The sequence below is a fragment of the Topomyia yanbarensis genome, chromosome 2, assembly GCF_030247195.1.
Source record: "Topomyia yanbarensis strain Yona2022 chromosome 2, ASM3024719v1, whole genome shotgun sequence".
In the NCBI taxonomy this organism is placed as follows: Eukaryota; Metazoa; Arthropoda; class Insecta; order Diptera; family Culicidae; genus Topomyia; species Topomyia yanbarensis.
This window is the reverse complement of record NC_080671.1, coordinates 359,756,653-359,870,408: the sequence shown is the minus strand read 5'-3', so window position 1 is coordinate 359,870,408 and position 113,756 is coordinate 359,756,653. Positions and strand designations below refer to the sequence as shown.

The 113,756-nt window shown below is 38.0% G+C and overlaps 5 protein-coding genes and 1 long non-coding RNA gene across 9 annotated transcripts; 3 read left to right on the top strand and 3 right to left on the bottom strand.

Annotated features, from left to right (window-relative positions):
- Window positions 1-14,585: 14,585 nt before the first annotated feature.
- LOC131684346 (pre-mRNA 3' end processing protein WDR33) lies at window positions 14,586-72,220 on the top strand. The gene is made up of 8 exons (XM_058967141.1): window positions 14,586-15,212; window positions 15,275-15,544; window positions 15,676-15,827; window positions 57,424-57,521; window positions 57,586-57,712; window positions 57,780-58,013; window positions 58,078-58,631; window positions 70,581-72,220. Exons 1-8 carry the CDS (start codon window positions 14,952-14,954, stop codon window positions 71,813-71,815), a joined length of 2,931 nt encoding a protein of 976 aa, XP_058823124.1. The 5' UTR covers window positions 14,586-14,951; the 3' UTR covers window positions 71,816-72,220.
- A 5,671-nt stretch (window positions 72,221-77,891) lies between these two features.
- Window positions 77,892-79,562, bottom strand: LOC131684345 (leucine-rich repeat-containing G-protein coupled receptor 5-like). Its single transcript, XM_058967140.1, has 2 exons — window positions 79,288-79,562; window positions 77,892-79,233 (listed from the first exon to the last, which is right to left on the bottom strand). Exons 1-2 carry the CDS (start codon window positions 79,353-79,355, stop codon window positions 78,090-78,092), a joined length of 1,212 nt encoding a protein of 403 aa, XP_058823123.1. The 5' UTR covers window positions 79,356-79,562; the 3' UTR covers window positions 77,892-78,089.
- Window positions 79,563-80,908: 1,346 nt separating this feature from the next.
- On the top strand, window positions 80,909-82,439 carry LOC131681512 (uncharacterized). The gene is made up of 3 exons (XR_009303950.1): window positions 80,909-81,301; window positions 81,359-81,859; window positions 81,924-82,439. It is a non-coding gene; the product is annotated as an uncharacterized LOC131681512 (long non-coding RNA).
- Window positions 82,440-87,560: 5,121 nt separating this feature from the next.
- On the top strand, window positions 87,561-89,047 carry LOC131684344 (SAP domain-containing ribonucleoprotein). Of its 2 annotated transcripts, XM_058967138.1 has the most exons (4): window positions 87,561-87,640; window positions 87,706-87,776; window positions 87,933-88,026; window positions 88,081-89,047. In XM_058967138.1, the coding sequence occupies exons 2-4, from the start codon at window positions 87,747-87,749 to the stop codon at window positions 88,893-88,895; spliced, it is 939 nt and encodes a 312-aa protein (XP_058823121.1). In that variant the 5' UTR covers window positions 87,561-87,640; window positions 87,706-87,746; the 3' UTR covers window positions 88,896-89,047. The 2 variants fall into 2 exon arrangements, with proteins under 2 accessions (XP_058823121.1, XP_058823120.1); XM_058967137.1 differs by having other exon boundaries at window positions 87,597-87,776.
- A 473-nt stretch (window positions 89,048-89,520) lies between these two features.
- On the bottom strand, window positions 89,521-91,684 carry LOC131684343 (chromatin assembly factor 1 p55 subunit-like). 3 transcript variants are annotated; one of them, XM_058967134.1, is made up of 3 exons: window positions 91,545-91,684; window positions 91,271-91,483; window positions 89,521-90,972 (listed from the first exon to the last, which is right to left on the bottom strand). In XM_058967134.1, exons 2-3 carry the CDS (start codon window positions 91,293-91,295, stop codon window positions 89,705-89,707), a joined length of 1,293 nt encoding a protein of 430 aa, XP_058823117.1. In that variant the 5' UTR covers window positions 91,296-91,483; window positions 91,545-91,684; the 3' UTR covers window positions 89,521-89,704. The 3 variants fall into 3 exon arrangements, with proteins under 3 accessions (XP_058823117.1, XP_058823118.1, XP_058823119.1); XM_058967135.1 differs by having other exon boundaries at window positions 91,271-91,351; XM_058967136.1 differs by lacking the exon at window positions 91,545-91,684 and adding an exon at window positions 91,484-91,502 and having other exon boundaries at window positions 91,271-91,351.
- Window positions 91,685-106,720: 15,036 nt separating this feature from the next.
- Window positions 106,721-108,715, bottom strand: LOC131684342 (chromatin assembly factor 1 p55 subunit). The gene is made up of 3 exons (XM_058967133.1): window positions 108,609-108,715; window positions 108,287-108,463; window positions 106,721-108,222 (listed from the first exon to the last, which is right to left on the bottom strand). Exons 2-3 carry the CDS (start codon window positions 108,306-108,308, stop codon window positions 106,955-106,957), a joined length of 1,290 nt encoding a protein of 429 aa, XP_058823116.1. The 5' UTR covers window positions 108,309-108,463; window positions 108,609-108,715; the 3' UTR covers window positions 106,721-106,954.
- Window positions 108,716-113,756: the final 5,041 nt, after the last annotated feature.

The window sequence follows — 113,756 nt, the reverse complement described above, 5'->3', positions numbered from 1 at the left end:
TTGATGTGTCAATTAAAGTGAAAGCGTATTATTGGTATTTAATAAGAAAGGGTAAGAAATCCGAATCAAATATTTCTTAAGAATAAAAAATTAGCATTATGGAAAATAATGTTAAGTTTGATCAAATTACTAAATGAACTTTATGAGTGATACTGTAATAATAATTATTTTTGGATATGGACACATTTCTTGTCCTAATTCAAACAAAGTTCATCGTTTATTTGGATATTAAGAGTCGGTTGTTCAATAGTGGGTACCCTTTTATTCTAGAAGTCTCATTGATGTGCTCCGATTTTAATGAAACTTTCAGCGTTTGTGGTATGGACTTTGGCAAAAAATTAGCTTGGTAGAGTAGAATGGGGTCAAATAGGTATGGGGGTACAATAGGAATAGGGCATTATCTTTGCTATTTTATTGCAGCGGTCGTAAATTGGATGCATGGTAGAGAACATCATTGACGACTGTCATTTCGGTTGTTACTGTAAATCTGTAGACTCTTCGGCGAAATTTGTTCGTTTTTCGATATTTTTGGTTTTGATAAAAATACAGACATTGAGGGGTTATATACAAAGTTGGAACTCAAAAAATCGAAAAAAAATTGAATATTCTGAAAGTACATATTTTTGAAAATATCTGCGAAATTTCATCCAGATCGGAGCACTAGATTTCAAACTACAGCCGATCACAGCGCGCTGGTTCTTTCGCGTACGAAGTTAACACAAAACTTTAAACGCAATTATCTCGAAACTAAGTTGTTTGAAAAGTACCGTTACGGTGAACGTGATATCGCCAACTATTCATCCGATTTTCATCAATTTTTTTGAATTGTTTGTATTTACATTCTCGTGTACTTGAACGGTTCCTTTTTTATCCAAAATTTTTTGATTCTTTGCGATGAATTTTTGTTTAAAGTTTTGAACACCACAAAACTCATTTTTTTGATTAACACTTTTTATTTGCAGGAAGAGCGTTCACCGCAAACCTCTGCCAAAAAAAACTTGCTACGGGGGATGGACCATAACTCCGCCAACCTTCAATATTATTTTTAATTCAACTTGTTTTTTCGAACTTCGATAGCACTACTAACAGGTTATCGTTCTCAATAAAATTACAAATTACAAATTACTAACGAGCTGTTTTTTGCATTTTCAAAAAAAAAAAAATACAAAAAGCGCTTTAAAAAATCACGAACTTAGCTCTCTTTTTCGCCACAACTTTGTATATAACCCTTTGACATGAAACATACGCTTAGGGGCACGATAGGTCAGCTCATAGGCGTGTGAAGCCTTTCCCATTAGAGGCGCTAACAGCTTAAAACGTTCGGTAATGCCAAGCCATAATTATCGGTTAGATTTTTTATCGGAGCTCCATTGGGAAACAGTTATTCCATATTGTTGTTGAAATTTACGTTGTTTTATTTATTTTCTAAATCGAAAACTAGTTTCTCAAAAAGGCAACCAATGTATTTCTATTTCTTATTATCATCCCATTTTAAAAGGGCTTAAAAATTAACATCCCAACAAATATTTCGTGGTTTTTAAACGTTTTAACGGTTGCTTTATTCAGCTCTAGCTGTTTGTTCCATATTGCTCATATATCGTTTATTCCACCCTTTAACATCCGGGATTTGGGGAATTTATTCAGCTTGTCTGATTAAGACACATTAAAGAACTATTCTTCAGCATGTATACAGCCTGAAGAAAACCACAGTTCAGCTTTATCAATAAACCTTTTCGTTACCGCTACTTAGCTGAGAACATTATCATAGAAAAATTATTAAAAAAGACATTTATTTCAAGTTACACACGCCATCAACCTCTTTGGAAGCCATATACTTTTTATTAGTGACGGATCTTTGAGCAAAAGTTGGACAAAACAAAAAATGTTGCTCAATCTGGCCGAAAATTACATGTTGAGGTACTTTTAGGGTGCTGAGTTCATTTTTAATGTCAACAGTTTTAAAAAATGAGATAAATTTTCCCATACCAATACTGAATCGTATCGAAGCATAATGCCATTTTTATGATAAATCTTTTTTTGCTGATTAGCTATATCAATAACAACAAAATAATTGGATGAAAATACTTTCAATCTTTACATAAAGTGTTTGTTTAAGTTTTATTCAGTTGTTATTTTGCACTAATCACCATGCTCCTCCATATCAGCAAACATTTAAAAATGTAATTATAATCTCCTCTGGGCAAAAAGGGGTAAGACGAGACCTTGAAATTCGCAAAGTAGGGATGAGTTCCCATAGAATGTGTAATAAGTGACCGTTCCGAACTGTTTCATCTGATTGTATAGAATAAATGTGTGAAAAAGAAATTTGTTATCAAACCACTCAAGACATATTTGTAAAAATAAAACATTTTTCGAATCAAATTTGGCGAACATGTTGAAATGATTAACAAAGTTCTTTAGAAGCCCTTCAAAGTGAAACTGTGCTCAAATAGGATTTAAATTGAAAGAGCAACATGTTTTTGAAGTGAAGATAGATACTATGATTTCGAAAACGAATTTCATTGTAATTATCTGACACAGCGACGTTTAAATTGCTATTAAAAATCGAATTCTCATTCGGGGGTCACAAAATTTGAAGAATATGTCAATACATAAGAAACCAAGGAAAAATAAAAAAATATTAATATTTTAAACATAGGTTTTGTCAGGCCTCCGCCCATCGTGCGTCATCGAGTATTACTTCACGGGGGCAACTTTACGCTAAAATTGAAAAATAATACTTGAGCTTCTAGTTCAAATTTAACGTTATATTTTGACAAAAGCAAAACATAGTATTATTTGCTGGTTTAACACAAATATAAAAATTTTATATAGGTTTAAGAGAATGCTTGCATGTAATCTTAGTAGGCGATGAAACTGAAACATAAAATCTACGCAAAAAACATTGTAACTAAAATTCTCTTTGAAAAGTGTGATATGCTAATAAAATTATTAGATAAAAGGATATAGAGCATGTAAAATTAACCTGGCAATATAATTCAATTATTTGTGTGTCCGTATTTTTGACTATTTGGTAATTAGTGACTATATGTCTATTTTATCTGAAAATAGGGTTGCTTTACTCTAAGTTTTACTAGTGTTTATATTACACAATTTGTATATTTGATCTAAAATTTACTCTTATTTTGGATTTCATTCTAATTCAAAGCAGATTTTTATTACCGTACTAATATGACAGTTTTGAAAAAAAAACTGTAATCGATAATTTGCAAGTTAGTTGAGTAGTGTAGTAGTAGCGGGGAATAGTTCTGCGGTTTAGGCGAATGACCTTATGTTTACTAAGTTACTGTTATGTTTATGTTAACTTTACTAAGCAAAAAAGCTCCTCAGTATATTGGAAATGAATATCTCGTCAAAGATGTATGGACTGACCTGCCCATTAAATATAACAGTCCCATTCGCATTTTTGTCGAAAATACCTTTTTTTGTGGAACACATTTAAAACTAATTTTAGAAAAATACTAAAATAATCTAATTCATAAAGCTCAATGAAAAAGTTTATTTTGAACAGTGTTTTTTCTCGGTTTGCTCTTTTTTATTGTAGGACTTATTCACTCTCCAAAACAAGGTTATTGGATGAGTGTTACGCAGTTTTTGAACATACTTTTTTATTTTTACGAGTGCGACATTCATCTGCATTTACTTATTATTACCGTGCATATTTCTTAACAATACTTCCTAAATATTACTTCCTAAATATAAATCGTTATGTGGCTTTTATAGGAAATTTAACAAAGAAACCAAGTATAGAGAACTACAAAACGATCTGACGCTTGAGAAAAAAGTTATTAAGCAGAAACCGGTTGATGCTCTGACGATTAATAAAATATTCTTTTTTTTCTAGCACCACTGCTGTTTGTTGTCCAATTATACGCAATGTTGTTCTAATCTTCTCTTAATATGTCTAAATCATTTATCTATACTGTTTGGCCACTTCACAAGAGATTTTAGAGATAAATTGAGGCTTATTTTGTACATAATAAGAAAAAGTTAAAAAAAATCTGTATATAATTCGACCGTCAGCAGCAGTGATGCTATGAAAAGTGAAATTTTCATCAATGGTCAGAGCGTCAATCGGTTTTTGCTTAATAACTTTTATACAAGCATCAGATCGTTTTATAGTCTTCTAGACTATGTTTCCTTGACAAATTTCCTATAAAAATCAGGCATTTATTTATTTTTAGGAAGTAACGGGCGACTCTTGGAATAATTATTTTGCAAAAGACGATTTTCCCATACGAAATCCCATGTAAACTTTAAACCGTGGGCGCAAAAATATAGTTTCACCGATCGAGCTAAAAATTTGCAGAGTTGTTCTGTGAGCTAAATGGGACCCAAAAAGTTACTCGGAGCAAAATTTTATTTTTTTCATATAACCATGTCCCACTCTAATATTTCATGTTCAATCTTTATTTTACAAAAGTTCTTTTTACTGTCTTTGGGGGTGCTTCTGCATATGTAAAACATCAAACAGCTTCAAATTTGAAACTGCGTGATCGTAGTTCTTGAATGTAATGTAGAAAATGTTCTATTTTTGGCGTAAAGTAACCCCCGATGACGGTATTTGTTGTAGTTTAAAGATTCATTGCGAGTTTTGCGGTTTTATCCCCCTTGAATGAAAATTTGAAATTTCTGCACAAGCTGCTGGTCTGCTGGCTGCTTAGCCATGTTTCCATTTTATATATTTATAGAGTATATTGATTTGGCTTGGGTGGAATTCCTCTATACTTCGATTGTCTGGATATCCGGGCAGTTTAGAGAGTTCATCACATTCTCAAGGACCTTGGCGTCATTATCCCAGTACCACTATTGTTCATTTTTATTGTAGTGATTATTCGCCAAATCTGGCACAACTTTGGATGGCCCCATTGAGACCTAAAAAACCACTAGATGCTTTTCTTACGGCGATAACTGCAAATTTACTGCCAGATTATACGCTCACCGGCAAACTTGTTTGCGAAAACAAATTTATATTTCTTGAGAACATCTCCATGATTTTTGGCAACATAAAGCTTCTGTCCCGGAAGTTGTTTAAAGCCAGTTTGATGACATACTTTATTTCATCATCCGTTTAGATGCATTTATTGAATTTTTCCAGATCCTAATCATACATCTTTCAGATCCGCGATTTTGGTCGTAATGTTTTAATTTACGGCCCAGTTGGATTGTTTGATAGGCCTACATTCTAAAAAAACTTTCAATATCCATGCCAAAAAGTCCTGGTTAGCTTTGAAAGCCTTAATGACGTCCTGACGCAGTTTCCGGTATCGCTTCGACGACACGATTGCACCTTCCGTACGGCAGACAAACAGTACTTGAAATCTTTTAGTACTGCACATATAGAGTAGGGTGGGGCAAAATGATCGTTTTTTCAGCACAGCACTTTTTTGGTTCCATTTGGGGTCCCAAACAACTGTGCAAAATTTGGGGTCGATTGGATTTGATCCAGCGTAGCGCATTGCGTTTGAAATTTGTATGGAAATTAGTATGGGAAAACCTACTTTTTGCATTTTCGATTTTACAGACTACAATTCTTCCTGCAGTATACCATCAATTAGATAGAAGTGTTGTCCAGGATATGCTGAACAACTTTGCCGAAGGATGCATGGGGCTAAAATGTCTCTACAACAAGTTATAGCTGTTCAAAGTTCGAAAGATCGAATTAATTGCCAAAAATCATTTTTTTGCCAACACTGCGGGTGTTCCAATGATATTTCATATAGCATGCCAAAATAACATCATATACTTTAGATTTACCACATTGGTATGATTGGATGAATTATTCAAAAGTCTTAGCTCAATTTCATGAGCATAGGTAGTTTCGCAATAGGGTGTAGTGAGGGGAGGGGGGAGACATTTGAATATGGAAATTTGAACTGAAATAACTGAAATCTTATCGAGTTGGAATGATCAGATAAATTATTTTACAACATTTACATAATCCACAAGAGCCCCAGTTCAACAGCAATTTTCACTTCAGGTGATCGAACAATATCGAAAAGAGCATCCTGTCAAATCATAGTGCGTATTAAACTAAAATATAATCAATACATTCCTCTGACATATCAACTCGACATCAGTTGATTCAGTCTGCAACTTTACTTCCATTGATATAAAGTCAATGCAGAGGGATACAGTATGTTTCGTTTCATCATTACTATTATGCATAGGACATTGTGCAAATGTTTTAAAATAATTCACCTGAACATTTCAACTCGACAAGGTTTCAGTTATTTCTGTTAGAATTTCTATATGTTGAAGCCTACACCCCCCCCCCCCCCCCTACCTCTCCCCTCACTACACTCTATTGCGAAACTAGCTATGCCCATGAAATTGAGCTAAGGCTTTTGAATAATTCATCCAAACATACCAATGTGGTAAATATAAAGTATATGATGTTATTTTGGTATGTTAAATGAAATATCACTGGTACACCCGCAGTGTTGGCAAAAAATTGGCAATTAATTCGATCTATCGAACTTTGAACAGCTCTAACTTGTTGTAGAGACATTCTAGCCCCATGCATCCTTCGGCAAAGTTGTTCAGTATATCCTGGGCTACACTTTTATCTAATTGTTGGTATACTGCAGGAAGAATTGTAGTCTGTAAAATTGAAAATGCATAAAAGTAGGTTTTCCCATACTAATTTCCATACAAATTTCAAACGCAATGCGCTACGCCGGGTCAAATCCAATCGACCCCAAATTTTACACAGTTGTTTGGGACCCCAAACGGAACCAAAAAAGTGCTGTGCTCGGTTGATTAGGTTATGATTACGTTTTTCCATATAACAATGCCCCACCCTAATATAGAGGTTTGTCCATTTTCAACTCCTTTGTGATCATCATACTGAAGTTTTCATTTCTGTTGTGCAGAATGAATTCTCACTTTTTTCCATCGCGTAACAATTTAGGAAGACATTTATTTTTTTCGACATCTCAAGAGAAATACATTGCACAGTGGTCCGAAACAACAATTTAGGAGGACAAAAACCGTTTGTAGCTAAAGCTTATATTTTAGAGCTACGATGTCTTCAATACAAATAATCAGTATCGAATAGGCCATCTCCAGATGTAGATTGTATTAGGGTAGCTCTTATTGTTAGGTTGTTGCAAAAATTGTTTTCTGAAGAGAAGATGGGGTGTGAGAAAATTGCAGCCTTCAGTAACATTGCAGAGGAAAGCAACTTTTCGAAAACATCATAGTATCATTATATCATTTTTATTGTATAACTATTTTAATTGAGCAACTTAGGGTACTCCCTACAAAAAAAATTTAACGGCATCTTTTTTATTTTTTGTTTCTCGTAAACAGTGTCTTTAGACTACTTTTAAAGCTCATCGAGGCAAATGTTTTCTTAATAGAAAAGTTCAGATATGTATAGAAACTTGAAACCTCTTGTGGGTGAACTAGAGCTATTGGAAATAGCTCGTATTTTGCATATGATTTGTGCATCCAATTACCATTTGAATAAGCAGTGTTCCGAAAAAAAGCAAAATTGTTACCAGCCTAATGTATGCGTTATGTCAGCTTTATATACGTATATAGAGAAAGCGATAATGCTATATTTCAGCTGTTCCTGTATGCATTTATGATGCTAATATAGAGTTTGATTGCATTATAAATGCTGCAATGGAGTTTCAATGCTACATTGGTGGCTACTTGGGTCGTACTAGTAGTTGACATCCATCCATCGTTGCCATCGTTGAAATATATAGCATAGCATAATATAGCAAAAACGACCGCACTCATCATGGGTGGTTGATACAGTAAAATCTTTTTATATGTACAATAGTATAGTTCACTGCACACCTGGCCATGTCCTTACGATCGCCAAAAGGAAGGAAATATTAGTTGAATACCTACTTATGAACATGCGGGGAACCCACGCAATCTCCATAGGCATTACGGATGTTAGAATTGGTTAGTAGGGAAGGAAAATGGGATGTGGATTTGGAGTGATTTATATAATATTCAACTACAATGTACAATAAACATTGATTCTAAATTAGATTGATCTCACCAAACTCGCTTGGCTGGTCTGCACCAGGTACAGGCTTCAGGAAGCAGCGTTTTGCTATTTTTTCCGCTCATTCCGCTTAGATGGGATACCGCAACAATTAAAAAATATCAGCTGAAGTTGACGAAAAGGCATCGACGAAGATCCGGGTGGCTGGTCTGACTACAAATCGCTAACAGACCGATACCGATGTTGATGTTTTCACTAAGTTGAGTATATCATTATGCAGACAGTTAAACACAACCGATTCGAATGTGCGAGAATATTGCACAGTTTTCAAATTTCCTCAGCGCGAGAAAAAAAGCCGAAAATTGCAGTACCAAGAACTTTTTTTGGCGACAAAACGTGACAGATTCGACAGATCCATCCTTGAAATATGTGGCCTCAATTTTCAATTTGACGTGATTCGGAGATTGGGTACCACGACTCAAAACCTCTTATGACTGCTTTGTACAGTACTAATATTCCTGGGGTATTTTATAACAAAAATCAGCATATTAGAAAATGCAGGACGCTTTCCGGGACGTCTAGTCATGCGACATTTTTTCCTCAAATCCGAGACTGCCCCGCATAATTCGGGACGTCTGGTAACTTTTTTATTGGGATACAACTTGAGAAAATATAGAATCAAACTGAGTTAACTAGACGAAAATGTTTACAATCTGTCTAACTAAATTCGTCGCAACCTGCTAGCGTGCCATAATAAACCCACCCGTTATGTTAATTATGGACAGAGGAATTTCTCCTGCAAGACAAGTTGCCTTCTTTCCCACATATCTACAAATATTTTGACTACGGATTCTACTTTTGTTTTCGCTATCCAGCGAGACAATTAATCATCTATAAACCGCGGCACCTGACTAATGCGTGTTGCGCAGGTTGTCGGCGCAGCGCACAGTGTCTGGCATTATCTACGACCGGCAAGTGTTCCTTTGTAGCCTTCATCACAACGTTTCGCGACCATCTTACTGTATCAGAATGAATGAAGCTTTCAGTATGGATCTTTCAGATGCTTCACGCTTTTTTTGGTAAATAGTAATTAAGCAGAATGAAAAACGATTAGTTTATTTGCAGGTTTACATTACTTGAATTTCCGACTGTGTATAAGAAGCAGGTTTTAAAATTTAGTCCGGAGAAATAGATTGAAATTTTATTTTTTTATCTTAAAGTTACAAGTCTCGAACCCTAGAAAACAATTACAGAAAGGTGTGATAAGAAGATCGAGGATTGCCACGAGTGGTACAATTTTCCGGAAGTCTGTTATTTTTTTTTGCTTTCGCCGAAATCTCTGTAATGTAACATGCAACTTTGAGACGGCAGGTTTAATTAGGATTATCGCGGATACCAAAAATCTTAACGTCAAATGCAAAAAATCTCAAAATCTTTAAAAATATGTGAGGTACAATGAGAGGTTATGCGAAACGAAAGATAAAATGATAAAAAAAACATGTATCCCCAAGCTCCGCCCCAGGTCACAAATATATGCAATTCAAATTTGGATACAAAACTACTTTTCTTTAGTAAATGTTGCGTCACTGAACACAAATTTCACATTAAAAATCGATTATATCCACTTAGCAGTGTCGTATGACCTTTCTTATAACACTAATCATGCGCATTTATTTATATTTTTTATACCAGATTTTTAAGTATCAGATGGTACATGCTTTTATTTACTTGTGAATTTTTTTCATGGTTTTTTATTGTTAAATCTCGAAACAGCTGCTTATGTACTGAAACTCTTACAAATATTTTGATTTCGTTTGCGGTGAAAATATCTCGCGAAACAAATCAGAGATTCCGAAATTTGGGAAAGTTGCTCGTGATTCAAGGTTTTCAAGGTTGTTCCGCTTTTACCTTAATTGAAAAGGTTTTCACTAAATCTTACATGCTTATTTCGTTAAAAGTTAAACGACCCATGTAGTGATTAACACGCGTGGTTAAAGTTACATTGACATTCGTTAGGATTCATGTCTTTATTCTATTTTTCACTATTTAGTTTCTAACTTACTATGATCATTATTCGCTGAATTATAGTAAACGAGCTTCAGACTAACTGTAATTGTAAGTCTTTAAACGAAAAAGAACATATTAAGCAAAACTTTTAGCGCATAAATTAGGTAAAGCAACAAAATCATTTAAAGGCCGGGTCAAAACGAGTTGGGAAAAAAACTCAAATTCCAAACATAAAATCCTAGAAGAAATTTTCTCAACGGCACATCACTGCTCCCAATAATTTCACTCAACGGACCCGTTTTGGCTGCAGTTTTTAACAGTTCACTCGACTGCACTTTTTAACAGATTGCTAATCTTTGTGTAGACAGTAATGTTCTTTCAAAATGAACTTAAATTTTATTTAATACGTTATGGTATGTGTTTGTTATCCCATTATCATAGTTATTATTCATTATGTCAGTATTAGTTAATACCCATTAAGCCAGCTCAAAAAAGTGGGATGCGCGCTCAATATAAAGCAAATTGTGTTCTACGCTAGATATCGGAAATAGATCAATTTGGCAATCCATGAGACGGTTGTTGGACAATTCAGCGGTGGGTTTTGTCAACAAGTCTACTCCTGCGAACAGAATAACTCGTCCGACAAATATCTTTCGTTAGTCCGATTCATTTGATGTTGGATCGAATCAACGATATTGTCGGACGTCGCGCCCACCGGAGTTACGTCAGAAGAAATAATCAGCTGAACAGAAACGTCTCCCCAAGTAACCATAAGCATTGAGTCATTGCACTATATTGGCTATACATTTGCACTAATGATGCATTTAAACTCCATTATAGTATTAACAATGCAATAAAACTCAATATTAGCATGATTAATGTATACATACACAGTCGAAATATAGCATTATCACTTGCTCTGTATATGCAGTAGAGACCGGGGCTGGTTGGCCGAGTTTTGCTTTCGGAATTTCTGTACTCTTTCTGGTTAGACTTTTTAATAAACGGTTTGTGCTGTCATGAAGATTCAACCCTTGAGCAAATATGTAAAAATTTTCATACATAAAAAATATCAGGAAAAAAGTTATATACAATCAAAGGCGGAAAGTAAAATCGGCCAACCAATTCCAGGGCTGGGGTAGGTTGGCTGAGTTGGACAAAATAAGTGAAACACATCAAATGCATCAGTGGAAAACGTTTATTAGTGAGAAAACTTCGTTTTGCAAATCCTTTTGAGGTGCAAAAAAACTCCACTCTTTTCTTTTTAGGCTTTTTGACTATTTTAGTCTTAATTTTGGTAGCTTCAGTGAGCTTTTTTATAGCTGCCGCTGTTTTCTTTCCTTTCGCCAGCGCACGCTTTCGTTTCTTTCATTTGTCTCCTCCTCAAAGGCTACTTTTATTGGGGAATCGGTCAATCCGCGTTTACGACCTTGGCCCTTCTTCAAATCAGTTTTTGCACTCGTCTAGAGGATAGTCTGATGTCTTCAGGCAGGCTTACATCTGCAGCGGAATCTATGCTGATGGACGAGATTTGTTCGGGGTTGGGTTGATCTGTTACAAATCTTGCCAGGAAATCTTCAGAAGGAAAAAGTTCCGGATTGAAAGGGCAATATCGGAATCATCTGTTTTTATAAATAATTTTCAATCTTTAATGGTCTTTCTTTTTCTCAACAATTTTAATTTTTTGTTATTACTTATTTCTAATGTATATTTTTACTTATTATCATCAATATTAGTATTTTTTGTAGGAGACGAACCACTGCGATCAGTATTTAGATCTATTGTGGTAAATATCTTATTTCACTCAGAAAAAGGTTAGCATTCCACGTATATCAAAGTGTTAAAGGCTAAAGGCTGAACAACTCGGCCAACCAGCCCCGCACAAAATTCGGCCAACCTACCCCAATGCATGTTTTCGAGAACAATCACTATTTACAAAAACAAAAGTAAACCATTTTGTTGGGATTTGGATACCCTTTCCAGCGGTATCACATTTTTTGAAATCGTATGTAAATTGATTCGCGTTACACATATTACTTTACAAAAACAAAAATTTACTCATCAACGCCGGAAAAGAACAAATGTACTCCTGTACAAACGACAACACAAAATCACCTGAAACTACGTCGGTATATGCGCGACCTAATACCCCACCAAAATTACTATAGATGGCGCTAATGCGCATAATAACCTTTTCATAAAAGGCACTCGGCTAACCAGCCCCTTTGGCCAACCAACTCCGGTCACCCCTATATAAAGCTGATATTAGGCTTCGAGGATATTTAAAGCCGATATAATGCTATTATAATACTGTGGGTTTATTCGTTGTGCAACTCCTCTTGAAGAATATATTCGGCATATTTTGTTTCATTCTAACATATGCAATATAGCTTAGATAGCAAAAGCTACGCACTTGCCTTGAGGGACGAAGTGGGGAACCTCTGTTCGAGACTTACTAAAGTTAATTTTCATAAAACATTATTCGTACCATGTGAGAACGAAATTCCGATAAGGATATTCATTACAATGCATTAGAAGGGAGTCAATTACTGTTCCAAGCAGTATTTTTTTTGTTCATCATACCGAAATGGAAACATAAAACATCGCTGCAAAACCACATAGCGGAAAATGACTGCCAATTCAAGCTTTCTAATAGCATGACATTCGTGCAATGGTGCTACACAATAGCATCAGTACCGCACAAACGGTCTGTCAATCTCTGCGCAGTAATAGCACCATATTTCGCGTTTTCTGGCATAATACTAGCATTATATCAGGATATATGGCTTAGCGGATATTTAAGATTGCCTTATATGTAGATCTAATGCAGATATTAGGCTACATTATAACGCTTATTGGTTACTTGGGTCATGGATTGCCTAATTGGCATGTCTTGTCTTAGTGTTACATGAAAAAATCACAAAGATGTGCGATTATGGCATTCAACCAATTTCATGTGATAGCTGCTTTACCACTGATGCCAGTATTCAACAAACACTTTCAAGATGGCGTGCAACCAAAGCTCGGATATCACACACCAATAGAGTTAAAAATATATAAAGGTGTGGACAATACCAACATCATAAAGTTCTACTTTTCCCGTTCCCTTAACTAGCGTCGTTTTTTTTTACTCTAAAAGTTTATTTGAAACCGCTCAATGCGTTAGCACAACTGAGCTGTGAGTCTTTTTTAACAATAAGTAATTGAAATACACAGGGACCCAAATCCCGTGATACGTTTTCCGAACTTAATGCAAGTTTCTGTGATATATAGCTTGGTAAATCGTGCAGCCAAATTCACAGTTTTTCTCTCTATCTAAAATATCGTCTTTGACATTACCCACCCCTAGTTTTTTCCCTAATAGCCCCATAGAACGGTTGGTTTCAAAGTCGTCCAATGAAGGACGTTCGTTGGACCAACTTTGAACGACGTCCAAATAACCGTTCACCAGATGTTCATCGTTGGACTCGTGTTGAACGATTTTGAAACAATTTTTTTGCGTTTCTAAGTGGGAAGTAATGGATCGTACGGATTTTCGCTATTAATTGTATTTTGATAGAGACCCCTATGACCAATGTGAAATAATTAATGAATAACCTTACGATACTCAAAATTTCATATTATTGTCCGTGCCTTTCCAAAGGAGACGTGACGTCGTCGCAGTAAGATTCGTAGTGCTATTCGGCGTACGTTTCGTCGCAATGTATTTCTTTTGGGATGAATGACTTTAAAAAAGTTGGTGCAATTTTGTGTAAAAACCTAGGGGCAGATCACTCGTGATGCATTTTTAAAAATCAGCGAAATTAAATGCATTTCTTTCCATCAAAATAGAAATTCGTAATGCATTTTGCGTTGCGTGCAATGTATTTTGCGTTGCGTGTAAGACGTTAAAACCCTACAAAAAACAGCCCTACATTCAACAAAACATCGAACAAAGTGGATCAGCGTAGGACGATTGTTAAGTAATCTTTTCTGCGAGGGAGTGCAAAGTTGATGCAAAAATGGAAATTAAATGCATTTTTTCTAAGTTGATGCAAATTTGTTATACATTCCTAGAGTGATCTGCCCCTAGGTAAAAACCTTATTGTAAATAAAACATACGAAAACCTGAAACTTTAAGGTTGGACAGTGAATGGGCAAAAATCGAAAACGAAAAAAGCAGTTTTTTCCACATCGTGTGTTAGATCTTCATAAAAATCTATCAGCAGTACTTTAACGACATTCTAAATAAGCTGATTGATTCGTGTGGAGAAAAACTGCTGAGAAACTTAAAAGCACCATTTTTAGTCAGTTTTATTGACAAATTAAGTTGAAGTAAACAATTAGCACATATTAAACTTGGGTAATAAATATTTTTTGACGTTTTTCAGCATTTATTATCAAATATACCAATTCAATTCGTCGCCTCAAAATGATTAAATGGCGCGTTTCCAATGCTACGTACAATATTCAAAAAAATCATTGTAACGCAATATATCTCTGCACCACATGCAGCACGCAGCCATATCACTCGGCCTAGAAATTTATTTTTTTTCAACCCTGCAAGCACTCGCGATTTTTATACGTTTTCTTTAAATGGTTGCCAAACGTCAACTATAACGTCAAACGGGACAAAAATGGTTGCTTATTTCACGCGTTGCTCATAATCCCAAAGTAAAAAAAATAAAATACGGTTTATTTGATTAAATCCTAATGAAATACAGTGAAAACTTTTCAAAGATTTGTATTCTGGGTGTTGGTATATAATTTTCTCATTTGAGATGTGATCAGTTTGTGTAAATAAGTGAAAAATTCGCGCTGTAGCTTTACCTCGCACAAGCAAAAAAATGTACCATCGCTTTGTGGCGGAACATGAAAAATAGAAGTCGAAGACTTCAGTGCGAGAATATTAAAAACTAAATTCGTTATTAAACTAGATTTTTTTCAACTGTTTGAAAGATTTCAAATATATGAGATGGAGTTTTCACATCCGCCGCCGGATCCAATGGCAACAAATTTTGCCAATCCTCCGCCAATAAACCGGATTCTTAGCTATCAGAATCCGCAATCCCAGAAGCCGCAGTATAGTTTTTATCACCATCGTCCGTATCATCACTTCAATGGATTCCGTGGAGGTCTACCAATGACACAGGATGATTTCGATGGTAAACGGTTACGAAAATCGGTAATGCGTAAAACTGTCGATTATAATGCCTCCATCATCAAAGCTTTGGCTGTGAGTTGACCTTGAACTCTGAAAATAGGCAGTCTAATTTGAAAACATGATTTTTTTCATAGAATCGCACCTGGCAGCGAGATTACCGCGATCGACACGCTTTACAACCAGAAAACATATACCTGCCGGAAATGTTACCACCTCCGAGCTATATGGACAATCCCATCAACGCGGTCACTACGCGGTTTGTCAAAACGGCGACCAACAAAATGCGTTGCCCAATCTTCACACTTGCTTGGACTCCAGAGGGGCGGCGGCTAGTAACTGGTGCTAGTTCCGGTGAATTCACGCTGTGGAACGGATTGACGTTTAATTTTGAGACTATTCTACAGGTATGTGCGATAGTATCAGCTGTGCGTGTTATCAAACTGTTGGTCAGAATCGTCCATAAGAGCGTCACATATAACAATTTTATTTTCTTTTGTTACAACGACGCTGATTTTGAACCTTTCCCTAACCACAGGCACACGATGTATCAGTACGGACGATGGTATGGTCTCATAACGACAACTGGATGGTTACCGGTGATCACAGCGGATTTGTCAAGTATTGGCAATCCAATATGAACAACGTGAAGATGTTCCAAGCACATAAGGAACCAATCCGAGGAATCAGGTACTACTGCGGCAGCATCAGCAAACCGCCGTTGCCAGAAGCTAACCAACGGGATCCCTGTTGGCTTCTGCTGGCTACCGGTCTTGTGTATCGTCTTATTGAAACCTCTCAGCTCACGTTTAAGTATATTCTTTTTGTTCTCTTGATCTACTCTTTACAAATAATCTATGGGACGGGGTTAAGGGCATGTTTCCAGAAGGAAAAAAGCAAGCTGTCTCGAGTGTTTTGGGTGCGTCTCTAGATACAATGACAATAAAATTGTTAGGGATCTATCCTCGCATCATTTATCCTTGCCTTAAGTAGTAGTTGAGCTGAAGGACCTCCGTCATATATATATGGGTGTGGATCTATCTGTTTTGTAGATAGTATAATTGTTTCCCAATAAAAATGACCCCCATGACATGAGCGTGTGTGAATGTATGTGAGCGATTGAGTATATCCATAAATATATTAATTTTAGGTCGTCTGATGTGACGCTGTACTATTTTGTTACATTGTAAATGCATCATTAAACCATAGATCTTAACAATTTCAAGCTGTTCAATGTCTATCCTTACAAATTTTTGTTATCATAAGATGGCTGCAGTCATTTCAGTTTTACACCACAACTAGCTCTGTATACTAAAACTCGGGCTTAGGGGAAATAATGAATAGTCTTCAAGAAAATATTACGCTGAATACTGCAGTTCCTAAAAAAGCATTTCGTCCTTAATAACTGTAATTGAGGAACTCTGTCCAAATATACCTTATTTTGTCGTTCATATTAAATTTTATGATCAATATGCCAAATGAGGTAGGCCTTTAGGGATCATTTATAAATGATGTAACGCAAAAAATGTCCAAATTTAACTCCCATGTCATGTCACAATTTTTGTTATCCTCCCCTGGTATATAAAGAATAATTTTAAATTTTTATTAATGTTTGATTTTCTCGTTAAAGTCCAACCTTATTTTGTTCAACATTAGATTATCCAGGTTATACATGGGTAATCAAACAAATTATGATGTTCATATTAGTGAAAGATTTATTAATACCTGACTGTTTAATCTTATTCTGGTCATCCCAAAAGTATACATTTTTTTGTTTTTTTTCCCTTGTACTAGAGTTACCCTAATTCATATTAGCTCCTCTATTCATTCCACCCATTTGAACACATTAGAGCAGCGTCTGGTATCTTTTTTCAACGCATTAGCTCAAATGGTAGAATGAATAAGGGTACGTTGTAGTCGACTTTACACTTCGCTCAAACGCGACCATTTTCCAGGCAATTTTAACTGTTTTGCTTCTTAGGAACGAAGCAAAGATGATGATACCTATTTAAGCGTAATCCAGTCACTCTAAGTTGAGTTATCAACGAAATAGTGTGACTTCCTGACTAATGAGATGAATAAGGGTTCGTCTACCCTACTAATCATTAATTGACTGTAAGGAGGGTCATGTTCTAAAGAATATACTAATACAGTAAAGTCCCGTTTTTACCCGGGGACATTGACAAAATCGGGACATAAGGTAAGGTAGGGCAAATCCGACCATTGGGTAAACCCGTCCCCCCTCTTTTATCGAAAATCGGAAGCACTACGCGTCGTTGTCAAGTAGAGCTCCAAAAATAATCATAATGGTGGCATGACAGCATTTTATTAGTCTACATTGAGATGCTCATACGACAATGAGTGTGTTTTTACAACTTTTGATTTGATTTTGGTGCATCATTGACTAAACAGGATATTACTGATTGTTAAAGTGATTGCATAGAAAATGTAAGTGGAATCGGACCTCTAAATAGTGGGGTAAATCCGACCGCCTTTTTTTGCTAAAAAAATATTTTTTTATCAAATTGAAATATATTTGTAATGTACTTTTATGTTTTGCACAATGGATCATTATTATAAACGAAAGACACAAAAACGTGATGAATATACTGCCTATAATCGCAAGTCAGTCCCATGTAGATAGGGAATCCCATAGAACATGGGACTGACTTGCGATTAAGGGCAGTATAGTATTCGTCGAGCAATTGCTTCGATGCAAATGGGTATATCGTTACGTGTTACTGCTCGTGATTTCGACATTCCAAGATTGGTATTGAATTCTGTTGGGGTTGCGGTTTGTGGGTCGAGTTTAACTCCCAAACACCATTGGCACTAACCTTCAATAATTCAATGTGGGACTGATTTGCGATCATGGGTAGTGCAGGACTGGCCCTAAGAGATAATTAATTATTCAGGACTTGTTTATATGATTATTTAACTCGGCCAAGCACACCGGCTCTCAGAAATGATGAGCAGCCCTTTCTGGTCTGTGTGGTCTCTTCGAGTCGAAACAGGCGAACATTCGGTTCGACTCGATCTCCATAAACTGACATGAAATTTTTGGCGAATCGGAACCTGAGATAAGGGTTGATGAGTGCTACTCAATACAATATTCTAAAAATAAACAAATATATTAAAAATTCCTGTAAAATCTGTAATAAATTGTCTGAATTCGCAAGTCCAAATCATTGATATAAATTAAAACACTGGTTATATTGACTATTTTCTTCGGCTCTGGGAAGACGGGAGAAGTTGTCAAAATGCACCAAAAATAGATGTGACTTCGATTTTCATAAATATCATTAACTGGTGACCTTTTGATGTATAAATATGTTTCAATGCCTATGTACAGGGGACATGCACAAATGTCAGAAACAGTTTCAGTTAACGGTGAAATGTTGTCTTGCAATATTATTTAGGCCGAAAAAATGTTTACCACGCTATCTTGTCGCGGTTTCATTCATTATCCTTTGATAATGCAACAAAACCTGCACCGAGCATGTTGGTCAACGCGGAGTCGCCCCAACGCAAGCTGTTTACACCTTCAATCATTTGTACGAAATCTGCACTGTCCATAAAAGCATAAGAATCCCATATGGGAAAACAGCATGCCGGAGAAAAAGCTGTTCAAGATTTACATTTTCATTGAGTCATATGGATGAGACAACCATGTTTTGTTATTTCTTTCGATAATTTCTGAACAAATCTGGTAGTCTTATTTCTGCACTGTGATCCAGTGGTGATACAGAATACAATCCAACAAATAACTCAATTTCGACAAAAATCCATATGGGACTCTTATGCTTATATGGGCAGTGCACGCGGCGGCATTGGCGTGAAACAACTTATTTGCATATGGCGGGCCATTTTTTCTCGACGGAATGTTGTTAGGTACTAAAAGTAGTATATGTGATATTTTTTTTTAATAAAAAGGAGGCGCAGAACACTTTTTAATTTCATTCATATAAACAATTGTTAAAAAAAACCTATTTTAATCCACCTAGCGGTGCAATTGTGCCTTTCTCAATCACGAATCACGAGAATGTGTGCGTTGTTTATATTCATTAAAAGCTTTTAAATGCATACATTACATTTTATTATTGTACATCACATGACAACTATATACAGGAAAATAAATCATTATTCGAGTTCAAAAATTTTGAAGAAGAAAAAACAGCCACGGTAATATTGAACTGAAAAAAGGTGCGAAATCGGCAAAGTCCCAAAAAGTCGATTTTTACAAAAAAAAAATTTGTCGAGATAACATAAAATCTCGACGTTTCATGCATTTTAAAGATGTTTTGCATCAAAAATACGAATTCGATTTCTGAAATTTCATGGGTTCCCCCCTTGGAAAAAAAAAATTGAGTTCCGGCTTATATGGGAATTTCATATGTGATCGGACGATTTAGTCTATATTTCCGGCCCCATATAAGCGATCCGTACGAAATTTTATAAACATCTGTGGGGATATTATAGCTATCATTTGGGACTAAGTTTGTGAAAATCGGCCCAACCATTTCCGGGAAACTGATGTAAGTTCGTAAATTTTGAAAGATGGCCGCTTTTCCCGGGCACTTCCGGAACCGTCTATGGTGGTCAATGAAGTGAACGAAAGTTTAGTTGGCCGTCGGTGACCTAGAACAGCAAATTTAAGTTGTTTGAGAGACATTTTAGCGAAATTTTTACCTTTTTTGCTTTCATCGGAGTATCGGTTTGAATCACAATTTGCTATGTGATCGCACGCCACAACCTGTAACTCCGGAACCGGAAATCGGATCGGGATGAAATTAAATTGCCATTTACGGGGACGCAATACTTTTCATTTGAGGCCAAGTTTAGTCGAATCGGTCTAGCCATCTCCGAGAAACCGATGTGACTGTTATTCTGAATTTAGATACTTCCGCCGGGGCTTCCGGAACCGATGATGGTGGCCAATGTGGCCAAATAGACTTTGAATGGATGTTAGTGACCTAATACTACAAATCGAAGCAGTTGTGGTCATATTTTCGAAAAAATTTCACCTTTATGCATTCATTGCAGAATTTATTAAAATCGACATTTTCTGCGTGTTCGTACTCATCACCCTGTAATTCCGGAACCGGAAGTCGGATCCATTAGAAATTCAATAGCAGCCTATGGGAACGTTGCACCTTTCATTTGAGACTAAGTTTGTCAAAATCGGTTCAGCCATCTCTGAGAAAAATGAGTGACATTTTTGGTAACATACACACACATACGCACATACACACACATACATACATACACACATACATACACACAGACATTTGCCGAACTCGACGAACTGAATCGAATGGTATATGTCACTCGGCCCTCCGGGCCTCCGTTAAAAAGTCGGTTTTCAGAGCAATTGCAATACCTTTCTATTGAGAAAGGCAAAAATTTCACCTTTTTACATTCATCGCAGAATTCGTTAGAATCGAGATTTACTGCGTGATCGTACGTATCACCCGGTAATTCAGGAACCAGAACTCGGATCCACACAAAATTCAACAGCAGCTGATGGACCTTCCATTTAAAATCAAATTTGTCAAAATCGGTTCAGAAAATTCCGAGAAACCGATGTGGACAAATCAACAAATTTTGTTTTGTAACCATACTCTTCAACTCGTAATCCGGGACAAGATGTCGGTTGAAAATCAAATTCAATAGCAACCTGTGAGAATAGTATACCTTTCATTTGAATCTTAGTTTGTAAAAATCGGTTCAGCCATCTCCAAAAAACCGATGTGGACATTTTGTTAACAAATCCGCACATACACACATACATACATACATACATAAATACCAGAGATGCCAGATTTGCAGACAAGTCTGCAAATTCGCAGACTTTTAATTTAAGCTGCAGATTTTTTCGATGACGCAGATATTTGCAGATTTTTCCGTTTGGTTGCAGATATTTGCAGATTTTTTAGTTTGGTTGCAGATATTTGCAGATTTTTGAATAAAAAGGCTTTTGGTTACACTAGCTTTCCTGACATTTTTTGTTCTTCCCAGACTTTTAAAATTATTATTGCAGACATTTGAAAAAAGTACCTGGCATCTCTGATAAATACATACATACATACATACACACATACATACACACAGATATTTTGCGATCTCGGCGAACTGAGTCGAATGTTATATGAGACTCGGCCCTCCGGGCCTCGGTTAGAAAGTCGGTTTTTGGAGCATTTGCGTAACCTTTCTATATGAGAAAGGCAAAAGAATAGTATTTAATTAGCTTAATCAGCATGAGTTCAATGTTATCTTCATGTGATTATACTTTGAAATGTTGGTGGAATGGGTTTGAAAGTGGAGGGAATGGGGGGTTAGTAGAGTGGGAGTGAAGGATGAGTCAGAAATCCTTCATCTTATTTCGGTATACGGAGTGGATGAAGGAAATGCGGGCATGAGGGTGGTCCAAGGGGAGGGGAGTGATGAAGGAGGGAGGTGTAAGGGCAAGGCGGGGGGGGGGGAGGGGCGGCGACGCAATACTCAACTGCATATTTTGCCTTCCATTTGAGACTTGGTTTGAGAAAATCGGTTCAGTCATCACCGAAGAACCGATGTGACTTTATTTGTGTAATATGCCCGGAATTCCGGACTTCCGGAATCGTCGATAGTGGACAATATATTCAAAGAATGTTTGATTGGCAATCAGTGATCTAGATCTGCGATTAGCAGTAATTTGGTGACCATTTCAATAGTTTTTAGCCTCTGAGGTATTACGATTGTACCGATTTATATGGGAAATTCCAGTGTATCCTTACTAACACCCCTGTAACTCCGGAAGCAAGAGTCAGAACCGAATGAAATTCAGCAGCAGTCAATGGCATTACTGTATCTTTCATTTGAAATCAAGTTTGTAAAAATCGGTAGAGAATTCGTTGGGGAATGGGTGTGATATTAGCTAAGGAACTTGGCGGGTTCCCCGGGGGCGTCATGAACTGTTATCGGTGGCCAATGTGGTCAAACCTGCTTTGATTGATCATTAGTGATCCAGACCCGCAAACTAGAGTAATGTTACATCAATTTTAATATGTTTTACATCATTTGAACATCATGGTGGTACCAATTTATATGGGAATTTGCTGTGTGACCGCACTCTTCAACCCGTAACTCCGGAACCGGAAGTCGGATCAACTAAAAAATCAATAGCAGCTTATGGGAGCGTTATACCTTTCATATGAAACTAAGTTTGCGAAAATCAGTTCAGCCATCTCTGAGAAAATTGTGTGAGTTTAAATGACACACAAACATACACATACATACACACACAGACATTTGCCGATCTCGACGAACTGAATCGAATGGTGTATGACACTCGGCTCTCCGGGCCTCCGTTAAAAAGTCGATTTTTACAGTGATTGCATAGCCTTTCTTTATATGAGAAAGGCAAAAACATGCAAAATGGTAACTTTTTGGATCGAAAAAAACTAACGAACAATGGACTCGTGGGCGTTAGCACGCACATTGGTTTCCACTGAATCGTACAAGTGGGCAGTTGACAGCTTTGCTCCATACAAATCACCCGAAAAGGATGGATTTTTTCCCGTACTACTGCAAAAGGGATTTGATATTCTCAAACATGTCTAGAAAAAGATTATGCTTTCCCGTCTTGCTACCGGGTATATCCCGGAAGCATGACGAGAAATAACTGTTCAATTTATTCCCAAAGGGAGGCGCTCAAGCTATGAAGAATCCAAGAGTTTTAGGCCTATCAGCTTAAGTTCTTTTCTTAGGGGTGAGCGTAGCGTAGTTGATAAATCGATTGCCTTGTACGCAGCGCATCTGGGTTCGAGTCCCGACCCCGCACATAGGGTTAGAAATGTTTTATAAGAGATTTTGCTAACCCGAAGAGGCGAATGACCTTAAGGTTAAAACCTCTATAATCAAAATAATAAAAAAAATTAATAATAAGTTCTTTTCTTCTGAAAGCTTTGGAAAGGATAATAGATCATCACATCAGGAACGTTAGTTTAGTTGAATATCCACTGCACAAAATGCAACATGCATGTCAGTGTGGGAAATCCACGATCACTTTGCTTCACGATGTTGTTTGTAACATTGCGAAAGCCTTCTCACTCAAGCAATCTAGCTTGGGTGTATTCCTAGAAATTGAGGGTGCTTTTGACAATGTGTCCTTCTAGTCTATTCCAGTCATGGGATACCTGCATGTATCTCGGGTTGAATAAACGCAATGCTCAGTAACCGCATTCTTGGCTCGTCACTGCGACAGGCTGAGATACGGAGATACGGAAGTTGAGTATTTGTGCTTGTCCTCAGAGGGACGTTCTGTCACCTTTGTTATGGAACTTGGGTGCCGACGGCTTGTTGAAGGATTTCAATGAGCTTGGATTTCCAACCGGTTGCAACCTACGGGTTTGCTGACGATTACCAAATACTTATTGCTAGACTTTGCATCGGAACAATCTTTGACTTAATGCAACAAGCATTGAGGGCTGTCGAACAGTGGTGTCGACAATATAAATTATCAGTTAACCCAAACAATACTTCAATAGTCCTTTTCACGAAGAAGCGAATGACAACCGGGGTTCGTCCCTCGCAGTTCTTTGATTCTGAGCTACTGTGTGCAGATCAAGTCAAATACGTTGGAGTTATATAGGATTCCAATCTGAATTGGTCTGGTCACATTGAGTTCATAGTCAAGAAAGCGTGCATGGCCTTCGGGCAGTGCAGACGAACTTTTGGAAAGACCTGGGGTCTCAAATCTAAATACTATTGGATTTACACAATTGTACGTCCAATACTGTCATACGGATGCCTTGTGTGGTGGCAGAGGGGAGAGGTGATGACAGTCCAGTCAAAGATAAACCATCTGCAAAAAATGGCGATTGGAACAATCGCACTCACTAGGTAGATACTGTATACTACTTCCCAAGCAGAAATCTTTGCGATTATGTGCGAGGTGCAATCGACTCTTGAACTGAGTTTGTCCGGCAGAGTTATAAACTACAGCTCCGATAGTCAGGCTGCAATCAAGGCCCTTAGCTCAGATAAATCGAAAAACTAAGCATTGTCAACACTATCTAGGGTGAAGTACCTATTTTTACCATACTAAGGAGGGCGCCTCACTGATTCATTAATTACTCGGCCTACAAACAATGGAATGCGTACAAATTGGCATCAACAGCTTTGCTTCGTTGTTAAGTACCAAGATAATAACATACATGCGCTGAAAACAGTGAAATTCTGGTGTTTGAGCGCAACGAAAACACGAATCGAGTGCCCCTATTGTTGCGCTACCATTTGACTCAATGCGTCAAACAAAGATGGCAGACACTGCTCTAACCAACGGCTTCAAATGGGTAACGTGATAATAGAAACATAGCGATAATGGGCTCATCACCCTACCTTGTCTGGGGGCCCGGACATTCCGGTATTACTGGAAATGAATGGGCTGTCGAATTGGCCAGGGCAGGTTCAGCAATTGATTTCGTTGGTCCTAAGCCCGCCCTACATTTCGACAAGTTGGATAAGGGAAAAAATCCTGGGCTTCGTCCGAGCATCGCATATATTGGAGAAATCTATCATCACACCAGGAACGTTAATTTAGTTGAATATCCACTGCACAAAATGCAACATGCACATCAGCGTGGGAAATCTGCGATCGCTCTGCTTCACGATGTTGTTTGTAACATTGAGAAAGCCTTCTCGCTCAAGCAAACTAGCTTGGGTGTATTCCTAGATATTGAGGGTGTTTTTGACAATGTGTCCCTCCAGTCTATTCTGGAAGCGACGCGCAGTCATGGGGTATCTGCATGTATCTCGAGTTTGATAAACGCAATGCTTAGTAATCGCATTCTTGGCTCGTCGTGTCGCCAGACAAAGGCGTTTCTAGAACAACCGTGCCCAGTGATTTCGAAAAATCTCCCACATTTTTCGAAGCTTTACTGCGGCATGCTGACCAAGGCTTTGACAAGCCACTGCAAACTCAATTATCACATGATTCGGTTACCGGCTTAAAAATACAAGAGTGTTGGCGATCAATTTCATTTTTTGCTTTGACTAAAAATTATAAACTTTTTATTGCAAATGATTAATGCAGTCGGTAAAGGCATATATGGCGATTCCAGGAGGTATTACATGGAAAGCGAGAACAAGAGAAACTTTCAACTTTCTTCTAAAACTTAACAGGAATATAATCTTTGAAGAACTATATAGGGGAACATGGGGAGACTCGGACCAGATTTTCAGTTAAACCTGCATAAATCTCTAAAAAAGCCTTCAATCCCTCAAAAGTCATTGTGAAAGAATGTGGGAAGTTATTGCGCGTGTTCATAATTTAATTTTTCGAAAGTTATAAAAGTTTTTCTGTGATCGTTTTATGGAGATTTGACCAAGGCATGGGGAAACTTGACCAATAGAATTTTGAAAAATCATGGCAAAAAAATAATTACATAAAACATACTGTAATTATTTTGTTCCATATTGTCGAGATCCTTAGGTAGCAGTAAAAAATATAGAAGGGTTGCATTTCAAAAATTTCAACTTTTTTAATGCATTTATTTTTAAGGATTAACTGTACTGCTTACATTGCATGTTCACACGTCAAGAAATCAGTCTATCACTGCTAACTTTATTGGCTAATATTAAAATATATCGACTCATGTTTGAGGTGGGATTTTTTTGTGGCGATGAGTAGATATGTCCATACAAAGTTTGATAAAAATTACATCATTTAATGCAAATTTATTAATTACGGAATATTTTCTATAAGGAAAGGATTTTTCATTCAAAACTTTTAAAATTAACTTAAGGGATCGAAACAAGTATAAAAATATTTTTGAAAAATAATTAAGAATCGAATAGAAGACGTCATAGCCAAAAATAGAATCTTGCGCTTGGTCAAGTATCCCCATGTTCCCCTAGATGTTATTAATTTGTATAACAATTTATTCTACTTCTATCTTCTTTGCATTTTAACGACATTAAATTAGCTAGAAATTACTAAGTAGGAAAGTTTTAAAAAATTAGTTATGAAAGGATTTGGAATATACAGATAGGAAAGCTGTCGGTTGTCATGGTAAAGAGGTACGACTCTGCTGTTGCCGTGAAACATGGTAGATTTAAGCAATTCGTAGTAACTCTGGCCAAGCATGGCTCCTACCAGCAGAAGATAAAAAAAATAGTCCGGAAGCTTCTAAGCCTGTTCCTACCTAAGTAACAATTGAAGTTTTATAGCACGCTAGAAGTGTAATCTTAGTTTAATAATGAATGCCAAAAAATATATGTTTAAATATCTTATTCCATGGAAAGCATGAGATATATAATTCCCCCTTTAGGACAAAAGGTTTTGGGGAACGATCAACAAGAGATTGCCTGATCACAACGTAGCAGCAAGTTCAGCAGTCACATGGCTATCGGATAACACACGAGGAAACTGGTTCGATGTGGAGTGCCACCGAACAACAGATGAGAAAAATCAGACTAGGAGCTTATTGCTCGCACTGGTTATATGTTAGAACAGTGTAGGGAGCTGAAAGCCGCTGAAAAGGACGATCACGATAGGGGCGCATAAGGCTTGATAATTATAAACTAGCTTGTTAGAGACAGTTTAAAATGAGCAGTTTTGGGCATGTAGAGCGTAGGAGACTCGTTAAAGTGATCAGTAGACAACCTAAAAGGGGTCGTCGCCTTTTGGCGAAAGCGTTGCTGTCACTGTGTGTGAAAAGCTTTTCAAATTGAAAAAGTAATTTTAAGTGAAAATCTAGATCAGAATTCTGAAACACTGAAAAATTGATATCATAAAATTAAGTTAACAAAGTTTTAAAGTAAAATAATTTTTTTAAAAACTTAAAAACCTATAGTGAAAAAAAATCAAGGGGCCATAATCCATTACCAAATCCTGACGAGATAGAAAGAGAAACAATATATTTCGTAAATACTTTGATCTGATTACTCAAATTCAATTTTTGTTTTTTTATATATATTTTTGTTTTTTTGTATCTCATAATGAATTTTTATGGATTTTTCCACCTTTCGAGCTGTGTTAATAGTATTTTTTTTATTGATTTTATTTATGTTTTGCTTTTTGTTCAGTTGTAAAACTTTTCATTGAAACAGTCTTGAGTTTTGGATGTTCAGGAATAATTTAATTGGTATTACAAGGTAGCTTTATAGCAGGCGGCATATTAAAATTGAAATAGCTCGCATGTTGAGATCCACTCTGATTTTTTAACAAAATTTTCCCAACATGATTCTAGAAATTTAGAAAAAAATCCAAATTAGAAACATTTGAAACTCTACTAATGTAGAATCGTTATGAGTCTTCTTTTCCGGTATAGTGCTCTTTGTTTCGTATAGGGCTATCGAGCAATCGAGCTGGACCGTAAAGCAAAACATTATGGCCAAAATCGCGGATCTGAAAGATGTGTGGTCAGGATCTGAACAAATTCAATAAATGCATCTAATGGGTAATGAAAATTTGATTTTAAACAGCTTCCGGGACAGAAGCTTTATGTTGCCAAAGATCACAAATTTCCAGAAGTATAAAATTGTTGTTGCAGACTAGTTTGCCAGAAAAGTGTATAGCAGTAAATTTGCAGTTATGGTCGTAAGACTCCGATTTTCATCACAACCTACAATATGAACCGAGTTATACATCTACGATGGTCTTAAAAACATTTAGTGATTAATTAGGTCCGTCCCAAGTTTTTGCCAGATTTGGCGTGTAGCTACTACAGTAAGAACGCGCAGTAGCAGTACCAGGATAATGACGTCAACGTCCTTGAGAATAGGATGAACTCACCAAACTGCCTGGAATTCCACCCAATCCAAATCTATACACTCTATAAATATACAGAATTGAAACATGGCTAAGGATGCTAATCCAATGACCAGATACTGGAAAAAAGCAGCCAGAGATGTTGACCAGCAGCTTGTGCAGAAATTAAATACTGGTATCAAGCCCAAAGCTCACATTTTCGTTCGAGACGAATAAAAACCGCAAAAACCCACAATGCACAGTGGTTCCATTCCTTAAGAGAGGGGCCATAAATATGTGCAATGCAAATATCGTTACTAAACTATATTCCTTTAGTAAATTTTGGGTAGCTGAAACCGAATTTCACATTAAAAATTGATTGTATCCACCTAAACGTGTGATTTGGCCTTTCTTATTACACTAATCATTCATATTTAATTATAATTATTTTTTGCTCTAACATTTTTAGAGTATCAAATAGTACATTTTTTGATGTTGTTCGTGATTATAATAGCAAGCTCATGACAAAATTTCAAATTAATTGTGAATGTTTCTCTAAAAAAATTTTAAGAATACAACGTGTTTTAGCCACCGTAAAAATAAAGCTTTTCGCATAAATAAAAATATCCTCATTACGTAATAATTTTAAAATAGAGCAACAGTTCATGACTTCAAATTTATTTGTGAATTGGAACTACGGATATGGTATGAATCGCAACGGACTTTCTCAAAAAATCCACATTCCGCATGTTCTCCATCGTTGTGATACGAATTAGAGTGAGCCGTACATCAAATATTCCATTCTGACAGGTGTTTCAAAAAGTAGCGTCCAATAAATTAATATAACTCAAATTGTAAAATTGTAAATAAATTTATATAACTCAAATCGAAAAGAAATTTTGTGAAAATAATTATTAAGCTATATAATTTCAAGATCTGAAGTATTAAAATAAATAATTATAATTTTAAAATGTGCAACGAGTTTTTTCATCTTGCACTAACTCGTAAAACATATACAACATCTTAGATTCTCCAGGCATTCTGGGCGCAGACATGTGCAGCTGAACCCTAGTTTAAAAGGAACTGAATAGTCTGAAGATCATTTTGAAGAAAAATTTGCGAGGGATATCGAAGGAAAAAGTTAGTTAAAGCCAAATTCAAAATTTTTAGTTGAATTCTTCGAATACATATACAAACATACTCATCTTCCTGCACTCCATATCCACCTAAACCCGATAATTATCGTTCAATACACAGCTTTTGGTAACGTTGTCTGATAAAAATACTGATATTGATAACTACAGTTTGACAAAAAAATGATGAGCAATCAATTATCAATATTATTTAACTTATCGGTATATAGCGAACCACCCTAAGAATTTATCTATATACTAAAAAATCAGTTAATTATTGATAAAATCAAGTAAAACATATATCCATAACCATATATCCATATAATCACGAGATAAAAACACGCTCTTGCCGATATATTTTTTATATTATTGGACTATGGGACCACTGTGCAATGTATCTTTAAACTACAATAAATACGCATCATTTTCTTCTAATAACGTTTTATTCTAAAGTATACTTCCAATTCCAATCCAATATTGATTTCATACCAGATGCTGATAATGAGAGCATCCTACTTCCTGTTGTAGGGGAAAATGAAACTTTGCAGTTCATTTGCGATAAATCTGCCAGTTTAGGACTTAATCAAATAAATCACATAAGAAATCAGCGACATTGCTATTTAGATTTATTAATGACGAATATAGACGAAGACTTCTGTGTAACGGAATCACTTACTCCCTTATGGAAGAATGAAGCTTATCATACAGCCATTGAGTTTTCTATATTCTTGCATGTTAACGACAGACCTGGTGATAGTGAATTTGAGGAGGTATTTGATTACGAGTCCGCTAACTATGAAAGCTTGAGGCAAAAAATTAATGCAATAAACTGGCAAATGATTTTAAGAAATGAAGAAAATGTTGAAGCTGCCGTAGACATCTTCTACAAAATATTATTTGAAGTCATTCACGAAGATATACCATTGAAAAGAAGAAGGTGTCACTATAACTCAAAACATCCCATCTGGTTTAATAGAGAAATCAAAAATTTAAAAAATCGTAAGCAGAAAGCACACAAAATCTACAAAAAATACAACAGCGAAGATAACTTAACAAACTATTTAAATCTATGCGATCAATTGAACCTTGCCATTGATATCGCGTTTGAAGAGTACAATGCAAGAACAGAACGCAATATAAAAACTTGCCCAAAAAACTTCTTTAATTACGTAAAAACTAAAATAAAATCGGATTATTTTCCAACAGAAATGCATCTTGATGGAAAGGTAGGCGATAACTCAGAGGAAATCTGCAATCTTTTTGCAACATTCTTCCAGGAAGTTTACACGACATTTTCAGAGAAGGATCGAGAGCGTGAATACTTTTCATTCCTCCCAGAACTTTCAAGAGATATTAACATTAAACAGATAAAAGTACATACAATCATGGATGCCTTAAAAAACTTGGATAGCTCTAAAAGCCCTGGACCTGATGGCGTTCCACCGGTGTTTTTAAAAACTTTGTCAATAGAACTAACCGCTCCTTTATTTTGGCTTTTTAACATGTCTCTAGAATCAGGTTGTTTTCCTAAAACATGGAAAAGCTCTTTCCTAGTTCCAATTTTTAAAAATGGTAAAAAATCCGATGTGCGTAACTATCGTGGAATAGCTATCATCTCGTGCATTCCCAAGATTTTCGAGGCGATTGTTAATGAAAATTTATTCCACCAAATCAAGAACAGAATTACCCATGTGCAACATGGTTTTTTCAAAGGGCGTTCTACAAGTACAAATCTACTCGAATTCATTAACTACACATTAACAGCAATGGATAACGGAAACCACGTTGAAGCTCTTTATACAGATTTTAGCAAAGCATTTGATCGCATCGACATACCCATGCTACTTTTTAAATTAGAAAAAATGGGGTTTGAGCCAGGACTTCTTACATGGGTACAATCATATCTTACAAATCGTGAACAAGCTGTTAGATTTAAAGGGATAAAATCAATCCCAATTCAAGTTACATCAGGAGTCCCTCAAGGGTCTCATTTGGGCCCGCTATTCTTTATTTTATTTGTGAACGACATTTCCTTCATTCTAAAAAATGTAAAAGTTCTTATATATGCTGATGATATGAAACTATTTCTAGAAATAAGAAATGGTGAAGACTTTCAGACATTTCAAAACGAAGTAAATATATTTTATACATGGTGTAATAAAAGCCTGCTGAAACTGAATGTAAAAAAATGTAATTCCATAACATTGAGTAGAAAGAATAATATACAGAACAATAGAATCTTATTGGGAAATCAACAAGTAGAAAAGTGTGACAGAATAAGAGATCTAGGAGTTATTATAGATTCCAAAATAACATTCGTAGATCATTATAACACAATAATTAACAAAGCAAACAGCACACTAGGTTTTATTAAACGCTTCAGCTATAATTTCCAAGATCCCTACACAATAAAAACATTATATGTAGCCTATGTGCGTTCAACACTAGAATATTGTAGTATAGTTTGGTCGCCTTTTTCAGCAACGCATGCAAACCGGATAGAATCAGTACAAAAGCAGTTTTTGATGTTCGCTCTTCGTAAACTAGGTTGGACTGGACTACATTTGCCATCTTATGAAGCACGGTGCATGCTAATTGACATTCAAACCTTGAAAGATCGTCGTGAATTTTCTATGGTATCATTTGTAAACGACATTGTATCACATCGTATTGATTCAATCGAACTTTTATCGAAACTAAATTTTTATGCTCCTTCTCGACAACTACGTAACCGCAGTATCTTTTGTACAATTCGCCATCGCACTAATTATGCCAAGTTTGGCCCTTTAAACCAAATGATGAATATTTACAACAAACATTGCGAAAGCATTGACTTCACTATGTCGAAAGCAAAACTTAAGCAGCAGTTTAAAGTAAACCAAAATTTTAACTAGTGTTAAGTTAGTTTAATAATTATTGTAAGAAACCGGTCTACATCTGATTGACGACTTGAAATAAATAAATTGAAAGCATCAAATTGGCTTTGCTTATTGCAGGATACATAAAGCAAATGTTAAAACATTCCAGTCAACTCATACGAAATCACAACTTTGAATATTCTTAAAAAATTCCATGCATCAATAGTTTACGAGTTATGTGGGACTGAAAAATGGTCCATTTTACTAACTTCAAAAAAATCATATTGCAGAAAACGTGAGAATTGTTTTGCGTCAAAGACAACGAGAAATTTTTTTCGAGGAAGTTGAAAATGTTCAATGTAAATTTTTAAGCCTACTTAAAATGGGATGATAATTAGATACAGAAATACTTTGATTACCTTTTTTGAAAAACCAGTTTCTACATTTAAGAAATAAATTAAGCAACTTCAATTTCAATAACAAAATAAAATAACTGTTTTACAATCGAACTTTTACCAGAAATCTACCTGATAATGAAGGTTTAACATAACTGAATGTACTTAAGCCGTAACCCCCCCCCCCCCCCCCCCTAATGGCAAAGGCTGCGCACGCCTATGCATACAGGGAACGTGTCATTTAAGCCAATATATTCTTATTCCTGAGTCCTGGCTTGTATTTTTTGAATTATTTCATCATATTCCGTTGGGGTATCAGTAAATAGGTCTCTTGCTGTCCCACTGAGTCTTTTGTCATAATTAGTTGAATAGTTGTCGCTTTCTGTTCAGCTGGCACTATGGTTTAGACAACGGTTATTGAGTCTATGAAAGATTTGACCCCTTCCGGGCTCCCGTCATAGACTGGTATCAAGGTTGTCAGTTCCGAGACGGTTTCGGTGGTAAATGCCATTTTTTGACTTTGTTTATTTTTCTTCGTACAACTCCTAATGATTAATTTTGAGAGAGTTTTTCATTTCAGAGACCGCCTTCTGTTTTCGCTTAGTCCCTTGTCAATTTTTTCTTCGGTTTCAGTAGCTTCAGATTCGCTACTGTAACCCTTGTCTGTTACCGTAGAGTTGTCTAAAATGTTTAGACAATGTTTGTAGAATATCTGTATTGCTGACCAGATCTCTAATTCATCTTTCCACTGCTTGGTATTGAGTTGGTGTTCGACTCCTTTTAAAATAATTTTATATTCCCTTTCGTATTCTTTAATTGTGTTTGTTTTCTGCAATATATTCTGCAGTGTTCTGGGACGAGCTTTACTTTTATAAAGGTTTCGGTATTCCTTTTTCAGGTATTGCTCGATTTCTCTGAGCCTTTCCATTCATCAGTATAATTAAGCGAGTTTAATAAGCGTATCCAATGATCAAGCCTCCCAGGCCCTTCTCAACCTCTGCTAGTTGAGCTAAGATTCCCTGGTTGGTTGATAATATTAGATTACCGGTTATCGTGGGTAACAATTTTAGTGCCCATTTAATAATTTCGATTTTCTTTACACTAATTGTTTTGTGTAAGGCAAATAATTTTGTCGGTTCTTTGCTTACATAGATTTCATTTACGATGCTTTTTCGGGAAGCTACGTATACTAATTGTTGTTGTTCCAACAGGTCTATTACAAGATGCTTAGAGTTCTAAGGTGATTCGTCCCGTGTTTATTAGCTATATTTTTTTTTATTTTTCATACGGCATTGTTCTAGTTGAACTAAAATATCTTTTAGTAAGTCCACAGATTTCATCTTTTAGTTAGTGTTTATGTTATGGAAATTCGTGTCTTTTTTGTAGTTAAAGATGACGCAACTTGATAAGCAATCCGTCTTATGTCAGTGAGACTATTGATTGTTTCGCTTTTTTATACGCTTGCTTCTCTATTCGGCGATTGTATAATTTGTAAATTGTTATTATTAAATGCACAGTGATTTTACCAAGATCCACCATAATTTAAATTGGTGATCGTTGTGTAACTTTTCGTGCTGTTCTAATCGGTTTATTTTATTTACTTGAGGGTCCTCACTGGTTGACTTAGAATTGTTATTGCCCATTGGGCGTCTCGTCCGTATTTTTTTGTATTGTGTTTTCGAATCCAAAGTCAGACAAAATGTAAATCAAAATATGAACAACACATCATATAGAATTTCTCTTATAGAATACTAATTCGAATTTTTTTCTGGTGGTTCAATACATTAAGTTTCATATGCTAGGCTATCAGTGAATTCAAGTCTAAAAACGCAAAAGACGTTGCAATTAATGTCTAACCTTAAGCAGGACATAAATTCTGTAAATTCTTGGATACAACTGTCCTTTGTCTTAAAAATTTTACTAAGTTTTAAGTTTAATTGATCAATAAATTTTCTCGCATGATTGGAGATATTACTTGAATTTATGCTAAATGTAACGATATTTGCTTTATTTTCTCTGTAATGCCCCTTTATTTTTTTCTCGTTATCCTTTTTTTTGTTTCTTATTTCCTAATACAGTACCTTAGAGTTTTTATTGATGCATCCGTTACTGCTGCTGGTGCTGATCCCATTTACTGGTGTTTGTTCCAATTGCTGGCGCTGGTCCCGATCGCTCGAAGTTTGCCACTCTCCGCCTTGAAGAGTATTTTTATTATTCCAACAAATCGGTCACTTTTGTTGAAATCCTCATTAACTTTAATCGTTCGTCGTTTCGAACCAGTTAATCTATTTGAATTGTCCGAATTAAACCGTCTCTCGTTGTTCTATGAACTGAATTGATTGCATTTATCTTTTTCACATTTCCGCAAGTATTGCTTCGTTGCTTCACATGTTTTACTTTGTCCTACAGACTGAATTGTCTGCATTTATCACAAATATTTGCTGTAGGTTTTATTTGGCAATTGATTCGTTGCTTCACTTGTTTCACTTTGTTCTATGTACTGAAGTGTTTGCATTTATCACAAATATTTGCTGTTCGTTTTATTTGGCAATGGATTCGTTGCTTCAATGCACAACCAATGACGATTACGTCGTCGATGTGTAAAAATGCACACTCGGGGCTTAGACTGCTGAGTGCAATGGACATCATAGGTTGGAAACGGGACATGTACTGAGTCCAAACGGTAATCGTTTGTATTGGAAATGTCCGCGTTCGGGCAGAGATGGTGTAAATTCTCTAGTTTTTTTTTAAATTTCAATCTGATGAATACCAGACATCAGGTCAAGGGTCGAAAAATATTTTGCTCTGCCTAGAATATCGTCGATTCTCGGTAGGGGGAATTTATCGGCTAACAGTTTTTTATTTAGTTGCCGAAAGTCTACGACGAATCTCTTTTTCTCGGAGTTAGACGTCTTTTTAGGAACCAACAGTATTGGCGAGTTGTAGCTTGATACTGAGGGCTCAATTATGTCGTTTGTAATTAACTTATCGACTTGACGACAGATTTCTTCTCTATGACATTATGTATTTCTGTAATTCTTTATATATACCGGCACTTTATCGCCTAGGTTTACTCTTTGTTGATAGAAATTGTTACATGTTAATAAGACCATTACATTGGAGGGCAAACAAAATATAAAAATTTATTCATATTAAAACAAAAAAAAATAGTTTTTTTTTTCATTTTACATTTTCCTTCGACCGTCCTCGTGGACGTTTCCGCAGGGTGATTTCGGAGTTCGCTACGAACTTAATGTGAACATTAAAGAGTAGTATTAGGTATTATTCGAACTTTTGGTTACTTGGATACTTTTCGTTCCATCGTGGCGGCACATGTACCGACATTACACGAAAACAGGATTGTAACATTTTACTTATGAGCTTTTGGAAAACATTCTGGAATGAATCCAAAGTTGCTCCACAAATGTAACGTGTGCGTCAATGAATTTATCTCTGATATGGTTTAATCTGACATTTTTTATTGCGTATTTCGTACACAGTAGCTTGGCGAACGTACATTCTGTGCATACTATAATTTTTTAAGCTCTAGCGAAAGCGGCTGCTTTGGTTTATCGCTTTTGCTTTCAGACTTGTAGATTTGTTAGTTTGGCACATGATAGTCATTCGGCTATGAGACACAGCGAGCTAAAAAATAGATCACTGGCGCTACCTAGCGGCAGAGTAGAAAACTATTTGGATTTCCACAGGCTAGCGCTTGATCTTCCGAACAGGTTTTCCGAAGATAGTTACCCTGTAAATGATCGAGATCACGAAATATTTCGAATAGAATGTTCTTTTGTTGAAATTTCCATTTCGCTTGTTCCACTTACATGATTTTTACAATCTATTTCAGATTTAATTGTAATACAAGGTGGATTGGCGTTGATAAATATCTTTGCCACCAAATAATACATTAGAGCCGTTTGGCTCCGAACACCTATTCGGTTAATCGCAGCGGTTAACTTCCGTGAGCCGTTTGGCTCCCGTTTCTGTGAGCCTGTTTTCGCAAGCCATCTCAATGAGTCAATTATTCCTCGGCAGCGGAATTTCTCCCGATACCAATGCCGTTACGTGAGTCATTTAGCTCCCAGTTTTGTCGCAATCTAGTCGAATTTTAGTTTTAAATTTTTAACAAATGCTTCCGCAACGATGTCTGTTGCTTTATTTTTTATTGGTGATGCAGTAATGAACTTTGTCAGTTCACACTGTGTTGTTAATATATATTCATAACCTTCAGAGGGAATCAATGGTCCTACAAGGTCTAGATAGATTTTTTAAAATGCTGTTCCAGCTGTTGTGGTTATCGTCATTTTTGGTTTTGCAATATTGGTACCCTTATATTTTTGACATATTTCGTAAGATTTAATGAATTTAGTCACATCTTGTTTCATGCCTTTCCAATAAAATTTCTGTTTTATTGTGTTTATCGTTCTTCTTATACCTGCATATCCTGCAGTGGGTTGTATGTGGTAATCGTCCATTATTAGTTTTTTGGTCATGTTGTCATTTATAAATTTCACTTTATTTGAAATTCTTGTTATATTTGGGATTCCCTTTATTAAATCATTACTAATTATTTCTTCATAAAATTTGTGCGCACTGTTGTTATTCATTTTTATATATAATTCGTCGACGTTATTTTTCTTGCATATCAATCCAATTTTATCCATTGTCTGTCGTAACGAGACTAATGTTTCTGTTGGGTTGATTATGATTTCTTTTTTCTCTGGGATATTTTATATTTTCTTGAGCGTTATGTTTTTGTATTTTAATTTCGACTGTAATACTACCTGAAGTGTCATGGCCAGTGATCACCTCGTTAGATGTATCAGTTTTTTCATTTCTTGATTTTGTTCTTGTTGTTACGAATGCATTTTGTGTTATTTTTGAATGCATGTCTTTTAGATCAGTTGTAGAGATACGAGATAACGCGTCCGCTACTGTATTTTCACAACCTTTCTTGTATTGGACAGTACAGTTGTATTCCTCAAGAGCTAGACGAAACTTCGTTAGTCTGCTTGAAGGATCATTTAATGTGGAAAGGTAAACCAATGGTCTGTGGTCTGTATACAATTCAAATTTTCTACCAAATAGATAGGTACGAAAATGTCGGATTGCCTAAACCACGGCCAAAAGTTTCTTCTCTATTGTTGAATAGTTCTGTTCAGCCTTGTTCAGCATCTTGCTGGCAAAAGCTATTGGTCTGTCATTTTTGTTACTAAGTACTGCTCCTATTCCATATCCTGAAGCGTCAGTATGCAATTTGAAAATATAATTTTCATTAAAATCTGGATAATCCAGTACTGGTGGTTTTTTGAAAATATTTTTTAGTTTTTGGAATGCTGCTTCACATTCGGCAGTCCAGTTGAAAACAACATTTTTCCTAGTTAGATGATTCAGTGGGTTGCACAATTCAGCAAAATGTGTAATGTGCTTCCTATAATAGTGGGCGAATGCTACAAATCTCTTAACTTCGTCAGAAGATGAAGGACTTTTCCAATTTTTAATTACTTCAATCTTCGAAGGATCTGGAAGAATACCTTCATTTGAAATATAATGTCCTAAATAAAGCAATTGTTGTTTCAGAAAATTACATTTTTCGGGGTTCAACTTGAGATTTACATCTCGTAATCAGTTAAAAATTGAAATTAAGTTTCTATTGTGTTCTTCAAATGTTTTTCCAAACACTATCATATGTTTAATTTTACGCTAGACATTTGTCCAAATTTAGTCCTGACATAGCTACTGTCATAAGACGTGAAAAACTAGATGGGCTTGTCTTCAATCCCATTAGTAGTCTGGTCATTTGATATTGTCCAGATGGCGTCGAAAATGCAGTTATTGGTCAGGTTTCAATTCACATTGATAATAGCCTTGTGACAGATCTAAATGAGTAAAGTATTGTACTCCTGCTAGCGACTCAATTACTTCTTCAATATTTGGAAGGGGGAATTTATCATCTTGAAGGTTAGTGTTGACTTTCCTATAGTCAATTACCAATCTCCATTTCTTTGTGTCATCCTTAGCTTTTTTTAGGAACCAGTAATAATGGACTGTTCCACTCAGATTTTGCATCTTCAATTATTCTATCGGTCAACATTTTGCCTACTTGCTTACAAATTTCCTCTTTTTGAGAATGAGGTGTTCTGTATGGCTTGCTGAAAGATGGTTCAGTATTTGGTTTCACGTTTAGGGATGGGCAATAAACGTTAGTTGTTGTTTTTATTTTGTCACCTTTAAAACAAAATACATCACTGTATTTCAAACAGATTTGTTTAATGATTTTCTCATCTGTACCTTTTAAATGATTTAATTTTAATTCTTTCAATAAATTTTCTGCTCTAATTTTATTTAAATTGTTCTCTTCTTTATTGAACTCAATGACATTGACAATGACAATGACAATCTGATGCTAGAGCTATCTCCGGTTCGAGACGAGTAATCGTTACGGGTTTATTTCGCAGATTCGGTACTCGAACGGGTACAACTCCATTTGAAGGTTGTCCAATTGAGTTGGCAATAAAGACTTGAGGTTGAATTTGTTGATTAAGTACTACACAAGTGTCGACAATTTGTGTCTGCACAAGAGTAGTAATTTCTGTTCTAGGGGGAATTACGATGGAAACAGTATCGTTAAGATTAAGCGGTATCTGTACCGTGCTTTTATTTCTGTTTATTAGCGTCAAGGTTAGTGAGTCAAAATTAATGTTTGTTTTGTAATCTAATAAAAAATCAGCACCGATTAATCCTGATATGTTGCTCGTAAATTTTGTACTATATGGAATTTTATTTCGAATTTGTCCTTTCCAAACTGTAGAATAGTATCAATGGATCGTATGGATTTTGTTGATCAATTTAGCCCTTTGATGGAAATTATGTCATTTCTCTTTATTGGGGCGTTTTCCGGTATGTATCTTTCATCAATGATGCTGCATGATGCACCACTATCAATGATAAAGTTGATGTAATTATCAAAAACGTGAAATACTGTTCTTGGTGAGGAATTCACCTTTTGCTGATTTAATTCAACGAAATAAATCAATCAAATTTGATTCCTCAACTGTACTGCCCATAAAAGCATAAGAGTCCCATATGACTTTTCAGCCATTTTCAGTTTAGTGCTCCATGCATCTCTTTGATACGTAAACTTTCATAATTCAATGAAAAAATGGTAGTTTGTTACTATAGAATACGAAAAAAATAGCAAACTTGGTTTGTCCCATACAAAAATAAAGGCATAAGAGTCCCAAGAAATAATTAAGATGAAACGGCATTTAATTAAGCCCAAAAAATGGTTTATTATAACAAAATTCTGTCAATATTCAAATTGGTTAAAATTTTTTGATTGATTTTTTTAATAATTAATATTACACATAATTACACCACGGAGGAATTTTAATACTAAACGTTCCGTTGCGAAATTTCACTTTCTATTTCGACTTACCTTGTAGCTGATTCATTGCATAAAATAAATTGCAGGGTTGGCGTAACAATTCCAAATCATTCTTGGTTCGGATTAGTTATATAACAATTAAACACTTTAAATTTTCAATTTTTTATTATAATTTTGTTAATCACAAACGACTAATGCATGAATATATTGGTTTTAAAGTGATATATTCTTGATGATATTTCATTCGGTAATATATTCAGAGGTTCTGTCTTTCCGGTAAATTTTCCCAGAAATCTTTCTTTTCCTCTGCCAAAAGCGGAATAATTGTGTTAGGTAGCATTTTTTTCCTCTCTTGGTCTATGCCTCTAGGAACATCCATATGTTTAAGAGTGGCTTCGAAAAAGAAATTCGGTGAAGTCACAATTTTTTGTTGTTTTTTAGAAAACAACATGCAATGCTTAAAGACAACACCTGCTGCTAAAGAGTCGCTATATTGAAGCTCGTAGCTTTCTTTTTGCACTACAATTTGTCGTATGCCGTCAATATACGGGCGGTGTTTTAAGCGGTTTAATGTATATTGTGAAACACTAAACTCACTATGCACAAATTTCTCCGTGTCCATGTTCAGAACCTCCACGTTCCGTTTTGCATTCTGCAAAGTTTGTTTGAAATCGTTGAAGGTTATCGGTGGTTTTAGTCGCATAGCCTTCTCCACTGCCGCATGGTAACTATCAGCTGCCATAAATGTGTGCCCAGACTCGAAAAACTTTAAAACCAGTTTCTTCACCTGTATTAATTTAGAATTTATCAATAAAATTAAATGAAGGAACAAATTCCAGTTTTTGTTCTGAGCAGCACAATTGTCGAGCCATAATGCAACGGTTTCCAAACCATTAAAGCTTGAAATAACTTGGTGGAAACAGCTTAACAAATCGTTTGCCGAACGCCCACTGGTAGATTCGTCCCAAGCGCATGCAATCACTGGATACGATCTCGCATAGTTCCCAACAGGAGCAAACGTCTCATTGAACGCTATAAGTCGTTGAGAGAAAATTACAGTCTTCAGTCCTTCTAAGCGTGGCAGCTGAATAACCTGTAAAATTACCGTCGTGAGGTATTTTAAACTCATCTTAATAGATAATAAACCTTCTGCAGATCAACAGCCAGTTCAACATGTCCAGTTTTCACATTCACCTCGTCCTCTCGGTAGACTGTCCTAGATGATCCAGCATGATGTAAGTGCTCTGCGTAGCGGGTACATGTCAAGCATTGGTCATCATCAGACGCAGGTGCCGAAGAATGACCCGAAACTTTTTGATGTAGAATGGCTGACACACAAGTCTCACACTGCTCATTTCCAAGTTTGACAAAGGAAATGTTCAGTTTCCTTACCATTTGAGAGTACATGCCATAGCTAACCTTGAGTTCATGAGTCTGCTGAAAGTTATCGTGCATTGCTTTTTCCGTCAGATCTGATGGAAGGTATAGACGATTCGGAGCATGTTCTCTGCGATAATGAGAAATTGTTGGATTGTAGGTGAGAATGTGTGCCCGAATTTGATCGCGTTTCCGAGTATTTCGAGTATACTTTCCACGTTCCGATGGCTTGGATTTCCCATCATTATCGACATCAACGCAGTGATAAACTATATTTCTAAGCATAAATACAGTTAGGTTGTAATTGTTTAGAATGTAGTATTTGTATAAAAAAAACCCGCAATGGTCTCCGTATCCAACAGTGTTTAAAAAAACTTCCGGCAGACGGTTGTCTGGGTACCCTGCGCTACCCGGAGATGGTATACATACGTATACTTTTTGCGTTGGTCTTTCCCGGCGTAATGGTGCCTAGTACGTTTGCCTATCTCCACGCGGATGACACATTCACGTATAAAGTTTGCCTGACCATCTGCATCGAGATCCCAAAAAGCCTTGTTCACTTGTATTCTATCATCCTTCGACACGAATTTTCCACACTGCTTGCGACATCCGCAATGCTCTAATTTGGTTTCGTGCTTAAGACGACGCCGTTTTGCAACACTATTTTTCAGAAGCTCTTTTTTCGGGCGACGCTTTGGCTTCAGTTTAAAAAAACTATCATCGGAATGGACCTCATCAGTCCCACTAAGTGTTTTGGAGACTTCTGCCTCCAGATCCGGAACAGGATAATCGGTGCCTATTGATGCCGGAACGATACAGCTTGAAGGTATCGGTAGCTCTTTGTGTGGGATCCTTTCATCAATTCCTATAAGTTCATCGCCGGAACTTTCATCACTCGCGTAGATTTGAATCAGCTCAAGAGCAGACATATTTTCAAAGAAATAACAAACAACTCTAAATACGATTGCACACGAAAACGAACGCGGTAAGTGAGCTTACATGACAGCATCATAGCAGGCGGTGGGACTGTTATACCTTCGCTCTGCAGCATGTATAGAACAAAATAAGGCAAAAGAGTCCCATCACTATTTTTGCTTTTAAAATCAATCAAATTACACGTAATTCAATAATTTTTTTATACAATGCAATCTTGCAAACCATGTTCGTATGATACCTCAAATGAATGTTGTCACAATGAAACAACCGCGCTGAAACGAGGCGATGAAGATTGGAACCTTATTTCGCCATTTTCAGCGGTACGTGATTTTCCTGATGGGACTCTTATGCTTTTATGGGCAGTGTAGGTTGCACTTGGTTTTGGTTGCTCTGACGGGGTTCAGTTAAATGCTCAGCAACATTTGCCGAATTCTGTCTATTCGAGTAGTTACTGTTTTGTGATTGGAAACGAGGGTTCCCTCTATGTCCTCTGCCATTGAATTGTCTATTTGGTTGTTCTTGTTGAGGGGGAACATAATAGTTGCTCCTACCTCTTCCTCTAAATGCCTGGTTACTGCGGTAGCTTCTTCCACCTCTGTAACCTCTATTTGTGCTCTGGTTTGGATAACCATGATAATTGTAATTCCTCTGGTTTCTTGGACCAGCAAAGAACCACATTGCCGTCTCACTGTCGGAGGTGTTCACTTCCAAGGCATCACTGATCGCTTTGGTTAGTGTCTCCGGGTTTCTGGCCTTTAAAAAGAATTGGGTTTTAGCGTCACATGATGTTACAATTTAACAAATCCTTCGCACCTAAAAAGGATGAAGGTTTAGTAACTGTAATTGAAGGATACTAATCAGATACTTAACTTAGTTACTCGGAGCTAAGTTGTTCATTAGTCTTTTGTAATTCCGGATCTCCAAAAGCAGCTCTCGGTAGTCCCATAACAGATCTTGTTGCATCCTTCTATGGTCCAATTTTAGTGTGTGTGTGTGTAGCTCCAACTTGCATAACAGCTTCTATAATTGTTTCCTTGGCTGCAATTCAATACTTTCACTGCCTAGTCATTCGGTCCCAAAAGCTTCGTTCGTGTTGAAAAAATCTTTGGCACTCCTGTACCAGTTCGTCAGCCATGCTTCGAAAATTTGTTACTTTTTCTTTAAATTTTTGCAGGCAGGGCTGCTACCCGTGCTGCCCGTTCAGCCAAACGTTCAGTTTGCTGCCGGTGTAGTTTCACTAGTAACTGAACTGCTAAGTAGCCAACGGCCACAACAGCTAAGGTGCACAGCGCAACCGTTCGCGCTGTTATTGATGAGTTAGTACTATTGGTGGTACTGCTCACTGCTGGGGCGACGATTTCCTCCGCCGAAAACCAGCCCATACTAACGATTAATTCACTGTCAGGGTATCACTTGGCAATATATCGGTAGTCATTCGTATTCGTTCACGTACTTAGAGCTCTAATCACCCTGGATATAATTGTTCAAATCAGGTATCCGATGCATCACGGTGTAAAGTTTTTGCTAGTCACTGTAAAAATATTTTCTGCAACTGAGTTTAAATTAAAGTCTTTCGTTTACAATTTTTTGTTCAAAACTTTTCCGTTCACGTCGCTTTTTTTTATTTTCATGTACTATAATATTTCTGAAAGTAACACGGAACCAGCTGCAAACTTTCCATTCACAGTTTTTGATATTCACTGTAATGTCCTAAACAATACATTTCTTCAATTAGCTGTTCACTATTTTCGCTTTTTAACAAACATCCAAACATTGAGTCTTGCCGTACGGTATTTGAAGCAATTTAACAAACACTCCTGCTCCTGGCAGGATCGCCATGCTAAGTCTCGCGGATTTCTCATATGTAAATCAAACTTAAGAGTCGACCTCTCGGATCGGCTGTAGCACACTTAATGCATTTATTTAATTCTTTCTACTTTACAGAGGCTTCGCTCTCGGGTGGCATACGTGATTATTTATGCTACGGTCAGCATAATCGTTGTCGCGCAGTAGACTCGATTATGCAGACGCGTTCTTTGATAGCTTCGCGTTGGGATGTTTATGTTCCCAATAATCGCGGGTCGGTATCCATCACACAGTGGTCCTCTTAGCATAATCGTCGTAACTTTAAAAGTTCGAGTCGATGATATATTTTCCGACCGCGATTTTCATCTGTTTTCATCTTTCGGCAGCTAGTGTCTAGTGGCGAGTGCCTCCACCCCTTCCAGTGATTCTCCGATTACTTGGAAAACCGCATCATCCGCGAAACCGAAAATCGTTATATCTCTGGGAAGGTTCAGCTTCAATACTAGAGGTGTGCGCCACGCCGCCGCCGCCGCGGCGCGCCGTCGGTTGCATGCAAAAATAGTAAGCACATCGGCGTGACGCCGGCGCGGCGCACACCTCTATTCAATACTCCATCCGTACACTGCGTCGGGCCGAGGAACGTCAATCTTAGTTGTCAGTGTCCTTGGCCCTCTCGTAGATCAGTGTTCGGTACTGAAAGTAGCTCTGTAATATCCTGAAGAGTTATTCATGCTGTACAGCGAATGGGCAATTGCTTCCCAGCTGGTTCTATTGAAGCATTCTTCACGTCTAAGGTAACGCAATAGCGATATCCTTTTCTCTGCTGTCTCCACAGCTCCCACAACCGTTGGGATGGAATTCACTGTAGACCTGTCTATAAGGAAGCCGAATTGCCTGACATGCCGTTCCCACAGTCCGTGTACTTGGTTAGCCTGTTCAGGATTACTCTCTCTAACAGTACCAAGGGACATATTAACCTATACGATGGAAGATCTCCATGTTTTCCCGGCATCGGAAGCAACATCAGCTTTTGCCGTTTCGAGTTATCGGATCACATCCGGGTTCTCATATATTGCTGTTTTCTGCACCAAGTTTGGGGATGTTCCTGGGTCCTTCTTCACGTTCATGGCTTTCGCCATCTCGATCAGCTGTTTCTCGGTAATTCGAGTTGCTTTTTCGTGATCATCCTGCTCACTGTACGACGAAGATTGGTTCATATTGCTGGGAAAATCTTTCGATGGTGACCTGCATCTTACCTGGGCACCTTTCAGGTAGTGCAGCTGGGCCTTCTATCTTTGCCATGCCAACTCTGTAGGCGTCTCCTCGAGAATTCACGTTGACTTTGTGGCAAAGCTTCTCAATGCAGGCTTTCTTGTTCCGCTTGACTGCTTTGTTCTGAGCGGTTCTACACACACTTTCCAATCTATCTTTTCTGTCACACCAAGGCTACAAAAATGGACATCGTTACTATGTTTTTTAATTGCCGCAAGGTTCTACTGTATCGATTTTGTTGGCTATTTTCGGCAAATTTGAGACTAAGAGAAACGAAAGCAATGAAATTGAAAGACGAATAGGTATTCTAGAGCGAATCAGTTATAAACTTAGAACGGAAAACTAGAACTAGGCAGGCTCATATGGGCATGATCGAAAGGAAATGTGAAGAATTCTTTGCCTTCTGCAGAGTAGGAGTTGGGCGTTGCACCCAAGTCTACCGCATGGTCTATGGTAGAACATAACTCATCATCATGTTTTACCGCCGACGCCGGCCTATCCGTCTTTCAATTTCATTGCTTTCGTTTCTCTTAGTCTCAAATTTGCCGAAAATAGCCAACAAAATCGATACAGCAAAAATGGACATCGCTAATGGATTCCCAGCTCTCCCTGCGGTGAGTGCTGATGGTACCTTTGTTTGTAAGATCTACATTTAGCTTTGCTAGAGCCTTCTTGATCGCTGATGGCCAGACAAAGTCCCTTTTGATTCCAGCGTCTATCTCGACAATTTCGCAAGTTCCTGGTTCTTAGAATATTTCAGAATTAAAGTCGCTTCGGCTCCTTGGAAAATGGTTTTTTCGATTTTCCAAAGCTTAGTTTTAAATGGAAGGTTTAGTAGCAGACTTTGATCTGGTGAAGTTCATACGAATCGCACATATGGCTGCGGAAATACGGTATGAACACTGCGAGTCTATATGAAATCTTTAAATGTCAAATGCGTTTCGGTAAATCTCATGCATATTGAATATTGAACCACATATAAATCGACAGAAGTCTGATTCGAATTCAGATTGTTTCCTTATAGAAACTATTTGTGAATGCAACAACCGATTCTGTCTCTATCGACTGTTGCATTTAAAATGGAATCAGTTCAGAAGTCGCTCTGTATTAACCTTTCCATGAGATGTTTGTTTGACAATTTACAGGCGGGTCCTTCCTTGCGCGAACAGTAAACTGTTTGCTCCCTTAGCTAACTAACAGTGATAAAAAATATCTCAAGCCTTGAGTCAGTCCACTGGACCTACAAATACATAACGAAAGAGATTTGGCCCGATCGATGAGGGAGAGGGGACGATCTGCTTACATTGGGGGTCGATAGGTCAATTGGGAAGTATTGGAGGCTGCGGCGGTGATCACGATACTGTTGGAAATATGTGATGGCATAATCACAGTTCCTCAATAGCGCACCCAACTAGAGAAGGAGATCGCAGGTTCGATTCCTGCTTGAGGACATATCCTTTCTCAGTGTTTCCAAGAAAAAGGTTTCTTCATTCTCACCGTTCCGGGCATTCTTTCTCTGTCTGTTTTCCAGTGGACACGTTCATAAAAATCCTTGAAAAAGGAAAAAACAAAGACTCACGTCAGATCAAAGAATATACCCGAGAATGGTCAAAATAAATCATGGGATGGCAATTTCCAAAACAAATTGCGTTAGCGCGAATTTCAGATGAATTAATTATTACATCTCTGTCTGTGTTAATATTATTTACTAGTCTAAATACTTCTGAGCTTTCTGGAATCCATGAGGATCCGTTGAGATTGTTATGTATAGGAATTTCGATGCGTGTGTTATTTTTATATGCGGTCAACATTCATGTTTATTTCGCAATTCGCAACGATACGCTGTAAAAAATTCTTTCCAGTATACCATCAGTTGGTATCAGAAAGTCGTTGTCTACCAGGTGAAATAGACTATTTACGGGTGTATTTTGTATTAAAACCATGCAATTAATAGTTCCGTTGCATCTTGACTCACCGGGTGTTATTCCTCGTAGGACACACGTGTTATTTGTGTTCACCGGCATCGGGTGTTTAATTTCATCAATGACACGTCTGCTCCGGAATCTACTAGAAAAGAACATGATCTATTTGAGGCATTAATCGGGACGTAAATAAAGTTAGAGGCAGCTACATTGATTGTGTATACACTGATGTTTTTTTATGCAGGTGATACGTACCGCATAAAAAAACCGCATAACTTTGAAAATCCGCATGGAAAAACACATAAGGTGTGAAATATTTTTCAATATTAAGAGCCATAGTACTCCGGGATTTTAAGTAAGAAAGTTTAGAAAAGCGTGGAGTAGGGTCATATGAGCAAGCTTAGAGTTTTCCGGCTACTTAACTGTTTTTCTTCAGCAACACAGGAGTCAGGATCTTTTGGCATTAAATGCGAATCACCTGAGTCTGCGGCATGTCCAGACAAGCGTAAAGTCACTTAATGACTTATGCTGTCGGAACTGTGACTCCCCGGAATCGCAAGACCGACCTCGGCACGTAACCGACCAGCATCGAGATAACGATTTCGAGAGAAATTTCAACGTCAGGAAATTTCTCCGTCGGAGTAGACTAGGCCCACCGACGGGGACTAGTTCGAGTAGATCGGGAAGTAGCTCCGGCAGATGCTCGTCGGGGCACCTGTCAAGTGGAAGTCACCCTCCACCCAGAATCGCAGGACCGACCTCGGCATCTGCCCGGGTAGCATCGGTTTTGGAAGATCTTCCACTGCTGGGGAACTCTTCGTCGGAGTAGGAAGATTCTACCATCGGGGACTATTCCGAGTAGTCCGTAGCGAATCGCCGGCTTGAATCATCGGGGCACCAGTGAACCGGACGCAATCCTCCACCGAGAATCGCTGGATTGACCTCGGCATTCTGCCGGACTGCATCTAAAGAAGAATAACGTGTCCGTCAACGGTTGCAGGAGACATTCGTTCATCGGGGAACTCTCCGCAGAGGTAGGCTAGCTCCACCGTCGGGGACTACGCCTAGTAGCCAGGGTATTTGGGGCACCAGTGAACCGGAAGTCACCCTCCAACCGGAATCGCCGGATCGACCACGGCATCCAACTGGTTAACGTAGAGAGGAAGGCATGTAGAATATGGAAGGCATGTAGAATAGGGCTGATATGGCGGTTACGAGACAAGCGAAATCTAGCACGACCAGCTAGACCTGGAATCAAGTGAAGTGCATTAGCACGCCTCCCCACGAAGTAGTCATTTCAAATGGAATCCGGTGGATCAGGCAAATGTCAGACTTCTTGGTGGAGTTTAGAGGAATAGGGTTCAGAGTTATCTTCTCTGTTCAGAGTCCCTTACTCTGGCACACGATGGACGAAATCGGTAGTATGGTCTAACTACTGAACGTGTGCCGGGTCGGCGTAAAAGCTTTACCACCAAGTAAAAAAAAATACATGCTCAAAGACTTTTTTCCGATCTTGCCGAACTGAGTCGAATAGTATAAGAGATTCGGCTCTTAAAAATAGTATAGTCGAATAGTATAAGAGATTCGGCGTTAAAAAGTCGAAATTCCGACCGATTGCACAAGTTTTATTATGAGAAAGGTAAAAAGGTATTCAGTCATTTTCTGTTTTTATTTACACTGCATCAAGAATGCTTCTCATATCCTTAACCCCAAGACTAGTAATTTATAATCCAAAATAAAGATATAAACATTTTATGTCTTTTGTTTAAGCATGTGTGTTCACGAGGATCTATCTTTCGATAAAAGTCACTTGAGGTGATGCCCTAAAAATTAAAAGGAAGCTACATAAAAAGAATCGCATAACTTTGAAATTCCGCATAAATAACCGTATAACTTTGAAAATCCGCATAAAAAAATGCATAACTTTGAAAATCCGCTTAAAAAACCGCATAACTTTGAACATTCGCATAAAAAACCGCCTAACCTTGAAAATCCGCATAAAAAAGTCGCATAAAAACCGCATAAAAAGACTTCAGTGTAGTGCCCTCCTGTACCTAAAAATGTTGATTCTGAGGCTTGTTTGTGTTTGTTTTTGCTGTTGTTGGGGTATACTGTTCCAATTCGGTTGACCATGGTTTTCAGTACAATGTAATTGGTAGTATACTGCACTTAGTGCTGGCAATGCTGTTGCTGCATCAGTCAAGTAAATTCTGCTTACTTGCCTCCTTGATGTGAAAATTGCGATTATTGTTCGCGCCTTGTCCCCAATTTCCTCTTCGCTACCTTTGATTTTGGTATTTTCTTTGATTAGATTTTACGCTGAATACGCGATTTATATTGGTGTTAAAATTGACGCCGCAAGTTTTGCGTCTCATTAGCCATTTGAACGATTTGCTTTTTGTTTTCTACGGTACTTTTGATATATTGTAGGGTGTTGTGCCTATTAAAGAAGTAGAGCCTATTCTCACCATATATCGAACCTCTTGGCTTCGAATAAAGAATACAAGATAATGGTAAAATCAAATTAGTCAAACAGAAGTGTTGTGATTAGGCCAGCTTCGTCTGTACACTAATTAATAATACATTTGTTGAAAACTATCGCTAAACGCTAACTTTTAACTAAAATAAAATCACCTTCTTGCAATATCCGCAACTTCGTCCCATTCTCATAGCGAACAAAAACAGCACGCAGGAGTGCTCTTGAATTTAGCGGCCAATTACCGCGTCATATCTCACTACACCGTCACAAATATATTAAACGATACACTGAAACATACCTTTATTTCAACTGGAGAATCCATCTACGATAAATTCACTATAAAAGCACTCGTTAAGGTTGGACAGAGAAAGGGTAAAATTCGCAAACGAAAAAAGCAGTTTTTTCCACACCGTATGTCAGATCTTCATAAAAATTAATCAGCACTACTGTAACAACATTCTACATACGCTGATTGATTTTTATGAAGATCTGACATACGGTGTGGAAAAAACTGCTTTTTTCGTTTGCGAAATTTGCGCATTCTCTGTCCAACCTTAACCGCTAGGTTAGTCATACTGTTACAATAGATGATTCAGAAATACGGAGGTACCTATTATAACCGGGCTCTGACAGATACACTACCGAAAATCAAAACAATATGTCGGCATCCAGCACACATCCATGAATCAGCAGTGCCGCCAAACAATAACATGAACTAGAAAATTAACTGTAATGAAATTTAAGGTATAAATCATCAATTATTTCATATCATTGGGCTGATTACTGAAAGCTAGCATTTTATTTTTATCTGTCATAAAATTCAACTAGTGACAATACAATATTCAATGTAAAACTAATCATTACCAGTTGTTAGCCTTCGCATGGTAAGAAAATTTTTCATTTATACTAAATATTGCGTGATGTTTGTTAATTATGTAATATATAGAGGTATACGAAATAGTATACTACTTCTTATTGTGTGAAAGAATATTGACAACATCGCTTCAATTGGAAATTATTCTATTTTTTAGTGCGGGTCGTTGCATAATAAGGTGAAAATAGCCTCATCACCCTATTGCATTCCTAGCTTGTTTAATGTAGGAGAAAAATTCACTGTCTGGGATCGCGTCCTGCTTGTCTACAAGGTTTGTACCAATGTATTGCTACAGTTAGATTCTCTTCAAGTGTTTTGAAGTTAATCTTTTTATTAACCTTCCGGAAGTCGCGCTAGTGCACTGAGTGAGTGCACGCTGCTCTGAAAATCTAGCGAAATCGTCTTAGCGTACCAGCGGCTGCTCTTTCAGTGAGCCATTTGCGCGACTTCTGGAGTATTAATAGTTTTTCTAGTATTCTGTTCTAGTCGAATCAAGTGTTCGAAATCCTGCCTGATGTCTTCGATTAACATTCCTAGATTTAAGATTTACTTCTCTGTATACGGTTCCATCATCCGGGTGGATGTCGTCTGTTCTGCTGCCGTTTCTCCTCGGGTACTCGGGCTTCAGTTTATTGATGGTGGCTGCTGCACTGTTGGGGCTGGTTGCCAATCACTTTCATTGTTAGTTTGTGGGTTTTTTTCGTTTGACTATTCTAATTCACGACGCTTTTTCCGTTATTCTCGGGTAACTGTTCTGTTTAACTTTGTCTTTCTAGTTTTAGTGTTCCACTTTGATCGAGCTAAGGGTCGTTAGGCTTACTGCCTTGCGGACCTCATCTTTGGTGCGTAGCCTCTCTTGCTTTATTATCGCACGGTACACTGTTATTGCGACTACTGCTAGTATTTGTAGTGCCGAACTTGAGTTTTTCGCGGATTCTTTCAGTTCTAGAATAGTTATTGCTCATTGTTGGTTTTTCGCGGGCACTTCTATCCCTTAAAATTGTGAGTAAACCGGGCGCACATTTCTAACTTAGAACTGCAGCGTGTATCACGTATTTTTTCTTCACGGGCACTTTTAAATTGTCTTTCTTTCGGGCTTCGAGCGTCCAGGCTTGTTATTTGCTCACACAATGAGCCACAAAGAGCGAAATACACCGATTTAAAATAGAGCAGCACAAAAACACTGCTATGTGCAGAACGACCGCACAAAGAGAAACTTGAAAACGAAAAAGAGTGAGATCTGTGCACCAAGAGCTGCACAATTTCGTTCAAAGAGTCACCTTGAAGAGCCACTTTTTTGTGCCTTCCCTCACTGGAAAGCAGGTAGGAAGGCGAATCAAACTACAATTCAGATAAAGTTTTATCGGAAGAACGTTTTAAAAATGTTTTTTGGTTGCCTTCTCTACTTACGTGCGCGTGGGACCAAGATACACACTAAAGAGCCTCTTTATTTCTACTCTTTGTGGCGTGCAGCCTTGGAGTAGAATACGCGTGTGGGTGCAACACGCATCGGAGTGAAGAGGTTTATTGTGAAAGAGAAGAGCGGTGGTTCGCTTGAAAAGTGCAAAAAGCGTTTGTTATTCTCTTTATTTGCTCTGAGGTGCATAACATCCCTGCGAGCCTCTAACACAGGTCACCATGTGGGTTTTTTTTCGGGCTTGTGATATTTTAGTCAAGACCGCGCTGTTTAGAGTTACAACTTTGAATGTCATTTATTTTTCGGTTTTCGTGTACGGATGGGTAGCGGCGTGAGCGAAGCAATAGAGCTTGGGAAAACATTGGTGGCAATCTTGTAAAACAGATTTGTGTGTTTGCGCGCATACGGAAACGATTCCGAATGTTTCGAAGTAAGCAAAACAAAAAGGTTTGCTGCTAACTGTGTGGTCTTAGCTTGAGTGGCAAACTGTGTCATAAAATCTAGGACACACCGGCAAATAGAATATGTTAATTTGGTAAAGAATGATATGGCCAGTACATGGGACTTTATGGAGCGTACTAATACTACTACAGTAGCCATCGTCCAGGCATTTCTGTAGGACTATCCTGAACATGTCCGAAAACGCCAGGGTCCCAATATTCAGTGCCACGTTGGGGATACCATCCGGTCCGGGAGTTTTTTTCGGTTTCAGTCCTTTTGCCGCTATAGGGAGCTCGTTGTTGGAGACTCGATTGTCACCAGCATTTCCACCGTCTACATCAACGTACGGTGTAGGCGACCATGCGTTTGGATCTAATGCAAATTTTTCAAAGACTTATTATGTACAACCACAATGTTGCCAAAAACAGAACCCATTTGTTGCCAAAGTTGGAGTTTGCCAAAAAGGGAGCATATCAAAATCGGAACGTGCCAAAAACGGAATTTTATTGTGCATATATTCCAAGCACATTGACATAATATCTGCTTACTTTCTCTTTGGATTTGAGATCAATACACTAAAATATTATTATATTTTACCTTTAAAATACTGTTATATGAAAACGTTACAGTTTTTGGCATCTATCGAGTTGTAAAGAGACAGATGAGTTTTTGGCCAACATAGGGTTATAAACCTATTATAATAACTTTTTAGAAATTCTTCAAAATACCGTTTTGCTTATATTTTATGTAATAGTTTTTTTTTCTCGGGATTCTTTTCCAACCTTTTTCTTATTCAAAATTATATCAGACCATTTTTCCTTTATTTGATGTATTTATGTCTTGTTTTGTCGATCAATCCAACTGAAATGCTTGATAAAGTGCTCTTTAAAATTTCAACTTTCCCATATTTCCTATAATAGAATTGCTACTTTGAACAAATACACAATCCCCAAAAACAGATAACACTCTGCTGCTTCCAAACTCGCTGACTTCTCGCTGACAACAAAATAGAACATGAAATGATTTTTTCGGAAAATATAATTTTCTACTAAAATGTGGACCACTGATTATTATATTTTTAATTTCGTTGATTTGACACGGCTCATAGCGGAAGCTTAACGGAGCCGTGGATCTTTCATGTGTTTACAATATGTAAAAAATAAATATAAAAACAAATATTATTGATTATCCGATGGATCTTGTGCGCGCAACTTTTTATTGCGAGCGGAGACCTTCTTTCGCGGCTCGCCTACTGCGTTATGGGGACCATTTAATTCTCTCCTGTCCTTCACATCAAGGTCATCATCGTTAAAAGCGCCTTGCTGCTCGCGATCAGATGTTCTTTCCTGCTTCTTGCACTTACGATTGACCAATGTAAATCCGTCGTCATTGTTATTATCTTCTTCACCAATGTTGCTTACAGTGTTTTTTGGGGTGCTGGATGCTGCTTTGGCAGTTGTCAATATGGACTGAACAACTGCCACAAATTTGGCAACCGTTTGTGGTTCTGGTATTGGTATTGAAAACTTATTTTTGGGTTGGTTTGCCGTGGATGCGTTGGCATTTGTACCGATTCTCCTTCTCCTCTGTATATTCCGCGCAAGGTTTTCCCTTGTGCGCTGTCTGATTACCATCAGAGCCACGAAATTTCATAATCAGTTACCTATTTCGGCTTGCATTTACCGAAACCGACATTCAGATTCAACGCCTCCCTCATTCATTCATTTTCCAACTGACTGAAATTTCATGCAGAATCAAATGCTTGAGTGCAGAGGAAATATAAATTCATTCACCAACCAAAGCATTCATTTGTTATTATGTCGACGGTTTGGAGGCAAAAGTTGACATCTTTTACATCTTCGAGCATAAGTGAACTGCATAATCTATATCTGATGCACTTTTGCTCAATAATCCCTCTGCCAGCATAAAAACAAAATTCACTTTGCTACTGAAACCGAACACGTCCGAACCTGAATGCGCTTTAGGCTCTGATTACAATACTTGCACGTAGGAGTTTACCCCTCATGGGTGCATAACGTAGTTCGGTTAATGGTAGCTTCGTGGGTTTTGAGTTTTATAGTCAAATGGGAGGGACCTATCGTCTTTCGATCCGCATCCTCACCACAAGAACACCGTTAGGTCTATCCGGGATTTCTCCACGTATCAGATGTAACGGATTCTACTTCTCCGTATTGCGACATGTATTTTGCAATTTGATCAGGAGGTGTACGTGGTGATAGATCATGTAGCTTTACATCTACATAGTCTTTTTCTAAATACACGGGAATCTTAATTCCAACTTTATCACTTTCAGCCACGTGCTTCAAGTTGTTCTGCAAAACGAAACGTTCAGCTTGGGCTAACGTGTTGAATGATATGAGTACTACATTGCAAAGATGATGATACTGTTGATACATAACCTCCTTGAGCCTAAGCTGCATCTTCACCTTCCGTAGGTACTCCACTTCACGAAAACTCAATCTTATTGAACAGAATTTAAAGTCCACGACCGCTGTGTTGGGTCGGAGCAGAGTTTTTTCGTCAACTTTACTTATGATGGCAAGAATACATTAAGGCCGATGACAAGCTGAAGTGGAAAGCGAAGCGTTTGCGGACGCGTCATAGTGTTTTGCCGCGTTCGCTCCGCTTTTACTATGACAGTATTACGCGTTCTACATGCACACACCAAAGAGATAGGTCAAACGCATTCGCTTCGCTTACCGCTACCGCATCGCAAATCGCGTAAGCATGTCATCGGCCTAAAAGTTGTCTTTGTTCTTGCGACAATGCACACTAGATCGAGAAGTTGCTAGTTGTTGTTCACTTGGTTCGATTGTACGTCTGACTTAGGCAGAAGTAGAAAGTAGACTATGGGGGACCACTGATCTTCTGCGTTTTAAAGGGACAGTCTTTTGATCGTGTTCTAAGCTCGTAATCCATAGAACAGGACTTTGAATGTAACATCAGTTACATAGGAACCCCGAGCAAAAAACGTTTTGTTTTGCGAATTTCAAGATACCTAATTACCAACATGAAACTGGCCAAAATGGTGTCTTCGAAGGCTTTCATCAACGTTTCAAGTCCGTTCCTCTAACAGTGTGTGTTTACTGATTTAACCTCCTAAAAGGGAGATATTTGTTTTAAGCTGCAAATTGAAAAATTACCTAAAAAATTAATCATAAAATTTAAAAAAAAATGTTCTAGTCCCCCCGATTGAACATTTCAAAATTATGCTTAGATGAAAGAGAAGCATCTAAGCTTTAGAGAGTAGATTAGCGATACTATTTTTTTCTTCTAAATATTTTATACCAGAGACACTGTGGATTTGTTTGCCTCCTAATTAACCGTGTAAATCAGTGGTTTTCAACCTTTTTTGTTCCATGTACCCCTTTTCGAATATTGATCACCATGATGTACCCCTTTGTGAAAATTATTCACCATTTATAGAAAAAGTAAGTAAGCATCTCAATTCTTGACACACTGAAACAAATAACAAAAAAAAACAAATAACTGACGGAAATGTTTGGATAACAAGTAAAAATTGGTCCCGCATAATTCACCCCCTACATTAGTCTAATTTACCCCTGGGGGTGAATTCACCCCCGGTAGAAACCACTGGTGTAAATGATTTGTTTGCCTTCCTGTTCAAACGCCAAAACTGCACAATCCTAACGCAGCTAGATAGGTCTATTTGCGGCTGGTTAACTATATAGTTCTGAAGTTGGGAGCGAGTATGGCCTAGATTGTAATATGATTTCCTTGTATGCAACTCACCTGACTAGCTCAAACAAGAGATAAATGACTAAGGTTAAAACTTTCATAATCGAAGAAAAAGTTCTGGATTTACTCTTCGGGGTTGCAAGATTTTTGAGAATTTTCTGAAAAATGCGACGAATTTCACGATCCAATGAATCTTGTAAATTCTGCTGTCATATTCTATTCGGTGCTCTTCAATTCCTTTGTCAAGTTTCTGGACGTATCCCTTGGTAACATCCGGAGTCACCAATCTATGCGATGCGACTGAACTGGTTTGATTGTTTTTTTTTTAAATTAGTTTGTTAGCTGATTCAACTCTCTATCTAATAATCCATGTAGATGATAGTAAGGTAAATACCATAACGAGTAGGTATGGGATGTTTCACAGAGTTAAGAGTAAGAATCTAATTTTCGTAGGAAAACATGAATGACTTGTTATATGTTTTTATAATTAACACAAATTATATGTGTAATGCTAATACTAATTATATAGTACATCGAAAAAGTGTGCTTTGAGTCTTTTTGGTCTTTTTTGGCCTTCAAAAAGTAGATTAATAAAAATATTTTATTGTCCTCTGTCTCTCCTAATCCCATACTATCATGATACGAAATCAAAAACTACACCAAATAATGGTACGCGTTGATACAACGGTGACACACTTTTGCGAGGTTTAATGCTAATATCCGAAATACCGACGTATGAATGAATGAAGGAGTGTATGTTGTCCCAAAATGTTAAGATGCGAAAGTCAAACAAAAAAATGATACGAAATACAAAACCTTATCTGTGATTATCTCAAGACTGATAAAAAATAAAGAAAGATCTCCCCTAAATCATTGTGTTGGACATAAATGTAAGATATTTTGATTAACTATTTTTGTAACATTCGATGATTTTTCAATAAAATGCTAATAAAACTTGAAAGTCCTGTCTCGAAAGCACTACTCCCAAATTAAAATGGAAGCAATAAATAGTATTGAAGTTGCAAAAACAAACCAATGGCTTTTTATTCACCATTGATGCCTGTTCCGAATGACTTAAATAAAGTGCTGCCCAATACATTTCTTCCGACGCCTTTCTCCGCTTCCACGTGCTCTTTGAAAAGCTGCACGGCCTGCCCGTCGTATTCGATTTAATAAAGTCAATAAAGAATATTTTTTCTGGAGCTATTTCACAAATCCCTGACTTGCCTTGAACAATCAACTCACTGACGGATTTGGATCCCCATCTTAAGAAAGGACATAGGCATCGCTGCACATGTTCCAACGACAGATGGACCAGCTACGAACAGCATTTGTAATATTTTTGTAATGATGAAGAATAAATAAACGCACAGTAATGAGAATAAAGCCCTTTTACAACGATGCATGAGATCTGATGATATATTTGAATAAAGATACAAGAAAACGAAAACGAATCACACTCTATCCCTGCTATGATGGCACCTAATCACGAAATGGTATCTATCTTTCCATCTTTTCACTTCCATGTAGCTTCAGTCCAACGGATACAAAGTTCGCCAGTTGCAGCGACGATGGAACGGTTCGCGTATGGGATTTTCTGCGATGTCAGGAGGAACGCGTTCTCAGAGGTTAGTTTTTCGATCTAAGCGGTCAGCGGCAAATAATTTGGTTTTGGTACCCTTCTCAAACTAGGTCATGGTGCAGATGTTAAATGTGTACACTGGCATCCACAAAAGGCGCTGATCGTGTCCGGTAGTAAAGATAATCAGCAGCCCATTAAACTGTGGGATCCAAAGAGTGGACAAGCGTTAGCCACGTTGTAAGTATTAATATTAATAACTTCTGGGAAGGTTATTAAATAAGACAAACTATTATTTGAATTTTAGACATGCTCATAAATCGACGGTAATGGACCTTAAATGGAATGATAACGGGAACTGGTTGGTCACTGCTTCACGTGATCATTTACTTAAATTGTTCGATTTGCGAAATCTAAGTGAAGAGGCTCAGATTTTCCGGGGTCACAAAAAGGAAGCGAGTGCAGTCTCGTGGCATCCAATCCATGAGGGTTTGTTTGCATCTGGAGGTTCCGATGGGTCCATACTGTTTTGGAATGTTGGGTAAAATAAAATCTCTGTTTGATAGTTTGTCAATTAGCAATAATCGGTCGGAAAATATTTACAGCACGGATAAAGAAGTTGGAGGTATCGATAACGCACACGAAAGCATAGTTTGGACCCTAGCCTGGCATCCACTGGGGCATATCCTATGCTCAGGATCAAACGATCATACCATCAAATTTTGGACACGCAATCGACCCGGAGATCAAATGAGAGACAAGTATAATCTCAATACATTACCGGCTAGCTTGGCTGGCCTGGACGATTGTGAGCTAGAAGATCACGTCGTTATTCCGGGTATGGGTCCCGAAGATAAGATCGACATGGCAGACAGTTTGGGAACGAACAATAACGGCGTGATTCCTGGATTAGACTTCGCCAATGTCACAAACTTTAATGAAAAAATGAGAGAGAAAAAGATTCCCTACAGTAAACCCATTCCGCGAAATTTCCAGGCTCAGTGGAATGAAGCTAGCAAATATGATGATCATCATGTTGCTTCCGAGGAGATCAAGGAGGTGATCTCTCAGATAGTGGAACACAATACTGGGCCGGTTCCGTTGAAGAAAATGGCACCGTCAGCCATTATTTTATATGACCGCGTAATTCAAGTACAGCGTAAGTATCCTGCCTTTATTTCATTTCGTTTGATGCTCGTTGAGCTATCTGACCGGGTAGTGGCTCTATAGTTTTATTTTTCAAATAACCTTCAGACACTAATTATTCCTACTGTTTTGAGTGGTTCCGAAGTCTTATCAATAGCGTACTAGCAAAACGCGAATCCGAATATCAGTTCCGACCGTTTATTTTTGTTTGGTTTCGTTTAAATTAACACGGTTCAATGCGTTAGCTTGACTGAATCGTGAGTTTTTTTTAATATTTACAATGTGTGAATAGAAATATATAAATCAAATGGGGCGATCAACGAATCTTGTGTATGCGATTTATTACCTTGATCGTTCCTGATGAAGATCCGCGAGCTCGTCACCAAATGCAACTTAGAGGTCAATTAATCCGCCTTATCTCGGATGATCGTTTTTGTTAATGATGTCCTCGATGTTGATGTTGTATAGGTTTATACGATTGGCTGGTCTTGATTGTTTGTTGGAATCACGAAGCACGACCGTGTATCCGGTGCTGTATATTGGTTTGGAAGTATTAGACGCAACACAACAGTCGGAAACACTGCGCAGTGACTGGTACTTATCGACCACATTACTGATATTTTTGTTGACAAAATTCACCACAACCAGTATTTCTCGGCTGAAGTTATTATTACTATCATTACCAGACCTTATTGCATTATGAATACGAATAAAAATGCGTATGTCATGATGACCACGATCGCTGTATGACTAAACCGTCGAGGAGGTACTCTAAAGAGAATGTTTCTGCGCAACGTCCTAGTTCTAGCTCGGACATAAACTCGTTCTATTAGAGCTGAAGAAGCAATGCGTGCTGACAAAGAAACGGCTACAACTACAGCTTTTGCTGTACATATATCTGCATTGTTGGAGAGTGTCGAGTTGAATAAGTTGACAGTGGCTTTCGTAGCTAGCCGGATGGCACCAAAAAATTCGCCTCAATGCAAATCGTATAAATTTGCGTTGAATGCCTTCAATTCTATCGCTACCGTTTAGGTAGTGGTTCCAAATTGTCGAATAATACTCCAAAGATGACCGGAGTAGGAAACAGTACAGATTTTTCAGGCAGTATATATCCGTGAATGACTCGGCAATACGGAATATGAACCCCAGGTTTCGCGATGCCTGACCAATAACATATGAGACGTGTTGGTTGAAAGTGAGCTCAGAATCTAATATTACTCCAAGATCCTTCACGGAACACTCGAGGATAAGCAGTTCAAGTAGATTATAGTCGAAATTGATTCTCTTGCAATTGCTAAAAATTTTGCGGTTTTTAGAATCACGATACACCATTCACTGAAGATTTTGAGGTTATCCGCATACGACAAGCGTGGTGCTTCGAGTATATAATTCACGTTGTCGAAGTAGAGTAGGAAGATGAGTGGTGCAAGATGGCTTCCCTGTAGAAACGTAGCTGTAAATATCTCAAATAGTCGCTGCCTATATTCACGCTAAATTGGCGATCAACGAGATACGACGGAAACCAACGAAGGACTGATCCAATAAAACCCAGTTTGGCCAACTTGGCGATGACGATGTCGTTATTGATTTTGTCACAAGTGGTGGACAGATCGGTGTAGATAGCATGATTGATTTCCAAGCCATCCTCGAATCCTTCAGACACGAATGAAGTAATATAATACTCCAAAGATGACCGGAGTAGGAAACAGTACAGATTTTTCAGGCAGTATATATCCGTGAATGACTTGGCAATACGGAATATGGACCCCAGGTTTCGCGATGCCTGACCAATAACATATGAGGCGTGTTGCTTAAAAGTGAGCTTAGAATCTAATATTACTCCAAGATCCTTCACGGAACACTCGAGGATAAGCAGTTCTGGTAGATTATAGTCGAAATTGATTCTCTTTTCCTAGAAACGGCGATTGCTAAACATTTTGCGGTTCTTAGGATCATACGATTACTGAAGATTTTTAAGTTATCAGCATACGACAAGCGTGGTGCTTCGAGTATATAATTCACGTTGTCGAAGTAGAGTAGAAGATGAGTGGTGCAAGATGGCTTCCCTGTAGAAACGTAGCTGTAAATATCTTAGAGTAGTCGCTGCCTATACTCACGCTAAATTGGCGATCAACGAGATACGACGGAAACCAACGAAGGACTGATCCAATAAAACCCAGTTTGGTCAACTTGGCGATGGCGATGTCGTAATTGATTTTGTCACAAGTTGCGGACAGATCGATGTAGATAGCATGATTGATTTCCAAGCCATCCTCGAATCCTTCAGACACGAATGAAGTGAACGACAATATATTCGTCATAGACCTGCTAAGCATGAATCCATGTTGATCTTCTGATATATATTGCTTCTAATGACAAAATACCGGCTCCATTACAACTAACTCGAAAAGTTTAAATACAGCGCATAGCACAAAAATTCCACGGTAGTTTTCTATGTTCTTCTTATCCCCTGGAAACACGAAACATGATTTCCAACCATCAATCTCGTTTTCTTGACCTTGTCTCGAGCCCGAAAACGCGGCCTGTGATGTTCCCGTTGGTGCGGTGGATATGAATGTATTCACCATTTCAGAACAATCGGTTCTCTCTGCAATATGGAAAACGAAATCGTCTTATTTAGGGATCATCCATAAATGACGTAGCATTTTTTGAGTGATTTTAAACACCCCCCTCCCCTATCGTAGCATTTTGTCACAAACCCCTAGGTACCCCCCTGGTAATTACGTGGCTTGACGGTAAACCTCCCCCCTCTTGACCCCTTAAAAATATCAAAAAATAAAAAAAAACCAAGTTAGATGAAATTGGTAAAGCTACGTAACATGACATGACCCCCTACCTCCCTGTCGTCACACATCATCACAAAATACAAAACTCCCCCCTCCCCCATATAATGCTACGTCATTTATGGATGATCCCTTATGTAAGTAAGGTTATATGTTTAAACCCAACTTTGTGCATTGACTAAGTAATTGAAGTAATGTGGTGTTAAGCTGCTGAGAATGAGCTGCCGAAAGCGGTGGCTCCTTGCAAGTAAGCCAGTAATCCATTCGCATAATCGAACGTAGGAATTGATTCCTTCTTTCATACATGAGCAATTCACTTAATCTTCATGCCAAATAACTCTTGCACAGACTTGCACAAACTTGTGATCTTTTCGTTTGCCCGGTTTATTTAAACATAGGTGTTGATTCCTTCTTTCGAACTTTCCATGAATCTATATTAAAATCGAAATGAATGCACATTTTGACAAACGGTTTGAAGTGTTTTACCTTTCATTTGCATTGGAAATGTTTCGTACGTGTACAATCAACCTGATTGGTAACCGTAACCCGATCGGTTTACTCAAACAAGTAGCATTAAATGCACTAAAGTAAATGGTAGATGGTACTTACACTACTCGACTGTTATGTCAAATAGCCAACTACCATATAATATTTTATGTCAAACGATATTATGCTAAATGGTTTTATGTCTGTTCAAGTACACGAGAATGTAAATACAAACAATTCAAAAAAAAATATGAAAATCGGATGAATAGTTTTTGAGATATCACGTTCAGCGCAACGCCACTTTTCAAAAAACTTCATTGCGAGATAATTGCGTTTAAAGTTTTGTGTTAACTTCATTCGTGGAAGAACCAGCGCGCTGCAAACGGCCGTAATTTAAATGTAGTGCTCCGATCTGGATGAAATTTCGCATAGATATTTTCAAATGTATGTACTTTTACAATATTCAATATTGTTTTTCGATTTTTTTAACTCCAATTTTGTATATAACACCTTAATATAATTTCAAGGAAAGCTCGAAAGAAGAAATCACCATCTATGTTTGAATAAACCGGTCAGACGAAAATATCACAAGTTTGCGTGCAAGAGTTATTTGGCATACAAATTCAAAGAACTGCTCATAATTTAAAGAAGAAACCAATCCAACCAATAGTAGCTGTTAATACCAGTTTGAAGGCAAAAACTGTCGAGAATATTTCTTGGGCTAGCCTAGAGCAGGTTTGGACGATTATCGAGCTTGGCGACCGTAAGTTATACTTGTGTGCGTTGTATGTTCCACCCGACCGCGCTCGTGATATCGAATATGTTGAAGCACACTGCAGCTCACTTTTTACTATCCTCGAAGACGCGAATGCAGTTGATGAGATCATGGTACTAGGAGATTTTAATCTTCCTAGCATTTCATGGAAGTCTTCCCGCAACGGATTCCTTTATCCGGATTCGGACCATTCCGTACTCCACCCAGCTGCAGTGAGGCTACTTGACAGCTATAGCTAAGCCACGTTACTACAAATCAATTCTATTGCCAATGAAAATAGCCGCCATCTCGATCTTTGTTTTGCCAGGTTTCCGCCACATCAATAGTGATGGCGCCCTCTCCTCTAGTAAAACCAGTGATGCATCATCCTCCATTGATCGCTACGATTGATACCACTGCACAGTGGTCCAGATCGCTAATTTAGGAGGAATTTTTACTTTCTGACAAACCTGTATAATTTAGCCGTATCATGTCTTAGGATGAATTTGTGTACTTTAGAAGATGCTTCTTTTTATTGGAATAGTTATTAGGGTGGTTCTAATTTATCTAAAATACGAAAATAAACTTTTTACTGATGAAAGATAGAGCTCCACAGTCTTCCACAAAGTTGTAAAGTAACTTATTTTGAATAAATTTGTTGAACATATTAAAGCTCTATCTCTTTTAGTTTTTGTTATACAAGAAATTTAAAAAAAAGATTAGGGTGTTCCTGAAAAAAACGTTTTTTTAGTATAACTTTCGTATCTTTTACTTTTTGTTAACACAACCTTTGAACAGCTTATTGAAAACTTCAAGTCGAGTATTTTTCTCCAAGACACCGAAGGTCTAACTTTTTTCTTTAAAAAGTTATGGACACTTTTCGTTAAAAAAATAGCCTATTTCAAGGCTCAATATCGCTGATGCGGGCACCTAAAATTGAAATCTGTTTCCGCCACATGAAAGACCATATTTATTAGTATATTTGAGCAAAAATTGGCGAATACGATATTTTTTTAAAATTTGCAATTTAGATTTAAAGTTTGTAGTTTTGCAGGTTCAACGCATTAAAGCATTTACACACATATCGTTGTATTATGAAAAAAGCCACTTTCAAATATCATTCTCTCATCGCAGCAAGCTTTGCATAAGTGAAACGACTGTCAAAAAAGGTTTCTGATTTTATTCGTTTTAAATAAAACTAGTAAATATGGATATTAGTCGAAGAGAGTTGGCGAATTTGCTTATTGCTGGTAAAAAGACAGATGAACTGCTTAAGTTCATTACAAGTAGTAATCCAAATGTAAAATTGAGACTTGTTAGTGCTCGGAAGAAAATAAAAATCTTCATGTTGGAATTTAGAAGGTTGTGGATTCGGAGTAAGCGCACGCAAATTCGGTTTGAGCTGGAAAATTTTGTGTGGCTTGAAGGAAAGCTAAGATTCGAAGTCGAAGGTAAAGGTAAAGGCCGAAAGAGGAAACCATTTTCCGAAATATGTCGCAGAGCCAAAATAAAAAGATTAGGAAAGTTGCGCGATAAGTATTCCACGGAAGAACTTGGTTTAGCGTCAGCCGTCAACGCTAATTCTACTGGTTTCCGTTTAGTTGGCAGACAAATCGAACGATTGTCGAAAAGTCCCGTCAGATCTACCGTAGAGAATTTAGGATCTATGGCTGTCCCGATTGCAGAAGCGTTTACTGCGGAGGAGGCACTTAGATTTATTTGTGAAAATGATTTTTCTAAGGCGCAGTACCAAAACATACGCAGCTCAGTTATGCAGAAGGGTTTGGACATTTATCCCGCGTATAATAAAATAGTAGAAGAAAAGAAACTATGCTATCCGATCGGTATGTACTATTCTCAAAGATTCGTCCCTGAATCAACAATTTTTTTCAGGAATTTCTGTTCAGCCTTCTTGTGCGTATGTTCCCCTTCAAGCTCTTGTTAACCATACCGTGGAACGACTCATCTCGTTTCTGAATATTGGAGTTCTACCACTGCATCCTGAGGATAATACGTTTGTTATCTTTAAGTGGGGCTGCGATGGAAGCAGCAACCATTCCCGGTAGGCAACATTATTTTTCTTCTAAACTTTGACTGACAGTCTCTTTTCCACTTGAACATAGATACAAGCAAATGTGCGTTGACGAAGATGAAAATGGAGAACTATTCGAGTATAACGATTCGCATATATTTGCTCTATCTATAGTACCTTTACGTGTAGTTAGTCGCCGGAAAGATGAGTCAAGAGATTGCATTCTTTGGAATAATGATTTTCCATCTTCAGTATCCCTGTGCCGACCAGTAAAATTAATTTTCAAGAAGGAAAATCCTGAACTAACAAAGGATGAAGTTGCCGCGATGAACAAGCAAATCGATGAATTAGTCCCGACTATAGTAAATGTTAATATGCGCAAGATTCCGATTAGTTCAAGCTTCATATTTTCCATGGTTGATACGAAGGTAGTGAATGACGTAACAGGCACACCGTCTCAAGCGTGTTATATATGCAAACGCTCCGGAAAGCGATTGAATGATCCTTTACTGGTAGCCAGCGATCCACCGGATAGTTTATATGTTTTTTCACCTTTACATGCATTAATACGAGCAATGGAGTTACTATTGAATATTGCTTACCGTTTAGCTCTAGCAAAACCGCGTTGGCGCGTAGGCAAAAATACCAGCGAGCTTAAGGAACGACAAATAAAAATTCGACAAGCGTTACGTGACCGTTTAGGTCTTCGTATTAGCGAACCTTTGCCAGGTGGCGGAAATTCTAACGATGGTAACACAGCTCGAAAATTTTTCAGAAACCGAGATGTCGTTGCAGAAGAAACCGGGTTGGACGAAATGTTGCTAGAACGTATGTATGTGCTATTAACAATCATCAACAGCAAATTGGGAATTAACGCGGATGCTTACCGGAGTTACGCCGAAGATACACGATTGCTTTATGTACGCCTGTATGGTTGGTACGCTCTCTCACCAACCGTGCATAAACTCCTGGTTCATGGAGGAAGCATTATTCAACATAACATGCTGCCAGTAGGTATGTGCAGTGAAGAAGTTCAAGAAACCAGGAATAAAAGTATTCGCAGATTCCGAGAATTCCACGCACGCAAATTCGATCGACTCGTCAATCTTGATGACGTTTTCAAGAGACTTCTTGTTTCATCAGATCCTATAATTTCTCTTAAATGTAAACGTCGAATTCAACGAGCACCGCTGGATATACCTGAAAATGCAATGCATCTACTTTTGAATTAATTGGCATTGAATAAATTCTCCTTATATAAATCATAAATTATTGTCATAGCCAAATTATTTTTAATGAACACATTCTGTATTGTTGATATGTAAGCAAAACAGAAAAGGAAATACAAAGGCTTTAGGCAATTTCTTTTATGTCGCTATGCGATAAAATTTAAAACTTTGGTTAGTAAATTTAAAATTACATGCTTAAAAAAAATAATATTTTCCAATTTTTGCTCAAATATACTTAAAAGTATGTTCTTTTCTATGGTTCAATCCGAACTTACTTTTATTTGCCCCAATCAGAGATAATGACATTTGAAAAAGGGCTATTTTTGAGCGAAAAGTTTCCATAACTTTTGAAAGTATAAAGTTAGACTTTCAGAGTTATGAAAAAACGTGGATTGAAGTTTTCTAAAAGCTGTTCAAAGGTTGTTTTAACAAAATATAAAATTTCTTTCGAACATTAACAAGTCTCAATTTTACATTTGGATTACTACTTGTAATGAACTTAAGCAGTTCATCTGTCTTTTTACCAGCAATAAGCAAATTCGCCAACTCTCTTCGACTAATATCCATATTTACTAGTTTTATTTAAAACGAATAAAATCAGAAACCTTTTTTGACAGTCGTTTCACTTATGCAAAGCTTGCTGCGATGAGAGAATGATATTTGAAAGTGGCTTTTTTCATAATACAACGATATGTGTGTAAATGCTTTAATGCGTTGAACCTGCAAAACTACAAACTTTAAATCTAAATTGCAAATTTTAAAAAAATATCGTATTCGCCAATTTTTGCTCAAATATACTAATAAGTATGGTCTTTCATGTGGCGGAAACAGAATTCAATTTTAGGTGCCCGCATCAGCGATATTGAGCCTTGAAATAGGCTATTTTTTTAACGAAAAGTGTCCATAACTTTTTAAAGAAAAAAGTTAGACCTTCGGTGTCTTGGAGAAAAATACTCGACTTGAAGTTTTCAATAAGCTGTTCAAAGGTTGTGTTAACAAAAAGTAAAAGATACGAAAGTTATACTAAAAAAACGTTTTTTCAGGAACACCCTAATCTTTTTTTTTAAATTTCTTGTATAACAAAAACTAAAAGAGATAGAGCTTTAATATGTTCAACAAATTTATTCAAAATAAGTTACTTTACAACTTTGTGGAAGACTGTGGAGCTCTATCTTTCATCAGTAAAAAGTTTATTTTCGTATTTTAGATAAATTAGAACCACCCTAATAACTATTCCAATAAAAAGAAGCATCTTCTAAAGTACACAAATTCATCCTAAGACATGATACGGCTAAATTATACAGGTTTGTCAGAAAGTAAAAATTCCTCCTAAATTAGCGATCTGGACCACTGTGCACTGTGGTGCATGATTTCGATATTGCACCACGTTCTGTCACCTATGATTTCCGTAAAGCCGACCATCGCAGTATCGCAGACCTTTTTTCCACCATCGATTGGGAAAATATTTTGAACCTCGAAGATGTCGAATCCGCAGTCCAAACTTTTTCCAACGTTCTGGCATACGTTATTGACAGGTACGTTCCGAAGAAAGTTCACCATCGACAAACCGGCCCTCCATGGCAAACGAGTACATTGCGACGGTTGAAGTCTATTAAGAGAGCTGCCCTGCGGAGGTTTACCAAGTATCGTACAATATCACTCAGAGACTATTACGTCAGTCTCAACCATGCGTACAAACGAGCCAGTCAAAACTGTTTCTATCGATATCAGCAAAATATTCAGCGTAAGTCGCATCCTAAACGTTTCTGAAAATATGTAAACGAGCAGCGAAAGGAATCTGGACTGCCGTCGTCTATGACTTTCAATGGTAACACAGCTTCCACATCACGAGATATATGTGCACTTTTCTCGGAAAAATTCGCGAACGTGTTCATAGATGAGGAATTAACTATTGAGCAAATCGAACTCGCTGCTAGCAGAGCTCCACTTGTGGGTCAAACTCTGAGTGCTATCGATGTCAACGCAACGATGATTACCAGAGCTTCCTCTCGACTTAAGTCATCCTTCAATCCGGGACCCGACGGGTTCCCCTCCGCTTTTCTGATAAGGCACATTGAAGTTTTGGTTAATCCGCTTCTTCACATCTTTCGAACATCTATTGACAGAGGTATTTTTCCATCTTGCTGGAAATCAGCGAACATGTTCCCAGTACATAAAAAGGGAAATAAGTGAGACGTCAATAACTACCGTGGAATAACTTCATTGAGTGCTGTCTCGAAGTTGTTCGAGCTTGTGATTATGGAACCTCTTCAGGCTCACTGTAAGCAGTACCTAAGTGACGATCAACACGGCTTCACGTCTGGACGGTCAACTGCGTCTAACCTATTATGTTTAACATCCTTCATAACAGAGAGTATGGAACATCGCGCTCAAACCGACGTTGTTTACACCGACTTATCTGCCGCTTTTGACAAGATAAACCACGATATCTCAATAGCAAAAATGGAGAGATTTGGAATTAATGGTAGTATTTTGCAATGGTTTCGATCCTACCTCACTGACCGAGAGATAGCGTTTGTCATAGGAGAATGCCAGGCCCCTGCATTCTCTTCTACATCTGGAATACCTCAAGGAAGCCACTTGGGACCGTTGATGTTTCTGATATACTTCAATGATGTACATCTAATTTTGAAGACTCCACGATTATCGTTCGCAGATGACCTCAAGATTTTTCGCCTAATTCGTTCAATTGAAGATTGCAGAGTTCTCCAACAGCAGCTTCAAGTCCTTGCTGATTGGTGCAATACGAACCGCATGTATGTAAACCCGAAGAAGTAATATCTTTTTCACGGAAGAAGAATTCGATTTATTTTAACTACCGTCTACTAGAGGCAGAAATCGAACGTGTCAGTCACGTGAAGGATCTGGGAGTGATTCTGGATTCTCAACTTACGTTTAAACAACACGTATCCTATGCAGTAGGTAAAGTGTCTCGAGCACTGGGATGCATATTCAGGATAGCCAAAAACTTTACGGATGTTTATTGTCTCAAATCGCTGTACTGCTCTTTATCCCGACCAATTCTAGAATATTGCCCTGAAGTGTGGAGCCCGAACTATAATAATGGCGTTGAAAGAATTGAAAGTGTGCAGCGACGCTTTTTACGTTTCGCGCTCCGTAGATTGCCGTGGAGAGATCCTGTCTGACTACCTAGCTATGAAAACCGATGTCAGCTGATTCAACTAGAGCCCCTACATGTTCGAAAGAATACCCCAAGAGCTTTGTTTATCGCTGACACTCTGCAAGGCCGTATAGATGCCCCAGCTATTTTGGAACAAATCAACATAAACGTCGCACCTCGAGCACTACGTAACAACAAAATGTTCCGGTTGCCATTCCGACGCACAAATTATAGTATGTATGGAGCCATCACTGGTCTGCAACGAATTTTCAACCAGGTAGCTTTAGCATTTGATTTCAACGTTTCTCGACATACTCTGCGTGTACGTTTCTCCAGATTGTTTAATCATTTCGTTAACAACACTTGACCTTTTTATTCTTTGTTTGTAATTATTGTATGATTATTGTTTTTATGTGCAACTTGAGTATTAGAAATAAGATTAGTATTTAGACTAACATCATTGGGGCTTTGATATGCCTGTTGATGTATTAAACAAAGTAAATTAAAAAAAAAATAAATCCCTATGTTGGAGTAGACCGTTTGTACGAATGGATAACAGGTTTGCTTGCGAAGGGCGCCACTTTCGGCGGCACATCCTCAGCAGCTTTGACCGCATCAGTTCCTTGAATTGGGTAATGCACAAACCTTAGGCTTCACCCCAAAAAAAATTATTGAAAGCATTAACTTTTCTGGGGAATGGGCCATTCTGGGGGATGATTTTTTGGGGAATGGAGCATTATGGAAAAAGGCTTTCTAGGTAATAGGGTTACGGTGCCCTAATTTATCTCAGCCCCTCTATTCATCCCATCATTAGAGCACATTAGTTAGAGCAGTGCTATCTCTATTCATCGCATTAGCTCAAATGGTAAGATGAATAAGGGTGTGTTGTACTCGGCTTTCCGTATCGTTCAAACGCGAGTATTATGCATTGCCCAGGTAAGATTTTTAATTGTACTCCTTTTTAGGAACGAAGCAAAGATGATGATACCTATTGTCCCGCAATCCAATCACTGTAAGCCGAGTTATCAACGAAATAGTGTGATCTTGGCTAATGATATGCATAAGGGCTCATCTACCCTAGCACATTCTGATGAATGTCTATCTGGGGAACGGTACATTCTGGGGGATGAAATTCTGGGTAATTGCTTTCTGGGAAATGGCTTTTTTATTTCGATTACAGAGGTTTTAACCTTAAGGTCATTCGCATTTCTGGTAAATGGCTTTTTTATTTCGATTATAGAGGTTTTAACCTTAAGGTCATTCGCCTTTTCGAATCGAAATTTCTAACAATATGTGCGGGGTCGATACTCGAACCCAGGTGCGCTGCGTACAAGGCAATCGATTTACCAACTACGCTACGCCAATCCCCAAGGAAATGGCTTTCTAGAGAATGGTATACAACTTATTTTAGCTTCTTTATCTATTTTGTACCTCGAATTTGCCAACGCTATTCGGATAGACAATTAAACATGTATCGTAAACAATACTAAAGCATACCTTTCATCCTTTCAGCTGGTTCCAATCTAGAAGCCGTCATCCTGGAAGGGCCCGAGTCTCTCAATCGGTTTATTCTTCTTGGACGAGTGCCGGAGCTGCGGGATGTTTTTCCACTAATTACCGACGAAGAGCTGAACAACATGGATGAAAATATCTCGGGAATTCTAGCGAGTCGAGCTAAGCTGGAGATAGACCCAACCTACATATACAACAAAACACTCGCAATGGAGCCAGCAGAACCACCGGAAGCTACGGAACCGTTGTTGTCGTCCACATCGCTGATGAAACGACGAACACCACCGCCTCCTACCCCAGATCCGACAGCGGGTATACCATCGCTATTGCAATTAGACATCAATCCACCGCCCAATGTTTGCTTCAATACGGATGAAATGGAGGACGAAATAGCCCTCCGCAATAGTAAAAAGGGAAGGGAACGAGAGAAGATCAAGGAAAAGGAACGTCGCGAACAGGAAGAAAAGATGAAATTCTGGGCAGAGCATAATGAGAGGAACTGGGATGATGATGGCAGCGGTGACGATCTTGAAGGTAGTGGTTATAAGCCGTCAATTTCGCCAGCGGATCATAACACTAACAGCAATGGGAAGTGGGCCACAGTCAAACGGGAAATCGACGAAGAGGATGCCGCCGGACTCGGCGGTAACTCGTGGGATGCTGGTAACGATAGCTATGGTGTCGAAGTTAAGCGGGATAAGGATAGTAAAGATGATCTTGGATTCAATTTCAATCAAGACGCGCATTTGGGTAATTTCGGTGCACCGGCTGGTTTCGCTGCAAGTAATTTTAATAACCAAGGACCGAATCATTTCAATGGCAGGCAAAATAACTTTAATTCAGGACCAAACCATTTCAATGCCGTCCCAACCAGTTTCAATCAAAGTCAAGTACCAAACAGTTTTGCACTTCCTAACAACTTCAACCCCAACATGCCTCCAGGACCGCCACCAAACTTTAGTTCGGGACCACCACCTCCAAACTTCAATGCGGGTCCTCCAAGCAACTTCAATGCAGGTCCTCCAGCAAACTTCAGTTCTGGACCACCGAGTAACTTCAACGCGTTCAACAATTTTAGCAGTGGGAATAGTTTTAATAACGGAAGTAATAATTTCGGCTCCGATCATGGAGGAAATGACGATGGCTGGAATAGGGGCGGCAATCGTAACCGAGGCAACATGCGATCTGGTCGTGGTAATCAACGAGGATTCCGAGGAGGTAATAGAAGGAATTAGGATTATCATTAAAGCTAGGTCACGTTAGATATGTACTGATATTTTTATCTGTATAGTTCTTACTTCGGTTTCTATCCGAATAATTCTTAAGCAAGTAGTAAAACGGTGTTTGAGTGGCTGATAGTGCACGATAATTCATGGTGACTTGCGCGAGGCATCCCTTAATAGCTTGAGGCGGTTCGATCGCCGGATACTATCTTGTTATCGGGCATGGGATTGTGAATGGGAAAACAAATTAGTGTGTGTGTGTATGTGAGTGGGCGATGATCGTTGTTTAGAGCTACTACTAACTTGTAAAAATTGCAATTATAAAGATACGAAAATTTTGATGAAAAAAGTTGGAATGTAAAATTTTACCCGTAATAAAAACAATAAAAATATGTCATAAGTTTGAGGCGATTAAAATTCATTGTTAATATTGGTATGCGTTTATATGATTTGATAATTCAAACAGAAGAGACCTACACCTGGTTTTCAGATTTATTTATGTATTACTGCTGTTTTACGTCCCTGCCCTTTTGCTCAATAAGGGGAATGGGCGCGTTATGTCAGTTTGGTCGAGGCACATTTCGATTGTGAGTCAGTGAATGCATGACACGCAAAAGTGCCTGAGGTGATAGCAATCACTGTCAGTGATCAAACGATGATTTTGAAAGGGACACATGTAGGTATTAAAACCAGATTAGTTTATATAGTCGTAATTCACCAACTGCTTCGGGCCACTTATATTTAAAAGTACTTAATATTAGAAAAAAGTGTTCATATCACAAAAGATGACTAAGCATGCTCCTGTTCCATATCCGTTGAACCAAACTGAGTGGCCAAAATATATTTATTTATACATAAACCTCATCTTTTTTCTCTGTATCATTTTTCCCCTCTGGAGAAGTAGACAAATAATCAGAGTGGAAGAAAACTCAACAAATGCATGGGATTATCCAGAGTGGACAAAAAGATTATAATATTCAGTACATCGAAGAGCGATCGAAAACCTACATCCATACGCATACATAGTACTGACACCCCAAGCCATATTCGATTTCACAAGACTGAGAAATAAGTTCTCAAAATATGTATGCCAGTGTCGTACAGTTCAGCACACACACCGCAAGGTTAAATATGGAAGATCTGTTAAGTAAGTGAATTTTATCATTCATGATCATTGCACTTATAACGTAACATAACCATTCACTTCCATCCCACGATGCTGCATTTTAAGGCAAGGAATTGTAAGTCGTGGTGGTGCTGCCATTTACCAATGACAGTACCACTGTTTCCTGCATTTAGTATCAATCCTGATTTAAAATGTGTCACGTGGAATAAATGGACAATCTACCGCCTTTATATCCACTAAGCCAGTTGGGTGGAAAACAATAAAAAAAATTGTGCTGTTGTAAGGTGTGGAAAAGTCTCATTTGGCATAATGGTCATTTGGCATAGTGGTCATTTGGAATAATTTTGAGAATTGATCACACTGAGGGTCATTAGGCATAACGGACATTTGGCATAATTTTGCTAAGTGATTTCACTGAAGGTCATTTGGCACAACAGCTGAATGTGTAGTTAAAGCTGCACTAAGCAATAATAATAATGTGTTGTTATATATTACCAGATATTGATTATTTTTCGAGTTAATACATTTTATAACTGACTTTGCCTTCTTTTAAATAAGGACAGTTCTTTTAAGTTGCACTGTTGAATTTTTTGTGCTTGTTCATTTTTGTAATTATGGATACTTGGCCATGATGTATGTTTTAGTATAGGGTATAACTACGATCTACCAGACGTATGTTATGTTTTGGCCATTATTTTTATGATCGCCAGTGAGTTTTGGTTTTTCATACAGCGTTTCAATAATTAAAATTATCCTTACATTTCTTTCATGAGCTGTTCTTTTGAATTATATACTTTATCACTTGTGAATTTCACCAAGTTTTTCAAACGATGATTTATTGAATAAACTTACATATATTCAATCATATCGGTTGTTACACTGCTCTAGCAGATGGGGCGAAGCCAGTGCAATGCGGCTTTGCCGCATAACCGAGACCAAGGGTGAGGTGGCCGCCAACCTGCCATCGGAAGCGGCGGCCCTTCGCAAGCAAACACTCGTTTGCCCGGATTACTCAAACATAGGGGCTATAAATTAGTTCAAGTCCGACGGAGCGACGTCGGACAGCACACTACTTGAAGCGATGTGGCGTAGGTAGTTGCCGTTATGCTCAAACATTTGATCTATATGCCAGCTGCTTACAACTGCATAACTAACTTTCCCCCGAACGATGAACGTTGATGTCAACATCAGGCATTGCATTTATCGCTCATATGAGTAAATGCGCCCGGATAGTTTGCTACTGCGACAATAAAAACTCACATTTTCACACGAAAAGTTATTGGCACTCACACAACTTCTCCGGATAAATACAACGTGTTATTTCTCCGGATAAATAAAACAGCCGGAGAATGAGTGAATGAGTTTATCACGGTATCCTTTTTGCGCTCGCTGCTTTGCTGTCGTTATTCTAAAACACGAAAAAACAAGTCTATCATACTTCTTTGCCGCTTTTCTTTGTAATTAAGTGTATTTTTTAAGTTTTTATCGATTTCCACGAAATTAAAAATTTATCAGAATTTTGCGACTCATCTTACCTCGGAAAAGTTGGACATCTAATAAGCTTCTTCTCGCGTGAGTGAGGGAGAATTACAATGCCTGATCAACATACAATAAAATACATAATACATACAAGAAAGGATATAATCAAAAAACATCCTGGTAATCAATGACTTTATCACTACATATACCTATGCCAAACGACCGTTATGCTAAATTACTGTTTTCTTTAAGAATATTTATACGGAAAGACCATCAGCAGTAGCACGGCTTAAAATGATGCCGAATTACCTAACTTCTCGCACAGTTTTAAATTGTGTTTCCCTGTAGTTGAAAAAATGGCAAATGACCTTCAGTGTGATCACTTCTCAAAATTATGCCAAATGTCCGTTATGTCAAATGTCCGTTATGCCAAATTTTGCCAAGCCTTCAGTATGATGAATTCTCAAAATTATGCCAAATAACCATTATGCCAACTGACCGCTATACCAACTGACCGCTATACCAACTGACCGCTATGCTAAATGACCTTCAGTGTGATCAATTCTCAAAATTATGCCAAATGACCATTATGACGAATAACTGTTATGCCAAATGTACGTTATGCTAAATGAGCTTATACCAAATGACCTTAGGCCAAATGACTTTATGCCAATTGACCCAGACCCTAGCAACCCATTGCTTGCCGGACATCACTTCAAGTCAGACAGGTTTAAGTTGCCCAAAACAGCAATATCATCACTCGGGAAGTTAATCGAGGTCACGAAAGAAACGAAGGAAAGATTTACACCGATCAGGATGGAATCATGAATATTATTAGCTGGGAAATACAGGACTCACGAATAATGAGCGATCGGCAAGTTTCACTTATAGCCACGTAACGTTGATCACTCGGGCTACCATGGCGAAAAGCGACAACCATGGCTGATGCATTTATGCCACTGACGTTCTGGTAGTAAACCTCGATGCTGTTGGAGGACGGATCTTGTTTGGCTGGAGTGGCGCCAACAATAGTATTAGCAGAGAGAGCACACGGAAAAAAATTCGTTCATAAATTCTTGGAAAAAGACCACGATTACGTGAACTGATCGATTTACGAAAACCGTGACCATATTCCTGAAAATATGAATAATAAACCTCGTATTCAAGAAACTATTTGTGTTTCCAAAAAACTAGTTCGCTCCGAATTTACTCATGACGTTACATTCGCATGTTTGGTTGGGTTACTGTTGTTGTTCCCTGGATATGTTTAATTTTTGTTAAGGTTCTTGTTCATAATTTGGGAATACACAGCTGTCAGTCAAACGATGTTCATGGTTTCAGGAGCTTATTCGCGATTTTGATTTCTGTGCTTTCATGATCGAATTTACTATCGGATTTTTCTGTCAGACTAGCGGGATTTATGTTCATGATTTCAGGATCTTAGTCGCAATTTCTAATCACGTTATCGTGATATTTTAGTCATGAGAAGAGTGAAGCATATTCATGATGTCAGGATTTTAGTCACTATTTTTGATATTTTAATCACGAGTAATGTGATTTCTGGTAATGATTTCAGGAACTTTGTCACAATTTTCATACGTGCTATTAACGTTGTCGTGAATGTTAGTCACAAGTAGAGATTTATGTTTATTTATATTCATGATTTCAGGATCTTTGTATTATACTAGGATTTTCTTATATCTACAATTATTCGTCGAACGGCAGTTTAGGAAATCCCACAGCACATGGGACAGTTATGCGTATAGCGGTAGTTATCGCGATGTGTTATTTTTGGTTACTATCGGTTTTCTACTCATAGTAACGTAAAAATATGAACTGAGTCATAAAAGTGTGACTGATTCGCGGTATCTTGTTCTGTGAACTGTATCACGAGCACGATTTGTGGTATCCAGCGCAGTTTTCGTTTTCTGTCCGGACATCACACTGAACCTTATCAAATAAATAACGATGTTCGAGGTCCTAATAATTTTTGTGTATCTATTGCTCGTACCTATTACTGGTCGTTAGCAGCTGGACATTTCGTGACAAAGTGCATGGAACAAAAATGATTCCACGAATAATACTCCGAATTTGGTAAAATAGTTCACGTGAAAATTTCATTACAATGTTGCATGAAATTGAAAATAGTTATGAATATCTCTTACACATCATAAGCACGCAAAATAGATCGTAAATCATGTACTAGGAATCATGAAACAGCTCACGAACACATAAATAATATTTTATGACTTCGTGAACTATTTTACGAGCACGAATAATAAGTTGTTACTATTATACTGAAATTCGTGAATTCATTCACGAATACATGAACAATATTTTTAATTTCTTTAACCGTTTCACGAGCACGAATGGTAAGTCGTGACTAGTATACTACAATTCGTGAACAACTTCACGAAAACATGAACAATATTTTTTAATTTCTTTAACCGTTTCACGAGCACAAATGGTAAGTCGTGACTAGTATACTGGAATTCGTGAACACGTTTACGAAAACATGAATAATATTTTATAATTTCTTTAACTATTTCACGAGAACGGATGGTAATTCGTGACTATTTCACTAGGATTCGTGAACCAGTTCACGAATACATGAATAACATTTCATGATTCTGTGAACTAAGCACGGATATTGGATCGTGACTAAAATATTAGAAATCATGAAGTTCACGGGGATTGAATGGATTTATGAATAATTTTCCGAATTTTGTGAAACATTTCACGAGGAAAATATCCATAATGTTTCGATTTTGTGAACTAATGTTACTAAATCTATGAATAACATCATGTGTCAACCTTTGGTTTTATGAACAATCTTCAAAGTTGTGAACTAGTTCAATTACAAAAAATCGATTTGGTAATGGCATGGCGGAAACCGTGCCCGAAGTTCACAAAACCAAAGTAAATATTTTCTCTAAAAAAACGTTATGCACGCATTACTGAAGGGAAATTAACCATAATCATAAAACACATGATTTTTGTTTATGGTCCTGTTTTCGAAAGGTAAAAAAAAATGATTGTTCCAGTATTCATGGCACTTTATACACGATTTTACGAAAAATTATTTTCCGTGCATCAATGTTATTTTTGAGCCGGGTTGTGAGATTCTTATATCACTCCAACGAACGGAATCGACTGACGATCGCTGGCTCGACTATGGTGGGGAATTTTAGACATCCCATATCCGCTTGCTTTATGTAGCGACGGTGATAGCATCGGTTGTTTGGTTGCAATTTGAATAAAAATACTTATCGAGAATGACAGTTTGGAAAACCCTTTCTCCCCTCACGCTCGACTGTGGTGGGAGGATCCAGAGCTTCCATAATACCAACTGCCTTGCTTTTTAGTGTGCGCTCAAAACACGGGTGGCGTCATGAAAATCGAATAGGAGTTGGTTAGAATTGAAAGCAATATCGTTGCTAAATGTATACACTACGTTTTCACGGATACATTAAAATGCTAAAATATTCAACCAGTTTTGTCATTTTATTTCTCAGCGAATTAGCATTACATGCTTATATTTACTCAATTCACTTTTAACATTAATAATTCAGCCTGATCTTACATCTTTCGCTCTGCAAATCATTATGACTGTTTGCATAAATAGTAACTTCTTTACTTATTTTCAGAAAAAAAAAACGCAACCAGAGTAATTTATAAATTCTAATGCCTTCTAGATCGTTTCCGGTAAACGAAATAACCGGCCACTGCGGCCGCGATCACAGCTACAATTCCAATGGCAATAATGCCCCAAAGGAATCCATTGCCACCCTCGCCGTCAGCAGCGGGTCTCTGGTCGATGCGGGGGTCTTCGGCGCCGTTGGGAACTGTCGAGGTAGCCGTCGAAGGTCTCTCAGTTGGTTTTGGATAGATAGGAGGTGATGGTACATATTTACAGCACATGTTTTCGACTTCTTGCTGGTGGGATTGGCAGTTGCTGTTTCGCTCAGGTGGTGTTTCGATATTGTGTTCGTGTAAAAACTGAAGCATGACTTTCAATGTGGAGCATGGGAAATTGTTTCCGTTGATGTAAACCTTTTTCAGTGCCTTTAAATCTGGCAGTTGACCATAATCTAGCTGAGCCATGTTATTATCGTTGAATTTAAGCGTCTGCAAAGCATTGAATTCGTATAGATGCTCCAGTCGTAAATCAGACGGGATGAGATTATTTTTGGATAAATCTAACAATTCTAGTGACGGCAAACCGATACCCTTAGTATTATCCAGATAAAAGGCACCAACATCGGCGAGGTAAAGCTCTCGTAATTCCTGGAAGCCAGCGTACGACGAGAGATCAATAACACTTTCCTTTGCTATCTTCTCGTTACTGCTCAAATTGAGCACCTGGAGTTTCTGACATCGGGTAATATTTTGAATGCTTTCCAGTCGGTTTGCGCTAAGGTCCAGTTCGGTTAGAATAGGACTTTGCCCACTCTGATGGACGATTACTTTACTGATGTAGTTATCTTTGGCATATAGAGCTTGCATATTACTTGTAACTGTAATCGAACGAAGTTGGCAGTGTTCTACCTTCAAGACTTTTAACTCCTTTCCGAAATGCTGCAGGAACTCCGCAGGAAGATGCGCCATAGAAGAATTCTTAAAGGCCACACGTGACGGTATCTCAATTCCCGGTGGTGAACTGAATGAACTTTCCGTCGTATTTTTGAAAATGTGTACGTTGTGGAAAACACAATATTCCTCCCCATTTGAGCCAAATCTTTCGATCGCGCATTCATACGACTCTGCCCTTGATATCGAAAGCCGGTAGAGGGTTAGAAGTATTAACAATAGCTTTTCGGTTGATCTAAAAATTGCAATGTATTAGAATTTACCTCATTTAATCAGTTCATAATGTTACCTCATTTTTGTAGGCGTATTCAAAGAAACCACAATATATAATATCGAAACAGTGGATCTAACTAGCATGAATCATTGTTGTAATTCACTCCGTTGTCTGTTTTTCCATAGTGCTATACAATAGGGTGCTTTACCTATTATAACTCAATTAAGGAGGTCAATTTTATTCGGCCAATTGAATCCGAAATAAATTGATACCAATCAGCATCCTTGTTCCATTCATAGAAAACAGTGATATAAAATAATGGGAAATATTCATGATTGAGGTAAGCAGGGATTCGATTTTTTACTTTATTGTCATAATGCGTCGACAAAGTATATTCTACCCTATTCCATTGTGCAATCTATGCACATATTGGCTCACATGCTGCGCGACAGATCACAGATGCAATTCGAAAAAAATTATAGCATATAGAGGACGCATGTCGCTGCAGTAAAACTTCGGTGTACGTTTCATTGGAAACGCGCCTTTCGAGAATTTTGTTGCGAAGAATTAAATTTGCCCCTTCGTTTATAAACTGGAAGAAACAACGAAAAGGTGTAAAAATTGCCCAGATTTTATCCGACAGTTGATGCAAAAATGGAAATGCATTTTTCTAATTCGGTTTTCGCTGAAAACTGGATGTCGGCTAACTGTTAACCAAACAACATGAAAACTGGTTTTCAGCGAAAACCGGTTTTCATTCAGTGAAGACATTGGCCGTGTGTAATTACAGTTGTGATTCGCTGGTTGGACACTTTTTAACTGGACCGCTTTTTAGTTGGACCTCCGCTAGTTGGACCATTGTTCAACTAAAAAGCATCTGAATGTCAAAATCTTATGTCAAATAGATGCAATTGCACTACTAACATCTCCTTTGGAGAGTTTTTGACATCTGTCAGTCGGTCCAACTAACGAATTAAATTCGTTAGTTGGACAGAGGTGTGGCCCAACCAGCGAATCACGACTGTAGTTCAGGTTAAATTCAATAATGTAACATTCAATAGATCGTTAATTTTTACACAACTTTAATGCTCGAGATGGACGTATGTTCTCTATGGACTAGGTATATAGAGTATTTGACAATCTGTAACTGTATTACAGTAGTGATTAGCTGGTTGGGCCACAGCCTTGTCCAACTAACGAATATGATTCGCTAGTTGGACCGACTGACAAATGTCAAAAACTCTCCAAAGGAGATGTTGGCAGCGTAAATGCATCTGTTCAAAACTATAACGGCCAATTTCTTCACTTGGATGAAAACCGGTTTTCGCTGAAAACCAGTTTTCGGCTAATTGGTCACTAGCAACCCGAAAACTAGTTTTCAGCGAAAACCGGTTTTCATCCTGTGAAGAAATTGGCCGTAAATATTGTAGTGATTGCCAAAGTAAATTTGACATGAGACTTTGGCGTTCAGTTGCTTTTTAGCTGGACAATGGTCCAACTAGAGGAGGTACAACTACAAAGCGGTCCAGTTAAAGCACAGAGAACAGACATACAAGCTAGAAGATTTTTATTCGGAAAAGTTGTGTAAATATTTAAATGAAAATACGTTAAAAATTCACTAGCGACACCTATCGTCAAGTTCCGTTTATCACCATCGTCCTGGTTCGCCATGTTTGTTCACCATCAACAAGCTGTCAAGTCTACCCACAACAAAAACAAGAGAAAAAATTTTTCAAAACAATGAGATTTCTTCTGCTACCAAGTTGCAGTTACTGTTCAACCGTTGCTGCAGTAATTATAAGATAATTGAAACATTCCCTATTGTTGACAACGATGTTTGTGTTCTATATTTAAACCGTCGAAGCGTTGTTACATAAACTAAGCGAGGGTGAAGAAATCGGTCCTTAGAGACCAGCACATGAACTCTATCGTATCAGAGCCCGCACCGGAGTTATTTCCAGTGTACGACAGCTTGTTGACGCCGATTGCTAGTGTAAAATGCTTCCAAAATTGCTCGGGTTACGTGTTGCGTCCCGTACATAATCGATTCGTCCCGGGCATTCGGCATCTCCAGTGAAAGTGGTACTAAGTAATTCTTAATTATAGAAGACCAAAACAGTTGTCACTTAATCGAACTAATTTTCAGGTGACTTTGTGGAAAGTAGACTGCGTAATTAGCAAGAGCTGTGGATGTCATTTTTCTTTGTTATTGTGGAAATAACTTTGAAAACCAACCGTCGAGGATGTTTACGATACCTTCGAGTATTGCTCGTAAGATGAAAGTAAGCGTGATGGAACTGACATCAATTTCTACCATAAACGTCTACCGTGGAGGCTAGCGGACACAAAATTCTTCTAAGAATTTCTATGATGCGATGAAGGATTGAACAGTTGGATTAATGAGCATTACGAGCGGGTTTCAAAATACGTCAAAGCCAGATGATAGATACACCCTGTTCTGATTTTGCCCACGTATATAGAGGATTCCTAATCCATGAGAAGTATAGTCAAGATGCGGATGAATAGGTACAGATTCTATTGGTATACCTGTCAAAATGCAGTGAAATGCAAAACTGGAAGAAAGTTGTTCACAGGTGTGAATGTCCCTATTAGATTGCAACAAATGTAGTTGAGGAAAGAATGCATTGTGGGTGAATATAATAAGCTTTAGTAGTAACAATTTGATTATGTGTATCATTAATTTATTATAGGTCACGCGAAATTTCACTATGAAACAGCACTTCACTACTGAGCTGGCAAATTCATACGGAATGCCTTCCGGTTCCGTTTTTGTCGACGCTTATTGCTGTCAGCCACTTTGCGCTGAATCCGAACATTTCCTAGAAATCCTTGTATTAGAGTGTTAAAGATATAATCAATAAGTCTATCAAAGCATGACCGGCATGCTGCAAAATCGAAAGCATTATAATCGATATAGGCCTTCAAGCGTTTCTTGACACCTCTTCTGTTTTCAAAAAGAAATTTCCGAAACTTCAGTTTGAAGCTCCAAAAGGCCTGTAGACCAACAGCATATAAAGTGTTATTCGGAATGTTAACCGAACGTGCGGAAATTGAAGATTTCAATAAAGTGAACAAATAATCTTCGTTTTCTAGGATCTCGTCATCCTGCAGGGCTATCAATTTCTCTCGACACTTTCTATGACGAAGTTTTCGCACAGCGGCTCCAAGAACGTAAACTAAAGCATTAATTTCCTTAGTTTGAACCACCTGAGGCTTCAAATTCATAATCTGAATACTGGTCTTGTTCTGCCATTGGAAAACTCTCCAAATCTTCTTCGTTGAGAAGAGGTACTGCCTGATCATTTTGGCAATTTTTGCCATTAAAATTTTGTTCAACTGCTGCTATCATACTATACTTGAATGCGCTGGCGAATTGAAACGCATTGGGAGCATCATTAAAACCGCAACGACGCCTAATTTCGGAAAAAAAAATTTCCAGGCAGTCTTGACAGAGCGGATTCGTACAAAGATAGCAACATTTGTAGTCCTCCTTCAACGTTGTCTACAGCCATCGCAAGGCGTAGATATTACCAATTAGGCCACTTAAATAGTGTGGGTGTTTTTGGGTAGCCTTCAGCCTGTTTGATTCCTCCTTAGCCTATAAGAAGCATAATGAATATTTTAATAACGTTTAAGCGTTTAGTATTCAGGAATGGTAGCGCGAATACGCATAAATGACGGAAGTTCATAACCAAAGTGAACGTACGTCATTTATTTGAATTCTACAGATTTATATATCAAAACTACCTCGTTCAAATCGAAGCAGGAATTCGGAATATAGTACATGCATTTCAAGATTTTCATAGTCTTTGTAAGAAAGTTCATGTGATTGGTTCCGTCAGTAATTGCAGTTCGGTACGGCTGGTTCAACGAAAATAATAATACTCATGAATTATAAAGTTATAAAATTTTAAATCAATCTCTTTTGATAACTAATACCTTGCCAATGGAATCTGTATATTTATCCTTTGAATTAAATATGTCGAACAATTTATAATGGATTTCGACAAACTCTGCTGTGTCCAGTGCTTCATTTGGTAGTTCACCACTTTGTACATAATATCTCATACCAATCGCACAGGTCTCACTTAATGTTCGCGTTGCTAATGCAACGTTCATTGATGAGAACGGTGGTAATTCAATGTTTTTCAGTTTCAGTTTTGGAACTAGTCTTAAAGCAGGATCTTGCTGTACATCCACATCAAATAACTGTTTAATGTGAGTTTTGGAAGCAATTTTATTATCAAAAACAGCGTTGTACTTAAAAATCGCATTCCGGGTATTTTTATCAGATGAGGCGTGTCGTACATAACTGCAATTTTCGAGCCATTTAATTCCAAAAATGGACTTGTAACAGTGGCACCAGCTTGGCGTACCATTCTCATGTTGGTACTACACTGGTCCATGGTTAAAACAAGAGGAATTAACCCACAATTATGCACAGCACGGATACTCCTCTTAACCATTTTGAGTTGTTTTTCATTACCTAGACTATTGTGAGCAAGGAGGTATCCTATGGGCTGAAATTTTGAGCAAATATTTGAAAATTACATGTGAGACGGCATTTGAGTGGTATATAAGCTTTATACAGTAATCAGTGTACTCAGAAACAATTGGGAATATTTGGAAAGAACAGCAATCCCATAATCGGGGATATTGTTATAGAGAACTATCTCAGCACAATACAACTCATTGGTTGTTTTGGTTATTGCCTATGATAATCATCAATTACAGGGTGACTGTGGATAGACCAAACTACAGACTCTTTACACAGACTTGCGGAGACAAAAACCATAAAACCAAGAACCATGCATATATTGGCATCACGCAAGATCCCATAAGCTGTAGGGCTTCCTGCCATATTTCACCTCACAAACTCATCATGCTTGTTTGGCTGCATTTTTGACCCTTCGCTAGTCTGTGTGTAGTCTGTAGACCAAACTGGCTCTGAGTGCAAATAATGATACAGCACCTGTTTAAACCGAGAATATATCCCAGACACCATAAATGTTATGGCCTCGGTCGCAAGTTTCATCACATCATTTTTTTCGATTCTGCGTTTAAGGCCGTCATCTGGAAATCCATGGAACTTGTCAGCTTTCGCGCTATAGGAAAGTTCTGATTTAATGGCCATTCCATCGAATGAAATCACAACAGTTCTGTCCTTCTTTGCCTTTATTCGCTTTATTTTTTTGTTCATTATTGCAATGATAGCGACGTTTAGGCCCGGCTCGATGCGGATGTGTTTATTATGGTTATACACTGAATTGTTGTGCGGCAATACAAGGTGACCAGAGTTCTTGATGTGACGATAGGTTCGTGGACCACTTAAATAAGTCGAAGCAGCGAACCTCATAGTAGGTGCCTGATATCTACGCCCTTTTGGCTTTCGCAAAGCATTGCGCAGTGAATCGAATATCACAGGATTGTTTCGAGCTCGTTCACCTAACAATTCATTCGAGGTTTGATGTTTTTTCAAAATCTTATGCTCAACTTGTAATTTGGCAAGCTGCAGTTTCCTTTGTCGTGCAGATTTCAACCGACGTTTACTGGTTTGTGTTGAAACAAATAAGTGTCGTTTAAGTTTGTTCACCTCATTTTGCAATCGTTGCCGTCTTTGCTTGTTCCATTTTGAATTGGGTATAGAAATCAGGCACAGAGCAAATGTTATTCGTGGCGGATTCAACCGCATTGTGTTTGCCATCATTTGAACAAAAATCACAGGAAAAAAGTTGTTGCTGCGACGGATCATAGGTGGAAAGTATCGTCATAAGAGACCCCGGACTGTTGATATGTACGTTCACATCATCCGGCTGCATTTTACTAAGGAATTTAGTATGCTCTGCCTCTCTGTGGCTTTGATCAGTACTACACAAGTCTCTGTAATATAAAAATCTATAAAAACAGTTAGCAAATTCTAATTTTCCATACCCGTTGGTTTCTTCTGTAGGTTCTGCAAAAGTTTCAGGTGGACAATCAAGTTGGCTGTTGTTTTTGGTTTTACGGGCAGCTTTCTGCCATTCCCAAAAGTCTTCATCGCTTTCAATAAATTCCACCACTCCATGGGGATCATCAACGTAGTTAATGTTAGCATGAAGCTGCATCGCGGTATTCCTTTCCGGGGAACTGTTATCACGAGATGCGCATTCATAGGGTATGATTTGACATGGTTCCATCATAGAGTTTTTCCACTTGATGGAATCGTGATCGTCATCAATATATTCTACTCCTTGGTATTCTTCAGACGGACTAGATCCTACTGCGGCACACAAGTCTCTGTAATGAATGAATGAAGAATATAAAAGGAATAGCCAATTTCAATTTTTACACCTACACGTCATCTTCTCCTGTATGCTCATCCAATAGTTCCTGTTGATACTCAATGTTGCTACCATATTCTCTGCCCCGTGTAGCTTCGTGCCATTGCTGAAAATCACCATCGCTTTCGATGAATTCCACTATGCCTTCAGGATCATCAGCGTAGTTACCATTTGTAACAATTGGTATCATGTTATTCCATTCCGGGGAACGGATGTGAGGAACGCTACCAGCGCGCAGTCTGCTTTGACATGGGAAAAAACGCAAATCTTATCAACCGCATAATTATTTTTTTTGTTACTGACCCTGTCCCTCTTTTTCCTAGGTCTCGTAAAGCATCCGGGGGGAAATGATCAGAACACAGTTTTTTCCTCGTAAGCGAATTTGCTCCATGCAACAGGAAAATCTCTCGCAATGCTGGAGACTCACAACTAGACACCCATTGACTGCATCTGCAAATAGATAGCAAAGAACATTTTGTGACTGAACTTTCCATATGGTATGGAAATACTTACAGTTTTGTATCTTTGGGAAAATTATAAAAGGATTTACCCTCAGTAATTCCTTGTTTATTTGGGCACCAATAATGTTCACATTTGCGTCCCATATTGGATATCAAAACTAAACAATCGTATTCATTTTGATAATGTGGAAGTTTAAATGAATGACATTGGAATTAGAGGGGGGTAAACCAAATTCGTGACGAAGTGTGACGAGGGGGAGGGTAGGGTCAGAAGCTGTGCGATGTAGCATTAAGTTCAAATTATTGCGACGGGCACCTAAACCCATTGATTAGAGAAAATAGCTTAATGGTCCTCAATTCCTAAGAGAAATAAATTAAAATCACACAAGTTACTTTTCACGCGATTTTTCATGTGATAAGTTTCTCAATTTGCAGAATTGCAAGCTCGAAAAAAACACGAAAATATTTGGTATGCCACATTAGTTAGCTAATCTTGCTAACTAGTACACTGAAAAAAATCCAAACGTTAATTCTATTTGCTTCAAACCGCTTAAAATTCATATGAAGAAGAAATGCTATTGTTATCACGCGCACACATACCTTCTATGTGTCAACTGTATAAACTATGTATGTACACACATAAGTTATATGTGCATATTGTTATAGAATGGGGTTTTATGTGGCTAATAGTTATGAAATGTGAATGTAAGATTAATATTTCTTGTAAATATGTATGTAAAATCAATAGGCATTACGTTTACTTTCTTTTGAGTGTAGACTTAGTTTGGTAACTGAAATTTTCTCTTCGGATTCAACTAAAAAAATATAGTAATTTAGTTGAATGAATGCTTCTTAGAATCATTGGCAGCTGCAGGATAGTGAATTGAGAGAACTCCATGCTCCATGACATATGAAATTCAAAACAAAACTATCAACACTATATTTGTTATGAGATGGGCTTATTTTGTGCGCAATTTGCTGTTATAACAAAAATGTCAATAAAGGCCGTCAAACATTTTGTAAGGACATGCATTTAAAAGATTTATAAAACATTTATTTTTTTCATCCCACGCACTGTCGCGCCGCCATGTGGGAGAGGGGGGGGGGTTGGTAATGCTACGTCATTTACAAGGGGAGGTTAGAATTTTGTGACCAAATGTTACGAGAGGGAGGTAGGGGTCGAAAATAACCGAATAAAAGCTACATCATTTGTGTACGGCCCCTAAATTTGGTTTAAGGACGTCAACGGAACGTCATCGTTCTTGTGCCCGTTTACACATTGGTGTTGTGTTTAAATGCTTTTATTTAACTGCATGTAACTAATCTTGACGTTCCGTACCGGTGACGGAAGCGTGTGAATCGTACTTTGAGCTCATTGCCGAAGAAATCAGATATAGCTTCATAATAAATATCCCGAGTGTTATCCGTTCTCACTCATTATTTTTTCGTTTTGCGTCTCTTTGTCCTTTCGGCTTCAGCCGCTTCAGCGCTTCAAATACAAAGCAACCCTGATGCAGGCACTTTCCTGTGCAGTACGCAGCTTATGCATCGGGATGACAGCAATCAACTGTCAAAACATAAAAATAAACAAAATTGCAACTCCAGTGGATTTGATTTTACCGACGGGTAATTGATTGGATTATTGCATTTTTTTTGCAAAGAAGACGTTATTAATTCTGTTTCTAATTCAGATATTTTGTAAAATAAAGTAAGCAGACAGTATTCTGGCAGTATGAGCGAGAACGATATTTCGAAAATGAAGGTAAGTGGAAAATTTTCGTTCACAGTTCCAGCAACTTTATTCACCCTGATAGAAAGTGAGTGAAAAAAATGGACGCACACTTTTAGGTTATGCGTCTTTTAGTTTAAAAAGAGCACTTTCTTTTAAATGTATCAACTCGATATTTTGTTATCACAGGTGGCGGATCTCAAGAAGGAACTGAAAAACCGTGGTTTGAACACTTTGGGTAATAAAAATGAACTGGTTGAACGACTGCAGAATGCATTGATTGGTATTATCTAGTGTATATTATTTGTTCCAGTCTGACAAACATTTTCAATTTTAGATGGAGGAGATCCACTGGAAGATACTGCTAATTCCGAAGATCTTTTGGAAGACGATGAATTGAATGACGATATTTTGGAGGAAGAAGAAGAAAAACTACAGGATGGGATCGTTGAGGAAGATCGAATGCTTAAGTCGCCTACACCTAGTGAAGCTTCCAAATCTGAATCTCCAGAGCAAAAGGCTCAGGAACAATGCAACAAGAATCAGGAACCGCAAGAGGAAAAGAAAGAAGAACAGGCGATGCCACAGAAGAAAGTGGCTCTCAAGCGCAACATATCGATTTCAGTTCCTACGCTAGTTACAACTCCGGTTGCTGTGACATCCGTGGCTAGCGATGGTGAAGCCAAGAAAACAGAGGATGCAAATAAGAGCGAACAACATTCGGGAGAACCGGAGAAGAAAATAATTAAGTTGAACCAAATGACTGCACAGGAAAGACTTGAGATGCGCGCAAAAAAGTTCGGTGCCCAAGTGGTCGAGTCACCAAATTCGAAGTTACAAGCTCGAGCTGCCCGCTTCGGACTCGGGGGCACTAGTAGTTCCGTCGCCAGTGGAAGTCCCACTAGTAATCTTATCTCTCTCGATGCACTGAAGAAACGTGCCGAAAGATTCGGTGTAAATGTGTCCGATAAGGTAACCAAACTGGAATTGGATGAAAAGTTGCAGAAACGGCAAGCAAGATTCGGAGAAGCAGCAACAACATCCAAACTTACCGCGACCGGCAAGGTAGCCATAACCGCAGCTAGCAGCACAAACACGAACTACAGCGAGCGAGCTCGACTTCGACTGGAGCGGTTCAAGAATACAGCCTAGAGGCCAAGTGTATTATCTTAATTCCAGCAATATTAACACATGATGGAAGTTTTTTCTGATTCTCGATGTAGTTTCACATGCTCTGGAAGAAGCGCTTGGAACAACGGGATATTTTTTGTAGCTTTTTGGAATAAATAGATTCCAAATATAAACGATGTGTAGTTTTTTTCTTTTCAACCGGTTGCTGGCTCATCTCCGAACCCATTACAATCAATATACGATACGGAGCAGATATTCGAATGAATCTAAGCCGAAAACAAAAAAGAATCTAGGAAGGAGAAAATTTTTCTCCTTTCTAGATTCTTTTTTGTTTTCGGCATAGATTTATTCGAATATCTGCTCCGTATCATTTAATGTTGTTTTATGTTTTCGCAAACGTACTGTTCGTACTGTTGTTTGCAGATTTCCCACGGTATTGAAAGATTAAATCAAATTTTGTGCATTGCTGTCTCCGTTATGCTGTTGAGAAGGGAAGTGAAGAAGAAAAACGAAGGTGGGAAATGTAAAGTCGCAAACCAAATTAACTCAGTCAAAGATAGGATGGTTAACGCACACACCTTTCAAAAACATCGAATCTTGAATAGCAGCGAGCAAATTATCAACCAAATAAAACAAAAATTGTAACTACACTGTTGTAGCAAAAAGAACTTTTATTCTAGCTTCTGTAAACCAGCAGAACTACAGATGAAGTGTCTTTGAACGAACATTTACAATCTGATAATGTATCTTTTAGTTTAGGGTTTTGAATCTGAGGGTTGATTGTGGTTGTAAAAAGAAAATTATTTAAAAACAAGTACCCTAATTTTAACCTACGATGCACCAGCTTCGATCTCACTGGCTGGTACGTCCGGTTCTTCGTCGTTGTAGATGTTCTCGGCCATTTGCCAGACCTGCATAATGTTGTCTTCTGAAACTGAACAGACGACCCACGGTTCATTCGGGTTCCATGAGAAATCGGAAATTTTCGCCGTGTGACCACCGTGAATGAACAACAGCTCCGGTGGGCCATCTTCCGAATCTTCAGCGCTCTGTTCCTCACCGATCTTAAACATTTCCCACACGTGAAGCCGACGATCGGTACCCGATGATGCCAAAATAGTTTCATTATGTGGGGACCACTGGACCTGGAAGATCTCGTCTTTGTGTGACTCGAATGAATGCAATTTTAATTTCAGATTGCGAAGATCCCATAAGGCTACGGTTTTATCTGCAGAACCAGTAGCTAGGATAAACTCCGAGTAAGGATTAAAGCTAAGACAGTTGACCTCGGCTGTGTGAGCATCGACCGTGTGCGATGGTTTCGAAGTGTTGTTACAACGGGTATCCCAGATCATAAGTTTGTGGTCGTCTGCTACAGAACCAAACAGGGATTCATGCAGCAAATGCCATGCGACATCCTCGACAACGGCAGTGTGACCAGTGAAAATGTTTTTGGCATCGATAACTCGATGTTCCTTTGGAGTGGCATTGATATCCCACAAGCAGATGGTATGATCATCGCTTGCAGACAACAGATAACCATTCAAATTAGGATTCCATGATAAACCGTAACCTTCTTTTTGGTGTCCTCGAAGACGCAAATCTGGATGACATTCTCCACTTGGTTCCGGTTTGCTTGGATGTTTGGTGTAATCAAACACAAGCACATCACACGATGGCGTCTTGGTAGCAATCACGCAGGGATTCTGTGGCATGTACCTGGCTCTGTTCACTTCTCCCTCGTGGTTGATTTTGATCTCTATTTCTATTTTACCGGAAACTGATCCAAAACCACCAAACTCGCCCTTCTCGTTGTCATAATGACTTGCATCGAATTGAGCATCTTCGTTTGGCAGCTGCACGCTAGCAATCAGCAGGTGGTTCTGCTCGTCAGAGGTGTGTGTGCCCAAAATTAGTCGATGCACGGAGTAATCTTTGCCTTCCGGTTTTGTTACATCAGGCAACCATTGAGCAGTTAATGATGGCCATTCCAAAGCATGGGTCATTACAAGATCGTATAAAAAGGGAGTATTTTTCTTCCATATCTTGTACTCCTCATTGATGACACGTTCCTCTACGGCATCGTCGAAAGCTTCGGCTAAAAAAATGTTAAAAATTGTTATATGAAGAATACGGTGACATTATGTAGAATAGAATTTCCAGCAACGCGTCAATATTTTTTGGAATGCCATAGTGCCTTTGAACACCAGTATGTAGTTGAATCGAAACACATGTAGACTGTAGAGGCACCACTGTCGAAAAGTAGTGGGCCATTTTTTATTGGCAAAACATGACTGAAATCTCTACTATTTATCTTTGGTAATATACAGGCTCACATGAAGGGTTTCAGTACATCATATTGAATAAATTTTAATATTTATTCTGAGATAACTTACCTCCATCACCTCCGCGATCAACCATTATGCGGGGGTTGGGTTTTTTCTGTTGTATCGATTAAAAAGCGATCACCCGCCAAACTACACAGGTTGCAAACAGGACAAGAAATTAAAATACTTCGTGTCTCCTTTTCTAATAGTTCTTTGGTATTAGTGCAAGCAGACACGCCGCTTGTTAATCGCAAAGAACTACAACTTCTGGATTAAGATTACCTGAAAGACGTAGTAATGTCAACAATTTTGAGTAATTTGGCAGTATACAATCTACACGAACCTTTTTGGATGGAATCTGGTCAGATGAAAGAGATTTTACGCTAAAATTACAAAGAAAACTGGAGACTTTTCCGAGAGGTATTTAATCCGGCGCTTTTTTCTTTTTCTTTGCGAATTATGGAAAAGCTGGCTGCGTTCTGAGTTATTACGCGCTGTCAAATTAATTGCCTTAAGAGGGTTCGCCTATTTATTCGGTCTTTATTGAGATCTTGTCGGTGGTCGGTGGCTGCGTTCTGAGCGCATAATGCGCTGTCAAATTAATTGCCTTAAGAGGGTTCGCCTATTTATTCGGTCTTTATTGAGATCTTGTCGGTGGTCTCACGTAAGTTTATATCTCGACAAACGTATGATTACGGCCTAAAAGCCAACTGTCAAAATCCACTTTGAATGGAAATTTCGGACAAACCGTTACACGCCAATCACAGATGTTGGTAGTAAACGAAAGAGTAAAGTTTTCTCTTTCATAAACTGTTGTGAACTGTGTTCGGCTAGTAACGGTTTGTCCGGAGTTTCCATTCAAAGTGGATTTTGACAGTTGGCTTTTAGGCCGTAATCATATGTTTGTCGAGATATATAGGTGTGGCAAAACACACGATTTGCTAGTATTGGCAACCAAAAATCTTTACCATTTATTCAAAACGTCATATCTAACAAACGTAAACAAGCTGACTTTATTATGCCAAATACAAGCTAAGCATTGACTCTTTATCATCTACAAATGGTCGGTGTTAAGTCAGACCGGACTAAGTCGCAAAACATCAAAAATGAGATAATGATAGCACTTGACAAAGAATTCCTTCAGTTACATTCGACTTTTGCCAGATTTGTAATATGTAACAATAAGCAAGAATTATGGCGAAAATTAAGTTCCAATTATAATGTGAAGGGTGCTGCGATTCAAACTTCAAACTCGTTTTTCTCGAAATCAATAAATTGGGTCATTAGGCTATATATAGCTTTCCGTTACAAATCTTCTAGTCTAGTCTAGTCTACACATACACAGCCAATACATGTAGGGATCCTGGAAAATTGCAGGCGTTCGTCCACAATTTTTCTTGTCATTATTAACGTTTGTGGCACATATGGAATATGACACAAGCATTAAAGCGGCCAGGCCAACTGTGCAGCGTACAAAATGAAGATGATTCAAAATTATACGGCAATCAAACTATTCATTTAATGAAGAATTTAATCAACGAATCATTTTGAACCTTGAATAAGGAAGAAACGTGGACAACCGTACACAACCGTTTCAATTTGATAGGGGTTTGATAAATCGTTGGGAGTGACTTGGCTAAGAGGGTTAATGTCACTCCTTTGGTTCCGGGTTCCTGGGATGGGGCTGGGGCAGAGGTTATTAGCCCTGTCCTGGCTGATGAGCCAAGGTTATAGCGCCTTTACTCGCTCTCTGAAATGATAGAGAAAATTGCCCAAAACGGTTAGTTATTGCTAAACATAAAGACAAAAGGCAAAAACGCCTAAACAGCTCTGAAAGCCGAAAAAAAAATAAAGTCCAACGAAAACATTTTTTTGTCGGAATATTTGAACAATAATAATACATTAAAACGATCTAACCGGCGGTGAAATTGTGATCCAGACTACCCAATTATTCCGCACGAGTTCCTCTTGCTACTGCCACCAACAACGAAACACGTTTGCGAGAGCAAATATGCTGCTATCGGTATCCCAAATAGTTTAGAGCCGCTTCCGGAAACAGATTTGCAGCCTTCCGCCTTCCAATGTTTTTTCCTCCACATGTTGAATATAAACCACCACAAATAATCTTTTCTTCCAGAACCCAATTTTCACCGCGTAAAATTTCTCTTCTTTTGTTTTTCCAAAAAATGATCTTAGCACGACGATTTTATTCACGAAATCGTTCCTCACAGTTTAATTCTACGACAATATTTCACAGTTCAAATAAAATTAAAAGCGAAAAAGTTTTGAAGTCTTTGGAAAATTTTACGAGAGCAAAAAATTTTCGCGTCTGATTTGTGCCTATGGCTACTACGATCACATAGTTTTCCGTTACAAATCTTTTTTAAAAATTATGTCCAAGTACAATTTTTTTCTGAAGGGGGGGGGGGCAAACAAAAAATAAATATTTATTTTAATAAACACAATTTTTTTTCTTTTTGCATTTTCTTTCGATTGTTCTCGTGGACGTTTCCGCAGGGTGATTTCGTATAGCGGGGTTGAGCTATTTATTTTACTAGAAAAATTCAAGCAAACATTACTGAATCAATCAAAAGTTCACATAGGAAAGGGATGCTAAAGTTTTCGTTTTAAATAATTTTCCCAACAGTGCAATTTTTAAATTCCCAATAAAAGCTTGAAAGTTCTCTAAGAACTTAATGTAAACATTTAAGAGTACTTTAAGGTATTAACTTTTGGTTGCTTCAATAGTTTTCGTTCCGTTGTGGCGGCACATGGACCGACTGTACACACAAGGCATGCAAATCGGTCAAAGGTGAACCTACTTGATAACAATGTACAGAAACAGGATTGCAACATTTCATTTATGGACTTTTGGAAAACATTCTGGAATGAATCCAAAGGTAAAGTGTGCGTCAATGGAATTATTCATCTCAGATATAGTTTTCTCTGATATTTTTTTCTATTGCGTATTTCGTATACAGTAGCCTGGCGAACGTACATCCTGTGTATACTATACATTTTCGAACTCTAGTGGAAACATCAGATTTGGTTTATCGCTTGTGCTTGAAGACTTGTAGATTTGTTTGTTTGGTACATGATAGTAATTCGGCTCGGTTCCGTGTACATCTTCGAAATCTTTGCATTTTCTCCATCTTGTTGCGCAGTAGGTAGCCACATCAGATAAATTCATTTGATAGTCGTACGGATTTATGAAATGTATAGCAATCATCAGTTCATTTTTTTGCCTTTTTCATATAAGGAAGACTGTGCAATCACTCTGAAATTCGACTTTTTAAGCTACACCCGGAGTGTCGAGTGTCATATACCACTAGATTCAGTTCGTCGATATCTGAAAATGTCTGTATGTTTTATAGTATGGTTAAATAGCTTCAAAAGTGCATTGGCTCTAGGTGGGATTCACTTTTGTGCGTAACCGCTACTAATAGTCCTTACTTCTCTTCCTTCCTTTTGTTCCACGAGACTGCATCGAAGTGTTATATCGTGGGGAGGCTGATTCAGTCTTAAGACAAAATGATACATTAGAGCGGTTTAGCTCCGAACACATATTCGGCTAATCGCAGTGGTGAACTTCCGTTAGCCATTTGGCTCCCATTTCTGTGAACCATTTAGTTCCTGTTTTCGCGAGCCATCTCAATTCCTCGTCGGAAGTTCTCCCGATACCGATGCCTGTTGCGTGAGTCATTTAGCTCCCAGTTTTGTCGCAATCTTCTCGCATAGTCCATAAATCCTACTCAAAGGGCCAACCAGTACTTGGCGAGGACTGTTCGGCGATACTGGATGGAGGGTAGCATCTGGTTCGCTGCTTCCGGTTCGTTGAAAACTCGACGACCCACCGCTGGTGCTTCACTCGACCTACTCGATCTTGTCTCTGACGGTGAAACTAGTCTGCTCACATGCTTCGGTCCGGCGATTCCAGCTGGTTTGTGGTGCCCAGTACACTGGCGCCTCAAGCAAAGCTGTGGTTGCTCTCACAGCCTTCCCCTTAACATAATCATCGTAACTTTAAAAGTTCAAATCGATGATATATTTTCCGACCGCGCTGTCTTTCGGCTGCTAGTCATCACCAACTCTGTTTTATGATGGGCAATCGTCTCCGTGTCGAGTGTCTCCTCTTCTAGCGATTGTCCGATTACTTGGAACACCACATCATCCGTGAAGCCGAAAATCGTTATATCTCTGGGAAGGTTCAATACTCCATCGTACACTGCGTTCCACAGCGTCGAGTCGAGGAACGTCAGTTGTAGTTGTGATTCTCCCTTGTCTGTCTCGTAGATCAGTGTTCGGTACTGAAAGTAGCTCTATAATAACCTGCAGAGTTACTCATGCTGTACAGCGAATGGGCGATTGCTTCCCAGCTAATACTATTGAAGCATTCTTCACGTCTAAGGGAACCACCACGCAAAAACGATATCCTTATCTCTGCTGTCTCCAAAGCTCCCACAACCGTTTGGATGGATTTCACTGTAGACCTGCCTATAAGGAAGCCGAATTACATGAGATGCCGTTCTCACGGTCCGCGTACTTCGTTAGCTTGTTCAGGATTACTCCTTCTCTCTAACATTACCAAGGGATATATTGACTACGCTGAAAGATCTCCATGTTGTCCCGGCATCGGAAGCAACATCAGCTTTTGTCGCTTCCAATTATCGGATCGTTTTGAACATATCCGGGCTCTCATGTATCACTTCACTTTTATGGCTTTCGCCATCTCGATAAGCTGTTTGTTGGTAAATCGATCTTCATCTTTGTGATCGTCCTCCTCACTGTACGGCGAAAATAGATTCATGTTGTGGGGAAAACCTTTCGATAGTGACCTCCATCTTTTCCGGGCACCTTTCAGGTGGTGCAGCTAAGCCTTTTATCTTTGTTATGCTAACTTTGTAGGTCTCTCCTAAGGAAATTCGCGTTGGCTTTGTGGTAAGGCTTTCTTGTACAGCTTGACTGCTTTGTTGAGAGCGGTTCTTGCAGCTCGCTTCCCTTGAGCTTTCTGACTTCTGTTTTAATTTTAAATATATTTGACACGGCTCAATGCGTTAGCACAACTGAGCCGTGGAGCGCACCTTGGGGGTCATTTGGTCCGTCTTCTCTCGCGTTTTCGTTTACGTTCATGTCATCATCGGTACTGCATTCATCTTGCTCATCGTCGGATGTTCTTATTTGTTGTTTCTGCTTACAGGTCGCTATTGTAAATCCTTCTTCATCGGTATTAGATTTCTTAAAGGTGGTGTTGGTTGTTGGTTTGGAAACATTTGCTATAATCGTTGTTACTTCGATGTTGGTAATGGCAGTTGGTTTAGTGGTACTGGGGCCGATCGTTGTTGAGCTGGTGCTTGTGAATGCCCGGTCTGCAGTCGTTGGTTTACCAACTGGTTGTGGTTTAACATACGATGATTGTATACCGGCTTTGGTCGTATCAGGTGGAATTTCTTTAGCATTCTCTGCGCAAGGTTTCCCGTGGTGTAGCGGATGATCACAATATTGACAGGTAGGAATCTGTCCTGGGTGCGTGACTAGTATACGTTGAGAATATTCAACACCATGAGGTGATTTGCATGTGAAAGTCAAGTAAGAGGGAATAGGTTTTGTCGGACGCATTCTCACCACACGAACGCCGTTGCGGAGTCTTGGGAAGAAGTTCCTCCAAGTATCTTCCTTAATACTATTCACCTCTCCGTATTTTGACAGGATTTGTTTGATAGCGAAGGAACTAGTACGTGGTGCCAGGTCATGTATCTTTATTTCAATACTGTCAACATCTACGTTGGGATACTGTATAAAATGTCATTACATTCGATGACGTGTTTCATGTTGTTCTGGGAAGCGAATGATTCTGCTTGACTAATGATTTTTAACATATTCAGTACCGCATGACGTAAATGGTGGAATTGTACCCAAGCGGGTGACATGACGTCATTCTATCGTAGTCAAAACAAGAGCATTGATTGTAACGAAATTTATTCTAAATACGAACGAGGAGCATTTTTGTTTGCATCAAATCGAAGAAAGTGTGCATTGTTTTCCATTGTTTACTGCAACAGCTGTTTCTTAATGACATTTCAACCGATTTTGACGTTGTCAAACTGACCTCCATCGATCGGTGGAAAATCGATGTTGCATACTGTCAAACTCTGTATGTAGAGATAGGGACGTCAGTTACCTGATTGCACCGCATAAAGTACCGCAAGCTACGTTGAACTTCAAGTTCACCTTCAACATTTGCTCCCCTTCATGAATTGATGGTATTACCGGATATTTCGTGTAGTCAACAGCAACACAGTTTGCCCGCATCGTGATATACTTTTGCTTTGCATTGTCACTCATTGTTTGTTCACGTTTCACACATTAGGCAGAAGGAATCAATTTTTGCCTTTGCAAATAGACCAAACGTCGCGCGGGTAATTTTGATTATTTGCCCTGCTATTGCAGCGGAGCGATTTATAGCTTCTGAACTGAGCGAGTAGAGAAACCGAAGTGATCTCCGACTTCTTCTCCAAGCTCGGAGGCAACTTATACGTAGATCGATAATCGTCGTATTGCACTCGGCGACCGTCTCTCGGTTTCCCATCCCTTGGTATGGTCGCATTACACGCCCTTGTTAGTAGTGCCGTGAACTCGCATTTAGGTTGAAGAGGATACGTTCCTGTGAAAAATCGCTGTTTTCCATCTTCACTCGTTTATATATCTCCCACATATTCATATTCATGTGTAGTTCATAATCCTGTTATCATTGCTGTACCAGATCGCTTGGTGGTCGCTGTGGATATATCCTCGCACACTTTTCAGTCCATCTTTCCGGTTACTCCAAGGCTACAAAAATTGACATCGATAATGGATTGCCGGTTCCCCCTGCGGTAAGTGCCGATGATACCATTATTTGTAAGATCTATATTTAGCTTTGCTAGAGCATTCTTGATCGCTGATGGCCAGACAAAGTTCTTTTGATTCCAGCGTCTATCTCGAAAATTTCGCATGTTTCTGGTTCTTGGAATATTGCAGAATTAATGTCTCTTCGGCTTCTTGGAAAACGACTTATTCGATTTTCACAAGCTTAGCCTTAAATGGAAGGTTTGGTAGCAGATTTTGATCTGATCAAGTCCATAAGAATCGCACATATGGCTGCGGAAATACGGTATGAACACTACGATCCCATATGAAATCTTTAATTGTCAAAAACTTTTCGGTAAAGCTCATGTATATTGAATATTGAACCACATATAAATCCCCAGGAGTCTGATTTGAATTCAGATTGTTTCTTTATCGAAATTATTTTCGAATGCAACGATCGATTATGTCTATCGACTGTTGCATTTAAAATGGAATCGATTCAGAAGTCGGTCTGTATTAGCCTTTCCATGAGATTTTCGTTTGATAATACACAGATGGGTACTTCCTTCCGCGACCAGCAAACGTTTCATTTGATGTTGGACTGGATCGATGATCTCATTTAAAATTCACATTTACCCGAGAATGGTCAAAATAAAAATTATCATGGGATGGTAATTTCTAAAACTACCATAATAGTTTTCAGTTACGAAAAAGCAAAACTCTATGGAAGCTATTGTTGCTCTATAAAACGTGACAATTTTTTGAATTTTGGTTATTTTAAAAAAAATATTTGCCCCCTGATATTTTTCAGCGATTTTGAAGGGGGGGGGGGGTGACATAATTTTTAAAACCTATTTTAATCCACCTAGCGGTGCAATTGTGCCTTTCTCAATCGTGAATCACGAGAATGTGTGCGTTGTTTATATTCATTAAAAACTTTTAAATGCATATATTACATTTTATTATTATACATCACATGACAACTATATACAGGAAAATAAATCATTATTCGAGTTCTAAAATTTTGAAAAAGAAAAAACAGCCACGGTAATATTGAACTCAAAAAAGGTGCGAAATCGGCAGTCCCAAAAAGTCGATCTTCATAAAAAAATTTTTTTCGAGATAACATAAAATCTCGACGTTTCATACATTTTAAAGATGTTTGGCATCAAAAATACGAATTCGATTTCTGAAATTTCATGGGGTCCCCCCTTTGAAAAAAAAAATTGAGTTCCGGCTTATATGGGAATTTCATATGTGACCGGACGATTTAGTCTATATTTCCGGACCCATATAAGCGATCCGTACGAAATTTTATAGGCATCTGTGGGGATATTATAGCTATCATTTGGGACTAAGTTTGTGAAAATCGGCCCAACCATTCCAGGAAAACTGATGTGAGTTCGTAAATTTTGAAAGGTGGCCGCTTTTCCCGGGCACTTCCGGAACCGTCTATGGTGGTCAATGTAGTCAACGAAAGTTTGGTTGGCCGTCGGTGACCTAGAACAGCAAATTTAAGTTGTTTGAGAGACATTTTAGCGAAATTTTTACCTTTTTTGCTTTCATCGGAGTATCGGTTTGAATCACAATTTGCTATGTGATCGCACGCCACAACCTGTAACTCCGGAACCGGAAGTCGGATCGGGATGAAATTAAATAGCCATTTGCGGGGACGCAATACCTTTCATTTGAGGCCAAGCTTAGTCGAATCGGTCTAGCCATCTCCGAGAAACCGATGTGACTGTTATTCTGAATTTAGATACTTCCGCCGGGGCTTCCGGAACCGATGATGGTGGCCAATGTGGCCAAATAGACTTTGAATGGATGTTAGTGACCTAATACTACAAATCGAAGCAGTTGTGGTCATATTTTGGAAAAAAAATCACCTTTATACATTCATTGCAGAATTTATTAAAATCGACATTTTCTGCGTGTTCGTACTCATCACCCTGTAATTCCGGAACCGGAAGTCGGATCCATTAGAAATTCAATAGCAGCCTATGGGAACGTTGCACCTTTCATTTGAGACTAAGTTTGTCAAAATCGGTTCAGCCATCTCTGAGAAAAATGAGTGACATTTTTGGTCACATACACACACACATACGCACATACACACACATACATACATACACACATACATACACACACAGACATTTGCCGAACTCGACGAACTGAATCGAATGGTATGTCACTCGGCCCTCCGGGCCTCCGTTAAAAAGTCGGTTTTCAGAGCAATTGCAATACCTTTCTATTGAGAAAGGCAAAAAGGTGCGAAATCGGCAAAGTCCCAAAAAGTCGGTTTTTAGAAAAAATTTTTTTTCGAGATAACATAAAATCTCGACGTTTCATGCATTTTAAAGATGTTTGGCATCAAAAATACGAATTCGATTCCTGAAATTTCATGAGGTCCCCCCTTTGAAAAAAAAAATTTGAGTTCCGGCTTATATGGGAATTTCATATGTGACCGGACGATTTAGTCTATATTTCCGGACCCATATAAGCGATCCGTGCGAAATTTTATTGACATCTATGGGGATATTATAGCTATCATTTGGGACTAAGTTTGTGAAAATCGGCCCAACCATTTTCGGGAAACTGATGTGAGTTCGTAAATTTTGAAAGATGGCCGCTTTTCCCGGGCACTTCCGGAACCGTCTATGGTGGTCAATGTAGTCAACGAAAGTTTGGTTGGCCGTCGGTGACCTAGAACAGCAAATTTAAGTTGTTTGAGAGACATTTTAGCGAAATTTTTACCTTTTTTGCTTTCATCGGAGTATCGGTTTGAATCACAATTTGCTATGTGATCGCACACCACAACCTGTAACTCCGGAACCGGAAGTCGGATCGGGATGAAATTAAATAGCCATTTACGGGGACGCAATACCATTCATTTGAGGCCAAGCTTAGTCGAATCGGTCTAGCCATCTCCGAGAAACCGATGTGACTGTTATTCTGAATTTAGATACTTCCGCCGGGGCTTCCGGAACCGATGATGGTGGCCAATGTGGCCAAATAGACTTTGAATGGATGTTAGTGACCTAATACTACAAATCGAAGCAGTTGTGGTCATATTTTGGAAAAAAATCACCTTTATACATTCATTGCAGAATTTATTAAAATCGACATTTTCTGCGTGTTCGTACTCATCACCCTGTAATTCCGGAACCGGAAGTCGGATCCATTAGAAATTCAATAGCAGCCTATGGGAACGTTGCACCTTTCATTTGAGACTAAGTTTGTCAAAATCGGTTCAGCCATCTCTGAGAAAAACGAGTGACATTTTTGGTCACATACACACACATACGCACATACACACACATATATATACATACACACATACATACACACACAGACATTTGCCGAACTCGACGAACTGAATCGAATGGTATATGTCACTCGGCCCTCCGGGCCTCCGTTAAAAAGTCGGTTTTCAGAGCAATTGCAATACCTTTCTATTGAGAAAGGCGAAAAGGTGCGAAATCGGCAAAGTCCCAAAAAGTCGATTCTTAGAAAAAAAAAAAATTTCGAGATAACATCGATCTCGACGTTTCATGCATTTTAAAGATGTTTGGCATCAAAAATACGAATTCGATTTCTGAAATTTCATGAGGTCCCCCCTTTGAAAAAAAAAATTGAGTTCCGGCTTATATGGGAATTTCATATGTAACCGGACGATTTAGTCTATATTTCCGGACCCATATAAGCGATCCGTGCGAAATTTTATTGACATCTATGAGGATATTATAGCTATCATTTGGGACTAAGTTTGTGAAAATCGGCCCAACCATTTTCGGGAAACTGATGTGAGTTCGTAAATTTTGAAAGATGGCCGCTTTTCCCGGGCACTTCCGGAACCGTCTATGGTGGTCAATGTAGTCAACGAAAGTTTGGTTGGCCGTCGGTGACCTAGAACAGCAAATTTCAGTTGTTTGAGAGACATTTTAGCGAAATTTTTACCTTTTTACATTTCTTATAAAAGAAATGTATAGAATTCGCTCAAACTTTCAAGATTTTTTCCGAGGCCCGGAGGGCCGAGTCTTATATACCAATCGACTCAGCTCGACGATTTGGAACAATGTCTGTGTGTGTGTGTATGTAACGGACAAATTCTCATTCGTGTTTCTCAGCAATGGCTGAACCGATCTTATCCAAACCAATTTTAAATGAAAGAACTAAAAAACAGTATGAACGCTATTAATTTGTTTTTGATTCTGATGCTTAGTTTCCAAGATATGAATGTTTGAATGCGCAAAAATGGCGTTTTTTGCAGTTTTTTAAATTATCTGCCGAAATTGACAATATAGATTAACAATTTATATGTTTTTAGACAGCTTTAACAAATACCTTTCGAATAAGCTATAGACTGTTGAAATCGGACTATTACCAAAAGAGATATTTAACATTAAATGCGGACGAAAGATTTTTATCATTTCCCATTGCCAGAAATATGACCAAAACATGTAATCTATTATTAACGCCAAAACGGCTTATTTTAGGTCAATAGTATCTTCGGAGAATTTAATGGAGGCAATATGCCCTTTCTTTTGGTATTGTGGTTTTGCTGATTAATCCCCCTATGAGTGAGATATTTTTACAAATTTTCTTGGAAGTGATTATATCGAAATGATGTCTTCAGCAAATTTGTAGCTCTTACTTTTGCGAATAACTTTACTGAAGACTTCAAATATCTATTTTGAATACTTTAAAAGTGATGGCTTGTTGTTTGTGGATTACTCTTTGTCACCTAATAATTGTTCAATATAGTAATAATCCATTGAAATAAGCCAAACATTATTTCGATAAAACGAATTTTGTATTTCATTTTACTATCTACAACCGCTAGAAATAATCACCGAACACTTCCAAGTTGTCTGGAAGGAACTTGATAACTTATCAGTAAAAAAATGTTCATTTGTGCGAACCTTCTGACTGCAATTTTTCTAACTTATAACCATCAGATCGATCTGAAACATATCGGAAAATGAAAAGCGAAATAAATAACTCCAAGCAACGGCGTAGCCAAGAGAAGGTTTTGGGGTTTAACATCATACAAACCCCCCCTCCCCCACCACACCCAAAAAAAATTGGATTAAAGTTGAAAATTTATTGATGCAGACTGATTTAATTCAATATTACAATAACAATTATCTGATCCGTAGATTGATAACCTGTTGTTGTAAACGTCATGAGGACTTTTGATAAATTGTCGGAATGGGGTCCTGATATGTAACTGATCTATTGGTCTTGATTTCACAGTTGTCTAATAGCATCACTATCAAATTCCTGCCTGAAAACATTCCAATAGAAAATCCAAAAGTTCTGTAATCAATCATAATCCTCAGATTTATTTTCAAATTGATCTCGTTTTTGTAGAGATGTACTGTAACAAGGATCTTTATTTAATAGGAAGCGAAGTTAAAATTGATTTAATGTCTATGAAACATAGAACTGCTCACCAAAAAATGCATAAATTTCAACATTTGCTAAAAATGTTTTTGCCTTTCTCATTCACTCTAATCCCTTCGTCGATCTAATCCCGACCGGGAGGGCCGAGTGTCATATGCTAATCGACTCAGTTCGTCGAGATCGGAAAATGTCTGTATGTGTATGTATGTCTGTATGTATGTATGTATGTGTGTATGTGGAAAAAAAATGTGACCTCTGTTAATCAGAGATGGCTGGATCGATTTGCACAAAGTTAAGCTCAAATGAAAGGTACAATTTTCCAATCGGCTGCTATTGAATTTTTTATTGATTGGACTTCCGGTTCCGGAGTTACGAGTTGAAGAGTGCAATCACACATAAAATTCCCATATAAACTGAAATGAAAAACTTTCGAAATCAAATTTGTATTTTTGATGCCAAATGACATTATAATGCATGAAACATTGAGATTTGATGTAAACTCGAAAAAATAACGTTTGACAAAAATTGATTTTTTTGGACTTTGGTACTTTTTTGCTCTGTTACTATTTTCTGAAAAATTAATTCTGCACAATTTTAAAACTTCAAAAATTACGGTTTCGGAATTATGCCGTTTAGACATTTAGATCGATTTTCACCAAACCCCCACCAATTGTAAAATTGGTATTGTAAAAAAACGTAAGGGCGATACTTCAATGCTGATAGGTGGGACCGAAAAAGTAAACAATCGCCAAAGGGACTATATACTATATATACAATCATTTTGTCAATTTCAATAGCAAACACAAATTTTAATTTAATAATTTCAAATACTTCATGAAGTTTTGGGTTTCGATCACTGAATCATGCAATCTAGGATGTAAAAAACACAATAGTTCTTAAATAGGAAATAAAACCAAGTCTGGAAATATGCACTGTTGATTTTCTTTGAATGGTGGGTTTTTTCAAGAAAAAGCGTTGATTTCTTAATTCTCAGTCGCGTAGGAAATTTGAATAAAGTATAAACTTCAAATCGATTCAAAAAAAATTCGATTTTTTTTTTGACTCAGTACGATATACATAACCCCTTTAGAAAAATCAGTTTTCCCACCACAATGCATCGATTGAGGAATTTAGATATTTTATTAACAGAGCATTAGCAATAATTCGTTTGTATGTCTATTTTATGGGCCATTTTTTCGCCTTCCCATTGATTTGGTTTGAGATTTCTAGCACTGATGTTGTCCTATGCTGATTTGAGTGATTCTCTGAGTCCTGCCACTATCCCATGTAGTATGTGTTATCAAAAACATCGCGAAGCATCAAGTTCTAAATGTTCTCAAACGATATAATATCCGAAAAGAGTGATAAGAGTTATAAGAAATGTCTCATCACACTGTTAGGTGGATTAAAAGCGTTTTTGCTTTCATCGGAGTATCGGTTTGAATCACAATTTGCTATGTGATCGCACGCCACAACCTGTAACTCCGGAACCGGAAGTCGGATCGGGATGAAATTAAATAGCCATTTGCGGGGACGCAATACCTTTCATTTGAGGCCAAGCTTAGTCGAATCGGTCTAGCCATCTCCGAGAAACCGATGTGACTGTTATTCTGAATTTAGATACTTCCGCCGGGGCTTCCGGAACCGATGATGGTGGCCAATGTGGCCAAATAGACTTTGAATGGATGTTAGTGACCTAATACTACAAATCGAAGCAGTTGTGGTCATATTTTGGAAAAAAAATCACCTTTATACATTCATTGCAGAATTTATTAAAATCGACATTTTCTGCGTGTTCGTACTCATCACCCTGTAATTCCGGAACCGGAAGTCGGATCCATTAGAAATTCAATAGCAGCCTATGGGAACGTTGCACCTTTCATTTGAGACTAAGTTTGTCAAAATCGGTTCAGCCATCTCTGAGAAAAACGAGTGACATTTTTGGTCACATACACACACACATACGCACATACACACATACATACATACATACACACATACATACACACACAGACATTTGCCGAACTCGACGAACTGAATCGAATGGTATATGTCACTCGGCCCTCCGGGCCTCCGTTAAAAAGTCGGTTTTCAGAGCAATTGCAATACCTTTCTATTGAGAAAGGCAAAAAGATTTGCAATGGCCTAACTTCTGTCTTACACCATCGATTTCGTCCGATCGCGATCACTATTTACAGCTTATATCAGCTTGATAATCATAAAAAATACCCTAAACTAGTAACAAAAAAGTATCGCCGTGTTTGTTCTTTCTTCTATAAAAAGTTAGTGTTAGCGCCCTCTATGCAGTCGCAGGTGGAATTAAAATGTTCTAACCAAAACATAACTTGTATTATGTACTACAATTCTTCTGAACATACTATTAGCCTGTGCACGCTGACGAAGTTGACATAAAATTGATTTTAACTGTGATAGTGAAAATCACTATCGCATACGTGAATCGCAAGATCCGTATAGCGATTGCTGATCGATCATAGCATCAGCTAGTGGAAAGTTGCTAATTGTTGATATTTAAAACCGTCAGTTTTATTTCTTACAGACTCAAAACTTAGCTTGTGTCAGTTCTCAGTGGTTTTACCAGGTATCTGCTACGCCGCCATGATTTCAAAGCCAAGATCTAAAACGTCGCGTTAAGGTTGATCCACAATAAACATAATCGATTTCATTCGACACAACTTTGTGATGGTCCAGTTCGTTTAATTTGTTGGTATCATGGCGAAAAGTTTTTGTTATTCACTGACATGTTCAAAACAACATTTTTCTTCACTTTTCGGTCCAATTTTTTCACTTTTCGACAAACATCTAAAGATCGAGTTATACCGTACGGTGTATGAGTAGTGCAGAACGAGCTTCAAGCAAAATGAGCAGAACAATCTGAACTGTCAGTGGGGCCCATAATTTGTGTGCCCGCTGAGATGTTGACTTATGTCAGTTCAATGCAAACGGGATAGGGGTGCCATATACGTGGGTTTTACTAAAAACCTTAAGCCGAATTTAAACCAAAACTATGACTCTCTCAATTCCAGGGAGATCTAACGAAAAGTCGTTCATGTAAGCTAGGACATTGGTCAAGTGCCGTGGTTCTGAAGAGACGAAGTCGAAACGTAAACACCTGGACTGATAAGGCTAAAATTTGTTTATTCTTATTTCAAGGCTGGAAATAATAATAAGCAAATCTTGGCTTAATTCACGAATGAAGACGTATCTTCAGAAAGCCTTTTAACCAGAAAATATCGAAATAACAATCACTCCGATGTAGAAAAAAAGCTTTATTTCTAGAATCTGTGAACTAGCGAGCTACAAGTGTAGTGTTTTCGACAAAAATAATTTATTGGATCAAATATTGTATTTGTCTGTAGCATTGATATTTTATATTTTTAATGTTGGAATAATTGATTTATGACAGCTGTGGTCAATCTGATTGTGGTTATAAAAAACAATTAAAACGATACATAACGTTACCTTAATCTATTTTTCGACTTACTAAGGAGCACCAGCTTCAATCTCACTTGCCGGTACGTCCGGTTCTTCGTCGTTGTAGATGTTCTCTGCCATTTGCCAGACCTGCATAATATTATCCTCCGAAACCGAACAGATGACCCACGGTTCATTCGGGTTCCACGAAAAGTCTGAAATTTTCGCTGTATGACCACCGTGAATAAACAACAGCTCCGGTGGGCCATCTTCCGTATCTTCAGCACTTTGTTCTTCGCCGATTTTGGACAAATCCCAAACATGCAGGCGACGGTCGGTACCCGATGATGCCAGAATTGTGTCGTTATGCGGGGACCACTGGACCTGGAAGATCTCGTCTTTATGCGACTCAAATGAATGCAATTTTAGTTTCAGATTACGTAGATCCCATAATGCTACAGTTTTATCTGCGGAACCAGTAGCTAAGATAAACTCCGAGTAAGGATTAAAGCTAAGACAGTTGACCTCGGCTGTGTGAGCATCGACCGTGTGCGATGGTTTCGAAGTGTTGTTACAACGGGTATCCCAGATCATAAGCTTTTGATCGTCTGCAACGGAACCAAATAAGGATTCATGTAACAAATGCCAAGCCACATCTTCTACAACGGCAGTGTGGCCGGTAAAGATATTTTTAGCATCGATTATTCGATGTTCTTTTGGAGTAGCATTGATATCCCACAAGCAGATGGTATGATCGTCACTGGCAGACAACAGATAACCATTCAGGTTAGGATTCCATGATAAACCGTAACCTTCTTTTTGGTGTCCCCGAAGACGCAAATCTGGATGACATTCACCGCTTGGTTCCGGCTTGCTTGGGTGTTTGGTGTAATCAAACACAAGTACATCGCTAGACGGTGTCTTGGTAGCAATCACGCAGGGATTCTGTGGCATGTATCTGGCCCTATTTACTTCTCCCTCGTGGTTGATTTTGATCTCTATTTCTATTTTACCAGAGACTGATCCAAAACCACCAAATTCGCCCTTCTCGTTGTCATAATGACTTGCATCGAATTGAGCATCTTCGTTTGGCAGCTGCACACTAGCAATCAGCAGGTGGTTCTGCTCGTCGGAGGTATGCGTACCCAGAATTAGTCGATGTACGGAGTAATCCTTGCCTTCCGGTTTTGTTACATCAGGTAACCATTGAGCGGTTAATGAAGGCCATTCCAACGCATGAGTCATTACGAGATCGTATAAAAAGGGAGTATTTTTCTTCCATATTTTGTACTCCTCATTGATGACACGTTCCTCTACCGCATCATCGAAAGCCTCCGCTGTAATAAGCGAGGTAAAAATTTTGCTTACAGGTGAAAATTACCATATTTTCAAACAACTCACCTCCATCTCCGCGATCACCCATTTTGCAGTTTGATCTTCCTCTTACTCCAATGGAAAGGTAATCACCCGCCAAAATTGTGCAGCTTGCAGATTGAACAATTTCGTTACGTCCCTTGTTTTACTCTTTCAGTGTATTGGTGTAGCTAGACACGCCGCTTACAAATTGAAAATCCAAAGCTTTGAGGTGGAATATAGAGAAAGAACACAAATTTATGGACTAGTTTTTATCATTAACATGTAGTTTCTATTTTTATCTGTTCGTTTCGAACAGGAAAAACGCAAAATTTTAAAATATTGCACTAAAAATCGCAAAATTACAAACCTTTCAAAGGAACCCTGCTTTGATGCGCTAGTTGATCCGGCGCTTTTTTTTCTTTTTGTAAAACGTCACGGGATGGCTGCGTTCTGCGCTGTCAACCACACGCTACCGTAAAATTAGCAAATATTCAGCATAATGTACGATTTACGCGATTCAAAAAAAAAATGCGGACGCCCGGATAGAATTTTACAATAGCATTTACCCTACAAACAATCATAAAACAATAAATATTATAGTTATTACTGTTTCAACATTGTTCGATACCAAGTTCTCACAGTAGATTTACAATAAAATTTCATGTAACAATAAATTTCACTGTTCAGCAAAAAGCTGATACAGTGCATTCACATTAAATTTTACTGTTTTCGAGAAAAAAATGCATGGAGAAAAATTGATTTTTTTAATGTTAAGATACATAACCACCCCCCTTTTTCACTGTAAAAGTCTATTTTACATTGAAATTTACTGTAAAAACGTTAAAGTTTATTGTTTTTGTATTGTAGCATAACACTAAAACTTACTGTAAATTATTGTAAAATTACTGTACTGTCACAGTGAAAATCATGGTTTTGTTACTGTACATTTCTATTCGGGCGAACATGGTCAGGCGATTTAAAAAGTTTGACGTTTGACTCAACTCGCCTGTGCTAATTGCCCCTAGGAACAAATGCGATTTAAAGGCAATTTCAATACTTAGACAAATTTTCTGGCGGCTGAAATGGACTTGGTTGTTTTTTGCGTTTTTCAAACATGGCGGTTCATGTTTGGCTTAAGTTTAAAATTGTTTTTTTTTAAACAATTGGCGCGTTACCGCTCGTATTTTGTTTGTTTAGTGCACTTAATTTAGCCAACGAATATGGAAAATTGTGGAATCGTGTGTGAGTATAGTGGAACAAGATCTCTGAGTCTAAATGAAAGTCAGATTGTGGTAAGTTTTGGTGTGCAATACGAATTTCACCATCGATTCTTCCTATAGTCTGGTGGTGATTACCTAGTGTACTGATAAATTTATGTGATTAGATAGTGAATCCGAAAATAATTATTATTTTTAATTTTCATATCAGGCAATTAAGGGCGATTAAATGGCGCGTTCCCTGGGCGATTTAAGGGCAGGTAGAGCGGCAAAAAAATGACGGCGGCAAATCGCCCAAATGTTGCATATAAAATAGCCCCCTAATTCCCAGCAAATTGCTGGCAAATTGTAGGGCAATTAGAGCATCCGAGTTGGCAAATAGCCTCCCGCTAGCCAGCAACTTGCCCTTTTTGATTGGGATATGTCGTGTCGTTGATTGCACGGTAAATTTTTTTTACCCATTTTATGTATTCAAATTGCCCATTTTCGGAAGTTATTCAAGCTGTCAAAAAAATGGGTATTTTTTTTGTTTCTAACAATGAGTACTTTTTATCCATTTCACAACTACTCGATGAGGTAATGTCAATGGGTATATTGATCTTAACAATGGGTGAAAACTCTTTAAGAATTATTTCAAGCAAGTTAACCTGCTAACTAAGGATCGTAGCGGAACCTGCAAATTATCGGCCTGCATCGGAGTTCGTGGTGGAAACGGAACATTTCGGCAATGCTCCGAAAACAACGGCTGTTTAGACTACTGAGGATGTTGCAAATATGCACTAGTTCAGCATTTTTAGAACAACCAAAAGATCCAGCCATCAAAAATATATCCAGTTGGCAGTTTTATTTTGTTAAGGAGTTTTGGAATAGGATCTCTATCTAGATTCCTATTCAGCTTTTTGTTCATGGCTGCGTTCCCAAATGCGCACCTCACTTTGACAAGTCGTCTGTCCAGTGTCAATTTTGACATATCAGTCGTGTTAATTTTAACAAGCCGTTCCTTCGGTCTCAATTTTCACATCGCGGTAGGCGTTCATTTCAATTCTCAACTCAAACATTGAACGTCAAATCATAATTTTTGATTTTCTCCCTCGAAGAAAAAGCCTAGTTCGGTTCGAGTCGACGCAATGGATTCAGCCGATTGTAGTCCTAGCGGCACAAGTACAGAACATAGAATATTCGACATCACGGATACGAAAAAGGCCTTCAATAATCGTTCCACTAACAGCGCACAATACGATGACCATTCGGTCTTATAATTTAATCGGGCGATCGCTATACTGAGGAAAACTAATTATCAGAATTATTTTTTAATTTTTTTTTGCTACAAATTGTGATCTAAATTCGCGCAGATCTCCAACAAACATTGCTATGGTACTGTATTGTTAGAAGATTGCACGGTTTTCCTGGTCATTTTAAGCCGAGCTTCATTGATTTATTACTAGTCGTATTGTATGTGATGAGATGAGATCTCGACTTTCTTACTTCTCTTAACACATAGCTTTTAAAAAGCTGAGAATATGCTTATAAATTTATCGATCAGCTTATAAATAGATATGCGAATAAATTGATAGCAACGAAAAAGGTGATTGGAAACAAACTAACAAATTTAAATTTGACATTTAACGTTTGAATTGAGAACATAAATGAGCAGGATAGGTGAAAGTTGTGAAGCTTGTGGCTTGTCAAAATTGACATTACTGACGAATTGTCAAAACTGACACTGGACGAACAACTTGTCAAAGTAGAGTGCACATTTTAAAACGCAGCCACCAGCAAAAAGCTGAATACTTTTGTAAGGAGACAATAATGTGAAATGAGTGTAATTTTATGTTTTTTTTTTTTAAATTCAGATATAATTCTATTGACAGTATTTTTAATTCTGGCGCGATTTTCATAAATGGGTATTTTTTACGCATTTTGTTGTGACAATTCTGCGAAAAATAATGGGTAAAGTATACCCAGGTTGACGCACAAGGTCTGTATTCATTTATGGGTACAAACTCTTTACCCATTTAATGGGTTATTCCACTTTTATTGAAAATGCGTAGTTTTCTACGCATTAATCAGTACTTTATTTTATCAGTGTGGTTAAATTATTTGGCCGTATTTGTTTATTATTTTAAACAACATTCCTTAATATAATGTCTATGTTATGTACGTATTTGAGCCGTACAAAGGTTAAACAGAAAAAAAGGTTATCCAGCAGTAATTATAGTGAAACGTGCAGGGGGGGGGGGTCATTAAGCTATATATAGTTTTCCGCTCCATTTGATAAATTTTAAGTCCAATATACATAATATAACATTATTTCTCGACAAACATGTCAAGTGGTTCTAAGTGCAAATGAGAGCCTCTCTTTGTTTACTTGCTCGTTCAATTATTACGGCGTCATCTTAAAACTTTTCAATATTGTTTCAGGATATATCGAAAAACTGATTTCGACTAGCTTATTCTGCTAACAGTTGAGTAACAAACGTATAAACTGCCGAGTTATTAGCGAAAGAGAAACTGTCATTTGCACATCGTTTTTTGCACTTAGGACCATTTGACATGTTTGGCTAAATTTCACAAAAAAAATCGTTGTAATACGTAAAAAAGATTTTTTTGATTTTTAAAATAAATCTTATGTAAACTTGGCAACCATACACACAGAAAAAAAATATTGGTAAAAGGAAGAGTGTCCCGCTCTTAGCAAAAAACAACCAACGCCAACTATTCGGAAGAAAGTAAAAATTTTAAATTAATCAAGAATAATAATCAAAGTAAAAGTTTTCTTTTTAAGCAAATGAAGAATAGTAATCAAAACAAAAGTTTTATTTTTAAACTAAGAGTATGCGTTGGTTGTTTTTTGCTAAGAGTAAAAAACTTATTTTTACCAACATTTTTTTCTGTGTACATAGGAAAACTGCGGTTGTTTACATCTGGCCTATCAAGACAACACCCAAAATGAAAAAAAAATCTATATGCATATGCACATTAATACGCATATTGTTTTTAGATTCGAGTCGTTCCAGACAGTTTCCATCGAACTTTTGACAATGCACGGACTAAATTTGACTCTTTTCTTGAACAAAATCTTGTCAAAGTGAGTATAAGTAGGTGAGACAAATTAGAATGATGTAATACCGATGTCTAACGAAGATAGTCTGCTTTGATTAGACGTCGTATTGGGTTATGAAACTTTTTTTTTATTTTTAAATAAGGCTGCTGCATTTTGATTCGATAATCCCATTTAAAGCCAGCAAAGCAATAAAACTAAAGTTGAATTTGAGCCGAAAACAATTGAGTTAATGCGCTGTACCGATCGAATGAAGTCACCCGGTTATAAATTTGGAGATGAGAACATACGTCGTTTTAACACCGACAAACTGACATGACACTGTATTTTCAAATTTGGCAAGATATTATTAGAGAGTCGACACAAAATTTTGTAACTCGTACTGTCAAACGGACGTTCGTTTGACAGTACGAGTTACGAAATTTTCAGTCAACTCTCTAATAATCATCGAAGCTACTCTATGTAACTAGAGTTCCTCCAGTAGAAGTTTGGACAAGAGAAAATAGACAACCATAGTTTCAAGGCACTTGGCTCAAAGAAGTTGGGCTATACTTGAAATAGTTAAAGAAAACTATAACCTTAGAAATATATGTTCTAGTTTTGTTGAACATTTAATAAACAGCTGAATAAATTTTGTAAACATATTTATAAACAATATTTGACAAAATATGAGGTAAATCAGGGCAAATGACATACACTGCATTTTCGGCGAAAGATCTACGGTCCGGTCGTAAATCGTTTCATTCTCGGAAATGAAATAGTTTATTAATCAATGTGATAATAAATCACGAAGTTATTGTAACAGCATTTAATTAGCAAGGCACTGGAAGGTGAAGTCTATTTTTCAATATTATGAGCCATAGTACTCAAGGGAGAGCAAGGAGTTGAAGGAAGAAAGTTTAGAAAAGCGTGGAATAGGGTCATTTGAGCAAGCTTAGAGTTTCCCGGCGACTTAACCTTTTGCATGCTACCCCAGGAGTTAGGATCTTTTGGCATTAGAATGCAAATCATCTGAGTCTGCGGCATGTCCGGACGAGCGTAAAGTAACTTGTTACTTCATGTTGTCGGAACCGACTTGAAGTTGATTCAATTTTTTCGATTCACTTTTCAATTTTTTCAATTCCGTCAACCAGAGAACAAAGCCAGTCAATACCGCAATATTGCCCGTGCTTTTCCAAAGGAGACACGATAATTATTTTTCGTCGCAGCAAGATTCGCAGCGCTATTCGGCGCAATG

Excerpts from the sequence above, each read along its gene's own strand:
- LOC131684342 (XM_058967133.1), bottom strand. The coding sequence starts at position 108,308 with ATGGGTGATCGCGGAGATGGAG. Across the intron at positions 108,223-108,286 it reads GGGTGATCGCGGAGATGGAG|CGGAGGCTTTCGATGATGCG; the intron begins GTGAGTTGTTTG and ends CGCTTATTACAG.
- LOC131684346 (XM_058967141.1), top strand. The coding sequence starts at position 14,952 with ATGGAGTTTTCACATCCGCCGCCGGATCCAATGGCAACAAATTTTGCC. Across the intron at positions 15,545-15,675 it reads ATTTTGAGACTATTCTACAG|GCACACGATGTATCAGTACG; the intron begins GTATGTGCGATA and ends CCCTAACCACAG. Across the intron at positions 15,828-57,423 it reads GAACCAATCCGAGGAATCAG|CTTCAGTCCAACGGATACAA; the intron begins GTACTACTGCGG and ends ACTTCCATGTAG.
- LOC131684343 (XM_058967134.1), bottom strand. The coding sequence starts at position 91,295 with ATGGTTGATCGCGGAGGTGATGGAG. Across the intron at positions 90,973-91,270 it reads TGATCGCGGAGGTGATGGAG|CCGAAGCTTTCGACGATGCC; the intron begins GTAAGTTATCTC and ends ACATTTTTTTAG.
- LOC131684345 (XM_058967140.1), bottom strand. The coding sequence starts at position 79,355 with ATGCTAGTTAGATCCACTGTTTCGATATTATATATTGTGGTTTCTTTG. Across the intron at positions 79,234-79,287 it reads AATACGCCTACAAAAATGAG|ATCAACCGAAAAGCTATTGT; the intron begins GTAACATTATGA and ends TGCAATTTTTAG.
- LOC131684344 (XM_058967138.1), top strand. The coding sequence starts at position 87,747 with ATGAGCGAGAACGATATTTCGAAAATGAAG. Across the intron at positions 87,777-87,932 it reads ACGATATTTCGAAAATGAAG|GTGGCGGATCTCAAGAAGGA; the intron begins GTAAGTGGAAAA and ends TTGTTATCACAG. Across the intron at positions 88,027-88,080 it reads ACTGCAGAATGCATTGATTG|ATGGAGGAGATCCACTGGAA; the intron begins GTATTATCTAGT and ends TTTCAATTTTAG.